Source organism: Halichoerus grypus, chromosome 4, assembly GCF_964656455.1.
Source record: "Halichoerus grypus chromosome 4, mHalGry1.hap1.1, whole genome shotgun sequence".
Taxonomy (NCBI): domain Eukaryota; kingdom Metazoa; phylum Chordata; class Mammalia; order Carnivora; family Phocidae; genus Halichoerus; species Halichoerus grypus.
This window is the reverse complement of record NC_135715.1, coordinates 185,380,835-185,523,353: the sequence shown is the minus strand read 5'-3', so window position 1 is coordinate 185,523,353 and position 142,519 is coordinate 185,380,835. Positions and strand designations below refer to the sequence as shown.

Genomic DNA, 142,519 nt, shown 5'->3' with positions numbered 1-142,519 from the left:
ACTGTATGTACATTATGAGGAAGAATTTAAATATAAAATCACACCCAAAACAATAGGAGATCAAACATTCAGTGAAACTGAAAGATGGATTAAAAAAAAAAATCAATACAAAAATGTAACAGGATTATCCAATTAAGTAGACTACTTCAAAGAGCTATTTCCTGTTTATCATTTAAAAATTCTTTTCCTCACATTTTACTACTTATGGAGCAGTAACAATTCTCATGTTTATGATTCTTCATAAAGAATTATTATTTTAGTAGGTTAGGATAGTATCTTAAATTTAAAGGCAAGTTCGAGATCATGTACTCCCTGTACTTACAGATGGGAAACTGAAGTAAAATAGGTGAAATGACTGGCTTGTTTGTGATCAAGCAACTAACTGCAAGCATGGTGAGGATCATGATTTCCTGGTTCAATTTCACTGTTATGAACAGTATGGTGCCCCCATACAATTTGTGGGAGAAAAACATTTATTTCTCATTTTATATTACGATAGTCTCACAGAAAAGACAAATTCTAAGCAATCCTGTGATCCATGCATTCATTCTGCTATACATGATTATCTAAAAATCTACCTTCTCCAAATTCATGCATTTTTAACATTCATCGTATTTTTAAACTCTATACCTTGTATTGCTGGGGGAAAAAAAACACTTTCAGAAAAAAAAATGGGGAGAAGGAAATAAAGTTCTTTGGGGTTATTTCTGTTGGTACTTATCAACTGGGTATGTTTCCTTTCAATTTTCTTCTATTTTCCTGCATATAGAAATAAAACAGCACATCAAGGATCAGTTTTGAAGTTGTCTTTCTTTTCTCTTTCTCTGACATTACATCTGCTCTTACGACTTCAACTATAGGTCTGTAACTTCTTCCATGAAATCCTTGAGGCCAGATGAATTTTGGAATTCAGAATTTACAAAGATAACATGGTGTATATACATTATGCAATATTCTCAATGGAGCATGGGGAAAATAACCTATAATCAAACAAATCCATATTTCAAAAAGCAGTAAATGACTGAATATTAACACTAAATGGGATAAAGGCTATAAATGAGTTCATATTAGTTCAAGTTTTACAGCCAAATGAGTCCTTAAAAATAAACAAACCTCTCTTCAGAGCGTTTTGGATTTTAGAACTGCAGATAAAGGGCTATGGACTTACATAATTTCTTTGTGGTTAGTTCCCAAATCTCTACCTTCAGTTCTGACTTTTCTCCTTTGCTCTCATCTTATCTCCAGCTGACTTGCTATCATCTCAAACTCAACATGCCTAAAACAAAAATTATCTTTATTCTTCTTTTAAGATATTGTCAATGTTATCATGATTTCCCCATTATCAATATACCAAATGATGTTTTTAGCTCCCTTCTCAGTTTTATGAGTATTATTTTGTTTATGGTAGTTGCTTGTAGCCCTTTCTTTATATTATCACCGACATTGTTAGAGTCCAAGTTCCTACCTTAAGGCAATAGTATGGTAATATAGATTACCATTTATAAATGTGTTATGCTATGCTTATAATACAAAATTTCATTCTTATAATTTCATCTTATAGAAGTTCAAAGATTTCTTCATAGAAATACTTCTAGGTCCCCATGATGGCTCACAAAAGCCTAATCTACTCAAATTGTGATTTTAGAAATGCAAAAGCTTATCAAGCTTGGCCAAACATGATCCTACTGCCAAAAGAGTACCTGTCAGTTGTGGTTACTTACCCACAGCAGGTAACCTTAGGCCAGATGATATTAGGCAAGGAGGAGCACCAGAGATTTTATTTTTACACTGTAATATTTTTATCCGATTCTATACATGATAATAATGTACATGTTCAAAAATGCTGAAGGTGGATTTCATTTAACAAGGAAAATAAAAGATAGATCCTTCATAAAGAGTAGAGTTTGGTTCTTGAGTGAAAATAGTTCCAAAGACCTATAAAAAGCACATTATTCTAGTTAAATGGTTTTGAATCTCTGGTCTAAGGGCTTTCTAAATTGGGTTGGTAATCACCCAGGGGTGTATACATGTTCCTGGGTCCATGTTGTTGAGAGTGAGTGAACAAAAAAATTGGCAGAAGAAGAAAGCAAAGATGCACTGGAATTACTTAAACTGAGACCACAGTGTATAGAACTAAGCATTAAGACAGCATTCTGCAAAAGGATGTGATGTATGTCATACTTACATAAAATACTTCCTTTGGAACTTTCCATTGTGAATTTCACAAACTATCTGAGAAATGTCCCTTTTGGATTTCCCTGAGGAGTGGTTATGTAAGTCTTGATGAAATTAAGACTTCATCTCCATTTTACTTCCACTTGATTTCCTGCACCAGTTTGCAACCTTGTTACTAGGACTCTGTAGTCTTGAGAACTTCTCTTTAAGCTTTTTTTTTTTTTTTTAGATTTTACTTATTTATTTGAGAGAGAGAAAGGAGTGTGTGCATGGAGGGGGGAGGGAGAGGGAGAGGGAGAGAGAATTTGAAGCCAACTCCGTGCTGAGCACGGAGCCTGACACGAGGGGCTCAATCCCATGACTGCGAGATCAGGACCTGAGCCGAAACCAAGAGTCAGACGCTTAATGGACTGAGCCACCCAGGCACCCCTCTTCAAGCTTGTTAACAGCTTTTTCTTTTCAGCAAAATGTCACATACCATTCCAAAAGAATATCAAGTTGTCTTGTCTTGTTAGCAATTATCAGATAAAAGAGAGATGATATAAACTTGACAGTCCACAGAAGTCTTTATTGCATGCTTAATAGCAGAAAACAACGAAACAGAACCCAAACTTTAAGAATTCATGAGCTGAGTTAACAATTTCCCTCTAAGGAACAGTGTTTCCTGAAAAAATACTGGAGCTTTACACTGGCATGCACAGCTTTGCTTTCAGAGTCGGTAGGGTACAGATTTAACTTTCCCCACGGAGCTTACATTAATGGCAATAGCTAGCAGCTATAATTGCATTTCGACATTCTTAATTAATACTCAAGATTCTGATACAACCTGAAGATGGAAGGGCTCCCTATGTATTCACATCAGCTAAGACTTGGTTCAACGGCATTTTACGGAATGATTAAAAAATACTGATTATTTAAATTCTATATTTTTTCACTTTTTCTAAATGTGAAAAAGTTTTATCTATTAGAATAAATAGTTGAATGCTTTTTCAAACTACACATCCTACCCTAGCCTATCCCCATTCCAAAGGACCCTGCCAGTGTTGGTGCAGAGTTTATGGTTGAAAAATCAACAAAATCCTACAGCAGAGGATGAAAAGATAGTAAACTGTTTGTCTTGTTCACAATACAAATAACATGAAAGCAACATGTGAGGTCAAAGTGAGTAAATATCTATATATTACTGTTAGGGGAAGTGCATTCCATGGCCTAAACTTCCTACTTTAACAACATTACTCAGTTGGATAACCCCCAGCTGATAAAGCTCAGAAGATCAAAAGCAGAAATAAAAGATGCAAAAGCTATTCATATTATAACTGCTATATTTAAAAACAAAAGCCAAAAAGAAATGTGGACTCTCTGAAAAGATGTTTATGTTCTAGAAGATATATGAAGTGATATACTATTAAAACAGAATGAGAAGTTGAGATTCTATTTTTGCAATAATCCAATTTTTGGAAGTCTTACAAATGATTTTGACAGAGAGAGCAGCACTGGATAAATGAAATAAAAATGATAAAAATAAAAATGAAATAAAAAAATAAAAATGATTCCCATTAGAAATGGGAATCTATTAAACAAAGTTCCATAAAATGAGAATGAATAATCAATGAGTTCTGGAAATTTTTCTCTTCTCCACCCTCCCTCCCCCCATCAATCTACTTTGCTGAAAATGAGGATGTTTTACATTTGCTTGATGAGGCAGAAGACAGTATGCCAATGGTTTTTCTAGTTGTCAATTTTTTGATTTTTTCTCAAATAGAAGCAAAATTAATACAAAACTATTAAATGCCCTAATTTCAAGAATAAAAAGTTCTGAAATTATTGCATAAGCTATACACACCTATTTAATACATCAAAAATGATAATTTTTAGTACATGTGAATAAGATCTGTGCATTTTCTCAACAAAATGAGAAATTTTGGCTGAGGTGCCAAGATACATTAGATATCATACTCTAACATGATGTCTGGGAGATTGTCATGAGGAAATTTTAAAATAGATGTCTCAAAATCTTTGCTGGGAGCCAGCCACAGGGTATCTATGAGAAGTGAACTGCAGGAGGTTCTAACTGAGAACTGAGCTGTGGGTCTTTTCCCCTCACTCCAAGCCTAAAGATGGGCTTCAGAGGGACCACGTGGAGAGCTTAATAAGATCAGTGGTTACTGTGCACTGACATCTGACACAAGAAGTTAAGAGGCCTTAGCTGTCCACTGAGGTAACTAGCAGAGAGGGTGAGGGAGATGAAGAGGAGGGAGAAGAAGACAGAGAGGAGGAAGGAGAGGGACAGGGCAGGCAAAGCTACACTGAGAACCATATATTATACTCCTAGCTACAAGGGCAAAATATGCAGGACTGGTTCTGTGAACGGACGTGGGTGAGGAAGGAAAGAAAGCCGTCCTGGAGCCATGTGAAACCCTGCCCCACTCCCAGGGGGGCACTGACATTCTAACAGAGAATCTGGATATACTCATTTCTAAACTGAGATTGTATATACCATATAAAGTGAATGTAGGACTTTTTATTGCCTCAGAAAGATGAATCAAAAAGTCATGGACTGCCTGAGTTTGCATCCTGTATCAGAGGAACAAGTTATCCTGCTAAACGCATTTTAAAAGGACAGTAGGAGGCAAAAATTAAAGTTCATTTTTATGATTTCATCTAATTTTTCAAGTATGGCTAAATAGTTGAATTAACAAAGTGACTATAAATCTGTAAAAAATGCATTTAAAGAGTATTATATAATTAAAGTTATCTCTTTTACCCACCTTTTTTACTTCCTTTGAGTTTAGTGTCCACTACATTTGAGGTAAAAATGTCCTTAAAAGAAGATAAGTTACTAAAGAAAAGCCTGAACCAGCTCTCTTCTGGAGAATTTTTTCATTTGCTCACCTTTGGACAAGTGATTTCAGTCTGCTGGATCATGATGAGAGCTGAGGCTATCAGAGCTCCTTGCCTCACATAGTTCACAGGGTCATTTGTCATCGGTTCTAACAAATTAATTGCTTCCTGAAAGCATTAGAAAAAACTTTAAATTAAGCTGGTATAGCTGGATTTTCAAATTAGTTACTGTTATTCTAAGTCAGTATTTTCCTCTGACATTGTAGTGAGTTCATTAAAGACTACTTGCAACTGAGAATGCTTTTAGTTTCAATATAATTGATGGTAAGTGAGAAGGAAGCTTGTAGATACATGCGTGTTCCTGTTTTGAAGTAAAAGAAGTAAAAAAGAAGGTAAGAGAAAATGAGATTAATGTTAAGTGCCACTTTATAACATTCCTTATAAGGTCTTTGGTAGGTATAAATCCGGAGGAACAAAGCAATGGGTTTACAAAATTATCAAATTTCTTTCTTTTTTTTTTTTAAAGATTTATTTATTTATTTGAGAGAGTGAGAATGAGAGAGAGAGAGAGAGTACATGAGAGGGGGGAGGGTTAGAGGGAGAAGCAGGCTCCTCGCCGAGTAGGGAGCCCGATGCGGGACTCGATCCAGGGACTCCAGGATCATGACCTGAGCCGAAGGCAGTCGCTTAACCAACTGAGCCACCCAGGCGCCCCTCAAATTTATTTCTTAACACAGTATGCCACTTCTTAAATATCCTGTTTCAAGGCCAAGGAAAGAAAAAATAAGTTGAATTCTTTTTCTTTTAAGAAAACAACTTCCGATTTCTTTACATGTGGATTCATTTATTTTAAAAATCAGAGCTGTTAACAGATAATATACATACCAGATAAATGTATTTTCTCTCCATTTCAGTGAAAAATGTGACACTACTCATAGTATTGTCAATACTGTTTATGAGGTAGTCATGATAAAAATATAACCAAATTTCCAACTTATAAGTTAAAAGACACTAACTTGGTCTTTGAGGTATGTGATATAACCTCAAAGATATATTTTAGAATAAAAAAGTGTTTTGAGTTTTTAAGAAATAAAAATAAAGCACCAAACCTTGGTCAGATAGGTATAGTTATATAGATCACACAAACTATCTAGAAATAAAGCAGACTTGGGCGCCTGGGTGGCTCAGATGGTTAAGCGTCTACCTTCGGCTCAGGTCATGATCCCAGGGTCCTGGGATCGAGTCCCGCATCGGGCTCTCTGCTCCTTGGGAGCCTGCTTCTCCCTCTGCATCTCTCTCTCTCTGTCTCTCATGAATAAATAAATAAAATCTTTAAAAAAAAAAAAAAAAGGAAAAAAAAGAAATAAAGCAGACTTGCTTAGTATGAGTAATAAAAATTTTTCATTGAATTAACTTGTCAGATGCTGTGTCTCAAAGAACATTTGCTCCTACATATCATATCAAGTTTACAGTAATCTGGAAAGAAAAAAAAATCTAATATACATTTAACTTACGAGGCTTAACATAAATGTCTACTGAAGACCTGAGGGGGAAAATACTTCATAAAACATCCAACTATAATTTTCCTTTGTTTACAGATGTGTTCCAGAAAAAAAATGAAGGCCAATTTCTATAAACTGGTATTTTATAAACCCAATGGTATTTCTAATAAAACTGAAGATACATTTTCATGTAAGAAATTCTCTCACAAAAGAAAACACTTAAAAACAAATCTCTGTGAGGACAGAGACTATGCTCAACTTGTTCACCATCATATCCTTAAAGGATCTTCCCCTCCATCACTGATTTGACAAATATTTACCGAACGCCTACTATGTGCCTGGTCTGACTTTAGCTTCTAGCAGTGAACATTCTGTTCTTAGGGACCTTACATTTCAGGGCAGAGGAGACATAAAATAAATAAATAGGTGTAAAAATATGTCAGGTGGTGATAAGTCCTATGAAGAAAAAATAAAGCAGGGTAAGGAGATGAATCAGAATACTGGAAGGGGATGTCTCTCTAAATTTTTATGCAATTTTTTTCACATATAGTGAAAATGCCCATTTTAATTTCTAGTTTCAGTAATGTTTTATGTGACTAGAAAAAGTTATTTGTATCCAATATTAATACTTTATTAGAGAAAAAGTGAAGCAAATTAAAATTTAATTCCTGGACTAAATCAATAAATAACTGTGTTTTATTTTATTTTATTGTGGACAAGAGAGGATAAAAAAATGACTCCTCCTCTGATATAAAGACATTGGAAGCATAACCTAGCTCTACTCTTGTTCTTTATGTTCTCACTATTCTCATTATGTTTGTGTTCTCTCTCTCTCTCACACACACACATACCCGTGCACACACGGACTCCATTAAAAGAAAAGTTCATGTTTTGGGGGGTGGTGAAGGTGTGTATGTTTGTGCTATGAAAGGCAAAAATGTGATGATTATGCCACTGCTGCGAATGAAGAATACTTGTTTAAGCAACAGCACATTTCTTTATGAATCTCACGATGAATTGTATTTTACAGTCATTTGCTTGCCTAACCCAACTCTTTATTTTGTCACTTTTGAAGATTTAACAAATATCACGTTACCTATTAGATTTGTGAGGAGAATCAGGCAAATAGCAGTTAAGTGATTTGCTTACAACAAAAACAAACAAACAAAAGAATCAAAGTTAGCTGATTTTGGTGGTCTCATACAAGAACCTTGATTCCTAATAATGCCAATTAAACATATAAATTACCATGTTAAGTGACCAGAGTAACTCTTTAAAGAATTTTTTTTTTTTTTTAAAGAAATCAATGCTTTCAAAAAGAAATTCAACAGCATTGTTTGGTCACCCACGCAATGTGGTGGTTTGTTCTTAACTCGCTTTGAGCAACCATGGTAAAGCGAGGAAGGAAGTTCTGGGAAACTGTGCGAGACAAGTTAACTCTTACAGATCACACCACACTTGCATTTTTACAGTGGTTATACCAACTTTTCTGCTAGGGAAAACAGTCTGGTGCCAGGCAAGAACTGACCCCAGTGGCTTTGGGCTTTACCTTGTTTCCTGTACCAGCACAGCAGATGCCCAGGGCCATAGCAGCTCCATAACGCACGTGAGGATTGTAACTCTCTGACAGCAATGAAACAACGCTGGGACACTGTTCAGGGGTCCTGATAAGAAATAGAGGAAGTGAAGACAGTGTTATAGGTAAAAGATTTTAAATCAAGATGGAAGAATTTCAACCAATTCTTTTTAACTTATGGGAAACAGCAGTTATATTTCACATGGCAGTTGGAGAATTAAAAGTTGCGCATGGAATTCTAATTATTGATATTAATCTTCAGTATTCAGAGACTATACACAAAGAAAACAGAACATATCAGTGATTCCTCAACCACAGCTCTGCATTAGAGCATTACAGTCATTCCTTTGTGCTTCCTCCATAGTGGGTAATAACCATAAGGGTGTGGGGGGCACACAATGCCCTACATCAATTCTTATCTTTCTTGCTTATTTTGTGTTTTGTACCAGAAGACAAAAGCTGTTATAGAGACTGTGGGATGTTTCCAAAGCTGCACAAAAGATCTGAATTGCCCAGTATAACTCTGATTGAATACCAAATTGGTAAATACGCCTTGATAATGAAAAAATTCTGTTTTTTTTTTCTTTAGCAATTATTGTTGTATTGATAAGGACAGAAATTGTTCTTAAAAAAAAAAAAGATTTTATTTATTTATTTATTTAAGAGAGAGAGAGCACGCAAGTGTGGGGAGGAGCAGAGGGAGTGGGAGAAGCAGACTCCATGCTGAGCACAGAGCCCAACATGGGGCTTGATCCCATGACCCTGAGACCATGATCCGAGCTGAAATCAAGAGATGGACGCTCAACTGACTGAGCCACCCAGGCACCCCAGAAATTGTTCTTTTCTCAATCTCTTCATATTTCAGCAAAGACAAAAAAAATAGGGGAACCCTGACTAATGGAATACCTGACCTCATCTTTATAGTGGTTACTCTTTAGGGCAGCAGGATTGGGGTAGTAGCTAGAGGAGAATGTAAGGGGAGTATCTGGGCAGCTGATAACGATCTCAAACTGGATGCTGGTTATAGTGTGTGTTCAGTTGTGAAAATTCATCAAACTGTAGGCTAATTATGTGCATGTTTTTAGATGTGTATTACACTTCAACAAAAACTTAAAGAAAAAGGTTATACATATAACTACATTTAATAAAGTTTTTTTTTATTTTTAAACACGATCTTGTTGTGAATGAAAGCAGTTACTACTTACAGACCAATTCAATTCCATAACTTTGTTGGATTGTCCTCTAGCCTCAAACTCTAGTAAGTGGTAAATTCAAATTTCAAATGGAATAGAGCCAAATTTATGAAAACCATCCAGAAAACTGAAATTATGCTACAAGAGAAGGCTGGATTTCCTCCTTACAACAAAGTCCATAACTCTTTCTTGAAAATGTTCTCAGTTTGACTAAGCTTCCTAGTAGGAATAATTTGTAAATAAGACTAATGACAACAATATGGAGAAAAAGCTTGGTATTGTGAAAGATTCAATGTACTAGGAAACAGAGGATCTGGGTTCTAGTTCTAGTTTTGCTAATTTCTTAGTATGTGACATTAGGTAAGTCACTTTTTTTTTGTAATTAGAGATAACTTTTCTTTTGCTGGAATAATATAAAAAACAAAATGAGTAAATAACAGAAAATATGGTAATAATATATATACCTTCAATTAATGCACAAAGACATAAATAACAATACATTATATAAGAGGAAGCCATGAAGTCAGAAACCCATGTTCCAGTTCCTGCTTTGTCTCTAAACAGCTGGGATAATTTAGACAAAGCTCAGTGAAACAAACACTCTGGGATCCCCTTCTATGTACGAAAAAAGAAGGAATGGGACTAGAAGTTCTATGTCTTTCCTACTTTATAATTCTATGGCTCTTTTTTTTTTTTTTTAAAGATTTTACTTATTTATTTGTCAGAGAGAGAGAGACAGAGAGCACAAGCAGGGGGAGTGGCAGGTAGAGGGAGAAGCAGGCTCCCCCCTGAGCAAGGAGCCTGATGCTGGGATCATGACCTGAGCCGAGGCAGACACTTAACTGACTGAGCCACCCAGATGTCCCCAATTCTATGGCTTTTAAAAATGAACCAACCAGGGTGCCTGGGTGGCTCAGTCAGTTAAGCATCCCATTCTTGATTTTGGCTCAGGTCATGATCTCAGGGTTGTGAGATCAAGACATGTGTCAGACTCTGTGCTCAGCAAGGAGTCTGCTCGAGATTCTCCCCCTCTCCCGCTTCCCTGGCTCATGCGCACTCTCAAATAATAAATCTAAAAAACAAAACAAAACAAAAAAACCAACCAACAAAGGTTTTAAATCAATGTTCATTGTTACAGGACATTTCTTTGATGAGAAATATTCCTATGGAATTTAAAGTGATACGACATCGAAGAGGCTGCTGGAGAGTCATTCTGCAACTTGTAGCTGACAGCACCATCATTTAACTTTTATTCTGCGCTCCTATTAGGCAAAGAACTTAAAGCTCTGTCCATAACTTGATACTCAAATCCTCTGACAAACTCAAGCATTTTGTCACCAAATTAATTACAAATAAAACCAACTCAAGAGTGCACATATCCCAAGGGCCAAGGCTGTGTTTTCTATATTTTTTATTTTCCTTTTTTTTTTATTTTTTTATTTTTTTTTTAAAGATTTTATTTATTTATTTGACAGAGAGAGACACAGTGAGAGCAGGAACACAAGCAGGGGGAGTGGGAGAGGGAGAAGCAGGCTTCCTGCTGAGCAGGGAGCCCGATGTGGGACTCGATCCCAGGACCCTGGGATCATGACCTGAGCCGAAGGCAGACGCTTAACGACTGAGCCACCCAGGCGCCCTATTTTTTATTTTCCATAAATTATTAGCACAGTGCTAGATACTAAAGATAAAATAATTTTTATTACTCGGTAAATGACAAAGGGAGTCAAACTAAATTTATATTTAGAGACTTAACCAATAAGTATTTTCTACTAGGTTCAGGGCCTAACGGTTAACCTCTGGGGGGTGGGGGGTGGGGGGAAATCAAGCCCTTCCCTGTTCCCCTGCCCACTTAAGTTTATAATTTAGCTGCACAATCAAGAAAAAAAAAGGGAAAGTTAGCAAGTACCTGTGTTGCTTCATAAGGGCTAATTGAGAGTGCCTTTTAATTTTATGTGCTTTGAAGTTCTCAGTAGGGAGATCACATAGGTAAGGCCTGAAACACCCACAAAATAGGTACCTAATTCTAATTTGTTGTTTCAGTAAAATTTCTTGGCTTGTAGCTAACAGTCAACTTGCCAACTTTACTATTTGTACAAACTTTCCACAGAGCAGGAACTGTGCCAGGATATATGCACAAGTCACTGCCATATCATCTGACCATAAACTGCATATATGAACTCCTTTCTTTCAACATACTGGCTATTAACTACTGTTTCTTTACTAAATATTTTGTGTAACCTCAACATTAAATCCTATTAATAAATCAGACGCTTTCATCTGGTGTCTTTTCATCTGGTGTTTTTTTTCTAATTTATCTTCACTAGAAAAGGAAAAGTACAGGAATATATGTATATAGGCAGAAACACTATTCTAGGCACATGGGGTCCAACACAGAGGGAATTTGGTGAGGCCATAAACCACAGGGTAGTCCCCTGGGTAGAACTGTGAATTTGTAATTCTCACTAGGTAAATGGCATAGGATTAACATATGACAAAGGAATTAAGAATATACCCTCTGCTGAGCTTCCTTGTATCCCCTACCAAAAGATTAAATAATCTGAGTAGTATCCTGAATTTCCAAGTACCTATTGAATGTCTTCAACCAAATATACCACAAACACCTCAATCAACATACAGCAGTCCACAAAGAAAGAGGAATAAGGGGCACCCTTCCCCTACACTACTTCTCCCACCATGACAGTTCATTTACATACCCAGGAAACTCACATCTTTCTTTATTCATTCTATTCCCTAAACCCCCACATCTTATCTGCCACCAAAGCAAGTGAAACCCTTAAATTTTATTTCTTTCCATTGCCTGCTTCAGGCCCCAATCACCTCTCACTGGAAATAATAGTGACTCCTTAAATAATCGCTCTGCCTTCTTCTCCTCTTGTCTTCATTTGGCTGTGGTAGTGAGAATAACATGGGCTTGGAATCAGAAAGACTTGAATTCCAATTCCAGTGCAGCCATTTATTAGTAGAGTGGCAATCACTAAATCTCTCTGAGCCTTAACTGCATTACCCATAAAATGGTGTCTGTTCCACCTTATTCATGCTGGGGAAAGTTGGTGGTATGGTAGAGTAGAATATTATACCACAATCACTGAAATCTAAATGCATTACCAGAAATTGCCTTTGAAGCAGAACCAGGAATCTGGCTACCCTAGCTGTAGTTTGGGTTCTTATTTGTAAAAAAGGGAAGGTAACTCATGCCCAAACATTCATTCAAAATAATATAAAGTGAGTTGGATATTAAACCTAGAAAGCTGGTTGTATTCAAAATCCTGACCTCCACGTCTCCTCACCAACTTTTTAAGGAGCTAATGGCACAGAGAACACTTACCCACTTGTCCCTCAGCTGCAGCAAGGGCAGGACATTCCAGGGAAAACTGACTCACACCAAAGAACTTATTCTAAATGTATCTTAAAACTTCATTTATTTTATGATGCTCAATTGTTAAAAAAGTATTATACTTAGAATAGGATATTAACAGTTTCATGAGGTTCAGAGAAAATTTTGCCAGTGAACATAAATACTGGGAGCTTAATTCAGAGCTTTACCTAGTTGATTATCATAAAGACTAAAATAGGTTGTGAGGGTTATAAACTCAAAGAACATAAAAAAAATTCTTGTTAAGTTTCTCAGTCTATAACAGTCCTAATGCTGACACATTCTTCAGTAAAGTGTTAAGACAAGAAACGATACATTCTTTAATAAATTAGCTTAGACATTCAGTCCCTTCAAGAGTACAATAAAACCAGAATATTCTATGTTTACTTTAATTTTTAGCAAGTAGCTGTAAAAGGACAAAAGAATCCTTCTAAGCAATGATTGGAATGTAAATATTTGCTGAAAGCAAAACTTGGGCACATTAATCTTTGTCTACACATATAACACACATAAAATACATGCATAAATATAAAAATTATAAAGTCACAGTTAATAAATGAATAAATAAATGATAAAACAATTATCACCATCACTTTGAGGCTTGGAATGAATTAATGGACCTCAGCATAATTATCAATGACTGCTAACATCATAAAAATAGAAACAAGTCGACCTAATGTGCACTCCCAGCCCTGCCCCTCCAAAAAAGAGAGACAAGAAAGAGAGAGACATTGAACCTCAATGTGACCAAGCCTCAATGTCCAACTATCAATTTACAGGAAATACAGAAGACCAAAAAACGCATTATATTACACATAGGGATGGGGGATGCAATTAGCAAAATCCATACTGTGCAACCTTGACAGTAATAATAACCTGGTTTCTTCAACAAATAAACTGCAAGGTGGAAACAAAAAGAGAGAGGGGAGGAAAGGCAAGAGATGGCGAGAGATTAAAAGAAAATACACCAAATCTTTAATAATAGTCCATAGGGCTTTCTTTCATTTATTTTAGATAATTCTAACACTACTTGAATCTTAGCTTTTCTATACAAACATTTATCTCTTAGATAACATCACAAAATAATTCCTGTTGTCTGATATAATTCCCTTAATCATTTGTAACAAAGTATTTAAATGACTGACCCCTGATTAGCAATAAAAACTTATCTCTGTGTCTCCATGAACATATTTATTTATTTTTAAATAGATCTGATTGATTGATTGATTGGGAGGGGCGTGTGTGAGCAAGGGGAGGGGCAGGGAGAGGGACAAGCAGACTCTCCACTGTGCATGGAGCTCACAGCGTGAGCTCAACCGCCCACGACCTCAGACAAGGAGTGGAGCCAAAACCAAGACTTCAACACTCAACCTACTGAGCCTGAGCCGCCCAGGCACCCCTCCATGAACATACTTAGAAAAATAACTGTCTAGAAATTATCAAGTCACAGGAAAATAGTGGATTTTGTTTTATTGAGTAGGGGGAGGTAGAGAGCAAGTAATTCAATAGTTTGGAAACCACTGTATTAGCATAAAATGTATTATGTATGATAGCTTTTTCACATATTTATGTTTTGCTATGTTAAATTTAAAAGTACATTTACTCGGACAATTATAAATGTGCTAGTTGCATCTGGTTTTTTTTTTTAAGATTTTATTTATTTATTTGAGAGAGAGAATGAGATAGAGAGAGAGAGCATGAGAAGGGGCAGGGTCAGAGGGAGAAGCAGACTCCCTGCTGAGCAGGGAGCCCGATGTGGGACTCGATCCCGGGACTCCAGGATCATGACCTGAGCCGAAGGCAGTCGCTTAACCAACTGAGCCCACCCAGGCGCCCCATAGTTGCATCTGTTTTTAACAATGGAGCTACATGTGGTGGGAACTGTATCAATTTTTCTTGTTCTTTATTTTTTGGCTAGTTTATAAAAATAAAAAAGTGAATATCATTTGGTTAAAAAGTGGGAAGAGGGGTGCCTGGGTAGCTCAGCTGGTTAAGCATCTGCCTTCGGCTCAGGTCGTGTTCCCAGGGTCCTGGGATCAAGCCCCCCTGTCCCCCAATCAGACTCCCTGCTCAGCAGGGAGCTTGCTTCTCCCTCTCCCTCTGTAGCTCCCTCCTGCTTGTGTGCGCGCTCTCTCGCTGCCAAATGGATAAATTAAATCTTAAAAAAAAAAAGGCGGGCAGAGATATATTTTTTGAATTTTATTTTCATTTACAAGGTAAAAGAGATGCATCAGATATTCATTATCAGGAAAATAACTGAGAAAGAAGAAAGTAGTTTTGTTTCCCCAGCATACTTTTATCCCATGAACCTCTGTATCCCAAGCTGCTATTTGTGGATTCTCACTTTATCAATTTAGATATATCTACTACATGTTAAGTATCATAAAGAAAACAAAACAAAATTACCCAGATCCTGCCCTAAATCATACAAATTTAGTCCTACCTTTAATATATATATTTTTAAAATCATTTTACTAGACTAGAAATTAATAGAATCAGTTCCTGAGTAAGCCCAGGTATTGGACTTAAAGTATCTTAAATATATTCAAAGAGAAAAAAAAGAAAGGCCAGTAACTAAAGAAAACAGGAGAACAATGCCTCATCAACTCAAGAAAATCAACAAGTAGAAATTGTATATATACACAAAATGAAACAAAATCAAACAAATGAAATGAAATGTTTAAGTGAAATGAAAAATTCACTAGAGAGGGTTCAACAGCAGAACTGGGCAGCAGAAGTGGGCAAGTTAGGTAAACTGACAATATTAAATTAGATTAACTGAGAATTATGTTGGTGGATTGAGATTATCTAATCTGAGGAGCAGAAAGAGAAAATAATTTTTAAAAATGAGCAGAGCCTTAAAAACTGGTGGGACACCATCAAGCATACTAACATATGCATAATGGGAGTCCTAGAGGGAGATGAGAAGAAGAGAGGGGTAGAGAGAACATTTGAAGAAAGAACGGCCAAAACTTCCCAAATTTTGATAAAAGACTAGAAACTCAACAAACTCTAAGCAGGATAAACTCAGAGACTGGTGAACAAAGAAGACAAAGACTACATTCTAGTAGGAGGCATACAATCAAAAATAAATGATAAACTAAGTAAAAAGGTGAAGTACTAAGGAGAACAAGAAAAGTAAATCAAGTTAAGGGGTATTGGAAGACACAGGAGAGGAAGGTTTAACAGCACTAACTAGGGTAGTCAGGGCAGGCTTCAATGATAACGTGCTATTTAAGCAAAGACAGGAAGGCCGTAAGGAAGCAAGTCAAGTGGCTAGGCAGGGCAAGAGCGTATTATATATTAGGTGGAGGAAACAGCTCGTGCAAGAGCCCTGTGATAAAACAACGCCAGGCACGTTTGAGGGGCAGCAAAGGCCAGTGGTTTGAGTGCAGTGAAGAAGGGGAAGAACAGTTGAAACTATGGCCAGCCAGATCATAAAAGCTTTATAGGAACTTTATAGGCCAGGGGATTACTGGAACTTTGGCTTTTACTATGAGTGAAATAAGGGGCCACCGGGAGGATTCTGAGCAAAGGAATGATATGATCTGCCTTGTTTAAAAAAGGTCATTTTGGCTGCTTTATTGAGAATAGAGGGCAAAGGTAGAAGAAAGAAGACTGGTTAAGAGGCTACCTAGAAATCCAGTCAAGATATGATGGTGATTAGGTAAGATAGTAGCAGGAGATGTGGGGGGGAAATTTGGTATATATGGATTTGGTATATATACTGAAGGTAAAACCAACAAGATTTCCTGATGGATAAAATGTAGAATGTCAGATAAAGAGACTGGAAAGATGCAACTGCCTTTACCTGAGATAAAGAAACCAATACATAGAGCAGATCTGGAGGGAAAGAGCATAAATTCAGTTTTAAGACAATCTGAGTTTGAGATGTTTTTTAGACATCTAAGGGAAATATTGAGTAGGTGATCAAACATGAGTCTGGAGTCTGAAGGAAAAGTCTAGGCTAGAGAGTTTCAGGATATAGATGGTATTTAAAGCCATAAATGTATGTAAGACACCAAGTACAGAGAGGGGAGAAAAGAGATCCAGAAATGAACCCCCAAGAAGGTTGAAGATTAAGAGGTTGAGGAGATGAAACAGAACAAAGAGACTAAAAAGGAATAGTCAGCGAGGCCAGAGAGCATCCATTAGAGTGTGATCTAGTGGAAGCCAAGCTATTTTATGGAAGGGGAAATGATCAGCTGGGTCAATTGTTGCTGTGAAACAGGCAGAGCAGGTTACGTCACCTTATTACAAATGCAGAAATCAAAGCTCATAGAAAGGTCTCCTAACCCTTAGGTATTCTGCCTGTCTACTCTTGCGACCACGAATCATAGCCATTAGGCTGGAAATAGAGTTTTAGTTTTAGGGGCTTTCTTCAACAAGTTAATGGAAACCATGGGTGAATGGAGGAAGACAATGAAGAGGGAGATGAAGTCAATAGAGGACAGGAACCTGGGAGGTATCTGCAAATTAAGCGGGTAGAATAAGAGTTAGAAAAGATTCTTTAAGAAACACAAAGAACCAGGATGGGATGTCTCTGAAGGCAGGAAAAGATATAAGCTTTAAAAAGAAATGTTTAGCCAACAGTGCTGAATATTGCACACAATCTGTAACTGGTGTTAAAACGGACTTTCTAAGAGTTGTTTTAGTAGAATGTTGGAGAAAAAATCTGATTATAAGGATTATAATGAGAAGAGAAACAGGCAATTCTTTAAAGAAGTTTGATAATGAAGGAAAGAGACTCAAGGGATAACAAAAATGTTTAGTTTTCATTAACTAGAAACCTGAGCATGTCTGCAAGAAAGAAGTTAGAACTGGGGCGCCTGGGTGGCTCAGTCATTAAGCGTCTGCCTTCGGCTCAGGTCATGATCCCAGGGTCCTGGGATCGAGCCCCACATCGGGCTCCCTGCTCAGCGGGAAGCCTGCTTCTCCCTCTCCCCCTGCTTGTGTTCCCTCTCTCACTGTGTCTCTCTCTGTCAAATAAATAAAATCTTAAAAAAAAAAAAAAAAGTAGTTAGAACTGAGGAACTGAATATTCAAGGCATGGATTCTATGTGTGAAAAAGATACCTTATTCAGCAAAATTGCAAAGAATATAATAAAAGTTGGGATCAAGAACTTAAATAGAAGTTGTGGAAAAGAGTAATGTCAATGTGATCCCAAAGGATAGTATGGATGAAAAGAAAGACATTTTGAGAAGATAAAAGGTGATAGCACTTTCAGATTGGTCTAAATCTTTCATTAAAATAGAGGTAAAATCAGTCATCAGGGGAGAGTGAGTAGAGTCTAAGAAGAACAGATTAAATTTGGAAGAGCTATTTTTAGAATTTTAGCTCTTTCACTGATATTGTCAAAGAAAATGAGTAAGAAAGGAATGAAAAAAAAAAAAGCGAAAAAATATTTGAGCTGAGCTGTGGGATCTGTTAAAGTGAGCTAGTTTTAGCTACCATGTCTGTATTATAATGATCAATATACTTGCTTGTATCCACCCATGAGATAAATTACACAAGGGCAGAAAATGTTTATCTTGTTCATCACTATATTGCCACAAGCAAATGAACTCAATGAATACTTCACAAATAAATGAATATGTACTGGACACAATCCCTATATTGCCAAAAATTCCTTAATGGCTAGTGTTTGATAGATAATTATGACTGAGAGGCAAAAAATGTTCTTGGCTGATATTTGTCTTCTTAGGCCTATAAATTAGACTGCCCTTTTAAGTCAAAGATAGAATCTAATAAATTAAAAAGGCATCAGGGACAAAATTCATTATTTTGGGAAAAATGCATGAATTAAGTTTTTTGATTATGGTCAGATTAGAGTCCGAGTCTGAACTTTAAGCTACTTTAGTAAGAATTTATCTGGAGTTCTTGGTAAATGAGATATTTCACACAAATGAAGTTTCCAGATATTTGAAATTTAATTCTACTATTAAGAATTATATTTTTATATATTTATCATTTTGGATGGCAATCTTTTTAAAAATGCATTTCATGCATTCCTGCCATCCAAAACAGAGCCGAATAAAAATTATTTACTCTTTTCTTAAATATGTGGAAGTCATCACTCTGGTACCAATTATTATACCACATAAAATTGTGAAGGCCTGGGTTATAGGAGAACTACAAGCCTCTATTCTGAGTAAACCTACATGTCTATACTTTTTACTTCCTGTTTCTTCTGTGCACCCTGTTTGCTATTATCAAAGTGTTTGTCCACCTGTTAATTTGTTATCTGCTCTGGAGTAAACAGGGAAATGTGTTTGTTAAAACCGTCTCAAAGTGAATTTATCACTAAACATTCTTTTGTACTATTTAGATTTACCACCATGTGCAAATGGTATTTTTATTAAAGAGGGGAGAAAGACATGTTTCTGTGAGTCAGTGTAAAGAGATTTGTAGTGGGGACTTACAGGCTGTCTTCCATCTAACGTGCATGAGGTTTTTAGAGCATAGTTTAGTTATTTGCAACTGAAAGATTTGTCTACTCTTTCATATATTTCTTATTATTTTGCTTTCTTTCTGATTCTCAGCTATGCTTTTTTAATTTTTTAAAAATTATTAACATATAATGTATTATTTGTTTCAGGGGTACATGTCTGTGATTCATCAGTCTTACACAATACACAGCACTCACCATAGCACATACCCTCCCCAATGTCCACCACCCAGCCATAGCACAAAGTTGCCAAATAAGTAGTTTTAACTAGTTGTGTTCCTTAACCATTAAACTAATTTAAAAATAGGAAAACAAAAATAATCCAACCACTAGTTTTTTTTGTTTTTTGAATTTTAAAATATATATGCTTTACTTACTAAAACGTTTCGTTTTTATAGGAAGCTAGAAAAGAAAATGAAAAAGCCAAAGAAATTTTATATATAAAGAAATTATATATAAGGAAACTATGTGAGTGGCCTCTACCCCCTATTGTTAGCCAGTTCAAAAGATCCCACGTGCTTCAGGTTATAACGTATCGGGTAAGGCCCCCCCCTCGGACCTCTGAGAGCCTCCGGCAGTGTCGTAAGATATTCAGGATCACGTGAAGGCGCTTGTCAGCCTTCAGAGCTGTGAACTCCTTTATGTCAGCTTCCACTATGAAATAATGACCTTTGGTATCCTTTGTTTCTTCATCAATAAATCTGTGATAGAGATTTCTGGCCACGGAACTCATTGACTTTTTTGGTTGATGTAGGATCTTATATTTACTAACCACTGCCTTGTTGATTTCTTTAATAACATCATTAATTTGACAGTAAGTTAAGCGAGATTTCATGTACGCTGGAATGCCATTAAATTCATCAGAAGTTATAAACAGCATTTCTTTAATACTTCTTTGTTCTTTTGGGGGCTTCTTTGTGGGTACAGGTTCCTCAGCTTTGACTGCTTCTTCAGGGTCAAGATCTGACACATCAGCAAAGTTCTGGCTTACTGTTACTTGAGGCAAATGGGGAGGAATGTTTTCTTTGAGATGCTCCACATCTTTATAATCCTCTTCAAGAGATTCACAGAGTTCCTTGAGTGAATGGTTGGTTTGTTCTTGATATTGAATCTCCAATTCCAATTTATTTAGAAGTTCATTTACTACAATGATTTCATCTCCTATTTTATCTAATGTAGTCTTCAAGGTAGGTTCCTGACCACAATTTCTCAGTGACAGAGTTCTTTTAATGTTGGCAATCTTTTCATTAATATGAGAGCCTAATTGTTCCAGATCTGAGGAGGCCATCCTTTAAGCCTCTGGCGCGGGTCCGGGAGCAAAGCCCCAACCACTAGTTTTAACTACAAAAAAAGTAAGTGAGGGGCACCTGCATGGCTCAGTCGGTTAAGTGTCTGCCTTCAGCTCAGGTCATGATCTTGGGGTCCTGGGATTGAGCCCCGCATCGGGCTCCTTGTTAGCGGGAGCCTGCTTCTCACTCTCCCTCTGCCCCTCCCCCTTCTCATGCTCGCTCTCTCTCTCTCTCTCAAATAAAATCTTAAAAAAAAAAAGTGAATGTGGCAGAGAGGGTTAGTATTGGCAAAGTTTATAATAGTAATAATGGTTGGCATTTTTATAATATATTCCATGAATATTTAAATTTTTTTAAATCTATAAACATAAATCCATATATTCATTGAATATACTGGTACTACTTTCAATCTGACATTATTTGTTTTGCAGACTCCTATCTACCTGCATAAGTACAGGTGCTAAATTGTGATTCACAACAAAGCAGTATTTCAGAATCTTTCTATATTCCTGAAGAGAATCCTGGCACATTAAAATCCATTTGATTGCTCTTGAGTATTATATGTTTTCACCCAAAATTTACAGCAAATACTTTTCTAAAATACTGAATTTTGAGTTTAAAAAAAAGCAAATACTGAATGATATCTGAAGTGCTCAATAGAACTGAAATGAACCAAGTATTTTCCAATAACTTTCACATAAGCTAAGGAATATAAATTTGAGACAGAAAAAGGGCACAAATGTTATTGCTGACCTAGAATTAAATACTTTAAAAATGAGTGATCTATGATGATCTTTTAAAAAGGAAACTTTGAGAATGTTGAAGTTCTAATGCTAAGCTAGTCTTACAGTCTAGAAAAAACTTAGCATAGCTGTTAAATTTTTTACACCAATTTTCTGAAATAAGGCAGAAATATATTTTCATTACATACTGTATACTTTCTCCAATATATCTGTGGAAAAAAAAAAACAAACTGCCAATGAACCAATCCCCCCAAAGCCATCTGTTTAAAAACGAGCAATGAAAGTTTCTGTTAAAACCTATGCATACACGTAGAATTCAGACCTTTCTGTGCTCTTCTATATAAGGTTGCAACCAGAGAGAATTAATTGTGTTCCACAGCAAACACATAAAAGCTGAGTAAGAATCTTGTTCTGAAATTAGAACTCTGGAAATCACTGTAAGGCTCACAGGGCACACTCTTCACAGAATGAAAGCTCTAGAATCTCTAGACTAGATCTTATTTTTTTTTCAAATGGTAAAAACAGCTCAGTTGTAATCCAAAACAAAACTATCTTAAGATAAAATGACAGTTTATTTCAGTCCCTCAAATATCAAAGAGAGCTCTTCAGAATACAACATGAATAGGGTCATGAACTGGTTCAACATATTCAACTGGTAGTTTTATGAATTATAATGAATGCTGCTACTTTCTAAAAATGAATGTATCAAAGAGGAAATAACCTCCTTGGCATGCTTGCAGCCATACAACACATTTGTTTCATTGCTTTCAAGCACCAGTGCCGGAGGCTCTGAGTAAGTCAATGGGAGGACTTCAGTCAGAGCAGCAAGCAGGTCTACTGAGCAGATCAGATGACATATTTGGGAGATTAACAAGAAAAGGTAAGTATTTTACAAATAAATATAGAATTGATCTAAAGATTTTTTTCCTTTCTTCAAAAAAACTGCTACCATATCTTTCATTTCTATTCAGTGGCTTAAAAACCAAAATGAAAATTTTACCATTACAAGAGAGGTATTTAATAAAGGATTTACAGATTTTATTTACTTGAGAGGGAGAGAGACAGAGCACACAAGTCGGGAGGAGAGGGAGAAGCAGGCTCCCTGCTGAGCAGGGGGCCCTGACTCAGGGCTCGATCCCAGGACCCTGGCATCATGACCTGAGCCGAAGGCAGACGCTTAACCATCTGAGCCACCCAGGCGCCCCGGGATTTACAGATTTTATGAATAAATGGTTTAACCTTCCTCTTAGCTTATCCTCCTTCCCGAGGAAACTGGGGAGGTTAAGGAAAAAAATGACTACTTAAAACAAAAAGAGAACTGTTTCAAATTTGGCATAAAGTGATAAATTTGGAAAATATTTCTGGCAGTAATAGGCTTTCTGTGAAAGATGACATTATTAAAAACAATTATTTGGATCCTACTAATACCTATTTTTTCCTTCTCTCAAACTAAAGGAGTTTTAAAATGTTGCATAAAAATGGCAATTATATCAGTATTAAGATAAACCTGATCAGATAAAACCCAATTAAAAATAAGGATTCCTAGCTGGTAAATCATTTATTTGGACCTTAGGTGGGCTTGAAGAATTTGTAGGTGGGTAACCAGTGTGTACCAAAAAGTTCTATTCAGAACTACTTAGTGCTTTGATGTTTCTATTCTTCTGTACATATTCTAAGGTAAAGGTAAAAAGACATTCAAGGGTCAGGAAACATCTAGCCTCTTTGTTTAAATAACCACTGAAAAAATTAATGTATCTCCTGTTTCGTAACCTGAGGCATATAAGGAACATGATTGTGGAAATAGGCTGCATTGTCACAAATGCATAAGAGACCTATTGAGATGGGAAGGGCTACAAAGTTTAAGAGTTTTTTCTGTTTTTTGAAAATAACAAAAGCATGCAATCTACATATTTTATATCTAGGAGGAACTCTTGGAATTCATTGGCATTCAAATTCAAACACGAGTCTAATGCTACAGCAGAGAGAGAGAAAGGAGAGAGAAACTAATGAACAGTCTTTCTTTCACAGCTATCAGTTTCTTTCACTAAGCCTTCCGAAACCTGAGCCTCTGCAGAAGACTAAACCCTTGGGCCTTACCTTCAGAAATGGACAGAAGCTTGTACACTCTCATTTTCGAGAACCCGAAAAATTTTTTTAAAGGAAGGAGTCAACTTTGGCTTTGAGTGTTTGGCCTGGGTACAATGCCTTTAAAAAGCAGATGACCAGCTTAGCTACTGACCATGCTGACCACTGTCCAGAATTGGATCACATTACACAAAAACAGCGAATGGCCTTCTCTTATAAAATATCAGAACAGAGCACAATTGCTGAGCACATTTTGCAGAGCTCCTTTCATCACTTAATCTCTGCTAACTGGTCGGGATTACAGACAGAATCGATACCAGAGGAAATGAAACAGATTGGTGAGCAACAGGGAAATAAACCGCGCTGGGCAGCTCTTCTGATACTCATGGTGATAATACCCACAATTGGTGGGAACATCCTGGTTATTCTGGCTGTTTCACTGGAGAAAAAGCTGCAGTATGCTACCAATTATTTTCTAATGTCTCTGGCAGTGGCTGATTTGCTGGTTGGGTTGTTTGTGATGCCGATTGCCCTCTTGACAATAATGTTTGGTAAGTATTTCACTTTGTTCCTGGCATCAAACCACAGAACTATGATATACTATCAGAGAAATGGATATTCAGTCTTTAAAGATGGACTTGGACCATTTAAAGATACAGTGAGTAAACAGTCCCTCATTTCCATCATTTTCTATGGTTGATAAAGTCTTAAAGAGCAAAAAATAATTTCTTAGAAACAATTCTACTCCTTCCCCAGCCATCTAATAAAAGTCATCCAAGAAACAATTCTACTCCTTCCCCAGCCATCTAATAAAAGTCATCCAAGTTAGCAATATTCATAGATTCTGCATTCATCACCTAAAAACTATAGGGAAGAACAGACCTATACTTTAACTTTCCCATTATAAACACTTTTTTCCCTCGACAAAGCAACAGCTAGGATACTTCTGTGACAGTTAGTTATGTGCTGGGTTATTTATTAATGATAAAATCTTCGAATCACTCAATTCCAATTTGAATCATTAAACACCAATTTAAAATTGGAACTGTTCTAAAAATTCTTGTTATATTTCTTTATCGTTTGTGTACTTTAGCCTTAAACATAATTCTTACACGTGTCATGTTAAGAAAATACTATGTTTAGTTAGTTGCTAAAGGAAATGGTCTGGCTCACAGTGTCCTAAGAAATGATTCATCTGTTTAATTTTTATGATTTCTAACCATCCATGTCCTTGATACATGTAAGAAAAATCTGACTTAACATAAAATTAAATATTAAAAATTTATTAAAAATAAACTATTAAAACAGGTGACCAAAACCTGAGTTATTATAATAATAATGTAGCTTGATATTAAAATATTAGTTTGTTATACTAAAAAAGATAATATTAAAATGAAATAGTTTTCATCTGTGTGTATCATCTCTAGTTATAGAATTTGGGTAAATACAAATAATTCTGCTGATAAGTTATTAGGGCTTCTAAGAATCAGCATTAAGAGGATACTTACCTTATTCAGTGCTTGGCATAAATTGATATTCCACTCATTAACTGCTTAAGAAAAATGATTATTTGCAGCAGATAGGGCTTCTTGATATTATGTTTATATGGTGAGGATAAAAATATTTTGGGTTATAGAAGTAAAGTTTATTTAACTAGAATATGTATTAGAAGGGGGATAAAAACTCCAATTTAAACTATTACATTTAGGTTTAAATGTTACATTTTTAAGTAATTATAAAAAGATATCTAATATTAAGTATTTGATCCCCCAAATATCAGATGGTGACAGGCTGAAACTTTCCATTCTAAATTAATATCTAACTGAGGCTTTAAATTCTATAGCAGGGCAAGCAGTAATAAGGTTCTACTGCTTTAATGGACTCTCTAATCATTAATAATATCTATCTATCCCCTTCTTTTATATCCCCTTCTTTGGTAACCTTTTGAATATTTTAGTACAACATGTAACCGTGGAAAGTAATTAAGGAATCTTACTCTAAAGGAGAACCTAAAGGATCTTAATTCCGAATAAAGTTTAAAAGAAATCAAGTAAATGAGGATTATGTAGAAACATTTATGTATATTTGGTAAAGACTACAGATATTTGATTCAAGGCTCTTATCTCCACACACACAGTAGTAATTTAACTGTAAAATCACTCTTTAAATTATGCTTTTGCTAGACATACAGAAAATGTTACAATGTTCATCTTACACTACCATAAAATTTAATTGATATATTATTTTGAATAAATGAGACTGAATGAGATACACAGAACTGAGTCCATATCAAACATCTACTATATGTAAATTACTGTGGTAGATACTCAAATTATCAGCTAAATAGTTATAGAATCTTTAAAAGCTAAGTTCCACAGTATTAAAGCGACCTGATAAAACACCAAAACAGATAAGAGAGATAATTCCATGTAGTTCACAGGAAACTAGTAGTATCTGCAGTTGACAACCAAGCTTATATTTAAATTTTTGGGGCCCAAGATATTCTTGGCAATAAATGTTAGCAGAAAACCCAACATATTTTAACATAAAATATATGGAATGTCTTCCTATTTATGTCCTAAATAATTATGATGTATATTTTAACTACACTTCATTCTTTCAAAAGCTTGTTAATTTTTAATTATAAAATAAAATCTTTCATAGTCCCAAACACTTTTACTATCAGTAATTAAGCTCTACAGCGGGGTTAGATTTTTAAAAAATAAACCTGGGAACTTAAAGACTATTTAAAAATTATTGCTTTAAATTCATTATTAAAAACATTATTCTAGGGGCGCCTGGGTGGCTCAGACGTTGAGCGTCTGCCTTCGGCTCAGGTCATGATACCAGGGTCCTGGGATTGAGCCCCGCATCGGGCTCCCTGCTCGGCGGGAAGCCTGCTTCTCCCTCTCCCACTCCCCCTGCTTGTGTTCCCTCTCTCGCTGTGTCTCTCTCTCTCAAATAAATAAAATCTTTAAAAAAAAAAACCAAAAAACCCCCCCAAAAAATTATTCTATTTCTATGAGAAAGTGTATGAGAAAATGCATGCTCTGCCCTCCAAAAAGCTTCAAAAAGATGCATTCATAAATTGGAAACTGCACATATTATAAATTGGGACCTGACTTAAAATCCTAAGATTTTTATAGTCTTTCACATGTTAACAAATACAAAGACTTTCTAAATTAATGCATTTATAAGAATTTCTGATAACTTTAAAGGCAGGAGTAGATTTTGTGTATTTTTCTCTCATTATAGGAATAATCTTCCAAACTTCGGAAGTCTGTACAAACAAGTGTCCCTGATTCTGTAAACATAAAAAATTAACTACCACTGAGTGGTAGGAGTATCTCAGGGAAATTTAATAAAAGTAACAAAAGAAACTATATTAGTTAATGTTCTAATAAAATTAAGTTTTGAAAAAAGGAGAGCAGTGAAACTTTAAAACTGACTTATGCTGAGGAGTATGTTATTCAACCAATGATTTATATAATATTGTTTGCTTTTTTTTTAACAGAATTTCCATTTTATCAAGATTATGATGACTGGCCTAACGTGTCTCTCAAATGAACTGTGATACCTATGTCAATTTTTCTGCCACTTCTTCCACTCTGGGAGCACTAGACTTAACCTTTGCTTTGTGGGTCTAGTTTTGACTGTCTTGTGTGTAATTCCCAAAATCCATGATCGTAAGTTAGTAGCTTATAACATGAGGCTTGAAAATGCCTACTAAGAAGGCATTTAGAAATACTTGAGTAGGATGCAAAGGAAAATAGAACATCATATGCCAATATAAAAAAGACAGGATGTTCACATTTTAAGAACTTCTCTGAACTTTTTCTCATTAAGTAAGTGATTAAAAATGTAAAGGAGAAAATACAGTATTTGGTCATTCATTGGTCATTATTGTTTTATTTATAACTTAAGTTTTAATCCATGTCTCACAATTAAAGTTGAAACAGTATCTGTGGTACAGCTGGAAGAGGGTGTATAAAATAAAATGGCTGAAAGATAGGTATCTGAAGCAAGACACCCAAGGCATTGAATCCTGGTTCTCCTGTGTTGGTTTAGGCAAGTCACTTAACACATCAGTTTAATCACTAGTCTGTAAAATGGATATGCTAAATCTTACATTGCAGGTATCTTGTGAAATGGTCAACTAAGGCCCAGCACATTACAAGCACCAATAACTGGCAAGTATTAGGAGAGTATGAGAAGAGTTTATATACTTAAATATGTGATTTAGTTTAGATGCGAGTCTGACCAGAGATGAAACAGATATACAGCAGTAAAAGAAAAAGAAAATCAGTTATTTATGCAGTGAAATGCTGCTCTACCCAATTCTTAAATGAGGGAGAAAAGCAATTAAAGGCATTTCTTTTTGGAAAGCGGAAATTTAAAAAACCCAGAAAAAAATTTTGTAAGTATTAAATCACTTGAAACATTTAAAACACTATCATATTAGACATCTAATCCCAGAATATTTTATATGTTCAAAATGTAGTGGGAAAGTGACAACAAAAACAAAACAGAAGCTTCATAATAAAAATTGAAGCACTGATCTATGTCTTTCTTTTCTGAAAGATAAAGATAGAAACATTTTCTGAGAATAAAAAATGGGTACTTTGAGAACCATGTCCTTTTTGGATATTAGGCTATTTAGATCTGTCCTACTCCAATATGCTCATGAACTATTTACCTTGGTAAACTCTACAGGCACAGTCCTCTAGGGATAGCTTTTAAAATACAGTCATTTAAAATCCTCAAAAGGCAAATATCTTATATCTCAGATTTATAGATTAATTTTAATTATTTTTCTGAATTAATCATATAACTCAGCTTTCCAAACTAAAAACTTTCCGAAAGAGTAAGCAGGTTTCAGATCAAATGAGTCCATCTCACCAAGAAATGGAGTTTCTGGTTTAAAAACTCAGGTTTTTATACCGGTTAAAAAGAAAACAAAATAAATAAATAAATAGCCAAGCATGGCAATGCATATAGGTTATTTATGTTTGCTATATATATATATATATATATACCTATAAATATAGAGAGAGAGTAAAAGGCATACTTTCATGACAAATTTTAACACATTCTCATGCCTTTTAAAAAAAAAGCTTTAAGTTCAACTGGATACATGCACTCTTGCTACAGCAGGCAAGAGGACAAACATACTGATTTTACAGTGATATGACTTAACATTTCTAAGTAGGAGTGTTTTAATGGGTAGGCTAGTTGGCTAGTTTCTGTCAAACAGTAATAGTAATAAGAACTAACATTTATTGAGTGCTTTCTCTATGCCAGACATTGTTCTAAACACTTTACGTGTATTACTGCATTTAATCTTCAAAGCAATCCTATAAAATTGGTATCATCATCATTATCCCCATTTTACAAGAGAGGACAGAGGAATAAATAAATGGCAGAGACATGATTTGAACCCCAGAGAACGGACTCCAGAATTCACAGTCTTAACTTACTCTTTTACACTGCTTTCTCAAATGAAAAGAGAAATTATGTCAACCAAAACGGTCATATTTGACAAACAGCCAACATTTACATCTTAAATAACTCTATGTAACAAGACAGCCATAGAGTTTTCTCTAGGGACAAGGCAGAACCCAGTGTTTTTTAAAAGTTATATTTCATATTAAATGATACAGAATACTTGGGTCTTAAAAAATACTTGTACAAATCTTTGAGATGATCGCCAGATCTCTTTTCTGGGGAAGACATTAGACCTAGGCAGGCCCATGCCTATGAAGTTGTTGACCCTTGTCTGGAGACAAACAGAAACTGATGTAACTGAATGGCAATTCTACCACCCCTTATGTATGGTGGTATTTGAAGCATGCAAGTCTTCATTTTAAGCAACAAAATATTTGTGCTATTAATATTTTTAGATAAATAATGAACTATCTATAATCCACAACTCACAAGATTTGTTTTGCTCCTATAATTACCGATCTGTAATTATTTCAGGCATCCACAGAAGTAATATTATTCAAACCTTATTGAAATTAAATTCCTCTTTAAGATTAATTTGGGAGCAGGTGGGGGGAAGAGGTAGGTTTTTCAAAGAAATTTTGTGCACTTTTTGTGAGATAACAAATACTATATAATTTAAAAATTTTCCTTCTTCTGTCTTAGCTTTTATGAAAAAGACAAGTTTAGAGCCCCAGAATAGCAGTAATTAATTTAGTTCAAGTACCCGATAACTTATTTCCTTTATATTGACTCATATACTTTTCTTTTTATATAAATCTATAACTGCTCCATTTGAAATAGTATAGTAAGTTCTTATGGAAATAAGCTGGACATAATACATTATAACAAATTAAATTACAAATCCTTAAAATGAATTAAAACTCCTAATAAAAATAACATATAAAGTTTTGGAATAGTTAATCTACCCCACACCAAACTAACTTAACCTTTTTTAGTTATTCTAAATAGTAAGAAATTTTCTGACCTTAAGCCTATCATATTAATACTAACTGAAAAGACAATTTTAGAAATGAAAGTATCTGGACTAGGGAAAATCCCTTTATAACCTGAGAATGTCTAGAACTGTTTTTAATTTGTATAAATTCTTAGATTACCTGAATCTATTTAGACAGACAAGACTCTTTTTCTTTTTGCTTTATATAAGAGATTTCTATTAATTTAACGCAGTCATGTTACTTTCATGTTCATTTCATAAAAAGCCTATTGACTACACCTTCATGAAACTTTCAATTATAAAGGTTAATAATAAAGATCCATCTCTCTTAATCCTAAACCTCATATCATAGTCTCCTTAAAGAAAATTCTCTATCATGTCTCAGTATTTCTAATGTTAGCAATTAAGTACTGACTGAAATAATAAAATTATAGCAATCTGCATTACTTTTAATATCCGCTTTGTGTACCAAAATTGGAGTTTATTTTAATTTTTTTAAGATTTTATTTGAGAGAGAGAGAAGTAGTGAGAGAGAGCACGAGCGGGGGTGGGGGGTGGGAAGAGGGAGAAGAAGGCTCCCTGCTGAGCAGGGAGCCCAACGCAGGGCTCAATCCCAGGATCCCAGGATCATGACCTGAGCCGAAGGCAGACACTTAATCGACTAAGCCACCCACGCACCCCCCAAAAATTGGAGTTTATAAAATAAATTCATTCTGTTGGAAAGTGAGCCTAACAAGACTTCATAGGAGCACTAAAGAGCTTTCTCTTTTAACCCACAATTAGGAATATGTGAGTCAAATTGTCTATTTTCCAAAGACTTGTACTTTTTACATGAGAGTCCTATTGTGGCTTCCTGCTCATGGCTACTAGATTTATGACTAGAATTTTCCAGATCTTAATTTAAAAACATACAACCCATAATTAGAAAAGCTAAATAGGCAAGTTTAAAACCATGATCAGTATCTCCAGTTGTAGTTCTAGATTTGAGTATTTTTCTATCTTCTACTCAGTCCTAAATGTAGAACTTCAAGACAGATCAGAATGTAGCATCATTTCAAGTAGTTTCCACTGCAAAACTCTTTCAATCACATGTGATTATTTTCACTCTGCTTGAACTGTTAGTTTACTTAGCTGAGGTCCACTGCTGCCTTTCACTGTCCAAAGTCCTTTTCTACTTATTACCAGAGAATCTGAAAACTATGACTAAGAGGGAGAAAAATCTAACTGATTAGGTTCTCTCTCAAGACAGATTTCTCTGCCATGCTTGATTTGTTTATTTTGAGAGGTCTCCCATAAATTCCTTCCTATGAGGCATTCTGAGTGCCTATCCTACACCAGCGAACAAATGTAGGTGCATCTTTTAAGACCCAAGACACAATGTTTCCCAGTCTTCTAAAACACTGCTCCTCAAACATTAATTTGTACACTTTTGAAAAAAACATATTCAAGTCTATCTCAAAACTCTTTCCCTAAATGACAGTCTTTTATTTATTTTTTTTGGTGTGGGATGCTAACCTCTCTCTACCCCCAGGCTTCTTGAATTTAAATGGTTCACAACTGAAGAGTTTCTTGGTGCTCTGAAATCCTAAAATGGTATCTTGGTCTTCCTTCAATTATCCCAATTATCTGTCAAAGTCAGATAATCATGCAAAAACTAGGAAAAGTAGTTTATATTTTGTCAGCGGACATATAACAATTAAACTGTAAAAAGGATTTAGATAATCTCATATATATGACATTTGTTCTACAAAGAAGTAATTTGCTTTTATAGCAAGGTCTAAAATCTGTGTCTGTGTGTGTGTGTGTGTTAGAAAAGTGGATTCTGGGTGCCTGGGTGGCTTGGTTGGTTAAGCGACTGCCTTCGGCTCAGGCCATGATCCTGGAGTCCCAGGATTGAGTCCCGTTCGGCTCCCTGCTCAGCGGAGAGTCTGCTTCTCGCTCTGACTCTCTCCCCTCTCATGCTCTCTCTCTCATTCTTTCTCTCAAATAAATAAAATAAAATAAAATAAAATAAAAAGAAAAGTGGATTCTAACTGAAATATTCTAGGGCAAACCCTAAAATAAATTTTAGGTGTTTTGGAACTGCAAATATATATATACTGGGTGTATGTATACTATATAATGTACCAACCCGTATGTGTATAGATACTTGTCTAAGTAAATTTATTGGAAAGCTATGTAGGATATTCAGTATCATATCCAAAAACTGAAATCTTTCAAAGTCCATATTTCTCAAGTGCTTAAGACTGTATCAGGTATAGCGTAAATGCTTTTTATAAGAGTTTGTTACATAAATTAAGTACTATGTTTAACCTTGACAGTTTCTTTTTAAAATATTAAGTCCCAGTGGCTGAACTGATGATGGAATATGGAAGGATAACAATCCATTTTTCTTCAGAATAATCTGAAATCATTCCTTCCGCAAACTTTATTTAATAAGAACTACTTCTGTCAAAAAGAAAATGCAACTCATTTCACTTAATTATTTCACCAAATGAGAGTTTGCTATAAACAAAGATCATGCTGCTAGTTATTGCTAGAAATTAACCAAAGCCTAGGCTTCACTGAGACTCCCATTCTAATACTCTTTTTGCCACATTATATTGCTTCCTCTATATGGTAAAATATATTCTCTGTATACAAAAGCAGCTTAAAAATTAATTTTATTTGACTAGCAAGGTTAAGTTCTACTTGCAACACTGTGGAAATTTTTAAAAGATCACAAAAGGAAGAGACAAAAGAGCAACTGCGATCAAATGAATGCTAAAAATGCTAAGCTGCTGATTTTCAAAAAGGGTGTTGTGATTTATACAAAATAGATAATGTATTTAAAAGGTACCATTTACAGAAATATATTTAATATTATTGACTCCATTATCTTAAGTTAGACATCTTGTGGAGGTTAACTCATAAAATTTCAGATGAATAGCAAAAAGTTAAAAAAATATGTATCACTTTAAAAAGAAACTGCAAATTGGGGTGCCTGGGTGGCTCAGTTGTTAGGCGCCTGCCTTCAGCTCAGGTCATGATCCCAGGGTCCTGGGATCAAGCCCCGCATCGGGCTCCCTGCTCAGCGGGAAGCCTGCTTCTCCCTCTCCCATTCCCCCTGCTTGTGTTCCCTCTCTCGCTGTCTCTCTCACTCTCTGTCAAATAAATAAATAAATAAAATCTTTAAAAAAAAAACAACTGCAAATTGAATATTGCCATTTTGTAAGAGAATATGTTTTTGTTTTGCTTTTCAGAGGCTATGTGGCCCCTCCCACTTGTTCTATGTCCTGCCTGGTTATTTCTTGACGTTCTTTTTTCTACTGCATCCATCATGCATCTCTGTGCCATTTCCGTGGATCGCTATATAGCCATCAAAAAGCCAATCCAGGCCAATCAATATAACTCACGAGCCACAGCATTCATCAAGATTACAGTGGTATGGTTAATTTCAATAGGTATGTGGGGAATGTCAGGGTTTGGGGTGGTATAAATAAGTAGCTTTTGGTTTCTTTTGGGTAAGAAATATACCAGGCCTGGTAGGCTGTGAAACTTAGCAAGAGAGCCCAAGGCAGACTACTGATATAGTACTGATATACCAACACAAGCTCTTTGTCATGTCATCATATAAAACCACACTATCAACAACACGTCTGAAAAAGCAAAAAGTTCATGTCCTCAGAAAGAACCATCTTCACAATGTTTACTGAGATATCTTCCTGCTTTGATTTTGATGTGCAGGAAGACTAAGTCTGAAAACAGTTTTTGTTTTTGTCAACAGATCATTAAGGTCTAGGCAGCATGCAGAATCTCGAAATTAATATTAAAGTAACAAAAAAAATAAAATGCATCTTCAGTCATACTCAAGAAGATAAACAGGAAAAGAGAAAAAAGAAAAAAACCCAAACACTCTGTATGCAGGTATTAAAGACCATAAATTCATCTTGGAAGACAGTATGTGTATAGAATAAAGGCAGTAAGTGCCTACGTAAATGTTTTGGATATATGTTTAATCAGAGGTTTTAAGAGAGACGCTAGTGATATTCAGAAATGATTTACAGAAGAAAATATTATTTCTTCTAAATTGCCTTATGCCCTTGTGCCCATCTTTAATACTCAAAGATAGCTTCTATAAGAGTATCCTAGCATGAAGTACAGCATAAATAATTCAGACCTCTTGTAAGTTAATTCAGAAAAACAGATTCACAACAATTACTATGATCATCAGTAGTCTGACTAGCAGATTCACTTCTTCCTAGCAAAAAGAAAAAATCAAAGAGGAAAAAAATCAGGAGAGATCTGGAATGCTAAAAGGAAAACAAGAAAAAGACATGGTCTCTCTCCAATCAGAATAAGAAAAACTGGGCAAAAAAGCAAGAAAGCAAGATAATGAAAGTGACCTTTATGTTCCTGAAATAATACCAGGGCCAAACCTCTTCTGAAAAGTTTGTAGGTAAAAGTAAGGAGTGTTACTACTGTGGCTTGTGAAGAAATTAGGGTCAAGGAAAAGTCTATTCAGAATGGACAGGTTTGAAAGCAGTGAGATAGGTTAGTTTTGGGGACAGATGCTGATTGACAGAGCAGAAAAGGTCCCCCAAAAGAAGCTAGAGAAAGTGCATGGGACATAATGGGTAACAGTCACCAAAATTTAAAGTGGAAAGGAGGGAAACTATGGTAGCTCATGCCAGAAGTCCCACATCTTTTTAGTAAACTCACTGCAATAAGGGAGAGGATGGGGGAGACAGTGTGAGGTATGTGTGTGTTGGGGTAAGGTGGAGGAAATGGGGCAAAGGCAGGGAGAAAACAGGAGAAATGATCCTTAAGAAGAATTAAAACATTTGAAACCATGAAATATGATCAAGCCAATAAATAGTCTACTGTTAGAAGTGACACCCCAATTAAGACTGGTTCACATGAATCCATAAACAGATCAAATCTCTGCTGAGTACCTATGATATACTAGATATCAAGAATACAAAGATAAATAAAAAAGAGCTTTTATATTCAAGGAAGGCAGATAATAAAGAAATTAGACTAATACAAAGTGTTAAGTATGCAGGTGGAAAAGAATAAAAAGAAGACTCCAGGGGCGCCTGGGTGGCTCAGTTGGTTAAGCGACTGCCTTCGGCTCAGGTCATGATCCTGGAGTCCCTGGATTGAGTCCCGCATCGGGCTCCCTGCTCGGCAGGGAGCCTGCTTCTCCCTATGACCCTCACCCCTCTCATGTGCTCTCTCTCTCATTCTCTCTGTCTCAAATAAATAAATAAAATTAAAAAAAAAAAAAAAGAAGACTCCAGATTTGTAGCTTTGGAAGGGATCTTATAAATTCACTTTTTCCTTTTATAGATGAGAAAAGAAACCTAGAGAAAAGAAACCTAGTTTTATTTAAAAAAAAAAATTTTTTTTTTTTTAAGATTTTATTTGACACACAGAGAGAGACAGCGAGAGAGGGAATACAAGCAGGGGGAGTGGGAGAAGGAGAAGCAGGCTCTCCGCCAAGCAGGGAGCCCGATGCGGGGCTCGATCCCAGGACCCTGAGATCATGACCTGAGCTGAAGGCAGACGCTTAACGACTGAGCCACCCAGGCGCCCCTTAAAAATTTTTTAAAGATTTATTTATTTGAGAGAGAGAGAGGGAGTGCATGAGCAGGAGGGTAAGAGCAGAGGGAGTGGGAGAAGGAGGCTCCCCACTGAGCAGGGAGCCTGATGTGGGGCTCAATCCCAGCACCCTGGGGTCATGACCTGAGCTGAAGGCAGATGCTCAACCGACTGAGCCACCCAAGCAACCTGAAACCTAGAGGTTTTAAATAGTTGGCTTAAAGACTGTTAACAGCTTCTCAGCACCAAAGCCAAGATCAATGCTGTGTTCATTTCATCACACTTTGTTTTGTAGGACCAGTGAAAATTTAGTAACTTTGTAGAAGAAAAAGCAGATGATAGGGTTAGTTCAGTTTTTAAATTCTGCAAAATGCTGAAACGAGCTCACTTTCTTCTGGACTTAGTTATCCTAGGTAAGACCTGGCAAATAGTAAGGTATGAAAGAATAAGGGGATAAGGGTATAAAAAGCACTAGTGAAAACTTATGTTTCTGACCACCAAGCTGGTTGAGAAGGTAATGTGAGCCTTGAAAGAGGTTAATGGAATGTGAAAATAGAGAAGGACAAATGGACTAGAGGTCAAGATAACTGTAAAAAGAAGTCCCACAGTAATGAAGAGTAGCAGGACAAGAAAGGGAAATATCACACAAAGTTCATGGTTTTAGATACGGGACAGCTTTAAGAGGGTTTATGGATGCCTTCAGGAGTGCAAATAAGAATGAGGGTTGATACACTTGAAACTAATATAGCGCTGTATGTTAACTACACTGGAATTGAAATAAAATTTTAAAAATAATAAAAGAAATTAGAGAGGAGTTCAACAGACACAAAATGAAGGTGTCAGAAGGGTCATCAATGAGATCAAGTCATGGAGGGTAAGAGCAATGGAGCAGTGGAAAGGAAGGCTTTAGCAAGGTGCTCAATCTACTGAGGAAGATGGACAGATGTCCTACAGGTTGGTAGATGACCTGCATGGAGAACAGAGTGCTGTAAGCAGATTATAAATAGACTTCAAAAGGGAAGGGTTTTGGGGAGAAAGAAGAGTGGAACAATCGCTTAGAAATAACAAGGTACAGCAGGGGTCAGCCAACTTTTCCTGTAAAGGGCAAGATAGTAAATATTTTGGGCTTGCAGGCTCTAATGGTTTCTGTCACTACTACTCAACTCTGCAGCAGGAAAGTAAAAGCAGTCATAGACAATCTGTTAACAAATGGGGATGGCTGTGTTCCAATAAAATTTTATTTACACAAACAGAATGCAGGCCAGATTCGGCCCTCAAGCTGTGGTGTGCTGACCCCTAGTGTAGAATAGTAAGTATACAGAATCCACTTTCTGGCGGTGCAGTTGAGGAAAAGTAGAAAAAGCAGTAGCCTCCCTGTTAGAAAGGATTTGAGGAAAATATTTTTGTCAAGGGCTCTTCAGTTACCATAAAAAGGCTGTGTACATGGTGTACATGATGAAGTACTTTCAGATTCATAAAAAACACAAGGATTCTAGAGGTTTCTAAAGATCAGTTAACTCAAACTTCTTTTTAAGAATCTGCTATTTCAAAGGGAAAGGATTCAGGATATAACACTTGTGTACTTGTCTTTCTAATAAGCTACTTCATAAGGCAAGATCATATTTAAATACCCACTTCATGGTATTTAAGATATTAGAAAATTAGCATGAGATACATTTCTTTCACATCTGTTAGAGGAACTCTGAACTTGAAAATAAATTTCATGAATCATATGATCTCAAATATTTAAGCAGCATTTTTTAAAAACAATGAACTCCCCTTAGCTTTCCCTAAGTCGTCAGAGGAAAAGATTAAGACATTCATAAATTTCAAAAAATGAAAATGTCTGTTAAATGAAACTGTGTAGCCTCAAAGATAATAGGTATCTATCTAGAATTAAGATACTGCATGAAAGTACTCTAAAGTCGCTTTAAATCAACTACATTGCATATAAAGTTAAAGCAAATTCTCTTCTGAACTCCTTTTCCTTAACCTGGGATAGATCAACAAACACAGATTATGAGAAATGGAGAATAAATGAAGACATTCTCTCCTATTTCGGGGATATACTACAGCTTTAGGGAAGCTTAAATTATAAACTTGAAATCACTAATCTATCTGTTTAAAAACATCAGGTTTGCTTACTTGGGTTCTATTTGTTAAACCTACCTTTAATTACATGCTTTGACAGATTCTGCACTGTGTGTACTAGGAATGACAATACACTAACCACTAACCACATAAAGTCACTAAGATAAACTCTAAAAGGACCTAACCTAAGAGTCAAAGGTCATAAAATTAACTCAACTTATTTTGTTTCCTTAGGCATTGCCATTCCAGTACCTATTAGAGGGATAGAAACTGAGGTGAGTAACCCAAGCAACATCACCTGTGTGCTGACAAAGGATCGTTTCGGCAACTTCATGCTCTTTGGCTCACTGGCTGCCTTCTTCACACCTCTGGCAATCATGATTGTCACCTACTTTCTCACTATCCATGCTTTACAGAAGAAAGCTTACTTGGTCAAAACCAAGCCACCTCAACGCCTAACGTGGCTGGCTGTGTCTACAGTTTTCCAAAGGGATGAAACACCTTGCTCATCACCTGAAAAGGTGGCAATGCTGGATGGTTCCCACAAGGACAAAACTCTGCCCAACTCAAGTGATAACATACTTAGGCGAAGAATGTCCACAGTTGGAAAAAAGTCCGTGCAGACCATTTCCAATGAGCAGAGAGCCTCCAAGGTTCTAGGGATTGTTTTTTTTCTCTTTTTGCTTATGTGGTGCCCCTTTTTTATTACAAATATAACTTTAGTTTTATGTGATTCCTGCAACCAGACTACTCTCAAAATGCTCCTAGAGGTATTTGTGTGGATAGGCTATGTTTCCTCAGGGGTGAATCCTTTGGTCTACACCCTCTTCAATAAGACATTTCGGAATGCATTTGGCCGATACATCACCTGCAATTACCAGGCCACGAAATCAGTGAAAACTATCAGAAAATGCTCCAGCAATATCTACTTCCGAAATCCAATGGCAGAGAACTCTAAGTTTTTCATGAAACATGGAATGCGAAATGGGATTAATCCTGCCATGTACCAGAGCCCAATGAGGCTCTGCAGTCCAAACATTCAGGCTTCCTCAATCGTTCTACTAGATACACTTCTCCTCACAGAAAATGAAGGTGACAAAACTGAAGAGCAAGTCAGTTATGTATAGAAGGAATGTCAGTTTTCATCTAAATAATATAACGATGAGTAAGGTAATTAAGCAGATATAAATGTACCAAGAATTATATAAAGAAGAACTTTATGTCATGTATTAATCATCTCTTTAAAATAGGAGTTATCTATTAAGATTATACAATTTTCTTTATTTGGACAAAACTACTCCATGAAAAAAATCATTTTGTACAGCTGCAAACAAAAATAATCCAGCAGTCTGTCTAAATGTTAAAGTATTCAAATGAAATAAAATTAAGTAAATCAATAAGTTTCAGTCTTAAAAATAAAGAGTCATTGTAAGAATTTGTTTAGTTCCTAACTGTATGCAAAGCTGTGCTAAGAATGAAATAAAACAAGACAAAAAAGCCTTAAGTTCTTCAAAGCCTTAAAAACATAAGGCATAACACAGAACAACAGTGACAGGAACAGAAGACTAAAAGTAAGTGCATAAAATGATCGCATCTGGAGGTAAGCTAAGACTGTCATTACAGTCTGGCTCAGTTAAATGTAGTCAAGATTTTGCTTTGATCAAGAAACTTGTCTTGATGGAAGGGGTAGGGAGGATAGTAGCTGGGTATCACACAAAGTAATAGGATCTCGGAACCAGAGCTGTTTGTTAAATGGCTGATACCAGGTATCTACTCATCAGATGTGGGTCTAACTTAGAAAAGGAGAGGAAGCAAATGAAATCACTCCTGGGTACCTGAAATTAATTTTGTTCCTTAAAGAACAAGTGCAAACTGGAGCCACAGGATCTCGATCCAGGAACCTAAACTTTAATGACCCCATAATGACCCAAAAACTTGGTTGAACTTCTGGCACAACATTTTTTTTTTTTTTTTTTTTATTTGCGAGAGAGAGAATGAGAGACAGAGAGCATGAGAGGGAGGAGGGTCAGAGGGAGAAGCAGTCTCCCTGCTGAGCAGGGAGCCCGATGTGGGACTCGATCCCGGGACTCCAGGATCATGACCTGAGCCGAAGGCAGTCGCTTAACCAACTGAGCCACCCAGGCGCCCCCCTGGCACAACATTTTTTATTCATCCTTTCCTTATTTCACTTTGCACTGCTAGATCTGGGACTAAATCCAAACTGTGTCCACCAGCTAACTGACTACATTTATGAAAGATACTTAATTTCTCTGAGCCTCAGTTTTCTCATCTACATAGGGTTCTTATGAGGATGAGTACATGCGGGCAGTCTGTATTGGTAGCCAATTCTATTTACATCTGATATTTTATTGTTATGCTACTGCCATAAATGGTGAACAAATTTAGGCTGAGGGGGTCTGCAGTGAAGACAGCCCATATCTTAGCTTTTCCTTTTCAGGCTGACCCATTCTTATGTCTTCACCTATTGCTCTAGTGCTGTCCCTCTCCAGGTGATTAAGTTTAAGAAAATTACTTCAAGAAATGTGTTGGCTATGGAGCTCAGCATAAGTGAACCAGGTATGTATTCTCCAAATGGCAGAATCCTTTCCTAGAACATAGTTAGAACATAGACCTTATAGACTCTATGTCACCTGCCAGAAAGAGTATACCCCACAAATTTAATCCCTAAATCTCAAAGCTTTAGGCACTTTCCCCCACCAGTCTAAGATTTTTCAGCAGCATGAAGGGTGGCCCAGTTCAGATAGGCAAAATAATTTACGCTCATGAAAAAAAAAATTATCCATTTTGGTTCTAGTCTCTAATATGATGGGTTTATATATTAAATTATATATTAAGATTTATATTCTTGCCAAGTCACATAAGTTTTCTGATGTCACTTTAATAGTATTCCAAACCGCATCTTATATATCTGAAGGCATATATAATTGTTTCAGAAGTCTAAATACTAGAGATGGCACGCACACTACCAAACTCTACCCCGAGACAAACTAGAGTAAATAGACTACCTTCTCACATGCTCTATACTACCTCCAAATTGGTGTATGTGTTTAAACATACACATACCTACAAAATTAACTATATGACCCTTAAACTAGTCAGCGTCAATTCCTAGGGAAAAAAATTCTTTGCTTATAGTCAGCTGAGAGATCTTTCTCTAGTTAATGAGAAATATTCTAATACTTCTAGAAAATGAAATACAATTCCAATATAAACTATTTTTGAAAAAGTACAACATAGTACAAACTTTTACCGCTTTGATATACAACTGATTCTTCTATTTCAGAATACTTTAAAGAAATCTATAATTTTAAAGCAAATCTCAGAAGTTAACCACACCAATGGCAACAAAAAGACTACAGTTTTAAGTTCAAAGAGAAAGAGTAGACTGTATCTCTTTAGAAAAATAATTAAAAAAAAAACCTTTCATTCGCTTTCATATTTATTGTTAATTAATGAAGGGGGAAAACAAAGGTATAGAAAAAGAGTGAAAAAGACAAAATTAAAGGAAGTTATAGCATCAAGAACATAAACACAAAGACAATGAGACAGAATACAGAGAGTATGTACTGAATTGATACAAAATTGTGAGTGGAGATACTGTAAACATCTTTACATGCATTTGGTGGTAACTAACTGCTGGGGTTCCTTCAAATTCTAAGGATCTATGATGGTACAACATTTTTATATTCAAGGAACCCATTTCTTTATGGTCTTAAAAAATGTCTGCGCCAGGAATCTCCCTCACATCTTGCAAGATCCATCCATATCTGAAAGCATATTAATGTTTACACTGAGAAATAGCCAGTTTTATATTGTAACACCTTAAGTTATAGCAAAGAGGACCAGGATTGTCTAATTTTAAGAAAGGTCTATATCAGGGGCACGTAGGTGGCTCAGTTGGTTAAGAGTCTGACTCTTGATTTTGGCTCAGGTCGTGATCTCAGGATCATGAGATCAAGCCCCACATTGGGCTCTACACTCAGCACGGAGTCTGCTTGAGATTCTATCTTCTTTTCCCTCTGCCCCTCCCCCTGCTTGTGCTCCCATACCCTTTCTAAAATAAACAAACAAATAAATAAATAAATAAATAAAATCTTTAAAAAAAGTCTGTATCAGATCATTATAGCAACTTAATCTCAACAAGTATGTAAAGACCAATGCTTCTTTTAACTTCTTTCTTCCCTTTCCTTTCCAATGTCAAGTTAAAATAGTTCAAATTATGTTCAGTTCCAACTGAGTTTCAGTCAATGCCAAGCACAGTACTGTACAAAGAGTTATAACAGTTATAACTATAGTTATAATAAAATCTGCTTACTGGACAGATTAACAATGGTCCTAACAATCACCTATTTATTACACAAAAAATGTACTAGAATCATTTCACCTTGGCAAAAATGTTTTTCAACTTAATCTCAATATTTATCATATATATTATGAACAAATAACACACAAATATCAGGAGAAAGAAACAATGAAAATACTGTAACTCCCTGGACTACCTGAGAGTAAAGGAGATAATACACATTGAGAATTTTCAGTTTCCCACAAGACAATTTCATCTATGTTGAAGTACAAATACATGTTTACCCACATGTTTTCAGTATTCATGTCCAGTAAGTACACTTAAAAAGAAGATTAAAAAAAAAATTAAGAAGAAATAAATTCTTAAAATATGGTTCAAGAAAGTCAAATATCTGCAGTTATTTTAAAAGTAGTATGTAAGATCTAAAAGGGAAGAAATGATAAAATGAAGCACATTCTAAGAAAGCAAATGATGGTGCATCAGAAAACATTTACTATTCTTAAGAGACAGAACAGAAACTTTCCAAATATTAAAGGTAATGAGGAAATTTGAGAATAAAAATGTCCTATGAGAGTCACTTAGGAAAATAGTACTTTGATGGAAACGCATGTTGTAGAAAGCATTGGTCTATAATGAGATCTGTTTTGAATTTCAGTTCTACCATTTAGTTCTGACAATGAGAAATTTTATTAACTATTTTGGAATTCAATTTCCTTTTTAAAAAAAAATATTTCTAAGTTTCTTTCACCTTTAAAAATTCTTACTCTAGGGAAATGGCACTAATCTAAAATTTTGAGAATCTGGTTTCAACTGCAATTCCTTAGACAAGTTGATTACATTTAATTTTCTTCATCTATAAAGGAACTTTCACACAAAATCATCTCTAAAGTCTTTTCCAGTTTCTCTACTTATAAAGAGTCATATTATGAAAACAAAACTCAGAATGGTCCCTTAGAAATAACAAGCACATAGAACCACTCATTAGCTGGATCTGACTATCCTAGGTAGTAAAAAAAAAAAAAAAACAACTTAGCAAAGCCTAAAAGCAGCTCACGGGAGACATCTGCTGCTGAAACTGGGAATTTAGCATGAGTGTGAGCTACAGGAAACGCAAAAGCAGAAATGAATGTTAACTGGAGAGCAAAGCGCTGTCAGGTTAAAAAGGGAAGAAAAACAGTCTTCCCGAAGCTCAACTTCCTATGTGCAGAATATACACACCAGGCCACTGATTTATAGGATACGAAATATAAAATCAAGAAGAATTAATAACTGACAACAAAGAAACAAAACAAAGGAAGAGACCATCATGAGTAGGATTATTTACACAAACCAACAGTTACTAAAGGCACCCCTAGAAAAATATACTTTCCAAATCAAAATTATCTAGCTCTCTGATAAGAATTAAAACAAAACAAAAAACCCTCTCTGGATGGCAATAATACACCCCCCCAACACCCCCCCCCCATCTAAACTCTAGAGCAAAACCAGTGAAAGGTTAGGGTCACAGCTTGGCTGAAATAATACACCAAAAATGGACAGGCAGAACATAGAACTATCCAACGTCTATTTTTACTTCCATTTTTCCCCCCCTCAGGAGAATGATTTTTGGACCAGAAGGATAAAAAGTAATGTTGTAAAGATTGATCAAAATGTAAAACAGGTGAGGGGCGCCCAGGTGGCGCAGCTGGTTAAGCTGCCGACTCTTGGTTTTGGCTCATGTTGTGATCTCAGGATCATGAGATCAAGCCCTGCATTGGGCTCCCCACTCTGCATGGAGTCTGCTTCAGATTCTCTCTCTCTGCCCCTCCCACTTGTGCTTTCTCTCTCAAATAAATAAACAAAATTTTTAAAAAGATGTAAAACAGGTGCAAAGACTGGCTGCCTTAAATGAGTTCAACCCTGTAAGCTAAATGAATCACCTCCCTGAAAGAGAATTTGTGGTTGTAATTATGGAACCACTGCTGACAAATTTGAGGAAAAAAACAGAAAATGGCAAAGGTACAAAAAGACTATAAGTGGCTAAATATTCTATGTTCAAAAAGAGAAAGAGGACTCAAGAAACTAAGTGTGGAGTCAATTGCAGATCTTTTTAAAAAATGTAGAATAGCTTAATGCACATAGGTTTTGTCATACCTTAGAAAAAGAATCCATGAATATCTGACACTTCTATGGATTACTAAACCCAATAATCATCACATACCCTATTTTGGAGGTATTAGACGAGTAGATCTGTGTAAATACTGTCTTCAGATTTAGTGAAGGCTCTCTAGTGTCTTTGTGAACAAGTTGAACAAATGAGGGTTAGAGGACAATACAATGAAGGAGGTTAGCATGTGGCTGAACCACCTTATTCAACAGAACTGACTGGTATAAGGAGAAACCTGATTACTATGTCATATGGGTCTGTACTTTGCTGTTTTATTCAACATTTTTATCCACAGAGGAGTAAAATATTTTACAGCCTATCTGGATAACTTCTCGATAAATGGAATAACTTCCTATCTAAGATGTTATGAGAAGTTCCTATAACCAGTTCACAATGGATGTTCAATATTTGTTGAATCATATTGTGACCTTTACAACAAAGGTTCACTCCCAGGAACCTGGAAGAAAATCTACCCCAGAGATTAAAAGGACATGAGTGAGACTCATCTAACTGACTCATCTAACACGTACCTTGGGAACTTATTTTTTTGTATAATTCCATCATAAATGAGCTACAATAATCATGTCCAAACAGAGCTAAAAGAAGTACTTTTAATTTGCCTTTGCTGGGTTTTAATATAAAGTATCTTAGCCAAAAGAAACAGTGGTACTTGAGACTGGAGATAAGCAGACAGTAAGAAGAACTCCAAGAAGTACTACTGCATCTGCTACCACTGTTAGAGTAATCACTACTATCACATGCTTAAATAACACTTAGTAGTGCCAGACGCTGTTCTAAGGGCTTTAGATCTTATCTTAATTCAGTTACTCATCCAAAAACACACTTTTTTTTTTACCCCAAGATTTATTTATTGAGAGAGAGAGAGAGATAGAAATAGCACAAGCAGGGGAAAGGGCAGAAGGAGAGGGAGAAGGAGATTCCCTGCTGAGCAGGGAGCCCCACTCAGGACTCAATCCCAGGACCCTAGGATCATGACCTGAGTTGAAGTCAAGAGTCTGCCATTTAACTAACTGAGCCACCCAGGCACCCCAAAAACACACTTTTTAAATAGGTACTATTGTTACACCCATTTTACAGTTGAGAAATTGGAGGCTCAAAAAGGCTAACAAGCCCAAAGTCACTCCGCTTGAAGGGGCAGAGCCAGGATTCAATCCCGGCAGACTGGTTTCAGAGTATGTCCTCTTAATCACAACTATCCTATGCCAAGCGCATCTCCAAATCTCAAGTCCAAAATAATTTTCTTAAATCTGCAGATTTTTCACCCTTCTGCATTGAAACAAAGCCTATTCTCTTTTATTCTCATTAGAGAGCTTCAGGAACTCTACAACCCTATGTAAGAAACAGCATCCCATTTGAATTACCAATGTGTATGGAAAGAGGAGTACTAAACATGTTACTTGGATTTAAAAATTTAAGCAAATACACAGAATGTTATGAAAAAAATAAATAATAAAGTTGTTTTACTACTTTTCAAATAGGTTCTTGGTCTCTCAAGACACACTTGCTTCTTTTTCAGATCAACAGTACTAATCTTATTGTTAAATGGTCTTCACTCTGAACCTAGATATATCCCTCAGATATTTAGTTTCTGTTTAGTTACTATTAAAAAAAAAGGGGGGGACTATAAAGAGAAACAGAAATTAGAAATTATTACCTGAAGAGAATGAACCCAAGTGATTCTACTGCTGCCCTCCGGACATCATCATTGACATCGCTTACCTAGGAAAAATTTTAAAGGATGATTACATTATACCATGAATTCTATTACTAGAATTAACTGATACAAGAGGCTCACATCATTCAAATATAAATCAGACCTCATTAATATATTACTCTTTAATTAGAATGTCATCCCTCAATTTAGGAAAAACTCATCTGAAATACTCTATTTCAGGGCTTAGAAGCCTTTTAAGCTTGGTGAAGTTTAAGAATCAGGGCTACTTCTAAAGATTATTTCAGGTGCACTATAGCTTTTGTGGGCTACACTGAAAATCTAACCATTCCTTCAATGTTGTTTTCAAAAAAGTATGTTCTAAATTCAAGCAAAATACAAACATTTACAATTTACAACATACCACATGCTGCACTGATAAAAAATAAATTAGTAATAAATACTATGGAATGTGAGTATCTCTGGGAAGAAGATAATAATGGTTCTAAATCTTTCCTGCATGGGAAGATGATCTGAGGTTTACCTTCTCCTGGAAACAAGATGGTAGAAACCTACTAAGTTAAGACATATGTGCAATGTCCATTGTGTTACCAGGCAACATTATTGTTCATAAACTCTATCTGGATTGGGAAGACTAGGAATGGGAAAAGCCTGTTGGAAAACATGGGCACTGGCTTTCCTGTGCAAGGTATCTCTTGTAATAGAGCATGTTCCCTAGGGGTACCTGGAAGCTAAGTTCACAGGCTGTAAAAAGAAGTGGTTTTTATTGTTCACTACATTTCTCTATCCTAGGGTAGCCGCACATACTCACATGGTCTTGTCCCTTACAAATGAGGGTGCCCCTTGGAGTTGGTTTTCAGAAGTTGCCCCTGAATGATTTTAAGGACCTCTATTTGTACTGACATACTGTCATCCTGTTTTATTCCTGGTGCTTAGGTTATAGCTGATTGTGTCCAGCTAGTGAGAATCTGAACCTGAGGTCACCCGTGGTGGTCATGCAGTGTGGGTGCTGCAGCAGCCTAGACATTTAATGTCCATCTGCAAACTTTTCTTTCCACCTCTACCCAAGAAAGAGTACTTACAGCAACGTGTAGCAGGCGTCGAATAGCTTTGTTGTTACCCGAGCCACAATAAGCCATGGCTACAGTGTACATTCCAGATCGTCGAAGAATTGGGTCCTAAGAAGAATAATCTACATCAATCGACAAGTTATCATTTCAAACAGTGACTTCTACAGTCTAACTGGCACAGCTACATCCACCAGGAGAGTTGGTTTTAGGTAAGAAATGAGAAACTTAAGGAGAACGATTTTGTGGTTGGTAATTTTCTAAACGAATGTGGAAATACAGACTCTAATAAAGGAGGAATTAACTCCTTTTAATTCCCAATGCTCTATGCAATGTGCCTGCATTGCTGTACACTGACTAGGAAGTATCAACCTAAGTCCTAACTACTCTGATACTCAGCTTCCATCTATTAAACAAACAACAAAGACGCTCGCTTCTAATTCTACATTGTAACTTGCTTACTTAATTCTTGAGCACTGAGTGGAACAGATATGGCGTCTGAGAGCTGAGCAAAATAATGAGCAGTTTTATCACTTAACTATTAACAGTGGTTCTTTTTATCAGACTACACAGGACAGCATTAGCTACCACTGACTACCCACCACACAAAATACCACGGTCAAAATAAAATAGAACAAAACAAAAGGCAATGAAAAAAATTCATCCAGATAAATAAGCATAGAGACAGGCACTGGTTTTTGATGAAAAAACAATGAGATAAACTTTTTATCTTATTAAATCATTATGAAATGATTCCAAAAATATTATTTCCAAAAGAAATCAACTTGTAGGGGGTGCCTGGGTGGCTCGGTCGGTTAGGCAGCTGCCTTGGGCTCAGGTCGTGTTCCCTGGGTCCTGGGATCGAGCCCCACGTCCGGCTCCCTGCTCAGTGGAGAGCCTGCTTCTCCCTCTCTCTTTGCCTGCCTCTCTGCCTGCCTGTGCTTTCTCTCTCTGTGTCAAATAAATAAATAAAATCTTTAAAAATAAAAAAAAAGAAATCAACTTGTAAATTTTTTTTTTATTATTTATTTGAGAGAGAGCGAGTATGGGAGGGGGGAGGGTCAGAGGGAGAAGCAGACTCCCCGCTGAGCAGGGAGCTCGATGTGGGACTCGATCCTGGGACTCCAGGATCATGACCTGAGCTGAAGGCAGTTGCTTAACCAACTGAGCCACCCAGGCGCCCTCAACTTGTAAATTTCTAAAGAACTTTTCTGGATCTGCTTATCTGAAAATTACTGATCTGAAGTCTTAATTTAAAATTCTCAAATTAGTCCTGTTTACCTGTTCTAATCAGTGCTCTCCTTTCCTACATTCCACTAAGCTTTATAGATCTTGCAAGGAGTTTCCTCAAGTGTAGCTAGGTGTTCTGATGGGAACTGAGATAATTTCTAATGAAAGTGTTTCTCTAAATGCTGGCGATAAACGGGGTGTGATGAAGTGCAGGGAGAAAAGGATAAATAATGTATCATCTCACCTTATCACGGCACAGAGATTCAATGAGAGCATCAGCCTCCTCCATCCTCCCATACATTACTAATGCTATGCCAACTGCAAGACCACGCAGAATCTTCTCATGTTGAGTTTCCTGTGCATAGCCGACCATGTCCTCAATAGCCTGGGCATTTTTAGAGCCCAACATAACCAAACCTAGGGCCAGGCCAGCTGCTTCACCTAGTGAGTAAAAAGTAAAACATTAAAAAATAATAATTATGTATGAAAATCAATAAAACATATCTTATCAGAAGTGGCACTTATTATCATCAACTATCAAAACAACAATTAGCTTCTGGTGGCATTTTTTTCAAACCATCTAATAAAAAGCACATCCATATATTTATAGCTATTTTCCTTTTAAATCTTGACAGAATGCATCATCAAATCCTACAATGATTTCAAAGGAGACATAATGACATTATTCTACACTATCACCAAGCAGTACAGATAGCTCTGAGACTCAAATAGGTCACTTTAATAAATTTCTATTTGCAAAAGTCAGTTATATAGACAGATATACAGGATATATCATTTTAAAAACCTATATATAACAAAACCTATTTCTACGAATTTGACAAATAGGGCAAAATCCACTCCCCTCTATAAGTAATCTATTAGATTTTTAAGGGGCTACAAAATATAAATAGAAAATAAATATTAGTTACATTAGTTAATCCTAAAGTTTGTTGTCTCTGGAAAGAATCTCTCACCTGTCACAGCATCATCCTGATAAAGGTTTGTTTTTAGCAAATCATACACATCCTGGCGTGCAGTCCCCATGGCAGCCAAACCAAGGCCCAGACTGCCACCATGTCGAACAATCTAGGGAAAAAGCATGGGATCTGCTGATTTGGAACACTGTACTTAAAAGTCCAAGTTTTTATTCTGATTTAAAAATACATTGTGATATTAAATATGTAGAGCAATTGACCTAGTGAGAATGATCAAAGTATTTGAGAACCAGACAGCCAGTGGTAACCTCAGCAATTTCAGTTTCAAAAGAATGGTGCTTGCTGATGCAAAATAATAGCAAGTTGAGAAGTGAATGAAAGACAAGAAAATGGAGGGAGAGGGTACAGCTCTCTTTCAATAAGTTTACATGAGAAGCGGAGAAATATAGTAACTAAGAGGAAGAAGCAAGGGTCAAAGAAAGATTTTTTTTTAGGATAGGTGAGACCTGAATATGCTTATGGGATGAGGGGAAAGGAGCCTGAAGAGAGGAGAAAAGGGTATCTAATAGAACATGGTTGTAAAGAAGTGGGGAAAAAATGGGGTCAAGGGCCAAAGTTGGTCTTTATTTCAAGAGGGACACTTTAGTAGTCATGTGTCATTTCTGAGTGCAGTCTCCTTTTATAGGTGACAGCATCCCAATCTTGCTTGGAAAATACTCCTCTCCCATTGGCTAGTCTTGGTGAGATTGCCATTTAATAAGCACCCAACTTCCCCTACCCAAAGTGGACTGTGACCCAAAACAGACCACTTGGATGCTCTTTCTCTGAAATTATAATCTTTTTACAGTGAAATGACCCAAAACCATTTCAAGTTCATTCATCCTGACAGTAGGGCCTAGAGAGACAATTCCATTAGTTCCTGTTATCTAGATCCCTAGAACTGCCCTGGTTCTTAACTTTTGCGAGAATTGGTTTATCCGCTTTTCCTTTAATTATATAAGCTACTTCCAATAAACTCTTTAAGTCGATCAGTGGAAGTTTCTATTGCTGGCAACCAAAGACCTTTGTTTGATAAGAAAATTTTTACCCAAGACCAGAGGAAATGAGGCAAAAATATAAATAAATGTACATAATATTTGTGGATGAGGAGCTCATTAGCTAAGACAGATGATCCCACTGGCCTCAATCTTTTCACTGAAATAGAAGGACAAAGTTGTCTGGCTTACTTAGCTACTCTCCTAATAGCCTTCTAAAAAAGAGTCTAACATAAAAGCTAAAGTCTAAAATCCTATTTCAAGGTTCCATAAAGTAAGAGCAATCTGCTTAATAAGTTTTTCCAAAAGAATTACATTTAAAAATTATAAAATAGCAAATAACCAAGAATTCTGGTTCCTTTGAGTTATGCATTTCTTTGGGACTTAGTTTCCTATAAAATAACAAAATTAGACTAAATGATCATTAAGGTCACTTATAGTTATAACATTTCAAGACTCTTAAGTGTGGAAATACAACAATACATATTTTACAAATATATGGTACTTTATTTTGCTTGTCACATACAAGGTTTAAAGGACTGAGAAGCACAATTTTAGTTTATAGAGAAGGAAAAAAATTATCTTAAAAAATAATTCTTTAAGAATAGTTCTATTTTTGGAATTTCAAAATCCTACAAAATTTCTATTCATTAAAATAATTTGGCAAATATAGTGTTTTCCTGGACTCTTAAGTAACAGAAATTAGTTTTTCATTCAAATACTTACATCATTGCTGGCATTCTTAAGCTGGTTAAGCAGATAGTCAATTATATCTCCACCATGATTGGCATGAATGAGACCTAAGGCATAGAGACCTCCACCTTCCTGATAGGCTGATCCAGGAGAGGTGTCCTTGGGAAGATATGTTGCCATTAACTGTAAAGCTTCCTTCTCATGACCCTGTAAATTTGAACCACAACAGAGGTGTAAGAGAAAGTGAGAGAAAAAATATATATTTCCTAAGACTACTGTCTTCTCTCCAGAAAATTCACTTTCTAAAAGAGGAGGAAGTGGAACTCTTCTCTCCCCTAGACAACTTTGTAACTCAAATGAGAGGAGAATTTTAAAAGATCCAATCACATCCTTGTTAGAAACAAATGCTTCAATTTTTCCCATTTTATAACATTTCTCCAAATTCATCTTAGACCATGCAAATAACTTATTTCAATTCATCCTTTGAGAAATGTCTTAGTCTTCATAGGAAAAGGATTTCCACCTTTTATTAAAACCAAACACATAGGTATTTTATTTTTTTATTTACTTTATTCTTTCCTATAAGAGGACTGATCCGATTTAACAAAATGTACTTGTGAAAGAATTACAGTAAACTCTTTATCTTTTTAACTCCAAAAAATTGCTTCTGTTCATACTGATCAGTATATATTACCTTATGAATTACACCCAGACTGGCTGTAGCTGTAAATTTTGCCCAGTTAGTGGCCCTGGCCAACCATTCCAAGTTATCTCTGTAAGAAAAGAAAATTCAGCAATACTACTGAAATGAATTCCATAAAGCTTTTTATAACACTAAAGTCAAAGCATTAAAATTTTACCTTCAACTATTACAAATCATTTTACTTTATGGAGCTCAAGTTACTGCTGATTCTAGTTTACCTCCTAAGTTCTTAGTCTTCTGAAGACTTTAAAAAAATGCATGATATGTAATTTCATTATGAACAAAAGTAGAATTATATTAATATATTTCATGCAAAAGCATATATTCAAGCCAACTAATAAAGGGAATTAATTTTACCTTAAAACAAGCAGACATATGCAATAAAAAATGTATAGGGGCACTGGGTGGCTCAGTCAGTTGAGTGACTCTTGATTTCGGCTCAGGTCATGACCTCAGGGTTGTGGGATTGAGCCCCAAGTTGGGCTCTGTGCTCAGCAGGGAGTCTGTTTGGGATTCCCTCTCTCCCCCCTCTTGTGCACGCATGCGCGTGCGCTCTCTCTAAAATAATAAGTAAATGCATCTTTGGAAAAAAGATGTATAAAATAACAAAAACAGAATTTAAAATTCAGGACAAGCAGGCAAAGGAAGCTCTCAACATCCATGTAACCATGTCAACAGAGTCCCTATTAAAGATGATTTTAAACCAAAGTGGAAACCTTGTTCAAGTATATTTACCTAAGAAACTGGTCACTGGTAGTCCCACAGTGCATAAAAGAGTTTGCTATAACGGTTGCTGTATGACATACAGAATTCCGTACTGCATCCTACAAAAACAAATAATTTTTATCATGACAAAGTATTTACACATATGCAAGGTTGCATATAGACATACAATCAGAGGCCCTGTTTTGTAAAGAAAATATTAATAAACTGAACTGACGATATTTAAACCATGAATCTTGGGTATTTCTTTATAAAGATTAAATAGGTAGTTTATAAAAACAATCAAATCAGAGTCTTATCTGTGGTCTTGAGATCAGTAGATTTTAGGCAGAAGTTCAGGTAGTAGATTTTCTATTTTTGAATAGTTTAATTTGCCATTTCTCTTCAGTGTTTTGTCTACGGTCTCTAAGGTATTAGAGTAACCTGAAGAGCAGAGTCCCACCTCTTCTCGCTCTGCACCTCTGGCAGTCACCAAAGTGATTTTAATTTTAATGAAACTATATTATAAAGATTAGCTTCAAATAATTGTTATAAATACACATTGTGTAATTCTGTGTCCATTTGCCATTTGTAATTATTAGAAGTTTGAGAAGTACGATTACATGTTTCAGTCAATGAATGATGTAGTAATGAAATAATACATAGCTATAAAAGAATAAATGACTGTCAAAGAGTACTGGGTAGTTAAGGCAGGAAAATGAAGATTTTTTATACTATGAATCTTTTCATATTAAAACATTTTTTGAACCAGATAAATATATTATTTGGTCAGAGATTAAAATTAATACTAGTAATTGTTAGGATCAATATCTCAGCAAAGGTTATACAATATCAACGTAAGAACCTCTGCACTCAAGGAATTTGCAGTTCAATGGGAAAAAAGACATATAAACTATATTAATGTTCTGATCATGCCATTTGTCCAAGCGCTACATATATATATATATATTAAAATAAAAAGCTAACTAAAAAATGAAAATAAAACAAAACACCACTAAACTTCCCAATGAAGGTGAACACAAAAACAGGACCTCAATCAGTATTAATTCCTTTTCTTCTCAACAAGTTCTTCCTTTGTTATTTTTTTTTAAAGTTATTTTCTTGATCAAAATAAAATGCAACAAAGTATTCAATAAGAAATAAGTATTTGTATTAATATTCCACAAAGAAATAAATACAAAAAGAAAGCCTCCCTTATAGATGACTTTCCTACCTTTGTGTTTTTTAGAATCATGAGATCTGTGTTATTGTTTCGTATTAAAAACTGTAGATGTAACTCAATAGCCATTTCACCACTTAAAATTTTAATCATTTTCAAAGTCTGGTCCTTGGGCTCTGGACTCTGCCAAAATAAATAAACAAACAAGAATGAAAATTCATATTTTACTGAAATCCACTAAGCCAACTGTATTTTAACAGCCCTAGACCAGTGAAATTCAGTCCATACACAAAGCAAAACTTGTATTTTAATAGTAGGATCTAGAAAACTCATGTATCATTTATTTGAGAGAAAAAATGATTTATTTCTTTAATAGCTACCATTGAGATATGATACCAGTTTAATGGAAGAATGCAATTCATTCTGAATAAGCTTCCAATGTAAAATATTTTAATATTAAAAAAAACCCCAAAATATAAAATAACTGATTACTGATGATATGCAAGGAAAACTCTTTTATACAGAACCAACTCATAGTTAAGGTGAGAAACTCCCTACTCGAAACTAGAAAATCAAAAGCACATTTAATCAACACATATATATGATCTCATGAACTAACAAGCCATCCAAGTAAAGAACAGTTGAAGTTTATAGGCCTGAGTATCAAAAATCAAAAGTCTTGCAGGAGGAAACACTTATATCCCACAGACTACTGTTCTAATACTTACCCCAGTCTTCCATTCACCATGAATATTAAAAACAACAAACTAAAGTGCCCCCCCCATAAGTTGCCGTTTTATTTGTTAGAGGCCATACTTTTTTCTCACCCTGTGACAAGTAATTCAGTTATTCTAGATAGAGTTCAATCTTTTGTAAGCATCTGAAGATTTGATTTCTTCTAAGTTAAATGCTTTCTAGGGTCAATCCTTAAAATTTTACTTTTTTACAGAAGATCTATTTTTATAAAATGACTCTGGTATTAAACCTCTATAAAGGCAAATATATAACACTATAAATTAACTTACAATATACTGTGGGAATATATGTTAAATGATAACCTCAACTTCAAAAAACACACTTACCACTTCCGGCGTCTTTCCTACAAGTACACTACCTGTCTTTTCTTCTGTTTCCATTGACTCACTGAAATGAAGAGAACCAACAGTTACTAATCTGATAAATCTTTTCTGAATAGTACGTATGGGTGACTTGTTATCAAAATGAAGGTCTGAATCATGTTCAAATTAAATATTTTGCAAGGAAAAAATATTTAATTACTTAAGTATCTCCCTTAAGAAACACACAAGATTCTATTAAGATGGAGGCAGCCCACTGATTTAATTTCTTCTAAATAAATTCATAAAACCACACAAAGCAACTAACCAGGTTAGCATGGACAACAAATACAACAAAACCAGTTGAGAAAGCAGCCCCCAAACTCCCAAAACACAGTCAGGTAGAGATACACTGTCACCAGCTACACCAGTTTGAAGTGAAGCAGTTGGGGCCCTAACAGCTCTTAAAACCAACACTCCCTTCTAGTCAAAGCACTTTACTGAGGAGAAGATGCTGGCACAGAATCCAAATTAATATGGCAGAAACAAAGGAAAAAGAAAGCCCAAATAAAAGTGAGAAAGTAAACCAAGTTAGGAGGTCTCAGATCATAAGTCACCATTTTGTTTCAAACTCGATAACACAAGAGGAAGATCTAGAGAGCAGTGAAATTAGAAAAACTATCCTAAATAAGCTTCCTTGCAAAAATTTAGGAAAACTAATTTCAGTAAACATAAGCACAGACAAGGATCAAAGTAAAATTCCATACGATAATAGAAGAGAAAAATTATGGGGCGCCTGAGCGGCTTAGTCAGTTAAGCGTCCGACTCGATTTTCGGCTCAGGTCATGATCTCAGGGTCGTGAGATCGAGCCCCATGTCAGGCTCTGTGCTGAGTGTGGAGCTTGCTTAGGATTCTCTCTTTCCCTCTCCCTCTGCCCCTCCCCAGCCCCACCACCCTGCTCATGTTCTCTCTCTCTAAAAAAAAAAGAAAGATTATTTCAAAAGAGGTAAAAAACATTAAGAAAATGACATAAGATAGAAAAGAATAAAACATATCAGAATTAGGAAACTCAGAAATGAAATAATCAAACTAAGGAAAAATTAGAAATGAAGAAAAATAATAATTTCAGAAGATTAACTCAGAGGGGCAAATAAACACAACACGAACAAAGGACAAGGAAAGAAAGAAAAATTTTAAATTAAGAAATAAACTAAATGTTATCCCCCAAGATCAGGAATGAAGGGTGTTCACTCTAAGGTCTACTGAATAACATTGGAAATCCTAGCCAATGCAGAAAAACAAAGGGGGGAAAAGGCATGAAAGTTATAAAGGAAGAAGTAAAATTGTTTCTATTCAGATGATGTGATTCCTATGTAGAAAATTCTACAGAAGGATCTATAAAAAAAACTTACTAGACCTAATAAGTGATTTAAAGCAAGGTTGTGGGATTCAACATTAATATAAAAAAAATCAATCGTATTTCTACATATTGGCAACAATTAGAAATTGAAATTTAACATACCACTTACATCAAAAAATATACCTAGGAATGAATTTAAGAAAAAAATGTACAAAATCTCTGAACTAAAATCTATAGAATACTGCTGAGAAAAATTAAAGAAAATCTAAATAAATGAAGAACAATACTATGCTTATGGATTATAAAACCAATATTGTTAAGGGTTTCAATTTGTTCCAAATTGAAGAGATTCAACACAATCCCAATCAGAATCCTCCCAGATTTACAGAAATGCAAGAGACCCAAAACAATCTTGGCAGTGAGAGGGAGAGGAGGAGAGGAGGGAGGTCAAAACTTTAGGTCTTCCATTGACTTAATTTCAAGACTATAAACTTTAGTAATAAAGATACTGTGGTTCTGGTATAAGGAAAGACAAATAGATAAATAGAAAAGAACAGAGAAATCTATCAACATATCACATGTCAAAGGCCCCAAGGCAATTCAATAGGGAAAGGACAGTCTTTTCAACAAATGGTAATGGAACTACTAAACATCCATGTATTTAAACAAACTCTACTCCTACTTCACACCACATACAAAGGGTTAAGCTGAGCTACACCACATACCTAAACATAAAACCTAAAACTATATAGCTTCTAGAAAAAAGTGTGGCAGAATATCTTTACAACCATGAGGTTGGCAAAGAATTTCTTAGATTGGGATACATAATGGAAAACTGGATTATCAAAAATAAAAACTTTCATTCATCAAAAAATACCACCAATAAAATGAAAAGATAAGCCAAAGACTGGGAGAAAATATTAACAATATATCTGACAAATTCCTTTATTAAAATTATAACAAAACATGGGCACCTGGGTGGCTCAGTCGGTTAAATGTCTGCCTTAAAACATTTCCAGTTTTTTGTACTTTTATTAAAACTAAATATACATTTATTTTAGGCTAATACAGTATTAGGTTTTTTTTTTTTTTTTTTTTTTTTTTTTAAAGATTTTATTTATTTATTTATTTGACAGAGAGAGAGACAGCGAGAGCAGGAACACAAGCAGGGGGAGAGGGAGAGGGAGAAGCAGGCTTCCTGCGGAGCAGGGAGCCCGATGTGGGGCTCGATCCCAGGACCCTGGGATCATGACCTGAGCCGAAGGCAGACGCTTAACGGCTGAGCCACCCAGGCGCCCCTACAGTATTAGGTTTTATTTTCCTGTTTTTTCTTACATACTTAGACCACTTATTAAAAATATTTAAATGTGTCTTTGTTATGGGGCGCCTGGGTGGCTCAGTTAAGTGTCCAACTCTTCACTTCAGTTCAGGTCATGACCTCAGGGTCCTTGGATTGAGCCCTACATTGGGCTCCCTGCTCAGCAGGGAAGTCTGCTTCTTCCTCTGGCTTGGGCTCTTTCTCGCAGGGAGCCCGCTTCTCCCTCTGGCTTGTGCTCTCTCTCTCTCTTGCTCACTCTCTCTCTCAATAAATCTTTAAAGAAAATTGTAACAAAACATCAGTTTTACCACTAGAATGAGTAATATTAAAGAAACTGATAACATCTAATGGTGGCAGACAAACAAATGGAATGCTAACACATTTCTGCTGGGAGGGTAAACCATTGGAAAATAGTCTGGCAGATTCCTACCAAATTAAACATATATACCCTGTGACCTAGCTATTCTAATCCTATGTATTTACCCAAGAGAAATGAAAACATCTGTCCCCAAAAAGACTTGTACAGGAATGTTCCTAATAGTCCTGTTCTGAAACAACCCAAATGTCCATCAATGTAAGAATGAATAAACAAACTAGTATATTCATACAATGAAATGCTGCTCAATAATGAAAAAGAGTAAGTTATTGATTCACCCAAAAAACAGATACACATCACAAACATGTTGAGCGAAAGAAGCAGAAACAAAAGAATACACACTATATGATACATTTTTATGAAGTTCAAGAACTGGCAAAACTAATCTATGTTGATAGAAATCAAACCAGTGGTTGCCTCAGGGGCAAGGGGTTGACCTCAAAGGGCAGAGAGGAAGTTTCTGGGATGATAATAGAGGTGATGGTTATATGGGTGTTTATTTGGTCAGAACTCATTGAACTGTATCATCAGGATATGTGCATTTTATAGTATTTACATTATTATTCCATTAAAAGAAAGAACTGAAGAGCTGAAAAGGACTAAAAGAAAGTGAGAAATACAGAAGAACAGAAGACAGGCAAAGAAAATCTAACTTACATATAACAATAGGCCCCCAAAAAGAAAAATAAAAGGAAGAAAACAAAAACTAAAAACTAAAATTCAAGAAAACCTTACTGAGGCACGACTATTTCTGGTGTTTTTGAGGGCAAGTTAGAAGGCCAGTGAAATCTGAAAGTAGTAAGTAAGGAAGAAAGCAGCAAGAGATGAGTTGAGGGGTATGGAGAGGACAGATCATGTATAACCTTGCAGGCCATGCTCGAGACTTAGAATTTTATATGACATGTGTTTGTAAAGTATTGGAGGCTGAGAGGGTAGTGACATTTAGGTTTCAGAAAAATAACTCTCACTGCTGTGTAAACAACTTTAAAAGGAAAAAGGTGGCATAACAGACACTTTTTTTTTTGAGAGAGAGACAGAATCTTAAGCAGGCTCCATGCCCAGCGTGGAACCCAACACGGGGCTCAATCTCACGACTCTGAGATCATGACCTGAACCGAAGTGAAGAGTTGGACACTTGAGTCACCCAGGCACCCCATAACAAAGACACATTTAAATATTTTTAATAAGTGGTCTAAATATGTAAGAAAAACCAGGAAAATAAAAACTAATACTGTATTAGCCTAAAATAAATGTATATTTAGTTTTAATAAAAGTACAAAAAGCTGGAAATGTTTTTTACTTTCCAAATATCTAAAATCCAGCCCACCTAACCCATCTAAGATTTTTTTTTAAAAGTAGGCTCCACGCTGGGTGTGGAGCCCAATGCAGGGCTTGAACTCATGACCCTGAGATCAAGACCTAAGCTGAGATCAGGAATCAGATGCTTAACCAACTAGACACCAAGGCACCCCACCCATCTGAAATTTTTAATTTACTTGGTTAGACAGCATATATGCAATTGGCCCTCCCTATCAATCACTTCCATTTCTTTCTAGAAAGGTCCCTTTCTTTGGTTTTCTTTAATGTGCCCAGCAAAGTGCAAAACAGCAGAGCAATAGCCTTAGTAAGACTTTACAACTAAGAAAGCTAATTCTGAAATTAATTCTTAGACTATGTGATCTATGAGAATATTCCACCTATTTGCAAAATGAAATAAAGATTGTTCAATTAGTTCTGATGCAGAAAAAGATACTTATACCTGTCTTTCTCTGATCCTGGAACAGTACCCGTATTGGTGGATCCAGGCACAGAAGCAATAGGGGTGCCAACAGTTCGAAGATTCTGGATTACAGATGACAAAAACTGCTGGCTAGCACTTTCATACAAATCAAAACAAATCTGATAAGCCATCAGGAGGTTGTCTTCCTTTACCAGTTTTTCTAAGATATCACTCACAGCCTGAGGATCATCTAAGAAAATTAAGCACTGAAATGCAGATAAAGAACAATTACATAATAATTGAAAACTGTGTCTACAAAGTACTTAGCGACAAACAGTTAATAATATAGGAAACCTTAAAATATAAGCACAGGCAAACTGGGGCAGATGAACTGTTCTAGCACTCCATTTCTTTCTTTTAAAAAAAAAATAATTTAAAATTTTAATTCCAGTTCTAGCACTCCATTTCTGATCCTGGCACTAGACAAAGTCTTCCTGAAAATGGCATCTGATTGTGCCTGGCAATTACTAGTACTCAATAACGGTAGGTGAGTGAATCTTGGCTTCTTCAAATCTTATCTGTATTTTATTATCCAGTGCTCCTTAATTTGAATTTTCTGCTTAACCATAAATTATAGGAGTCATTCATTCATTTAACACACATTGTATCATGCTGGGCCAGGATAAAAGGCACTAAAATGACCATTTTGACGTATTTCTCTTATCACTCTTACGATCTGTCATATGTTTTAACAAAACTATCCAATAAATTCAGGATTTTTATTTTTTAGGAATTCAATTTAAATTTTGTTTCCTTGAAGTAGCAAATAGCTAATTTCAGAATGAACACATTAATCAAAGTTATTACACATTAAGAATAGGAAATAATGAAAACAAATGACCAATAATAGGGGAATTGTTAAGTAAGGCAAAGTACATCCACTAAATGACTACCGCACAGTCAAGAAAGAGTTGGAACAAGAGTTTGTGAAGACTTAGAACATGGAAAAATGCTAAAATTGGAAGGACGTATATAACTGATACTGTTTGCCTCCAGAGAAAGGAACTTAGGAGTCAAAGGAAAGGAGTGGAAAGACTTTTTTCATTGTATACCTTTTGGTTCTTTTTAAATTTTGAATCACGAGAATGTACTATTACCTATTCAATAAAATATATATTTTAAAATGTAAAAGTTAAGTTTTGAAGGGACAAAAAATAAAACAGCTAAAAAGAAATAAAATTGCCTCTGAGGAATAAAACTGAAATACACAGGTGAGCAGAGGACTACTGTTTTTCATATAAGTTTTAAAACACAACAATTAAAAAAAAAACTATTAAAAACTATTTAGAATATTTAGAAGCAAACAAAACTCCAAAAAGCTATATAGAGAAAAGTGAAAAGAAATAAACTAAAATGTTGACTTTGGGGGATATAAATGACTTTTCTTCCAGCCTTTTCTATGTTTCAAACTTGCTTCAAAAATCATTTAAAAAAGGATGCATTACTCTAAATTTTAATTTTAAAAATGTGTAGAGGATGAAAATACATGAGAACACATTACAGTGAAAAAGTAAAACCTATGATACAATGCTATGCTCTAAGCAGAATACAAAAATTTATACAGTACGATAATTGTTAAAAAGCAAACTTACACACTTCCAGTCAATAAAATACAATGTAGCCATTAAAAAGACCTGCTAATAAATGAAAGAAAAACACCTATGCATTATCTTTGAGAAAAGACCTGGGGAAAGGGAAAGATACACTTTGCATTTTCTGGACCATCTTAATTTTTTAAAAATGTGCAAGCAAATTCACACATGAAAAGAGATAAAATATACCCAAATGTTTTGCTTCTGTTTGGGTAATAAAACCAAAGATCATTTTTACACCTGAAATTCTTTTTAGAATGACACAACATATGTACTGTTGTTATCTCTTCTTCTACCTTTTATTTTTTTTTTTAACCTAGTTTCCAAAATTTCTTTAAATGTTTGGAATACTTTCAAAATGTAGAAAGAATACACAGGATGCATTATAACAAAAGTTTTTTAGGTTTATAAGATTGTTTCTTACCAGTAAAAAAGAACGTAAGTGTACACCTTAATCGTCACAGGCTGTTGTGAAGATCAACTGAGATACATGTATGAAACCATCAGAGTAACAATAATGTAATGTAATATAATGCATGGCCCAGCAGTGCAGCATGAAGTAGTGTGATGTAAGGTAAGATAACAATGTAATAGAAGTACCTGACAAACATTGATGAAATCGGGTTTCTCCAAATTCATGTAGATTTTAACTAGAACCCTTAGTACCTTATTCCGAAACTGTTTATTCTGCATTAAAGACATGCAGAGCTTGAGGCTATAAGCTAGCATTCCTGGGACATCATTCTGAAAGAGATAATTTCAAGATACATCATTATCTATCTGGTTACTGAAGCACTGCGTTTATTTAGAAATCAAATTATTTTAATCCATGTTCTTTAGTTATTTTAAGCAGCCAAAGATTTACCTGCAACTTCAACAACAGAACTTAAAAATCAACATTTTAGATAAAAATCTTAAAGAAAATTACCTATTTCCGTTTTCACGAAAAAATGGGTTGAAAACAATATTTAATGATCATCCTGAATCCTCACTATGTGAACACAGAATACCATAAGAGTGGTGCTGTTAATTATTAAAAAAAGATATATGCAAATGTCCATATACCAAATGGCTATGTTCTTCATAAAACTGAAAACTGACTACTGAAGTCCTTCATCCTTCTGTCTCCAATCTTGCTAGTCCTCATGTCTTACTGCCTTGCCTATACTTGATAGCCAGGAACACAGTATGATAGAACTATTTCTCCAGCTCTGAGTGACTCAAGCTTTGAGCGCTGTCACATCTAGCTGGTGTTCTTCCTGAGGAAATTTTGACTCCAGACTATGTGTATCTTGCAGTTCTCCAAAGTGTATTCAATATCTAAAATACCAACCTATAAAAGTCCTTCAACATAAATAAGCATACTGAAGAGCTACGGGAGTATTTCTCAAAAAACAAGTTGTGACCTACTAGTGAAATCAACTTTATGGGACCAGCATTTCTGATGAAATACAATTTTAAAATATCAGTTACATCAGAAGTAGCGAAAGTAGGTACTGTTTCATAAAACTTAAGTTATATCCACATGCTCTGGGATGAAAACGAATGCATTTCTTACTCTGCATTTTTCTTTTTTTGAACATTTGTCACCCATTTACTTTATATTTTTATTTGCTCAACTGCCTATTCCTCCAGCGATTATTCTACCTGGGAAGAAACTTTGTTGGTGTCATTTGCCACAACATCTCCAATGCCTAGAACAATGTCTGACAGAGTAGACACTCAAAAAATATTTGTTGAGTCAATGAAAACAAGTATTTTATTTATTTATTTTTTTAAAAGATTTTATTTATTTGACAAAAAGACACAGCAAGAGAGAGAACACAAGCAGGGGGAGTGGGAGAGGGAGAAGCAGGCTTCCCACCAAGCAGGGAGCCCGATGCGGGGCTCGATCCCAGGACACTGGGGTCATGACCTGAGCCGAAGGCAGACGCTTAACGACTGAGCCACCCAGGCGCCCAGAAAGCAAGTATTTTAATTCTATTCTCATGAAGACAAGGAGAGGCTACAATTGCCCACAAATGAAACTAAGTAAAACTAGGTTCAATTCTATCACATTAGGTCTCTCATTCATTTACTCATTTAAATCTTATCACTGCTGCTAAACACAGATGTTAACTACCAAATAACACAATTAATTAATTACTATAGTGGTAAACGTTATGAAAAAACATAAAGCTCGGAGAGATTAACAGAAGATTTGGACCTAGTCTTTGCAGTAGGGGTAGAGGAGGGTATGGGGCTGGGAATCGATGTATGTGTAAACAAGTGATGAGGTGAACTCTCAATCTTGAACAGGAATAAAGCAGGTAAAGAAAGGAAAGAGTATTTTTTTTTTTAAAGATTTTATTTATTTATTTGACATAGAGATAGCAAGAGCAGGAACACAAGCAGGGGGAGTGGGACAGGGAGAAGCAGGCTTCCCATGGAGCAGGAAGCCCATCTAGGGGCTCGATCCCAGGACGCCGGGATCATGACCTGAGCCGAAGGCAGACGCTTAACGACTGAGCCACCCAGGTGCCCCAGGAAAGAGTATTTTTGGCAGAGGCAATACTTCTGGTAAGGGGAATGGAGCACAGTACATCTAGGAACTGAGGAGAGGCTGCAGTACAGACAGCCAGCTCATGGAGACAGACAGGTGGTGAGGCAGGCAAAGTGGGCGTAAAGATCAAATGTCCATTTAACTCAGTCATGCACCTTCCTGACCACTTTCTTACACCGACTTACTACAACTGTCATAATTATTGCAAAACACCCCCAAACCAAGAATTTAGTCTGTAGTTTTAGCCATAATAAATGCATTAACATAGTTTATCAGTATAGGCTTCTTAAAAAGGGCAGGATAATTAAAACAACTTCCCCACGCAAGACTTCAAAGGAATGAATGTGGTAAGATAAAAGCAGGTATTTGATGACCACAAAACACAGCCAAGGTTCATATATAAACATGAAAATAAAACATCTGGCAAAAGAGCACCTTATCATTTCTAAATCAGGTTTTCTCTTCAGTACCCAGAGTTTTTAGTTTTAATGACTTGCCTTGCCAATTCCCCATCAATAACAATCTCTAAAATCACATCATCTACCTACCGACTCCAGTATAGTCTTCTCAAAGACATCCAGTCTTCGGGTCTCCAGAGCAATACCAATAGCCTGCTTATACTTGTGATCGTCTAGACATCGCTGGAACATTTTATTTACAATGCCTTCCAATCTCTGGTCAATTGGTTTTTTTTCTCCTTCCGGCAAATCTGCATTTTCCACACATTGTTTGGTGTAGTGATCAATGCATTTTGCTGTGAGAAAAATAAAATAACGAATCACCTTATAAATAGGGCTAAATACTAGAAAAGACAAATGCCTTCATTTTTTAATCAAAAAAATTTATGGAATAACTATAGAGTAATAAGCAAATTTCAAAACTTTTAAATTCCAGAAGTTACACATTCAAATCAATACTATTCCCTTCATAACAGTTATACTGGAGGGCTTACATACTAATTCCAATGAGGCTGACGGTATTCAAAACATTTCTATCTTTGTATTATATTTTGACCAAAATTATATTACTCAACTATATTGCTTATTAGACAGAGTTGGCTACAAATAGCTACTGTTTCACTTTCAAAAACAAATACTTGCCATTACTGAGGATATTAAAAAAGACCTATTGTAAAAATTATCACATAGCAATAAATTACTAGACTTCTTCAAATTAGTGAAACTATTAGCTCATCGACAGTAGAGGCCATGTCTAAATCATCCTCGTAAAATACTGATGAATAACCTGAAATGTGCCACAGGTTCTAAAGGCAATTCCAAAGATTTCCAAAAACCTTTCCAGCAACTGTAGCAAATCTGCTGAAATACTGTCGCAAAGTAAGGTGGGTGAAATCTATGCAATCTCCAGTCCCAGCCCCCTACTCCCACTGTCACTGCCGCCTTAAAATTCACGCAGTGGTATATACATGCAGGATTTGGCTTTCACATTACACAATGATTTGGTTGAATGGGGCGGACAGGGCAACATACTGAAGGGGGCCAGTAGTATACTTGTTGAGAAATATTTAAGTTTGTTTATAACTCACACTACTTTACAATCACACTTTAAACTTATTAGAAATAACCAATAAAGGGAATTTCCCTAAGCCTTCTTCCACCTTCATAAGGAAGATAAATAGCTACCCAAGTGAATGACAGAAAATAGTTATACTCTCTGTAACTCATTGACTTGTCACTCTCCCTTTCAAAGAGAAGAAAGGGTACATGAACAAGATTAATTAGTTACAAACTACAGCCCTGGGAAACAAATGATTTGAATTAGCATAAAGAATTACTGGCCCACTGGATGGCTCAAGTTAAATGGATCTGTATTTTGGGGGAAACAGAGTCCTTTTATAAATTGGAATATATCAAATTCAGAGTTCATCCAGACAGAATTACGCAGGTTTACATATAGTTAATAAGGATAAAGTGGCAGTCACAAAGCAGACCTTAAACAATTTTGGTTGCAGAAAATCTTTACCAGGCCCTAATATGAGCTTTTTAAACCAAATGTAGTTAAGTGAGGAAACATTACACCTACCTATCAGAAAGGAACCTCAGAATTATAACAATTGGGGAATTTTCTTAAATTTAGTAACCAAAGGGGAAAAAATATGCCTCCCAGGTTTCAAATGAGGTTCATGCTTTCACTTACCAGGTTTATATCATAACTATATCCCAGAATCTAGTCTCATTCCCAGCTGAGGTCTTTTTAGAACAGAGAAAAAATTTACCAGTCTTGAATTTTCTGGATGTATAATATTCATTAAGATCCTAGGATGCCTTTCTCAAATTCTATTTTGTGTATCCCCTCACAAATTTCACTGACGTTCAAAAACAATCCATTCTTTTTTAAAGATTTTATTTATTTATTTGGGAGAGAGAGAGCGCACGCACACGAGTGCGTGCACAGGCGAAGGGGGAGGAGGGGGAGAGGGAGAAAGATTCTCAAGCAGGCTCTGCGCTTGAACTTGATCCTGCAACCCTGAGATCAAGACCTGAGCCAAAACCAAGAGTCGGACACTCAACCAACTGCACCAGCCAGGTGCCGCCAAAATAATCCATTCTAAAAGTCCCTACAAAACTAGAGGGGTGAACCCCACTGCCACACAAAGAAAAGCAAACAGAATTGGTCTATTTATCAACAATTGCCTTCTACAAGCTAAGATGGTACATAGCACTGAGAGAGAGGGAAAGCATCTACCACCTCATAGCCCCTTATAGACCAACAGTCCTGTTTAAAACATGATTTGGAAAATAGTAGCAATGCAAGCACTTGCACATCACTGTTGAAAAAATTATCAGTATTCATCAAAAAAAAAATTCCTGAAATAAGAGAAAAGAGGTTAAGTGTATTTAGCTCCCCATTTCTAACTCAATATAGAGAAAGTGTTCCATGTTTCAAATGTTATGGTCTATTCTTTAAAACCACTTGTTCTTTCTATAGGATTTATAGATGAAAACTCCAATTCAATGAGCCCCCAACAGCAGTAAGTTAATTGCAACATTTTCACAACACCATGGCAAAAACTTTAAAACCATGAATGCAGAATTCTAGTTGGAATATCAGAGACATTTGAAAGTATCCCTTTGGGGGCGCCTCGGTGGCTCAGTCGTTAAGCGTCTGCCTTTGGCTCAGGTCATGATCCCAGGGTCCTGGGATCGAGCCCCGCATCGGGCTCCCTGCTCCGCGGGAAGCCTGCTTCTCCCTCTCCCACTCCCCCTGCTTGTGTTCCCTCTCTCGCTGTGTCTCTGTCAAATAAATAAATAAAATCTTAAAAAAAAAAAAAAAAGTATCCCTTTGGACCACCTTGTGCAGCACTTCCCAATTTCTGAAAAAGAATACCCAAATTCTCCTCTTAAGGGTTCAGGTGAATAATGCAGACCTCTTCTAAATTAGCAATTAAAAAAAATATCTATACTGCACACCACTAAGAACAGAATGCTCATCGGAGTAATAATAACCATAACCTAAGATAACTACTTTTGTGTTGATTAGGTTGTTTCTGAATAATTTCTTAGATTCATTCTTAAAAGCTTTACCAGATGGAAAATAATTACCTATAATAGAACACACCCTTGTGCTCTCTGTAACTATATTCCTACAGACTTGTCTGAAGGATATGTAGTCCATTCTTTCATCTACTAGATCAGGAATTTTCAAACATTTTTTAAAGCTACAAATCTTTGAACAAAACCTTACATCGTTATAGTTTAATTTACAAGATAGAGAGCCCAAAGTCTCGCCAGTATGCTATCCCCCACTTCAAAAATAAATGAAAAAATTATGGTTGCCAGTGGAAACAATATGGATTTTGAAGTAAGCCTGAGTTTTAAATTCTGACCCTCCTATTTAATAGTCATGTGTCTCTACCATCTCAAAACCCGAGTTTTTTTCATTCATAAAACAGGGATAGCACCTTCCTCATGGAGCAGCTGTGGAATAAACCATGCCATGTAGAATGAGTAACACAGTGCCTAGCAAAATGGAGATAGTCAATAATGGTTTCTGGTATTAGAAACAAATCTATAAATTACTGTCATTTAGTTCGTTACTCATAATAATTAATTTTTTCATAGAACAGAATGCTCATTGGAGTAACAATAACCATAACCTAAGATAACTACCTTTGTGTTGATCAGGCTGTTTCTGAATAATTTCTTAGATTCATTCTTAAAATGTTTTGTGAGGTGTGTCTTCACTGTTACTGTTACTAATGTTACTGTTCATTATGTCAAAAAATAATAATCCCCAAACTGGAAGGCAGATCTAAAAACTCAGCCTACATACGATTATAGGATTGTGAACTTCCAATTAAAATTAAATTCGGCAACAGCAAGAAGTAATTCAGAAAAAAAAATGTTATATGCACTACAGCAAGAAAGAAGCCAAGATAAAGCTTTACCAGATGGAAAATAATTACCTATAATAGTCTCCACGTATTCAGAGTTGTCATTGACATTGAAGAGGTCACCAGCTCCAAGTGCATAATTCAGAGATTCCTCAAAAGCCCCAAGGTGATAAAATACTTTAGATGCCACTAAGGCTGCAAACTGCCGACTCCGGAAACCTTCATCTTCATACAAAACTTCTCTGAAAGAAATTAGGAAGTATAAGCCTAGCTCAAACTGGTTTTCCTTAAAAATCCCAAATCTAAATATGTTTAGTAGCAGCAAATTCCTAATTGAATTAAAAGCCACATGACCCACATCCACAGAGAATTAGTTGATCTACTTTAATACAATTTATACAAATAAAATAATTTCTTACATTTTATCTACAGACTCAGAAATTTCTGCCCAGAAGTCATTGACAACTGCATTCAACTTATGTAGTGCAAATTCCTGTAGAAGATAAAAATAAAATTTGATTTTGACTTACCATTACAAATTTTACAAAAAAAAAAGTTTCTGACAAATCAATGGCCAAATTCTCAATCATATTTACTAAAATTTTTAATCTATGACAAATACAAAAATTTACTGACTTATGTTTTCTCTTGGGTTTACAGATTTCCTTTCTGTTTTTAATCATAAAACATCAAACTAGCCATAGTTCATTCCTTATCATAATGAGCATCTTCTCTGTATATACACAATTAATTACTGGATATAAATGAATTCAGGTGTGTAGAGCCACTTTAGGTATGTTCCAAACTTTAGTCAAATACAAGTAATTTAAAAATATGTGACACAGAAGAAACAATTTTATTGTGCTTTCCTTTGATAAAGAAATAAGGGTGGGCGGGGAGTGTTCTGGTGCCATACTGAGAATTATTTACCTTAGCTTTGTTAAGCTCTAGGGAAAACCAACTGCTATTGCCAAAATAGTTTCCTGGTGGAGGGGGGGAGGGGGCTATATTTGAATGGGTACAGACTTGGTAAGATGGCTATTTTAAATGATGGAAAATACACAAATATGACTAAATTCAGAGTTTCACAGCATGCATATTAACCCCAGTTAATTTTTCTTCAACTCATACCTTAAGCTGTGGTTCTTCCTCATCCAGAAGAGAAATAATTCCAGCTATAAGACAAAAGGCATATCATGATTATGAACCATAATCTTCTGCTAAGAGAGAAGATACTGCTTAGTCAAAATATATCACAATTGGAAAAAATAAGTATTTTTTTGAGGAGTGACTTCACTAGAATGATTATTCTTTAAAATTGTAAATGTTTACATTTCAAAGTTTAAGAGTGGTGTTATCAAACCTTCATGCCACCACAAAATCACATTATTTGCCAAATTCAGTGTTTTCAAAGTGCAGTCCTTGAACCCATAGAATTAGCATTACCTGGGAACTTGTTAAAAATGCAAATTCTTGGCCCCATCCTAGAGCTACTGCATTAGAAATTGTGGGGATGGGGTCCAGTTATGGGGCCACAAGTTTTCCTTGTGATACTGATACTATAGTTTGAGAATCTTTGGCCTAGTTTACTGATCAAAATGGGAAATTTTCCCAATTTTAGAAAAAATTTATTCACACAAAATAAGCCAAGAGTTATAAAATTACTTACAAAAAAAGGTGTAGTCATCAACTCAACAGAGTAAAATATATCAATTATTTCAAGATGCCTATATTAAGGGGCGCCTGGGTGGCTCAGTCGTTGAGCGTCTGCCTTTTCGGCTCAGGTCATAATCCCGGTGTCCTGGGATCGAGCCCCGCATCGGGCTCCCTGCTTCGCGGAAGCCTGCTTCTCCCTCTCCCACTCCCCCTGCTTGTGTTCCCTCTCTCGCTGTGTCTCTCTGTCAAATAAATAAAATCTTAAAAAAAAAAAAGCCTATATTAAGGGACCTCCTTTATATCACAAGTAACCTAGAAGGTATGTTAAATGAGAGCAATCTTAACTTGTTCTGACTTCCACCTACCCAAGCACAGTGTTTCCCACATGACCGTGAGGTGTTAACACACACTGGAAAGTGAAGGAAACTATCCTCTCCAAAAGAATACACCTTGAAATATAGTCATATACCAAAGGGATTTTTAGAAAAAATACATGGGAAATCACTGTCCTTACACCACAAAGAAACAAAACAAACAAAAAAAGAAAACTAAACTGTGTCTCATATATATGTTTTCCATATAGATCTTAAAAGTCATTCTGGAACACTGAATTCAAACTGTGAGCTGAGGGGTGCCTGCGTGGCTCAGTCTGTAAGCGTCAGCCTTCAGCTCAGGTGATGATCCCACGGTCCTGGGATCAAGTCCCGCACTGGGCTCCTTGCTTGGCGGGAGCCTGCTTCTCCCTCTCCCTCTGCCCACCGCTTCCCCTGCTTGAGCTCTCTCTCTGTGTCAAATAAATAAATAAAATCTTTTAAAAAAAAGAAAAAAGAAACAAGAAACTGTGAGTTGATTAAAAAGTGTCAAGACAACTTTACTTGGGAGATGTAGCCATTTTTAATTGGTAAGTGTAGGTTTGCCAAGTAGCTCCAGCAGTCTTTAGAAAGAGCCATACAGGAAAGGATACAACATTTAGCCAACTAAACTACACCATGGTGTTGGCTAGGAGATACTACTATTCTAAAAGCATAAAAGCAGACAGAAAGAACTTCTTGGTACTCTAGTTTGGTATGACAAGTCCAGAACAGAGAGGCTAAACTGACAGAATGCAGACAAGACAGATTAAAAAATGTAATGGGGGGGCGGGCGGCGCCTGGGTGGCTCAGCCAGTTAAGCGACTGCCTTTGGCTCAGGTCATGATCCCAGGGTCCTGGGATCGAGCTCTACATCGGGCTCCTTGCTCAGCGGGGAGCCTGCTTCTCCCTCTCCCTGCCTCTCTGCCTACTTGGTCTCTCTCTCCCTCTGTCAAATAAATAAATAAAATCTAAAAAAAAAAAATGTAATGGGGGTTGGTGAACTAGTGATAGGGAATAGCTGATAGACAAGAATGCTTTAAATGTGGAACAGATCATAAACAGCAGAACACTTCATCAACATTAACTAAAAATGCTACCCATTGCCTATCATCAATCAATGGTGTATCTGAACTGCTTTTACCAAAAGAGGTGATGAATTTTTTGCACTCCCCTGTTTGGTATTACTTATGACTAATTTGTTACCTGGTTGTCCTGGCTTGGAAATGCAGCCTTTGTTCATGGAACACAACTAAATCAAATACTCTACACTCCATACACAATTATTTCCCAACTTAAAAACAAAATAGAACTTTCCTTTGGATGGGGGTAGAGGGAAGTATATAAGGAATGTGAAAAGTTTAGGATGCTAGAAAAATCTCTTCTGCCATAATAAAAAGTAAGTGGACATTACCTAAACTTGTTCAATCAGTTTATAGTAATATTTGGATGTTATTTATAAATACAAAGTATGTGCCAGAAGAAACAGCTTAAAAGTTGAAAATGGCCGTCTCCAGGGATGAGGAAGAGGAAAGAGGAGTGGGGGGTTACTATTTTAAAGCTTTTTAGCATAATTTCACTTTATTTGCCTATATTACGTTAAAAAAAACCAACACAAAACACAAAACCCCACTCAATCTCACATCTCTCTCCTGCAACAACCTATCTCTATCTCTCCACTCCCTTTTGCTGACAAGTCTTTTGAAAAACTTAACAGTATGTGTTCATACGTGTTCACCTCTTATTCACCACTGTGTTCTTAGTGCCTAGCAAGTGACTAAAGAATAAATGAATGAATTAACTGATGAATCCACACCAGAACTGTGAAGCTAGCCTGTTTAGCACCTGGGACAGATCCTAAGCCATTGTGAGCCACAGGACAGGAAACAAGGTGACAAAAGGTTCTGAGCAAAGGCTGGTAAGTAATCCAGTAAATGTAACAAATATACTAAATCACCACAGAGTCTCAGAATAGGACCTCAAAGATCATTACTCTTGCCACTCTCAATAGGTTTAAATTCTATTATATTCCCACTAAGTGCTTTTTCAGCCTCTCCTTAAAATACTCTAGGGATTAAATTATTGATTTCATTAGTTGATTCCCTTGTTCTTTTTTTTTTTTTTTAAGATTTTATTTATTTATTTGACAGGGAGAGAGAGAGAGAGACAGCGTGAGAGGGAACACAAGCAGGGGGAGTGGGAGAGGAAGAAGCAGGCTTTCAGCCGAGCAGGGAGCCCGATGGGGGCTCGATCCCAGGACCCTGGGATCATGACCTGAGCTGAAGGCAGTCGCTCAACCAACTGAGCCACCCAGGCGCCCCTGATTCCCTTGTTCTAAATATACTTCTGAACTTCTGCTATCTGCTTGACAGTGCTCTAAGAATTACGAAACCAACAAGTCTGCCACCCAAAATTGTACCAGAAAGACAGTAATCGGGTAAGTAAACAAAGTAATCACAGGACTGTGATGAAGGGAGGGGGCAGCTAAGGGGAAGAGAGGCAGGCAGCATTATTTTAAAAGAATGATCAGGAAAGACTAACATTGGAACTGGGACTAAAGATTGAGAAGCTAAGGGAAAACTTGAGGAAAAAGAGTCTAGAAAGAGGGAACAAAATGTGCAAGGGTCCTGAGGTTAGGAGAGAAACTGACATATTCAAGGAACAGAAAGAAGGCCAGTATGAATAGGATGTAGTGAGTGAGGAAGAAAGGAGTATAAGACAAAGCAGGAATCCAATTATGTAAGTCTTTGGTTAAAAGTCTGGATTTTATTCTAAACACAGTGGAAATCCCTAGAGATTTTAAGCACAAAAAATGACATTAAAGTTTGAAAAAAATTACTCTGACTACAAGAAAAATGGACTGTATGAAGATAACACTGGAAAAAACAAAATCTTAAGGCTGTTACAGAAACCCAGGCAAAAGATAAAGGTGGTCTGGGCTAATAAGAAGCTGTGGCGATGGAAGGATGAGAAACAGAAGGAGGCCTACATTTACAAGTGGCAAGAAACTTCATGCTTATTTTACCTTTAAAGAGCTGTGACTGGAAACACTCTTTCCTATTTGAACTAAAATTCATCTCATTTGTATCCCGTGGGGACAAAAGTCTAATTCCAGGTACAGGTGACAGCTCTTGAAGCCTCTGAAAATAGCTTTTGTGTCTCTAGGGTCTCCATCAATTCCTTGCAGCAATCCTCACAAACGTATGGGTGTGAGCTCCTTACAAGTTAGTGTGAGCACCAGTCTGTTTACAGCAAAATACTTGTGGGACAAACGTAGATAAAACAGGACGAGAAAAGGGTGTGTGAGCCGGCAAGCAAAAAACACCAAGGCTGTGGACAGCTATATGCAAATCAGTCTGTAGCGGGGGATGGGGGGGGGGCTTAAAAAGTCTCCACTGGATCTTTACAGCTTATCCCATTTCAAATGTCATTACCCGAATCTACATACGCAATGGTCAGGTGTATGCAACCTGCTCCGCACCCCCATGAATTCCTTCTTCGATGCAGAGTATGTACGGAGCACCTAGCCTCCAAACCACAGATCGGTCATCAGTATAATGCAGTCTCCGGGTGCTGTCTTCACCGAACACCAACGTTCTCTGGGCGCTTGCACTGAATACTCTCGGAACAGCCCCGGAAACAACCCGCCTCAAATGTAATTTCAGGTCGGACTCCAAGGAGAGCGGAGCTGGAGCCAGATCCCGAGCACTTCTGTAGCAGTTAGGCTGCCTCACCGGCCGACCGCACAGGGGGGCCGTCCCATCCTAACCACCTGCGAGGAAGCGCTGGGATCACACGGCCCCACAGGGCCAACTTCGGGAGGGACACAACTGAGGACGCCCCCTCCCCGGGGTCGGAGAAGGGCCCAAGAAGCCCCTCGGGTCCGGGCAAGGGGTGTGACTGGGGAGGGATGCCCAGGCGGACGACCCGGCGCGATTCCCCCGAGCCCGAGGTCTTCGTCGGGCCCTCACAGAGGCCGGACCAGACTGCCAGCCCCCGGGCCGGGGGTGGGCCGTGGGCAGCGAGGGGCCGCGCAGGCCGGCGCTCCGCCGGGAGGTGCCCAGTCACCGGCCCTGACTCAGCTAAAAGCCGGCGTGGCGGCTCCTCCCTTTCGGCGCCGGCAGCGATCGCACTCACCAGCTGAAGTGATCATGGCTGCGTCCCGCACGCGCCCGCCCGCTCGCTCGCCGTCCCGGCCGCGCCGTGTATCTGTCACCTCCGGGCCCGTCCGCTCCGCCGCGCCTCCTCTCTCCCCCGGTGCGGTGCTCAGTCAGTAGCCTCCTCAGGCCGCCGGCTCGCTCCTCTTCCAGGACCCCGCCCGCCCCGGGGCTGCCCGCCGCTCCGCCTGCCGCTCGGCGCGAATTCGCCCCACGGCCTACGGTTTTCTGCGCCGCCACCGGCACGCTGGCCCCCGCGAAAGGGTGCACGGTCCATGTTTTCTCTGACCCTCTTCGAGGTTCAGCGCTCCCGCTGGGGCGCGGACACTACTGGGCACCTGCGATCAGGCTTCATAATAGCCACCCCCAGAGGGAGGCCCCCATTATCACCCGCCATTGCTCAGAGAAAGGGTGTTGCGGGCAGGTGCTCGTGGTGCTCGCAGCGCCACCTGCTGCTCCGGCGGTCTCTCTGCACCATTCCCCGCGCGCTCGCCAGCCAAACCTCCGGGGGTAGGAGTGAGGCAAAGAGCGTTTTCTTAGAAAAGTCAGTTTCAAAGTTTTTAAAAAACAGAACCCATCTCAAAAGAAATCCTCACAGAAATGTTTTATTGTCATAATGAATCCCTAAGTAATCATTGGTTTATAATAAAATTGAACAATGAGAATTTTTGTTCTACATTTGGAATAGTTAATACTGTATGTTGTTTAAAAGAAGTATAAAAAGATATACAGTGAGGGGCGCCTGGGTGGCTCAATCGGTTAAGCATCTGCGGCTCAGGTCGTGATCCCAGAGTCCTGGGGTCAGCCCCACCACTCCCTGCTCAGCGGGGAGTCGGCTTCTCCCTCTCTCTCTGCTTCTCTCCCGGGCTTGTGCTCTCTCTTTCTCTCTCTCTTTCTCTCTCATAAATGAATGAATGAATGAATGAATGAATGAATAAAAATAAAATCTTTTAAAAAATGATACACAGTGAAAGTGTTCCATAGGAAAAAAGAGCTTCCAATTCTTGCCTTCCACTGATCTAGTTCTTCTTCCCCCCCACAGCAACAGGTTCTTGGTTTTCCTTTTTTTTTCTCCTAAAGATTTTATTTATTTATTTGAGAGAGACAGCACTAGAGAGAGTGAGCACGAGTGGGAGGGAAGGACAGAGGGAGAGGGAGAAGCAGGCTCCCCACTCAGTGGGGAGCCCTATATAGGGCTTGATCCCAGGACCCCAGAATTGTGACCTGAGCTGAAGGCAGATGCCCAAGCGACTGAGCCACCCAGGCACCCCTCTTGGTTTTTGATACGTCTAATTTGAAATGGCAGTTGTGATGGCCATTTGCAGTAGTATACCAGCTTCAATAGCCTGTTTACTTCAGTAGACAATACTGAGAAAGACTTGAAGATTAGAGACAGATGGTGGTGTTTTTAAGCCACTAGCCTTTGCACCATCAAGCTATTCATCGATTGGATAGCAATTACTAAAGATTATTTCTGAAAAATAAAGATTATTTCTGAGGCCTTATCGAAACAGTGCAACCTACTGGCGCAAGCAATATTTTGTGGTTGAATTAAAATTTGGTTGATAACACATTGGAGTGAATGTGTGAATTTTTTAAATTGTATTCTAAAGCTAAGGTTGTTAAAATATATCAAATATAATTATTAAACACTTCTGAAGAACCTATAGCTCAGACTGAAAGGCACTGCTCTGGGAGGTGTGCAAAAAAAAAATAAACAGATATGTGGGAGTATCATTTCATAGAGACACTTTGGCCAATCCCTCATATGAAGACGCCTGTATGCCCGAAACTTCTAGAGAATTCGCACATGATAAGAGGTGATGGAAATGAGTGGAGCAGGCAGAGTGTAAGGAAATACTAGATCAGCAGGATGGTGAGTGGCGACTAAGTGTCAGGGAGGCAGGAGGGGATGGTGGTGACTGTCAAAATGAAGAATGAGGGCCCCACTGAAAGAGAGCAGTGGCTACTTCTTCTCTTGCCGTGTTGCTGGGCAAAACTGTAGGACTACTGGGGCGCCTGGGGGGCTCAGTCAGTTAAGCATCTGACTCTTGATTTTGGCTCAGGTCATGATGTCAGGATTGTGAGATAGAGCCCCGCATCAGGTTGCTTGAGATTCTCCCTCTCCCTTCGCCCCTCTCCCACCAGCTGGCTCTAAAAAAAAAAAAAAAAAAAAAAAAATAGTAGAACTACTGTTGTGAAAGCTTATGATTTTTTCCAAGAAAAGTCAGAAGTCAGAATTTCATGTGGAATCTTCCGAATTTTAAATGGTGGTAACTTGGGTGAAATGGGTAAAGGTGGTCAAAAGGTATAAACTTCCAGTTAGAAGATAAATAGGTCTGTTCATCTGAAGCTAATGTATAATTGTGTGTTAACTATACTCCAATTAAAAAAAAAAGTCCTGGGGATGTAATGTACAGCATGGTGACTACAGTTAATATCGTATTTATATATAAAAGTTGCCAAGAGAGAAAGTCTTAAAAGTTCTTTTTTTTTTTTAAAGATTTTATTTATTTATCTGACAGAGAGATAAGGAGAGCAGGAACACAAGCAGGGGGAGTGGGAGAGGGAGAAGCAGGCTTCCTGCGGACCAGCGAGCTCGATGCGGGGCTCAATCCCAGGACCCTGGGATCATGACCTGAGACAAAGGCAGACGCTTAATGACTGAGCCACCCAGGCACCCCTTAAAATTTCTTTTTTTAAAAGATTTTAAAATTTATTTTAGAGAGAGAGCACATGAGCACATGAAAGGGTGGGGGGAGGGGCAGAGGGCGAGGGAGAGAGAATCTCAAGCAGACTCCCCACTGAGTGCAGAGCTGACCCTCCTTGGGGCTCAATCCCATGATCCCAAGATCATGAACTGAGCTGAAATCAAGAGTCTGCTGCTTAGGGGTGCCTGGGCGGCTCAGTTGTTAAGCATCTGCCTTCGGCTCAGGTCATGATCCCAGGATCCTGGGATCGAGCCCTACATCGGGCTCCCTGCTCGGCGGGAAGCCTGCTTCTCCCTCTCCCGCTCCCCCTGCTTGTGTTCCCTCTCTCGCTGTGTCTCTCTCTGTCAAATAAATAAAATCTTAAAAAAAAAAGTCTGCTGCTTAACCAACTGAGCCACCCAGGTGCCCCAAGTCTTAAAAGTTCTAATCACAAGAAAAAAAATTGTAGTGATTCAGTCAGTGATGGATGTTAACTAAACTTATTGTGGTAATCATTTTCCAATATATACATATACCAAGTCACTGTGTTGTACACCTAAAACCAGCACAATGTATGTATCAATTATATCTCAATAAAAAAATGAATATTGGGGGATCGAGCCCTGTGTCAGGCTCTGCACTGGGCGTGGAGCCTGCTTAAGATTCTCTCTCTTTGGGGCGCCTGGGTGACTCAGTTGGTTAAGTGACTGCCTTCGGCTCAGGTCATGATCCTGGAGTCCCAGAATCGAGTCCCGCATTAGGCTCCCTGCTCAGTGGAGTCTGCTTCTCCCTCTGACCCTCCCCCTCCATGCTCCTTCTCTCTCTCAAATAAATAAATAACATCTTAAAAAAAAAAAAGATTCTCTCTCTTCCTCTCCCCCTGCCCCTCCCCCTGCTTCACGCACTCTCAATCTCTCTCTAAAATAAATAAATAAATAAATAAATAAATAAATAAATAAATAAATAAGTGTTGGCAATTAATTCAAAATGTTTTAAAACAAGAGAAGGCCAGTTGCCACGTCTGTTCTTCAAAGAGAAGACATTCTCTATGGGAGGACGATCATGTCTCTGGTTTGGATACTGTGCTTTTAACTTCCACAAAGCCCCATGGGAACGCTATGGGGGGCCTGTCTCTTCTTGTGGATTCTGCTCTTCCACCTGGATGGCTGTTCCAGGCCTGAGGCTTCTTCCTCTTCATTTAATCGTGTACTCTTTAGTCACAGCGATCTTTTCAGAACTCAACTCTGACCACTGCCTCCCTCATCCTGAGCTCTATTCTTATGCTTCGTTCTTCTGAGTTTCTGTCCAAAGCCTTTGTCTCGCTCCCCATTCTCCCTGTGAGAGATCAATGCCTCCATTGCTATGGACAAAATGGTGGCTCCTAAAATGTATCCCGTAGCCCCACCCTCTCTCTGGAGCACCAGACTCACACAGTTACCATACATCTCTGATACTCCTTAACTCAACAACCTCAAAGCTCCAGGCATGTCTTCTGCCTTGATCTGGGTGTGGTGAAGGGCACCCACTGCTAGTGAAGCAGGACCCCGGGTCGGGGGGGGACACACTTGACTGTTCCCTCCCGCTCACCTGGTCTGGACAGCTCTGGTCTACCTAATGTCTCCCCCAGCAGCCCAGCTCCCATTCCCCGGCAGTCTCAGCTCCCCCTCTTCCTTCCTGGCTGCAAGAGCTTCCAACAGCTTTGACTTCCTGCTCACCATCTCAGGATTCTCCAGTCCGTCCTTCACAGCCAGCCAGGAGCACAATCAAAAACAAGGAAGACAAGGACTGTCTCCTCCAAGACTTTCGCCCAACCCTGCTTACCCTCAATCTTTATGTCCCAGCCCTCTGCCCTGGCAGGCCACGTTCCAGCCATCTGGAACCGCTGCGGCTCCCAGAGTGGCCATGCAGTATGAACCTTGTCTCGGACCTTGGTACTTGCTCTTCCCTCTCCCCCCAGCTACCAAGCAGCTCCTCCTCCAGGTAGGCCTTTCTTGACCACCGCACTGTGCGTCCCCTTACAGCCCTCAGCCCACACAGCTATTGTCCTGTCTCCTCGCCCAGGTCCCAACTGGACTAGGAACTTCTCAAGGGCGCGAGCCACATCGTATTCATCTCAGCATCCCCTATAGTAACTAGCACAGTGTTAGGCACACAGTAGGTGCTCAGTAAATGTTTGTTGAATGAATGGATGAATGCAGGGCCAGCCAGTTCTTGGCACAATGCTGGAACTCACACCTATGTCTCTGAAGCCCTAGCCCTCTCCAAGATTTTATAATGAGATGTATTTATCTTCAAAGAAGCTTGAGGACATACCAAAATCACAGAAAGACTTCCTACCCAGGGCTCTGTTCATAAACAACTATCTGTCTCCAAATTTAGGAGTGACGCAAAAAATCTCAAAGCCCAAACAAGGTCATCTGCGGGCTCAAACAGGTATTGGCCGGGCCGGGGCGTCTGTAGGGGTGAAGGGAGGAAACCAGAGCCGGCGCTTTCCTTGCCTGGGTGCCCACCTTCAACAGGGCTCAGGGCTAAGCTCTGCCCGGAGCATCTCCCTGGCCCGCGCGGCGCCCTCTAGTGGCCACAGCGCTCCCCGGAAGGCGGAGAACTGCGCAGGGGGCGAGCGCCCTGCGACCACCCACATCCCGCCCTCCACCCCACCCCCGCCCCCATGCCCAGCCTCCCGGCGTTTGAATCCTGGGTCTTAGGAGGGCTCGCTCCTGCCAAGAACCGGGCTTGACTGCTTTTTGAGCTGCTGCGGTCTGAGTTGATAAGGGCAGGCGTCGCCGGAGCCAGGAAACACGGGAGCAAATCCCTGCTTTGCCACTTGGCGGCGCTGTGGCCGTGTGGTCACCCAACCCCAGGCGCAGAGGGGAGCGGCCCACCTGCCTGGCAGGGCCCTCAGTGAGGGGAGGTGCTCTAGTCAGGGTTTGGCATACAGCAGCGCTCAATAAACCTCAGATCTTATGGCACAGGGCCTGGCCCCGAGGCTAGTGGATGCCTCACGTACACCACGCACGCCACATGCTATTAAAGTATTCGTGCATGGGAGCAGAACCGCAAGCGCAGCGGGTGACACGGGCCTCCGGTGGGTGGGTGCTTGGTGGGAGGGAAACGCCTGGATGGGGCCAGAATCGCCCTGGGTGGACTGAGGCACAAAAAGACCCGCAAAGCCATCTGAGATGCTGGACTCTCTTCCCCCTAGGGACAGTGTCCAGGAGGCCAGCTCCCATCCTGGGCAACCGACAAGCCGATGCTGGAAGCCACTGCGGGTCCCTGGCTGGGGATCGGGGGTTGGGGGGGGGGGTGCGGGAAGAGCCACACCAAACCCCCAAGACAGGTCTCCTGCACGTTTCCAGTGTTCTAGACTCTTGCTTTCACATCGGGTAGCCCCTGGCAACAGGTGCTACTGAGCACTGGAAATGCGGCTATTGCAAATCCTGGAACTGATTTTTAAATTCAATTTTATTTTATTTCATTAAAATTTAAAGACTGACGGCCAATTTAGTTATTGGGAAACTTTTAAGTACATCTGGAGCAATTTGAGATGTGAATCTCCTTTTTCAACTATGAATTTCATGAAATCTAAATACAGATCAAGTATTTTGGATAAAAATTTAGTGTCTAAATCAAGCTGTTAGCGTAAAAGTCTCATAGTATTTCAAAGATGCAAACTGTCTCATTACAAATGTTTTATATTTAAGTGGAAATAATACTATTTTGGACACACTGGGCTAAATAAAATATATTATTAAAATTAGTTTCATCTGTTTTATTTTTTCCCTAATGTGGCTACTAGAAAATCTAAACCTACAGATGTGCCTGGTGTTAGATTTCTCTTAGGTGGGGCTGGTCTAGACCTACCCAGAGGTCTTGTTCCCTCTGACCTCCCATCCGGGCCTGGCCCTGTTCTCTGGTGCTGGCACAGGCCTGACCAACCCAGACTGAGGGGCAGAGGCTAACGCTGAGACCCCCTCCTGCCAGGGAGCAAAGGGCTCAGAGTGGCTGCCCTGGCAGCTAGGGGTTCTGGAATGGGCAATATCCCTGGGATGGCAGGTGGTTAGGGTAGTCAAGAGTTGGAGCAATGATCTGAGAAGCCCTCATTAACCAGCGAGGAAAAGAAGAAATGCAGGGCAGGAAGACAAGAGACCCAGTGTTCATAACCAGGACTCAAAATGCGGGCTTGGTCACAAGGACTAAGTGCCTAACTGCTCCTAATGAGTGCAGAACAGGACAGCAACAAGCCTGAATTAAGACTTAATATTGAACTCCTACCTGAGGGTCTCTGAATTTCACCAGTCAAGTGAAAGGCAAAAATTCCTGCCCTTGCAGCAGGAGTCCCGGTCAGGGAGCTCAGGGAGGAAGGCAGACAGGGCTCTCGCCCTTGCCAAAGCCCTGGACCCACAGTGGCCCCAGTGCCCGGGCCAACTTTGGACCTGAGCAATTCCACACCCTTTGGAATCTCTGTGAACCACGGCATGACCCAGTGAGTAGCCTCTGATTCTGCTCCCAGTTAGGCAGCCCTAAGTATAATGCAACCTGAGGACTCTGGCTCAGGGGGCCAAAAGCATCTGGAGAATTCATGCAGGATCCTGGTCATCCACCCTGCCTTGTACCTTGTTTCCTTTGAACTCTAAGATTACACAAGCAACGGTCTGTCTCAATCCTCGATCCACTAACACACAAGACCAGGTCAGAAGGGGGTTGTGCAGTCCATGGGTACAAAACAAAAGGCTCTCTCCACTGCACTGGTTACGTTTGCCATCCAAACAGGACAAAGTGCAGGTCTCGCGACCACGGGGAACCAGCCCCGCAGCGTGGTGCTGCTACCCTTTGAAGTTTAGACTGCTATCAGGTTAACACGGCTGTCATCGACTTTTCCCGTGAGCTTGGGTCCTGGGTTCTCTGCTGGGGATAAGAGGGGCTTGTTGAGAGCACATTGGTTTGGGGGCCTTGACCCTTGGCCCCTTTGCAAGTTTGCCCTGTTCCTGGTTTGACGACTGAAGGACTCCTCTTGCGTGGTAAGTCTTGGAGACAAATACTTTGAGAGGAGAGAAACCAAGATACAAATATTATAAAGGACTCTCTGAGACTTAGAGAAAGGCCATTTTGTCTCGTTAAACATGCTCATGTGTGCACACGAACGCACACATCCTGTTGAACACTGAGCCAAATGCTATCTTTGAAAAAATCTCTTTTCAAACATTTACTTTCCGGCTACATCTTTTCCAATCCCAGCCGATTGGGTTGTGGAGATGTCAGCAGGGCTGGAAGGCTTTCAGGCCAAACTATTCCTGAGGTTCCCACCTTTTGCCCAGGCGCCCTGCCCCCAAGGGCCCCTGTGAGGAACGCTTTATGAGAATAAAGGGAAAGATCTGTTCTGGTTTTGATAGACAGCAATGAGGTACTGTTTGGTTTTATTAGATATAAGGAATTATTGAGTCAAGTCAGAAACAGCACAACTACTGCCATATTAGAAGGATTAATACCCACCAGCCCAGACTGTGACTTGACCGGAGGCCCTCACCAGTGGTATCACTGACCTAACCCAGGGCCTCTATTCCCAGACAGGCCCACCGCAATCTTCATGCCTTATAGGAGTCCTTGGGGAAGAGACCTACCACCAAGGTCATCCCTTCCGGCACCTAACTCTTGTGTCTGCTAGAAAATACCAACTAGATTATTCCGAAAAAGATCGCATATAGCCATGTGTCAAGAAAGCCAACTGGGGCCCCAAAGGATCTCAGTCCTGTGTTTCCCGGTTGGAAGCAGAACACAAATCTCAGGAAAGACCTTCTCTCTTCAGCTAGTCACCAGAGACACTGAAAATAATGAAAAAGTTATATGTAATCCACTCTTTACCCCACAGGCTTGCAAACTCAAATGTCCACTGGGACCAGGCGGGTGGCACGTATGAGTGAACTGAAGTGGAGAGGTGGATTAGATAGGTGGGAAGGGGGCTCCACTCAGGGGAGGGGGGTTGCAGCGAACTGGACATGATGGCATGCCCCATCCTCCACCCAGAAAGCTAGCTTTTTTATGTGCAATCTCTCAAGTTTCAAATATTGGCAACAAATACAAAAGGTTTTTAAACACAGTAGAGGCTGTGCCTTGTAACTTCTGCCTTAGAGAATTTCCTACCTTAATAAAAGCTCCCCCCCCACCAAATAATACAACTCTGACCCAATTATTACAAAGAAATTAACAGAGAAATAGAAAAATATAGCAGCTTCGAAAACACCAGTCTCCCCATTTTAAAACAAAATCAACGGTAATTCATTGAATTCACTCTCGTGTAGGAGGTCAGCTGGGTCTACCTATTGGTGAGACAGCTTTGCATTATTAAAATGACACCTGCTGCTAACCAACCCCAAATATGATGTCACCCTGCCTGCCCTCATGCTATCCCCATGAGGCAAAGAAGGGACAGAATTAGGCTGCTTATTATGAAGAATAAATTGAAGCATAGAGCCAGGGGGGACCCTCCTTGATATCACACAGCCCCTCAGCCACAGGTTTCCAATTCCACATTTTGGTACCAGAGATGAGAGCCCAAGTAACTATTGGAAGGTATGCAGCACCTTGTAGAACCCTGGGCAGAGAGTAGCCCAGCTGCGTGTCTGCCGAGCAAATCGTGCACGAATGAATGAATTTAGCTACTTCCCTTAGATAGTGCTTCCTACCAGGGAAAATCAGGAGCTGCTCTTGCCATTCCAAAGACTTCATTTCTCCAGGGGCAGGCGAGGAAGGCAAGGGAGTTAATACAGAGTTCCTTCTACGAGTGAACAGATGGCTCTCCTGGCTTTTAAGGGAACATCATCAACCCTGTCCGACTCATAAACAGAGGAAAAAGGATTCAGGAACTTGGCACCTCTGGGCTGGGTCTGCTTTGACCTTGGACAAGGGCCTGAGATCGAGAGAAAGTCCCATGTTCTTGTAATCCATACTCCTACCTTTCTTGTTTGGTGCCATGGGCACTTCCCAGCATCCTTATTTTCAAAGGATTTGGCATAGAAAGTCAATGTCAACATGAAGAAAGGGGGCATGCAAAGCAGGTGGCTGTCTTGGCTCTGACCCAATAGGCCCCCAGGGCAGCAAGCAGTGTAGTCTTTATGCTGGCTTGCTCTGGGAGCCAAGGTCTCAGGAAGCCCAACCCTCTCTGCTGGGGGCGGGGGGGCACACACTTCCTAGAATTTCACAGGGAAAAGGGATTGGCTCATCCAGTTTCTTGAAGGAGCCATGATGGGCAATTTGGGTGGAACAAGTCTTTGCTGTTGGAGATTGTCCCGTATGTTGTGAGAAACCCACTAAGTGCCAGGGGCACCTCATAGTCACAGTAACCCCCCTCAAAACACACTCTCTCACACTCACCCACACAAGTTTCTATTGCTGCCTGGAACGGCAGCTAGCTCTTGGTTGAGAGCCCCTGGGCTTGTTTGAGAAACACAAACACTTGTCTGTTTCACAAACACAAGCCCCTAAAAGTTCAATGACATGTCCAAGGCCACCCCCCCTCCCCGATCTGATGACTTCTGGTCCACAGTCCTTTCCAGATGCACTTGAAATGACGGATGCTAATGCAAACACACCATGGGCTGCCACAGAACCATAGACCCTCAAAGAAGACAGCCATCTGTCCCAATGCGTAGGAAAACTGAAGTACAGAAAGACCAAATAACCTCACTGTGATCAGAGAGTGAGCAAATGTGAGGTGGGGGGCAGGCTCCAGGAAAATAAGTTTTCCTAGCTGGTTCAACGCAGCAGTCCCCTTACAAGTGGGGCCTTTGAAGCTACCACCATTCCAAGGTCAACGTGGAGGCAAGGGGGCTCAGTGAGAAGGAGCCAGTCCCCAGCGTGCAGGTTAGAGCGCGGGTAGCCCAGCCGTCCAGCCTTCATCTCGATTCTCCAACGGGATCTGCAGGAGTATGGACCAGTCCATCACAGGCTCTCGGCCCCTTCCCGGGGTCCTCACAGTCTCCGTTGGGACATATGGCTGTCAGTACCAGCTTCTCCTCAGGGTCCTGGAGGTGATCTGGAACACAAGAGAAGGAATCACCCAACCAGAAGGTCAAGTTTAAGAGTGAGTAAGCCAGGAATGAAAGGGGAGGAAGTTGGCCCCAGTAAATATCTACTTAAAAACCACAGTAAAATACATATCGAGAACCTTAAAAATGTACATACCCTTTGACCCAGCAATTCCACTTCTAGGATTTTATCCCAAGGAAATAATTAGGAATAATTAGTGGAACTGCCATCTTGCTACCAGCCCAAGGATGAAATGACACGGAGGGTGGCCCAGCGGAGAGAAGGAATGAACCTGGGTCCTCAATGGGGTCACTGGGCCCCAGAATCAATCAGCTCTGAAGCTGACTCTACCTGTAGACTATCTTTTAGGTGAGATACTGAATGTTCTTGCTGTTATCTATGTCAGCTTGAGTCATGGTTTCTCTACCTGCGGCTGAAAGCATCCTAAGCTATTTGATGTCCAAAGAAGAGACTGGTTGAGTTAACCATGGCTCACCCACATGATGTGATACAGGCATTAAAAATGATGCATAATCCCTGCTGAGCAGGGAGTCTGCTTCTTCCTCTCCCTCTGCTCCTAGCTCCTGCTCATGCAGTCTCTTGCTCAAATAAATAAAATCTTAAAAAAAAGGCATAAAATTCCATAGAATTAAATACACACACACACAGACACACACACAAATACAAGTGAAACTGGGGGAATCTTAGTAAGATCTGTGGATTGTTTCAATGCCAATATTCCAGTTGTGATATTATCCTATAGTTTTGCAAGATGCTACCAGTGGGAGAAACTGGGCCAAGCGTACACAGGATCTCTCTGTACGATTTCTTACAACTGCATGTGAATCTACAATTACTTACCATTCCCCTGGAAGAGAAAAGAGGTTACTGATATGTAATTACTGCCATGGAATATTGCACACTCACAATCTGTTATTGTGAAGGAAGCAGATTCCAAAAGAGTACGTATAAATGTCTGTCTGTGTAATCTCATATTTATTATGTATAAATGCATATGCATAGTCTATGAATGCAATTTTAATTAATACATTCACTTCTACGTGAGATTAAATAATTTGTTATATGATACAGGGATGCCTGGCTGGCTTAGTCCGAAGAGCATTCAATTCCTTTTTTTTTTTTTTTTAAGATTTTATTTATTTATTTGTCAGAGAGAGAGATGGGGCAGAAGCAGGGGGAGAGGTGGGCAGAGGGAGAGGCAGGCTCCCTGCTGAGCAAGAACCTCGATGCTGGACTTGATCGATGCTGGACTTGATCACAGGACCGTGAGATTGTGACCTGAGGCGAAGGCAGATGCTTAACCGACTGAGCCACCCAGGCATCCCGAGCATGCAACTCTTGATCTCGCGGTCGTGAGTTTGAGCCCCACGTGGGGTGTAGAGATTACTTAAATAAAACTTTAAAAAAATTGTTATATGCTACAGAGAGGGGAGTTATCCAAGATTTATGTAAAATTATTTATGATTCCTTTGCTTTATTATTTTTTCCCTTTGGTTTCCAGAAATATCCAAAATGATGATGGAGAGACTGAAGTTAACATTTTTGCAATGGAATGCTTTAAATATCTGATGCATTTGGCAGATGATTCACGTATTATATAGAAGCGTATTTATTACAATTTAAATAGCACAAGGAGATATACAGCTAGGTAGACAGACAGATGGGCAGAATGGTCTATGCCAAAATACAGATGATAATTACTTTTGAGGGATGGGAGTAAGCAAATGATTTTCATACTTGTTTTCCTTTCTCAAATTTTTTGAGCTTTCACCCGTGATAGGCAGAATTCTAAGACAACCCTTAAGATTTCCACCCCTCGGTGCACTCATCCTGTATCATCACCTCCTTTCAGTGCGGGTGGAATCTGTGACTAGGATGGGAGGGTCACTCCCTTGATCAGGGCACCATAGAGGACAACAGTGTGAGTTCCTCCTGTGGTTGAGTGACATAATCGGAGACCAGAAAAGTCTCCTGCTACTTGAAGCAGCAGCTGCTGCGTTGGAGAGACGTGTAGAGGGATGGCTGTCAGAGCTGAGAAGAGCCCCAGCTGACGGCCACCAAGAAGGCAGCAGAGAAGTGAACTCTGCCCACAACCACGTGAGTGCAAAGGACTTAGGCTCCAGAAAGGAATGCAGCCTGGCCGACCCTCTGATGCGGCTTAGTGAGGCCCTGCCCAGACTCCTGACCCATGGAAATCGTGAAGAATTAATGCGTGTTGTTTTAAGCCACCGAGTTTGTGGTAACTTCTTACATGCCGAAGGAAGGCTGACACCTCGCCTAATGATTTTTTCAAACGTAAGGGACACAAGAAAAGTGTGTTTTAAAACACTGCCCATTGTTTCTGTAACAGAGCGGTGCTGTCGGGTACACGTTGGGGCTGTGGGACACATACATTTAGCTGCTTACAACTTACTCCCCCAGTACTTTCTAGCTCTCTCACAACAGCCTTAGCAGGTGCTCCCGTGGACTTCGAAGAACTGTGTTTCCCCCCCTTCTCCCTTTAGCGGCCTGAGGATCCTACCCTAGAAAAGGCTTCTGGCTAAGTTCCTTCCCCTTCATTCCCAAACTGCCAGTGTTGGGTCCAAGCTGCCCATTGTCCCTCCTAGGACTAGACAGTCCCCTCCTAACTGGCTCTGCCTCTAGTCTCTCCCTGCTCCACAGTCTTGTCACCTCTCCAAAACGCCCCTAATCTGGACACCCCTGCTCAGAAATGGTCAGCAGCTCACTATTTCTGAGAGCCTTGGGTCTAGGGTCCCGATTTGGTCCCAGCTCTCCTCCTCAGCCCTCCCAGTCCCCTGTACCTCACCGCCCCCCACCCGCACTCCTAACAGGGGCTCCTTTTCTGAGCATGACATCATGCCCTCAAGCCTTCGTTCATACTGCTTCCTCTCCAAGGCTTCCCATTTCTGCCTAGGACAATCTCTAACCCTTAGCTCTGATGTCACGTGTTCCTGATGCTCCCTGGATCCTCAGGGGAAGATGGAATGCATCTGGCTCCAAGCACCCCACCGTGCATATGGCAGACACCTGCCTTCCAGCCCTGCCCACACCAACTGCATTCATTAGTGAGAGATCCATGGGGCTAGGGCCCTACTGGGGGGCCCGTGTGCCTGTTGCCCGGTGGCAGGAGCACCTCACATCACTCACCTCCATGCTCTGCACATGGCAAATGCTCCACGGATGTTGGTCAACTCTATCCCTCAGGTCCCTGTGTGCACAGGACCAACCCCATAATCCCAAGCACCTGGCCCTCAGAAGGCCAGGAAGGCAGCACACTCACCCTGAGCTGGGTCACCGGGGGAGGTGGCATCTGGATCCTTCCCCCGGCTCCAGGGACCCCAGGAAAAGCACGCCAGCAGTGCCGGGAGGCCCGGTCTCTCCCAGGGTCCTGCTGCTAGAAAGAACACAAAGTCCCATATGCCGCAGGTGAGCATGTTTGACAGGACTGAGAGATTTTCTGTTCAGCAAACCAAGAGCCTCAATTTATCAACCGCCCTGGTTTCAACCGTTTGATTAAAGAAACAAAGATTCTGGGGGCGCCTGGGTGGCTCAGCTGGTTAAGTGTCTGCCTTCGGCTCAGGTCACGGTCTCAGGGTCCTGGGATCGAGCCCCAACTCTTTATTTTTTATTTTATTTTATTTTTTTTAAAGATTTTATTTATTTATTTCACAGAGAGACACAGTGAGAGAAGGAACACAAGTAGGGGGAGTGGGAGAGGGAGAAGCAGGCTTCCCGCAGAGCAGGGAGCCCGATGTGGGGCTTGATCCCAGGACTCCAGGATCATGACCTGAGCCGAAGGCAGACGCTTAACGACTGAGCCACCCAGGCGCCCCGAGCCCCAACTCTTTAGCAAGAAGGGAAGGCTGGAGGGCTTGGAGGGCAGCAGGTGCTGGGAAGGTGGGGGCAGGAAGGGATCTGGGAGTGCAAAGAACAATCCTGCATCCCTCAGCTTTGCCAGATCCAGCTATACTTAGTGTATTTTAATCCTGAGACCCTGAAAAGCTCTTGTAAAACCTTCCGTACCAGGTGCTGATGGCAGTAGTCACTCAGGCTGGGAAAAGACCCTCACTCCCCTCCCTACGCTTCAGGAGAACGTGGAGAGAAACGCAGCAGTGGGCGCACAACCAGAGTGGGTAGCCAAGAAGGATTAGAAAATTCTGGGCCCTCAGTCCCCACACCCTTTCCCCACACTCAGAGTCCTGGCATCTATTCCTATGACCCCATGGCGCATCCCTAGCTGCACAGGGTCCTAGAAGCTCCTGGTACCGCCAAACGCCGGTCCCAGTTCTGTTCCCCTTTCCACCTTGAAACTTGGGCCTCCTGAGGCTTTCTCACCTCCTCTCCCTCCCCCCCAGCTCCCAGCCGAGTCCAACCCTCTCTCCACCAACTTTCCTGCCTTGGGCTGGTCTGCTCGGCTTTCCCAAGCCCCTGCGTCTCTTATGCCCTCTGGATCCTTCGGAACAGACTGGACCCCGTGCCCGGGGCCCGCTCCACGCCAGCTGGAAGGCCTAGCGCTAGGCACCTCCCCTCTCTGGGCCTCAGTTTACTGTGGTGCACAAGGAGTGAAGCTGACCTAAAGAGTTCCAACTTGGGGGCCCCCCCCCCGACCCCAGCCGCCCACCGCCCGCGCCCTCCCGGGCCTCGTAGTCTCACCTGGTCGCGCGGGCCCGGCGGCTTGTAGCGCCCTGCAGGCGGCCGCCTGGACGGCCAGGCTGGAGGCCGGGTGGCCTGGGCAGTAGGCGGCCGCCTGCACCGGGCCCCCCGCCTGGCGGCCGAACACCGCGCGCAGCAGCGCCTCCAGGAGCCGCAACCCCGGCGCCACCGCGTCCTCGGGCCCGGCGTCGGCCACCAGCACCCCGACCAGCGCCGCCCCGGCCCGCCGGCGGCCGCGCACGTCCCGCAGCATCTCCCGCAAGCGGCGCCGCGGCTCGCGGGCGGTCAGCGAGGACGCGCGGCACAGCACGAAGACGAGCGGCGAGCGGATGGCGCGCGCCCCCGCCGTCCCGGGCGCCCTCTGCGCCCCCGGCGCCCCGGTCCCCGCGCCGCCCGCCTTGCCGGCGGCTTGCTCGGGAGGGAACACGGCCCGGGCGAAGTCCCGCAGCAGCGCGCGGCTCTGCTCGCGCTCCCACAGCTCGCCCACCAGCAGCACCTGCCCGCGGCCGCCCGCCGCCTCCACCAGCGCCTGGAAGGGCAGCTGTGCCGGGCGCGCGGGCCGCGCCGCCAGTTCCTCCAGCTCGCGCTCCATGCTCGTCGCCGCGCGTCCTCTGCGGCCGCCCGGGCCCTGCGGCGCCGGCTGCGCGCCTCTCGGGGCGCCGGCGCTGGGGCCCGGGAGGACACGCCCCCGAGGGCCAAGCCCCGCCCGACTCCCGGCCCGCGGGCCGGGCGCGGCTGGGCGGGGCCTGGGGCTTTCCCCGCAAGCGCCCTGAGGGTGGCTCCTCCCGCAGACCTTGCGGCGGACGCGGGGACACCGGCCGTCCATCCGTTCGTCCATCCATCTATCCATCCATCCATGCGCCGGTTCCGTCATTCATTCAACAAACACTTGTTGAGCACCTACTAGGTGCAGGGCAGCCAAAGGTGAAGGAAGACAGAAACCTACCATGTGAACAAGTTAGGTCGGTTTGAGACCCGGAGCAGATACTTCCGGGGAGTCCGTGTAGTTTGGGGACCGGAACTTCTTGGGGGGGGGCTGCCTCTAACTGTGCTGCTTTGGAGTGTTGGTGGGAAGCACCGGAAAAGGGAATGCAGAGAAGGGGGTCGGGAGGTGAGAAAAGAGGGGAAGCAGGGGTTCCTTCTCTTACTTCTGACACTTAATTCACCTTTTGGGCTTTCAGCATTTAACAAAGGCTAATCGAAGGCTCATTATTTCCACAAATACTTATTACCCTGGGCACTGGGGGGGGGGTGAAAACCAAGAAGACAGCATTACTCCCTGTAGAGCAGAAAACTTAGGAAGGCAGATGTGGGCACTGATGGTGCTCGGATCCGGGGTGGGGGTGGTGTAGGGGGTGACAAGAGGATGTCAGTAGGCCAGGTTAGAAGCAGAGATGCGTTTCCTTTAAGTCTAAGGGTCTAGGTCAGCTTCGTCCAATGGAACATTCTTTGATGATGACAATGTTTTATATTATCTATACTGTCCAATGCAGTAGCCACAAGCCACATGTGACTATTATTACTTGAAATCTGGCTAGTGCAACTGAGGAGCTGAATTTTACATGTGATTTAATGTTAATTAAACGTAAATAACTGCATGCGGTTCATGCCTGCAGCATTGGACTGAGCTGGTCAAAGCTCTTTACTTCCACTTTGTTATACACTGTATAGACCAAAGACCCCTTTGGGTCCAGAGCATGTTCATGCTCAGCGTCTCCTTCTCCGTATAACCCCTAATCCGCTCTTCAGTTACCCTATTCCCTGTCCCGTATAATTATGCTGAAATGTCTCCTCCTAGAGAATTTGTATGTCCATTCAATAAAACACACCTTTTTTGAGCACCTACTGGGTGCAAGCAATGGGGATTAGAAGATGTAGAAGCAGCTCTGCTTTAAGTCTAATTATCCAGCAGTTGTTTTAGCCAATGTTTGGAGTAAGGACCCCGTATCTTTGTTGCGAGTCTAGTTAATATAAACCTCTTCCCTCTGTGTACCGTCTTTGCTCAGGGCAGAGATCCAGGGGCTTGGGTAGGAAAAGCCCCAGATTTGGAGCAAGAAGCCCTGAGCCAGAATCAGGGTTGGGTTCTAACACCAGCTCTCATCTTGTATTTATTGAACATCTCTGCCATGTACCATGCCCAGTGCTGAGGAGACAGCTGGGAACAGGCCAAATTCCTGCCTTCATGGAGGGGCTGTTCTAGGGAGCGCTGGGAGAGAGAGAAAAACAAAACAAAACAAATAAACACATAAATAACTGCTTCAGTTGGTGATCGGTACTATGAGAAAAGTGATGCATGGCTGACAAAATGGTCACATATTGGAGATGCTGACCCCTTCCTGTGCGTACAATCCTGAAGATGCCACAGAAGCAAGAGGGACCTTGATGAGGATTAAGAAAGGAATGTAAAAACCATAAGAACCTGCCCCCTCCCCCCATCCTACTTCGTCGGAGGCAGCAGGGGGTTGGGTCATGGAGTGTGGGAAGGAAAGGGTAGCCCCTGCACATGAGGGCTGGGTGCTGTAGAAGGGCATAGGTTGAGTGAATGTCTTGTAAGGAATGTGTACTTTTCTCTGCCTACATTGACTTGGATAGATCATTGCCCAGCCCCAGCCCCCACCCCCCAGCCCCAGCCTTATGGCCGTCACTGCCATGATGCTCTGAGGCAGAAAATAGTTGTGCTAGTCAGGAATGGTAATATCAGGCTGGGGTTAGAAGCATAGAACAACGACCAGACCTGGCAGCCCCTAGCAGTCCTGGCCCTTCTTCCCCCTCCTTGGGTCAGGGCATTCCAACCACATGACCTAGCTCATGAAAAGAGTAGTGGCCAGGGGAGAGTGCCCAGAAGTTCCCTGAGAAAGGTGCCTGGTAAGTTTTGGGGGGTCAGAGGCACCTGGGGGGTAACCAAATTTACATTGTAATGCCAGAGGCAATTACCCCGTCCCCACCCCCCCCACCCCCACCCCGTTCTTTGAGCGCCCCAGGAGGAAACAAGGTAGAATTTAGGCTTGAGCCTCTTTTAAGGTAGCCAAGGTAGCTGATATCCAGGAGACCATCAATCACTCAGAAAAGTAATCAGAAATCTGGAAAGTTTAAGACAGCAGATTTACAATACCTGAATTAAGATTCATTTCAGATACTAGTAACACAGACTCCAAATAACAGCTAGTAATAACACAGACTCCAAACACAATGAAAGTTTATTTTTCCCTTTTGTAGAAGCGTGGAGGTGGACCATTCATGGCTGATAGAGTAACTTTGTATTACCAGTTCTTTGAGGGCTCAGGTTTCAATCCAGATCACTATTCCCCCATCTCATCGTCATAATCCAAACTGGCAGTGAAAGCGCCAGCCATCACATCTGTATTCCAGGTACCTGGATAGCAGAGGGCTGAGGAAGGAACAAAAATCAGATTGCCTTCAGATTTCTTAACAGCAACACTGGATTTAAGATGATAGTTGCATACTATTTTTAAAGTATTGCAGAGAAAGAATTTGAACCAAGATTTTGATTTCTGGCTAAATTATCAGGTATTTATTTATTTTTATTTTATTTTTTCAAAATTATCAGGTATTTAAAGGATCAGAAGGTGTCTCATATAGAGCCCCTCTTTGAAAACACTGTTGGAGGAAGCACTCCAGCAAGAAAAGAACGAAATACAGGCGTGCAAGAGTAAGAGGGATTCAGTCGCTTGTTTGAATCACTGTTGTCTACGAAAGGGTGCAGTGTGGAGTCGGCAGAGCACAGCCTGGGTACGTACAAGCTGCAGAGGTGACAGAGCCGGGGTGTGGGGGGGGAATGGAAAGTTCCCGAGTGAATGGAAAGGGAACTGACCCCATCTAGGTCACCTCTTTGAGGTAGAGGGGAAGACACAGCAGCCGGCCAGAGAACTGCTCTGAGTTTTGGACTATCTCGCAAGCCTTGTCTAAAACCAACACGCGGGACGCCCGGGTGGCTCAGTCGGTCTGCCTTTGGCTCAGGTCATGATCCTAAGGTCCCGGGATCGAGTTCCGAGTCGGGCTCCTTGCTCCGCAGGGAGCCTGCTTCTCCCTCTGCCTGCAGCTCCCCCTGCTTGTGCGCACTCTCTCTCTCTCTGTGATTAAAATAAAATAATAATAAAAATAAATAAAATAAAACCAACACGCTCTGCCCCAAACTATTTATTCTCTGGCTTTAAATTTCCAGGTAACAATTCCAAACCTTCCAGTGACGGGATGGAGGATGAATCAGAGAGGAGGTGGGTGTTAAACAAAGGTCGGAGTCCAGGGCCAGTGTGGTTTATCTTTACCTGTGTTATTTACATGGCAAAGGTTCAGGTATTAAATTAACAGGAAACTACAAAGACCTTAAAAAAAAAAAAAAAAAAAAGAGGCAGGAGGCCAAGATGATTTTTTCCTCCTCTGTGTCCACACCCTTGAAAATATCATCATAAAACAAATAGGCTTTTTCTGATTTCTCTGGTTTTCGATGAAGATGTAAAGTGAAACTGGGATTTCTGAAACAATTTGCCTCTCTGTGGTCCCTCAAGCAGAACTTGGTGGGAAGAGTGACAGAAACGTACTGATTTGGAAAAGAAGGAGTGATCTTGGTCTGGTTTGGGGAACATCCTTTGTTCTCTTTTCTCCCTGTCTTTCATGCTATCCTTCCTTCCTCCCTCTTTCCCCTCCTCCCCTCCCCTCCTCTTTTCCTTTCACCTGTCCCTTCACCTTTTTCCCTTTCCCATCGCTCTTCCTTCATTTCTTTCCTTCCTTGCTCTTCTCCCCTAAACAATTGTTTTTGAGCTTTGAGGAAGGTGGGGCCTGGGGAGAGTGTGTGGGCTCTGGGGCAATCCCTATATGGAGAGAAAGATCTTAAATGTGAGGAAACCATGAAGGGGAAGGAAGCTGGGGGGAGTCCCCAGGACGCAGAGAGGACCGAGGCTGGGGCGGGAGGTTTCCAGACCGAGTCTGACAGGGCCCTGTGGGCAGGCCAGCGGAGCAGCTCCTGTCCCCTGTGCTGTGTCCTGGCTGCAGGATGACCCCAAGGGCACCACTGTACTCGGACTTCATTTCTTTGTTGTCAGGGTGGAACATTTTCTTTTCTTTTCTTTTCTTTTTTTTTAAGATTTTATTTATTTATTTGACAGAGAGAGAGAGACCGCATAAGCAGGGGAAGTGGCAGGACAGGCAGAGGGAGAGGGCGAAGCAGGCTCCCCGCTGAGCAAGGAGCCCCGATGCGGGGCTCGATCCCAGGACCCTGGGACCATGACCTGAGCTGAAGGCAGATGCTTAACAGACTGAGCCACCCAGGTGCTCCAAGGGTGAAACATTACCTTTCTTCCCTTCTAGATTCTTTGGCTGGTCTAATAATTAAATTAACATAAGACAGATTAACAGGAGCAAAATAAATTTAATTACATCCATATCCCCCCCCCCCCCACCTCCAAGGACATGAGACTCAAAGGCAGTGGGGCAATCGAAGCTCACACGCCGTCCTGAGCCAAAGAACGGGACAGGGACCTGGGGCTCCAAAGGGAGGAGGACAATTCACAGGAAGATGAGAAGAGCAGATGTTTGGTAATCGGGTGTTGGCCCTGCCATACAGGTAAGTCTCTCTGATTAAAAAAAAAAAAAATTAATCTTTGGTAATAGCTCTCTTTCTGGGCCAGGCCCCCTATCTAAATTCTTCTAGGCAGTTAAAGGAGACATAAAAAGCTTTTCCTGAGTCTTTTGGGTCTTGATTGCCTTCAGCTCAAATACTCCACATGCCAAAGTGGCACATTTTGGGGTGATGTATTCTGCTCCCCTTCATCGCCTACCCGGCCGATGGTTCCTGTCCAGGTACTGGGAATGCAGATGTCTGTGACAGCTGGTGTTCATAGGAGGGTCAAGCAGCTCAGTTTTACCTGAACTTTAGGTAAATGAAGGCCTAATGAAGGTCTGTTAAGATGGCCGGGAGAAAGGCCCTAGCTCTAATCCTTACTGCACTCTTGCTGGGCCCAGGATGGGTCAGTGGTGTCAGGAGCAGAGGTGGACAGCCCCCCCCCCCACCCCGGGTACACCTGCACAGACTGAGGGAGTTGGGAGGCAGGAAGGCAATCCTCCATCTGCAGAAACGCGCCCTCAGCCTGTGCTTGAGCATCTGACCCCACCCCCACCCCCCAACGAGGGGCGCACGTGGGAGACCTGGGAGTAGGGGCTGAAAGAGCATCCATGCAAAAGCAGGGACACCAGCCAGCTCTGCCTGGCATCCGGGAGCAGGTGACAAGCTCGCCTGAGCATTGCCAACACATCTGCAGCTCCCGCTGGGCGCAACGTTGGCCAAATGCAGCTTCAGCATGCACCTGCTGCCCTGGCCTTGGCCTCAAGGTGACTTCACGAGGACCCGCTGGTGTCGGAGCCTCTGAAACAGCAGGGAGGGGAGCAGCAGCTGACCTGGGCTGCAATGACACAGGGTGACCTCGAAGCCACTCAACTTGGTCCTCCCTTACACCCCGCCCCAGCCAGGTCGAGTTAGAGTTTGAGCATGAGTCTCCCAAGATCCAGCCTTGCAGGAGGATGGCACTGGCGCGGAATGGCCAGGAAGTGGCTGGGGTCTCTAAGAGCTGAATGGGGCCTTTACCTTCCCCAGGATGTGAATGTACCAGCCTCGCTCAAGCTGGCCCCTTAATTGTCAGGCCTCCAGAGGTTCAAGTGGATGAGAGGCGGGTTATCATAGGAGGCATCCCCCTTCTCAGCCAGGGCTCAGCACACACACCCCTTTATAGACAGTCCAGTAGAACGTCAGCTGCGTCCATGGGGTGGGCCTGAGGGTCAGCGCTCACCATAGACTCCCTGCCTGGGTACCTGTATGTCTCATTCTGCACAACAGCTGCCTCCCCTTCGTCCCCAGCTGATGAGATCTAGAAAGAATGTATGTTTTGGGGATGTTTACAGTGGATGACTTCATAATCACTCTTTACAGGGGGCCTGGCATAGGACAAGGCAACTATTAAATATTACGCTTCTGATAACATTATTTGTTCAGATCAGCTCCTGGCCAGCACCTCTCTGGCCCAGAGAGATGAATGGAGGATTCAATCAGGATCCCGGGGAGTGCCCCCAAACTCGGGTTTCATCGCCCGATCTGTAGGTTAGATGTGGCTCCGAGGGTCAGGAAGCTTCTGTGATTACTGGCTTTGAGACTGCTCAGCTCCCCATTCTCAGGCTGTGCTGGGCAAAGACAAGGGGGTATTGCCAATGACTTGAGAGGGGCATGACACTTGGCAGGGGGGCAGCGAAACCCTCACCTCAGAGCTCTAGAAGACGCCTCTTATCCCTTATCACTGGCAGCAAAAGCAGTGCTTGCCAATAGAACTTTTTAAGATGATGAAAATATTTTATGTCTGTGCTGTCCGGTGTGGTAGGCACGAGCCATAGATCACCGGTGATTGAGCACTTGAAATGTGGCTAGTGGGACCGAGGCACTGTTCTTAAATTTTTATTTAATTTTTATTAATTTTAAGTTAAATTTAAATGGCCACGGGTAGTTAGTGGCTATCATATAGGGCAGCACAGATCGAGACGTTATGCCATCATTCTCTTACAGGGATGATTTCTGCGGCTTCATGGACAAGTTGGTTTAGATTGGTTTTCAGCTAGACAGTGACAGGACGAGGGTATGGCTGTGACAGGCCTGGCTGGTTCCCTACTCACTGCCACTCCATGCTCACTGAGCCCTGATTTTGTTACGAAGGGCCAGGGGTTGAATCACTAATAGATGAAGCCATGTATGACATTCCCGCTCCTCTTTGTCGGTGATTGGTCTTGGGGTGAGTATGTGACTCCATTCTAGCCAATCCAACACAAGGGGAAGTCCCCTGGAGAGACCTCTGGGAAAGATTTTCTTTCCTGAATAGGGAAAGTGAATAGTCCTCTTTAGCCCATCATCTTCCTTCTTGTTTGGGACACTCTTGTGTGAATTTGATATTTGGACCTGTGGCAGCCATCTTGTCATTGTGAGGGAAAAGCCAGGACAATCAGTATCTTTCAAAGAATTGTTGATAATATTTGGGGGAAACGCAGTGAATCCATGTTCTATGAGAGCATCTAAGGCACCTCACTAAGTCTAAGAACAATATCATCAATGCAGTGAGCCAGCATGATGTCCCATAGGGCAGTGAGATGGACAAGGCCCATCCAGCCTAAAGTCTAGAAGCAAAATGGAGGAGACTTGCTGTGTCCACTCTCTCCCTATGCTTCTTCTGCACTAGTCGGATGGGAGAATTATGTAGGATTGTAAGAGGAATCATCCCCCCAACACACACACACACACACACACACACACACACACACACCCTTTCAACTCATTCGCAGAGATACTAATAGTGATGCTCCCTTCTGGGCTTTGATTTTCCCTCAGATTTGCTGTTTGTTGGGGAGGGGGATTCCAAGGTCTTCTCCTTTGCCCTTCCCATCATAATAGCCCTTACTTTTGGGTAATAGAATCAATGTGTGGATTCTGCCTGAGGTTTAGGGTATCTATTCCAACCCTACACCGAGGCACTGGGGAAGTAATGGGTTCAGGATTCCAACAGTCCTACTGTGACCAGGACTCCAGCCACAGCTCCATTTATCACTCAACCTGGTGGTGTTCTGGTCCCCGTAGGATTACTGTTGGTTTGAGCAGTGTCCCAAATACCCTGAAAGTTCTGATTCATTCCTTTCTCCAGGGCACAATTTCTCTGACATGTGGTCAAATCCCCTGTAGGGAAAGCATGAGTAAGACAGGCAGAATACATTTTTGATGTTATCACACGGATTTTTTTTTCCCCCCAAGGGGACCCAGTCTCCATTCAATTCAAGGGGCTGTGAACTGATACATCCCAGATGCCACTCTCCCACTCTGGGGCCTTCTGCTGAAACCAGAGAGACCATTTTGATGGCAGTATCCTCCCAATTAACAGACTGCCTGGGAAGCTGGCCCTGGCATTATTGCTGCTGGCCCCTCAGGATTATGCTGTTAAACTCTTAACTCTGCTGTAGCCTCTGTGAATATTATCTGATTGACCACAGGGCCTTTGCATCACTCCTTCACAATTCAAAGTCCTTGGCAGGAGCACCTGATTGGCTAAGTTTAGTTTACATGATGATGTACTAGTTATAAAGAAGCTGAATGAGAGACTATTTGATTCACCTTTGGCTTCCATAGAGAAATAGAGGCTGCGCAGCCAAAATATGGGTGATTTTTATCTTCACTTATTGCTTATCTATATAGTTAGGTCTTTCTTTCTTTCTTTCTTTCTTTCTTTCTTTCTTTCTTTCTTTCTTTCTTTTTCTTTCTTTCTTTCTTTCTTTCTTTCTTTCTTTCTTTCTTTCTTTCTTTCTTTCTTTCTTTCTTTCTTTTCTTCTTTATTGACCACAGGGCCTTTGCATCACTCCTTCACAATTCAAAGTCCTTGGTTGACATGTAACATACTAGTTTCAGGTATACAACATAATGATTCAATATTTGTATATATTTCAAAATAATCCCAATAATTCAAGTTAACATACATAGTTACCATACATAGTTACAATTTTTTTCTACAATTTATTACATGCATAATTTTTAAGAAGGAGTCTGTTATTTTATATATTCTTCAATCAGTCAGTTCCAAAGTTATAATTATTATACATGTTCCGGGGGGAGGGTGGATTAAAAATGGTTCTTAGAGGGGCGCCTGGGTGGCTTAGTCGTTAAGCGTCTGCCTTCGGCTCAGGTCATGATCCCAGGGTCCTGGGTTCAAGCCCCACATCGGGCTCCCTGCTCCGCGGGAAGCCTGCTTCTCCCTCTCCCACTCCCCCTGCTTGTGTTCCCTCTCTTGGTGTGTCTCTCTCTGTCAAATAAATAAATACATAAAATCTTAAAAAAAAATGGTTCTTGGACCTGAAAAGGTCAGGAATACTAGCCTAAGAATTCGAGGTGTCAGTCGTTTGTGTGTGACGGTGAAACCGAAGTGGCCCTGCCTGGTCCTGCCTGGCCCCCCTCTGTGGGGGGACATCTGGAGACTTCTGTCCAGGCTCCTTGACTTTCAAAGGGGACTGTTACCCTGCCCCCAGCTCAGCTGCCTGTTTAAACACTGAGTCTGCACTTAACCGGCAACATAGAATATTGAGTCCTTGTCGGATCAGAGCCACGACCTCAAACTCACTCTTGTTTGATACTTAGCAAACATTTGGTTGAATTAAACAACATTTAGGAAGCCTTGTCTGAATGGCAGTTACACATTCAGTCACGCATGAGGACTCTAGCCCTTGTTAGCATTTACTTTGGGATTAAATACTACATCTCAGATGATCACATGCTCTCTGCCCTTGGGTGCCTAGGATTGTTTTGTTTGAACCCACAGGGAGTCATGCCATTGACTTAAAAAACGGCGACTGTTGACACCAGCCCCATGGCCTTCACTGTTTTATTTACAATAAGGATGTTTTTAGGGCCTTTCTCACTATATTACATAGGCCCTCTGTATGAAAGCGTATGGAAGACATTCCTTTCTGGTCTTAGAATTAAGCACCTGATTTGTTTATATCTAATGAATGTTGTGAGTAATGTGGCTGGCCTTGTTTCTTTCTTTGTTGGGCTGGTAGGAAGCTCAGAGTCAAATTGTGGCCCATATCTAGTAAGTGTAGAGGATTTTCATGGTAAGCATTTTGTGTATTAATCTTATCTCTGGCTTCACATTATTTCTAATAACCTAATTTTCCCATCTTCCTAATGTTTCCTGTGACTTAAAAAAAAAAAGATTTATTTATTTATTTGAGAGAGAGAGAGCGCATGTGCACGCATGGGTGCGCGTGCATGCCTACGTGTGCATGAATGGGGGTGGGGGGTGGAGGGAGAGAGAGGAGCATACTCCCCGCTGAGCAGGAAGCCCTTTGCAGGTGAGGCTCAATCCCAGGACCCCCAGATCATGACCTGAGCTGAAGGCAGATGCTTAACCTACTGAGCCACCCAGGCACCCATTTCCTGTGACTTTTTAAAAAAGTATTTTATTGGTCTATTTTGTAAGCAAGCTTAAATGCTTTTTCTTTATTTTTTAGTCGGGGAAAGATAAAAACAAAGATACATATGAAATATTTAAAATGTTTTATTTTCACTTGGACCCTTGTACTGAACTCTGTGCTATTCTCTAATCTGGGGAGCTCAGGGATTTTATTGGGTTTGCAGTTTTCATTTCGGTCTTTGAGAATAATCATTTGTCACCAGTCCTGGGATCACGCTGGTAGAAAGAATTTTCATCCATTTGCATTCTTTTGAAACTCCTTTTCTTCCACTTGATGTTTACTTAGTACCTGACACAATTGTTATGAACTTATCTTTATTCTCTGGATAGTGGAATGGGATTTGGAAACTCATGTCCTCCTTCAGTTTTATAATTCTCTAACAAGAATTCCAAGCATTTTGAGTTTTTACACTTTTTTTTTTTCCCTCTCTTTGCTATGGATCTTGGACAAATCAACATCCAAAAGTCACTGGTTTGTGTTAGAGGCAAACTGGAGAAGACCAATCTGTAGTCAAGGAAGGGCGATCTTCCTCAGCATATACATATACAACATATATGTAACATATACAACATATACAACAGAAACCTAAAAACAGTGTTTTTGAGGGGCACTTGGGTGGCTCAGTCCGTTAAGTGTCTGACTCTTGGTTTCAGCTCAGGTCATGATCTCCGGGTCGTGAGACTGAGTCCCATGTTAGGCTCAGGGTGGATCCTCCTTGAGATTCTTTCTCTCCCTCTGCCCCTTCCCCCTCTAAAAAAGTAAAAAAAATAAAAGAAAAAATAGTGCGTATAGAAGAATTTATGGATTCATTCTGGGATAATTCTGAGGTAGCGGTTATAATCCTCTACTCAGCATGTTTCTTGTAGAAAAAAAAGCAGAAAATAAGGACAATAAAAAAGAAAAAAATATTGTCCAGTTTCTTATTATTAGCAAGTAGGGGATTAGCTCTCCAAATTTTAAACAAAGTGCTTGTTATATTCAACAAGCATTTATTGAGAGCCTACTACGTATAAATCATTGTGTTATGCTCTGGAACATAGCATTTTCAAAACTATACGCAGCCCCTACTCTGTGCTTCCTACTGTTCATCTCACAGCCTATAACACATTTATGCAAATGGTATCACACAGTTCACAGTGTCCTGATACCTGTTTTTCTCCCTGGACCAGATATTTTCGATATCTCTCCATGCCAACATCTATAGACTAACATCATCATCTCAAAAGGCCAAATAGTATTATGTATATGATTAACCATACTTTATTTTAATTAGTGCCCTCATGTTGCAAACTTTTTTCTTTTAAAGATTTTATTTATTTATTTATTTGAGAGAGAGAGACAGAGATAGTGACAGAGATAGCGAGAGAGAACACGAGTGGGGAGGAGAAGGAGAAGCAAGCTCCTCGCTGAGCAGGGAGCCCGACATGTGGCTCAAACGCTGGGATCATGACCTGAGCCGAAGGCAGATGCTTAACTGACTGAGCCCACTCAGGCGCCCCATGTTGCAAACTTCTATGCAATTATAAAAAGTACTTCTGTCCACAACCTTACACTGAACCTGTGCACTGATGCTTTCAAGATGCTCTTAAGTCACCCTCAGATGCACCAATGTGGAAAATTGTCCCCACATCACTGGTAATCTTTCTGGCTTTTCTCGCTTAATGACTTGGGCTGTACCTTTTGTACATGAAGCTCAACTTGCTCAGATCTAGCTGACCAGAACTGCTTGGGAGATGACTGAAGAAAGTATCTGGCTTCATCCTTATAAGGACCCCCCCCTTTCTACGGTGACAGCATCATCTCATGTTGGCTTTAATGATTGCATTGCCTTGTGATTTCTAGGGTGGTGGAAGGAGCCAACTCCCTTTCTATGCATGCCTTGTTTGAGACCTGGCACCCTCTTCCTGCCCTAGCCTGGTGCTCATTAAGTGTGTACCTGATAGATGAATGCATGAATAAACAGATTCCAGGACCACAGAAATGGTGTGGGTGAAAAACAAGCAGTCCACAGCGAGGAAGTGACATGTGGGGGTGGCAGGCAGGCTTAAATTCAACACCATAGATAAGCTAAAGATGCATGTTTCAGTTTCTAGAAAAGAAAAACCCAGCTAGAAACAACACCAAGAAGCTTGGCTAAAAAGCTAATAGATGAGCTAAATGGCATAGTAAATGATATTCAGTTCACCCAAAGAGTGGCAGAGAGGGATAAAGAGAGGGAAAAAAAATGAACTTTGGGGACAAATAAAAAACTAAGCCAAGATGGTAGACTTAAATCCAACCATGATAATAGTTATTTAATATCAACGAACTAAATACTTTTATGTAAAAAGCAGAGATTATCAGATTGCATAAAAAAGCATACAGAACATTCACCAAGATAGACCATATGCTGGGCCATAAAACAAGTCTCGATAAATTTCAAAGGACTGAAAACATGCAGAGTACATTATCTGAGGTATTAAATTAGTCATCAATCACAGAGGTATTTAAATTAATAATCAATAACAATACGATATCCAGAAAGTTCTCAAATATACGGGAATTAAACAACACAATCCTACATAACATCTTAAAACATCACATGTGAAATTAGGAAATAATTTTACTTGAATTAAAGCGAAAATAAAACACCAAAATTTGTGAAATGCAACTAAATGTATATGTGGAAAGATTTTTTGTTATAGCTATAGGCTCGTCATTACTATGTGTCTCCCTTTCCCCTCAACTTTTGAATGAGAGAGTATCTATTATATTTTCCTGTCTGTGTCTCATTAATAGTTGTCAGGTGTGTGTTGGGGAGATAACTGGTCTTTGTAGTTCACAGGCCTCTGCACCTAAGAAACCAAATGTGAGGAGCTACATACACTCGAGGAACCACACCACCAAAGTATCATCCCCACCTGGATCTCATTTTCATGGCGAGATCCTGGACCTCAGGCCTGAGTGTGGTGCTGGTATAGAAAATTACTTTGGACGTTTTTGTTTTGTTTTGTTTTGTTTTGAGGGGTGACTCTATTTCGCAAGTGGATACGAATTATTAGGAGTTGGAGGGCGGACTGGGGTCGATTGTGACACTGGTGGCCCCCAGTCAACCAAACCTTCTGGCATCCCCATCCTCATATAGTTCCATATTGACTCAGGCTTGGCTAATGCGACATTAGCAAGAATGATGCAAGTAGAGACTTGTTCAGGGCCTGCACAGTGGGGCTTGTCCTCTTGGAACACTCCTTGGAATTCTGCCGCCATGTGTAAAGAAGCCCATGGTAGGCTACTTAACGGGGAGAGGACCCTGCAGGATGACAGATGAACGTGGGTGTTCCGGCTTCCCCCAAGCTGCCAGCTCGAGGCAGCTGTATGAGTGACCTTGGCTATACCACCAACCACCTCATTGAGCCCCAGCAACCCCGAAAAACATGGGAAATAACAAATCATTGTTTTATGCCACTAAATTTTGGGGCTGTTTGTTGCGTGGCGGTAGATAACTGGGACAAGTAGGGCGCTCTGGAGCTGGGATGGTCTTTCAGAGTTGTCTCAAAATGAGACATGAGTCCAGGCCTTTTTACCCCCACATGGACCTGAAGGTGAGCAGAATATGCCACCCCAAACACGCCCCTTTGGGTTGTGGATTATTTTGAGCCGAAGGCAATCAAGTCCCAGCAGATTTAGCAAAGGCTTTTTTTTTTTTTTTACCTCTCCCTTAACAGCCTAAAATAATTGACACAGGGGGCCCAGCCCAGAGAGAGAGCTATTATCAGCGATAACTTCTTTTTATGTGAAAGACATCTGCATGGCAGGACATTTGATTACTAAACATCTACTCTTCTCATCTTCCTGTGAATTTCCTTTCTCTCCTTTGAAGCCCCAGGCTCCCATCCCTTGCCTTCGCTCACGAAGCCTCAATTGCGTGATTGCCTTTGAGTTTCACATTTTTATGGGGCTCCCATACGTATGTAATTAAATTTGTTTTCTCCTGTTAATCTACCTTATGCCAATTTAATTATTAGACCAGCCAAAGAACCTAGAAGGGAAGAGGGGAACATTTTTCTGCCTCTGCAGACTTGTCATTAGGTTCATCTTGCCTCCTGGGAGGCGGCATGATCTTGGGTGAAGCAATATCTTTTTTTTAGCCAAGGGCAATGCCCAGAGACAGGCACAGCTGTGAGCACTCAGGGGCCAACACTTCTGGCATCTAAGGGAATGAGTGCCTTGATCTGGTAGCACAGTACTGCATTCATTACAGTCAGATTTCTATCACTTCCACTATTTTCCCATTGGTGGGAGAGAAGAAAGGGGCTACAGATACTTTATTTGATGCCAGGTCAACCTGTGGCAGGATGTGCCTGGCTTAAAGGGAGAGTAATGAATTAGTCTAAAAAGACATGGTAGGTGGGCCCATGAGGGTATCTTTCTTGGATTCCTGGCCCGAGGGGAGTGCTTTCCCGCCTTAACTGGCTGCTGTGGAGTGAGAATTGGACATCACATGTCCCAACCCTAGAAGGCCATCCTGACTCATTTCTGTATTCATTACTCAGGCTATGGAAGTCATAATAATGAAGTTTGATTTTGGGGCCACAGACTCACAGAGAGAGGGATAGGGCAAGTCTGAAAAGGTATGCGGGGGAGGGGTCTGGTAATCAGATGAGAATGGCGTTGAGAAGGAATCTTATGCAAAAAGTGGGTTATCTTTAGGGCTGTTCGTTGTAATACTGTTTATAAAAGTGAATATCCTTCAGCAGGTGAACTGTTAAAAAAAGGAAAAACCAACTGAGAACTAACATGCATCCATCGCCTTCCCAGCATTCCAGGCTTCCTTAATGAAAATAACCTAATTTTCATTCCGATATTCTGCTTTTTTGCGGGAAGCCTACTCAGGGGAAGTTAACCTTGGTCCACCTCGTGGCCGGTACCTGGGTGGCCTAAGCCAATCAGTGCACTCCTTTGGGCCGCATCACCAGGGGTCATGTGACCCAAGGAGGTCCAATTAGAGTGAATCATAGGACTCGCTTGGGATGCTGGGAATGGGACGGGCTAGTGGGCGCTCCGTTAGGATGGGGCCCATTACCCGTTGCTACTGTAGGCGAGGCAACATTTCTTCTCTACCTTCTTAAGGTTTTTTTTTGTCTGAGACTGAGAATTAGACACATAGGGCAGGTTAGCAGGTGAAAGGCATACAAATTTATATAAATTTTATGTGACATGGGAACTCTTAAAAGGAAGTGCAGACCCAGAGAAATGGGACTTACTTTTCCATCAGGTTGAACAAAGAGAGACAACTGTTGGAAAATTATTAAACTTCGTGGGGAGGCTAAAGGAAGATAAGAAGTATCTAGACGGGGGCTGTGTGTATAGAATTCTCCGGGTCTCGACTTCTTGTCCTTGATGATAAGAAAGTTACTTTCCCTCCGGTGGAGAGGGAGGGAATCTTTCACATGTGAGTTTTTAATCTGCTTTCAGAGAGAAAAGGGGAGATCAGAATGCCCTTCCTGGAGCTGCTCTTCTTTAAGTGCTTTTAGCTCAAAGTAATCCTTAGGCCAAAGTGGCATGTTTTGGGGTGGCATAACCTACCACACTTCAGAGCCTCATTTGATCAGTTATGAAACAGTCATGTGTTGGGACATCATGCAGCTGCTGAAAATGAGCTATTGGAAAGATTTCCATGAGAAATGAAAAGAACGGTTCACACATATATGCTATGAAATCCTATGTAATCAGGGAACAAAATGTCCATTTTAACCAAGAGATATCTTGGTAGGGGGGTAGGAGAGGTAGTGGGGGGAGAGAGGGAATCCTGTGTTCCTCAGTTACCTCCGCTTGAATCCTGTCTGATGCCTGAGGAAGGAGAGGGCACCCCCTCCTCCAGGGACAGCCTCTGTGGGAGGGAGGGGCACCCCACGAGACCTGGCAGGAGATTGAGCCCGAAGCGCTGGAGAAGGGGCCTCATCTACAAATACAAGACTTAAAATACCCAATCTTATTGACACAACAGTCATCCCACCAGGGATCTGCTCCTCTGGGGAGGGGCTGAGACCAGAACCTCTGGGTTCTGGGAGTGAAAGGAGCAGGCAGGCTCAGGGCCCCAGGAGAGGGGAAAGTTTGCTCCTTTAGAGGCTTGTCTAGCTCACTGGATTTCAGCTTCTGGTGGGCAACAAGTCTGTCTTGTTGTTGGGCCCCAGTCACCCAGGACTAACGTGGACACTGGCGCAAGGCAGTGCTGAATGGAGGAGGCAAGGCCTGCCTTGGGGTGGGGGAGGGGTACAGACGGCAAAAGTAGGGGGCCTCACACCTGTGCACCCCCAATGAGGGGAGGCCCAGAGAAACCGCCTTTTGTTGTCTAGCCTGACTTCACAGCTGGAAGTTCTGCTTTCTGGCTGTTTCAGACATTCCTCCTTTAACCATAAATATTATTTTTAAGGAGCCTCCAGCCCAGGGAAGCCTTGGTCTGCCTAACTGCTCTCAGTGGGAATATGCAACTTTAAAAGAGTTTGAAAAGAATCCACTTGGGAGGAATTTGCATTTTCAGAAAGCTTTCAATAGAGGGCCAAGCGATGGGGCCTGTGAATAAGGTCTTTCTGTGTTTGCTGCTCCATGCGAACAGTACAGGAGGAATAAGAGAAAGGAGGCACATTGCATTCCCCCAGCAGCTGCGGCGGAGGGGGTGGGGGAAGGCGCCTTGGCCAAGAGCCAGTGAGGATTCTGGGATGCGTGTGTTGAGTCATCTCTTCCGTGCGGGTTTCCAGGGAGCTGGTTTGCAGGAGGTAAACTCGCGACCTGATTCCCAATTCCAAGGGCCACTGTTTCTTGCTCTGCAGCTTCCCCTTGCTGCAAGGCTATGGCCTGGTGGGGAGGGGGAGGGTAGCCCAGGGGGTGGGGGAGGGGGTGTTGGGGCAGAGCCTGGCTGCTCGGTTGCTTATGTAGAATTCAGCCCCACACTCAGATGGGCTCCTTTTCCATTCCTTCTCCCTTCATTTGGGGGACAAGTGGCTGCTGTGGCCGTCAGAGGACCTCACTGTGTGGTTCGCTAGTGATCCCTTCCGCCCCACCCCTTGTTCATCCTCATTCTGTGACGAAGCTGAGAGAGAAAGGGGTTTGTCTTCACTCTCTTGAAGAAGCTGAGAAAGCAAGCCTAGGGAAGGAAGGTAACTTTAAAGCCCCACCCACCAACAGTTAGCCGAAGGCTTCCTGCCCCAGTATAGGAGCCCATCCTGGGTCCTTGGCTGACTCCGGGAAGCTCCCCCTAGAGGTCACAGTGACAAAGAAGGGGTGTTTGCCAACCCTCCTCCCCGCAGGGGTCCTTCCCCTGTGGCCTGTGGTCAGCCTGTTGGGTGTGTCCTCTTGGAAGGACACAGACCAGCAGCGCACCAGAGGGACCCCCGGACACTGTGAGGTTGCTGGCCCAATTCTTACGGCAGGGCCTTAGAGTGCTTGGGGTCAAAGAGCTGGGAGGGTCCAGATGTGTAACTTTGAAGCCCTTTGAAGTGACTGACGTGCATGAGGCATCATTTCAGGTGAGCTTATCCTAAGACCAGCCTATACACTAGACCAAGAAATTGCTCTTGCTTTTATTTCTGATATTAACCCAACAAGGTCTTAAAACGGACAATAAACTAGTCGAACAAAAGTGCCTCCAGATGCAGCCCCCCTCCCCTAGAAAAATGTTACACTATACCCCACTCTTTCCTCTTCCTCCCCATCCCTTCCCTCTCTCCCTCTCTGTTTCTGTCTCTCCCTGTCTTCCAATTCAAACAAAATATTATTGACTCTTTCTATATACCAGCCATTATTATAGGAGCTGGCAATATATTTGTGAACAACAAAATAAAGAGATTCCTGGCTGGTAGCTCTTACAGGCTGGAGGAAGGAGACAGGCAATAAATAATCACCATAAGCAATAAGTAAATTTTACAGCATTTTAGAGAGTCCTGAGGGCTGTGGGAGTAGAAGTAAGTGGGGGTTTGTAGTTCTAAGCAGGTGGTCAGGGCAGACCTCATTGGGAAAATGACGTTTAAGGAAAGACTTGAAGGCAAATGTAGAGGAGAAAAAATATCTTTCCTTCTAACCTTCTAAGTTCTTGACTGGGGCCTCTGTAACAAAAAACAGATTAATGACAGAAAAGCATGAGACTTATTTAATATAAGTTTTATGTGACATGGGAGCCTTTATCAGGAAATATAGACTTGAAGAAGCAGTTAACTGAAGAAGCAGTTAAACTGAGCCTTTCAATGCTAGGTTTGAGGAAGAATGAACAGTTGTAGGAAAATGTGATTGGACATCTGTGTCTTGGAGATAAGGATGCTCATGTCCCGTAGGTATAGAGAGACCACCTCTCACCTGAGGATCTATGACCTGCTTCAGGGGAAGGTCACGGAGTCCTTCCCGCACCTGCTGTTTTTCAAATTCCTTCAGCTCAAGACAGCCATGGGCTATGGGGAAGAGTGTGCCAGGCACAGGGACCAGCCAGCACAAAGGCCTAGTGCGGAGAGTGCCTGGCACTGGCGAGAAATAGCAGGGAGGTCTCCACAGCTGGAGCACAGTAGGTGGGGCCCAGCAGGAGATGCAATCAAAGAGGAGGGGTCTTGTAAGGCCCCTGGCCACTGGAGGATTTTTAAAACACTTAAAATTTAAAGAATAAATTAAAAAATTAAAATGTCAAAAATAGGGGTGCCTGGGTGGCTCAGTTGGTGAAATGTCTGCCTTTAGCTCAGGTCATGATCTCGGGGTCCTGGGATGGAGACCCGAGTCGGGCTCCCTGCTCAGTGGGAAGTCTGCTTCTTCCTCTCCCTCTGCCCCTCCCCGCCCCCCCCCCCGCTCATGTTCTGTCTCTCTATTTCTCTGCTCTCTCTCTCTCAAATAAATAAATAAAATCTTACAAAAAATAAAATGTCGAGAATACACTGGCAAAGACTCTTGTCTTGACCTAATTAGAGCCAGGCTTCTCTGGCCCAGACCTTGGCCTGCTCAGTCTGGTTTTAGTGGGAATCCTGCAGGGTCAGTTTACAGAATCCTCTACCTTTGGTATCTGACCACCCTTGATATCTGATCAAATTCCTCACCCATCCCTCTCAACATCTTTCACCCTGGCCTGCCTTTAGCAAGATCTTATCCAGTCGGTTCAGCCAGAATTTCCCCTTTCCCCCATGTGCCCTCTTACCTCTTAGTAACTTCCCGTCCACCGACCCCACCCTGCTCTTTGACTATAAATCTCCACTTGTCCTTGTATTCAGAATGGAGCTCAGTTCTATACTGAGGTCCCTCTTCCCCCCATTGCAATATTTGCAGAATAAAATATGCCTTCCCTGCTTTAACTTCCGCCTGGCTCTGGTCTTCTTTCAACAAAAAGTAGAGAGAAGAGTGTGATGCCCTCAGCGTGCCCCAATCCCACAGGTTCCACAATGAACCACTCGTGGCCACCTTGTGTCACCTGTTCCCCGTTGCCCATCGCCTTGACATCACATCATTTCATCCATAAGTATCTCTGTGTGTATCTCTGATGAGGACTTCTTTTAAGCTGAACATAAAGTCATTTTCACCCCTAAAAATTTATAATAATTCCTAATTATAATTAAATATCCTGTCATTAGGTCATTCGAGAGTGTTTTGCAGAGGAGTAACATGCTTTGATTTGCTTCTTTAAATGGTCAGATTGTATGGTGTGCCCAGAATCCTCACATTCTCCTACAGGAGGGTCAGATGGTGGAGGCAGTTTGGAAGTGTGGCAGTTTCTCGTCAGGTTAAACACATGCCGACCTTTGGACCCAGAAATTCATTCCTAGGTACTTCCCAAAGAGAAATGAAAACTTTAGTCCACCCAAAGAATCGTACAAACATATTCATAGCAACTTTATTATAAAATTCCAAATGGGAAACAACCTGAATGTCCATTAATAGGCAAGGAGATAAACACATGGTGGTATGGTCACACATGGAAATACTCGGAAAGAAAAAGGAATAAATTATTGATATATATGAGAGAATAAATCAGGTTCAAAACATTGTTGAGGGGCGCCTGGGTGGCTAGGTCGGTTAAGCGTCTGCCTTCGGCTCAGGTCATGATCTTGGGGTCCCGGGATCGAGCCCCTTGTCCGGGCTCCCTGCTCAGCGGGAGGTCTGCTTTCCCTCTACCCCTCGCCCTCTGCCCTTCCCCGCACTCGTGCTCTCTCTCTCTCTCTCAAATAAATAAAATCTTAAAAAAAAATTGTTGAGCAAAAGAAGCCAGATACAAGAGTGCATGCTGGTTGATTCCACTTACATGAGTTTCCAGAGCAGGCAAAACTACACGTCTGTCTATGGTGACGGAAGTCAAACCAGTGGTTGTCTTGGGTGAAAGGGGCATGGATATTGACTAGAGAGGGGCTGGTAGGCGGGGAGACTTGGTGGTGTGGTTAGATGACAGAAGAGTATCAGGGAAATATGAGGTGATTCAATCCCCACCAGCACTACGTCATGAATTTAGAGTAATCCCAGCAGCATAGTTGTGTTTACCCAAGTTCCATTGGACGTGCACAGGAGACAGAGAACTGGATTGAACCAGGTACCTGGTTTTGCTAAGTGAGTAAGATGAAGGGAGATGGGCCAATCAATTCCTAATCCCACCAGAACGAAAGGACTTTCCTTTTGCTTGTTCCTACAGAGAAAGCAACATCCCCAAATGTGTATGAAACACAAATCACCAAAAGTGCAAAGTAGACCCCAAATGATCCTCTGTCCCAGTTCTTCTAGTCAGCTCTATCCAACTCCAGGGGCTCACCCAGGGACCTGCTGGGCTTTTTGAGCAACTCTGTTATCTGTGGGATTCTTCCACACACAGGGCCTCCTTGAAGATGCCTTATCAGCTCATGAAAAGCACCTCCTATCCCACCTGCAGAATAGAGCACCAGCAGATGAAACTCAATCCCAGTGCCATTCCTTGGCAGACTGCAGTCCAAACAGCAGTGTCTCAGGTATAATCAGATTTCCCAGAACATGGTACAAGCAGTTCACCCCTGACCACTGGAGGTGGGCAGCCAAGAGAAAGGCAGAAAAAGTGGAAGGGGGAGGAGGAGAAAAGTGTAAAGGAGAATACAATCCTAGGGGTTCAGCATCTTCATGGAGTTGGCCCACCCAGACCCTTCATCCTGAGACTAATGGAAGACAAGCGGACTTTCCCATTCATCTATTTTATGAACTTCTTAACCGGGATCAGTCACCCCAGACTTGAATAGAACTTGTTAGCTCTCAACCTCCTAGAAGAGTCTGAGCCTGGATCCCTTGCTTCAGCCCTGCAGCTGAGACCAACCCGCCCTCTTCTTTGGATACTTCCCTCCTTGGCAGCCAATGAGTCTACACTCCTAGCAAGGAGGTGCCTCAAGACTTCCGAGCCCTAATCCTTTTGCCAGCTCACGGCTCGGTTCCTGGCTTTGGCCACGAATGTATCATGAATTGTTCCCAAGGGCACTTTGCCAGTTCAAATTCCTGCTCTGAGTCTCCATGACTGGCTATGTGAGGTGTGATATATGTATAGTATCCGCCTATTATTAAGGTATATGCTGTCCCTGCATACACTGGGGAGGAGGTGCCTGGGGAGAGAAGGTCTTCCAGAGTCTCCCAGTGAAGGCAAAACTCGCAGTAGCTACAGGCCTGATTTACTGCCCTGCCAAACATGGCACTGAGCCTGGGACCTCAGAGGAGACGGAAGAGGCTGCCCTTAGGTGTTCCACCTTAGTTTTATGATTAGATTTGCCAGTTTAGGTCCTTGGATCCTGGTTACTCATTCTACCTATAACCTACCAGGCTTCATGGCCAGTGGGAGAGTGGTGGTTCTCTGGAGGGAGTAGGGTGGGAAGGATGAAGACCAGAGTAGTATCTGAAAAAGCTCAGGACCTTTCAACTGGTCGTAGCACCAGGCACCAATGAGCTGGGTGGGCCAGATGGACAACTGCAGGAGGACGGGGCATCCCAGACTTGGCTCTGCCTTTGCCTCTTGTGCCCTCTTCCTTTGTACCTCTTTGCACCCTTGGAAGGATGGCTCCAGTGGGACAGATCTGACTTTCTCATGAACAGCTAGTCTGTGGTCTAGAGACATTCAGAGCCCAGGTCTGAATCCAGCCTGTGGAAGATGCTAGACCCATAGGCTTAGTCTCAGCCAGGCTGACCCCAAACTCACAGCCACGATAGCCTTAGTTATTACCCTGTGTTCAGAAATATACTTGGTCACACTACTTTTTATCTCTAAGCTTCCCTCTCCAAAGCACCTTTTGGGGCTATTGCTTGACACTGGTAGTAATGAAAATATTTCAATCCAATGATCACATTTATAGACCACTCTGAATACAGTGGTCTAACCTAAATCTCAGCTTATCAAAAAATGGTCCGGGTCAGGGCAGCCTTATTCATTCATTCTACTCTGATGTGCCAGGAGGGATTCAAGTGAAGAAAAACACCTAGTATCTGCCTCCAGGACCTAACCACAGAGGAAAGAGATGCACATGCCAATAGAACTGTAGGATGAAGAGTAACAGGAGATGCTTGGCATATGACCATTTATCACACATGGTTTCCACTCTTCAAGAGTGTTGCCTACGGTCCATGACAAGTACTATGAGGCCCAATGCAAGGGCAGTGTAGGAGAGCATCTACAGATGAGCCCCAATGGCAGTGACGGCCAATGGGAATGCTATTGGCATTTTGGGTGGGATAACTCTTTGTCGTGTGGGACTGTCCTGTGCTTTGCATTCTCAGACTTCATCACTGACAGCCCATAGTATCCCCCAGTCACTGTGACTACCAGTCACATGTCCCAGGGGTGGGAGGGTCAGACTGCCCAGGTCACCACTGCCCTCGGGAATCCAAACACCCAGGGCAGCCAAGATCCTGTGGATCTTGGCTCCTAGCTACTCAATCATTCATTCTGGTGAAATGGGGGGGGCGGGGTGGAGGGGAAAGGGGCAGGAGTAGAGGGCAGCACCAGGGCTCTTGTTGCAGGCCCAAACCCACCTTGAGTGCATATCTGTGGTTTTTAGCTGCTTAACATCTGTTCCTATTTCTTTCGGTAACAGGGTTACCAAAATCACTGTTTGGCCTCTTCCCTGCTCCCAGTCCTCAGACTCTCCATGGAGTTGACCCTCAATTCCAAAGGTGGTTCTAGCCTAGCCAGCGTTCCCCTGGGTAGAACATGGGTTCCAGGAGGGACACAGGACCCAGTGAGAGGTTGATCAGAGCCCTTTGCTGCTGGGAAGCAGACCACCTTCTCTGCCAGATTTGACCTTCAGAGACTGGGGCGAGGGTTGTTGTTGCTGCTGTGGCCATTTGGCCCCCTTGTGGGAAGAGCCTGCCTGAGGATGGAGGGGCCTCAAGACCTCTGAGCCCCTGCAAAAGCAGATAGAAACAGGTTTGGGGGCCTGACCTGAGCCCCCTGGAGCAAGCCACATCTGAGCTGGAATTCTCTCTCAACTTTTATAGGAGTTAATACATCCCCATTTTGTTCAGGCCAGTTTGGGTTAGGTTGTCTGACATTTACGAAAAGGGACCAATGACGAGACCAGGGAAAGGAGCTCAGTATCTTCAGTCAGAGTAGTCAGGCTGAGCAGAGGCAGAAGCCATGGGCCCCAGGCCTCTCCACCCTGTCTCTGGCCCCTCTCGTCCTGACCCACAGGACAGGACCGCAACATGACCCTCCCCCATCCCAGAAGTCTGCATTCTTCTTGGGGAGGCTGCTTCCCAGGAGAGGTGTGTTTTTCAGCCTGGGGTACCCTCTCCCCACCTACCAGTGCCTGCTTAGGAAAGGAAATCCTGGGATTGGGAGGTGGTGAGTGGGCTGCGGGTTTCCTGGGAACTGGCCTAGCCCACCTTCTCCATTGTAGGCAGGCCAGCTCCCTGCCTCCGGCTGTCCTGATGGCTCCCAGCCTGACCAGCTCTTAGAAGGGCAGCAGATCCTTTGGGCATGACTATGCACTCACTTGGGTTCAGAGCTGTCCTCCTCCCTATTAACCACCCCCATTAACCATATCCCCTGGCCATGACTGAGGGCTTCAGTGCATTCTGGACTCCCAACCGTAACCACCTCCATTTCTTTGCCCGGGAGCGTCATCTCTGGAGTGGACAGAAGTCCCGGTGGGGGTGGGTGGGGGGGGGGTGGAATTAACCACCTCCCTTCAGGCAGCCCTTAACTGAGGACCAACAGGATGGGTATATAAACATCCAGCTTTCCCACCTTTGCCGGGATCACTCTGAGTTATATGGTCTGTTTCCCCCGGGGGCTGCCCCAGCAGATCTAAGCTTCAGTTGTCCCCAGTGGCCACTGCCCTCGAATTGACTGTTGTCTCTTCCCTGTTTCACACCCCTCTCCCCTCCTGGTGTTTCCTGGGATCCCTTTGAACTAAGACCTCTGCCTCAGCTGCTCAAGACCCACCAGGCTCTGGCTGGGTGCAGCAAAGTCACGAGACAGACCACAAGGCTGCAAGTCGCGTCTTGCCCTGCCCCTGTGCCTCTCCCATCACAGGTGAGGATGAATGAAGCCATTTCCCAGAGACAGAGTGATCCTGAGCACGGAGCCTCTGTTCCCCAAGGTGCAGGTCTGGAAAGGGGTCAGCGCATTCCTCCTGTTCCCACTAACCGGGATTACCACTGGACAGAAGTGCAGTTGACTGGTTATGTTAGGTATTGAATCGAGTTGTATAATTCTTGCTTTTAGAGTGGGAAAATCAGAAGCAGTTTGTTCTGTGAGTATGTGCAGAAAAAGTTGCCCCCCCTTGGGTCTGTGGTCCCCAACAAGAACAGGAGGACCCTACCCTCATTTGCCTGGGGCTCTACAAACTCATCCCACACTTCTCTCCCAACCCATTTGCCAAGTCCAGCTTTGTGTCTCTGGGTAAAACACACTCATGAAACAGAATTCTTTTTTTTTTGGTTCTATTTTGGTGACAAGAGAGATCCTTGATGGAAACTGGATCTGTAAGAAAAATAAGGACAGAGCCATTAGCTTTGACAACATTCCATGACCTTGGAATTTTGGTGGCTTTCCAGTTTTACAACCCCGTGGGTGAGAAGGGTTCAGCAGTTAAGATCCTCTTGTGGAAAAATAAATTATTTAGGATTCAAATTTCTTCCATTCTCTTGTCCACTCTCCTTTTCATCCAAACACAGCCACTTGGAGCCTGGTGTTTCCCTTCAGGCTGTAATGCGCTTATGTAAAGTGCCTGGCTCATACTTGGCTCAGTCAGCATTGGCGCCTTCTTTTCTCTCCCCTTCCCCCAGGGCCCCCAGCAGCTGCAGGGAGACTTGCTCCCCCAAAACTGGGCTGTGGCAGTGAATTTTACTATGCTCACTGCCCAAAAGGAGAGGGGAAGCAGCCCTTTGCTTTGAGTCCCTTCTCATTCCCGGTGGGATGCTAAGAGAGGGGCTTACCAAGCTTTAAGAGAGAAGATTCTAGAAACACCTTTTGCCAGAGAGGAGGCTTGGCCACTGCCATTAGATATTCTTTAGTCTCTGGACTGAGAAGGACACCAAACTATTTCCCTTGCACAGGGTCGAATGGCTGAGCCTTTGGAACTCAGGATGACCCAGCGCACCTCCCCCTCGCACGCACACACACACTGACTTTCACATACCCTCAGGGGGGCTTTCTGTGGTTCGAGCACTTGTCCAAGCCAACAGGCCTGGACTCGGCTACGGTAGCACCTTCTACAAACACTCCTGCCTCTTGTAGGGGGTGATGCTGGCCGGGGTCCCACCTGGTTTGGAGGTTCTATTCCTTTGCCCAGCAAAGGGAAGCAACCCCAGCCCCAGACCTGGGGTAGAATATAGGGGGAGCTCTGGATTGGTCTAATCCAGTCATGATAATTTAACTCCCTATGCTATTAATTCGTCGAAGAAGAGGCGTGAGACCCAATTCAGGGGCATGTCACCCCAATTAGAGGGCAAGTATGCCGGGGCAGGGGCTTCTGGGAAAACCTTCTTAACTCAAGAAGAGACATAAGGAGGAGGTGGCCTTTTCCCTGCTTCTGACGGTCAGGTATGAGGATGGCATTCTGGGAGCTCTTCCAGCTATCCGCCCATGAGGGGAACTCGCCCCTCCTCTGCTGAGGGGTGTCAGGGCTGAAAGCTGGATAAGTCCCCAGGTCCCTGCTGACCCTGTTAGTTAGCCATCCCGGCCGCTTCCCAAGTGTTCCCTGAGATGATCTCCCTATTACAATTTTGAATTAGGTTTTCTGAAATTTGTAGCACCAAAAAATCTAACCCACATTCCACTTATCAAACCAAGTCTTAAAATGCCTCATGGCATTTGGAAACCTACCAATTCACACTTTCAATTGTACAGCTGAATTAAGAGGTGAGAAGTCAGAGGGGAACACTTTCCTGTTTACCAAGCACCTTAACTATTTAGAGGTAGGTACATTTCATTCAGCGGCCGAGCTAAGGCATTCTTCTCATGAAGCAGTGAAAGCTTTCTGCACCAAAAGGATCGGCATTGAGGGCGATGGTTGAAAATACAGTTTGCGTAGGAAGGGCTAGAGTCCAGAAGCACCTGGGTCAGCCCATCAGGCCAAGAGAGGAAGAGGCCGTGAACCTGGGTGCTGGGGCAGGCCCCTGCCTGCCCCCCACTGTTCACTTTACACATGGGGGTGGGTCCTGGTACCAGGATAGGGAAGCACATGTCTGTCCACACTCCGTGAGGAACAGAACAAACAGAAATGTAGCAGCAGGATCCTTATGATCCCAGGTCTCAGCCCTGCTCACCAGCCCCTTCCGCCAAGATTCTTGTCTCTTTGTTGCCTTTCCCTACGTGTGGACACCACTTGTTGACCTGAACCTACCTGCTCTCCCTATCTCTGAGAACTTACTGGGACCCTGCATGCTTGCCTAGACCCAGAGCAGACCCACAGCAGGTGTCTTCTCCATTGGCACCTTCCTTAACTACCAGCCTTCTAAATGACATCTTCCTGGCCTTGGTTCCTGGCTCTCGGCTCTATTTATGTCTTCTTCCCGAGTCATCTTGGCCACTGCCTGTGGCTGTAAATCTCAGCTCTTACCAATCACTCCCACCGGCTTTTCTGGTGACTTCCATATAGCCATCTGCCTCTGTGACACATCCATTTGGTAGTCCAACATCTCAATGGTAACAACAGAACAGAACTCTTGATTTCCATCCCCCCCGTGCCTTATACTCCTGGCGATGGCACCTCAAGGAGTCATCCTTGAGGCTCCCCTTTCTCTCATCGCTTCATCCCATCTATCAGCTAGACTTGCTGGTTCTGGCCCCATAATGTCCTTGGTCACTCTCCCCTCCACAGACATCCCCCTGGTCCAAGCACCATCTTTGCCTGCGCAGATGATCCCCACCTGGTCCTCCTCCCCCTTCCCCATCCTCTAGCCCACAGGCACTGGGATTGTTTTGAAATCTTTGAAATCAAAACCAGCAACTTGAGAGACATCTAGAACATGAAGTCCTCAAGGCCCTGCCTGACCTTGGTCTCCCCTGCAATGGCATCCTGACCGTCAGAGCTCCAGCCATATTGGCCTCTTCTCTGGTCCCCAAACATGTTAGGTTCCTTCCTGCCTAACGACTGGATCTGCTCTTCTGTCTGTAAGAACGCTCCTCCCCCAGCTTTGCATCGTCTGGCTCCTTCTGCCCTATGCATCTCAGTTCAGAGAGGCCTTCACAGACCAGCCTATCGCCAGCAGCATCCCCTCCTGCTCACCTGCCCTTCTCTGCTCTTTATCAGATCAACCTTATTCCTTGATTTCCTTGATAACACTTGCCACCAAATCAAGGCATCTTGTTTATTCATTAACTTGTCCATTGTCTGTCTGTGTCCACTGGAATGCAGGCTCCCTGGAGGGGGGGATGGATCTTTCGTCTGTCTTGGTTTACTCCTATAGCACAGCGTAGGTACCCAAGACATACTTAATGAATGAATGCATTATTTAATTAATGAACACTCTTTTTCCTCATCTGGACTCTGCCCTCTAGCTTGGATGTCGGGTAAGCATTTGTGTCTCCATGGGAATTATTATCCCCTGCCCCCTTTGCCTGGGATCCTTGGCCAGCCTAAATCCACAGACTTTACCAGACTTCCGAGTCCCAAGCCTTGCCTTGGCCTGTTGGTGGACTTGGCCATCCGTGTCCCACTGTGTCATCATGTCTCACAGTCCCCAGTGTGGTTCTGGGCACATGGTCAGTACTGACATGGGACAGCTGTGCTGACCCACTTGCTTGTTTACAGGGGTTAGTGCGGTGGGGAGCGACCGTGGGGAGTCGGGGTGGGAGACACTGTGATTGACTAGTGTCCAGGAACTGTCACTGCAACTTCTAGGCTTCTAGAAAGTCCTCTCCTGACCCCTGGTGGTGGTACCATAATCAGACCTCAGACTCCTCGTGTCCACTAGAACGATGGGGTAGGATACTGGAGCGCAGACTCCGGTAGAAGCAAGTCTGGAAGAAGCCAGGCCTTGCTCAGGTCAGTTAAAGCACATGTCAAGTGCCCCAGTGCCAATGAGCATTCCATCCCAGTGCTGGAACAGTAGTTTGACAAAAGCAGTGGGTCACCGGGGGGAAAGGCCACCTCATCAGAATTGCCAGGCATGGGCTCTGGGGCCTGGGAAGGAGCCTGTCTCAGGCCACTCAGGGTGGGTGGCACAGTCTCCCTCTCCCTCAAGGGAGACCGGAGTGGTCACGGACAGCTCTGGGTGGAGAGAGGAAGTCCGTCCCTGGGAGGAGCAGCCCGTCAGGTGGGAGTTCCGTCCCTGGGCTGGTTGTATCTGGCCCTGAGAAAGTGGCACCCCAGCTCTGCATCCAGGCAAGGGGCCCACCCTAAGAAGACATAAGGAGTCACTCCTCAGAGCAGAAGAAAGAGGTGAGTTGTGTGAAATTCATGCACGGTTTCACTCTCAGTGCCAGGGGAGTGACCTACTCCAGGCCCTGGTCGGGGTTCCATTCTACTCCCCTCCTCCCGTTTTCCCCCTCTGCACCCCCTTCACTCCCCCTCCTTGCTGTCAACCATCTCCCTCCTCCCCTCCCTGGGCCCCTCCATGCAGGGCTCAGCACTGTGTGAACTAATGAGGTCCTTCAGGTAGCACCCGACAGCGCATTAAATAACCGGGATCCCCGCCATTCATCTTTCAACCCTGGTTAAAGTAGAAGACAACATCACAGCGTGGAGCCGCCTGTCTTAACGTCCAACGGGTGGCCTTGGGACACACAGGGCACCGCCTTCAGAGCTGAGCCTTTCTCAGGCATCCTCGTCAGCTAGGATTCCGTGACATTTTGGATTTCTATCTACTGTGAGTCTTTTTATGGCCAGTGATAGGATTTTCCATTTATGCCCAGACTCAAATTTCTGGCCATATAAATGCATTTAAGTTAAAAAGAAAGCTAATTTTAAAAGGAGTAAGGATAGTGCGGGTGTCAAATTCGGCCGAGTTTGGGGAACACTGAGTTAAGAAGCGATGTTGATGATGCTGATGGGGGAGCGGCTGTGTTGAATTCTGTGCTGGGCTCTGTGCAAAGTGTTTGACATGCGCACTTTTCACCCACTCCCCCCAACTACCCAGTGAGACACGTACTGTTATTACCCCATTTAACAAGAAGATGGCAGGAGTTAAAGAATTTGCTTCAGGCCCTAGAGCTACTGGATGTGGGAGGGGATCTGACCTCAAGCTTGCCTGCCGCCAGGGGCAGAACCCAAGGGAACACCATGGGCCCCGTTGTAAGGAGCCTCAAGACAAAACGCTTTAGCTCAGGGACATTCTTCAGACTGCCGGTCACCACCATCTACCCAACCCCTGTGACCCGGCGTGGCGTATCTGAACATCCTCTCATTTAATCCTCAAAACCATCGCCCCCAGAGATAGTTACTATTCTTCCTTCTTTAGCAACGACATGCCTCTCAACAGAAGTTAAGTGATGCATCCCCTAAGACCCAGCTACCAGGTAGCAGAGCCACGACCGGAACCTACAGCCCCGACCCCAAAGCCTGCATCTTTCCGACCACTCCCAGGATGGTCATAGTAACAAGACCGGCCAACTGGCCAGCCCTGTCCTCGGAGCACCTTATCTCATACTCCAACAATCTCAAGACAGAGGTCCCATGATCTTCCCTATTTACAGACGGGGAAACTGAGGCTCTCAGCTGCTGTGGTATTTCAAGAAGCTTAAGGTGCTTTCATTCTTCCCCGGAAGTCCCTTGATCAGGCAGCAGAGCCCCTGAGCGGCTGGTGAGTTTACTTTTTGGGTCGGGCTTCTGAGATGCTTTGAGCACGTGCCCTACTGTGGCCATTCCTTGTCCGTTCCTGGGGCTGGTGCAGGTCTGGGCGTGGGTTGAAAAGCTGCATACCAGCTGACCACCCCCCATTATTAGGCATTCACTGCCAGTGGACTTGACAACGGGGACAACTGGAGGTGCTCTTGGTGCCCGCCCAGATCCTCTTTCTGGGCTGGTGCATCCATTCCCCTGCTCCGGGAATTGTGAATGTTGGCTGCTAACAGTTCAAAACTGCCTCCTGCCCCAGGAACCTGTTCTCAGGGGAGGGCAAATGGGATCCGCTTTTCCACAAAGATGCACACTCCCCACCCCCAGCCCTCTTGCCAATGACTCAGTGATGGAGGAGCACAGAAGGCCAAGCTTCTTGCCCCAAGGTGAGACCAGCTCTGTGGTGTAATTCACACAGCAGAGCTCCCCTGGGATCAGGCTGAGGCTGGACTCCAGCTGAGACCTCCTCCTTGCTCTACTCCTTCCTCTGTCCTCTCTTATCTCCCTCACTCCCATTTTCCCTCATAAATCCTGTGCACGCAAATCCCTGTCTCAGGCTCTGCCCCCCGGAGCCTGGCTTGAGACAGGGGAGGACTGGAGATGCTGTGGAAGGCGTGCTCCCTGCCCTCAAGGATCATGCTCTCTGCACCTCAAAGATAGTTGCAGAGACAGGCCACCCAGGTACCAAAAAACCATCCACAATTCAGGATGGAATAGGCTGGAGAAAACAGTGGTAAAAAGAGGGGAGAAATCACCGGAACTGTAGTGGGGGAAGAGCTTATGGAAGAAATGGGTGGGACCAGTCCATGAAAGATAAGCAGCACTTCAGAAGGGAAAGTTCACTTGACAGGGAGAAAGTTCCAAGGGAAGTCCCAAAGAGGGACGGGAACCTCTGTTCCCCCTCTCCGGCTTCTTCCTGCCTGGGATCTGTGACTAGGGAACACCCCCCCCCCCGCAGTGGGGGTTGGGGGTACTGTGATTTGACAATCCCAATAGTGGGTCTAGCATCGTCCAAGAGTGTCAGGGCTGCTTGAGAGGGCCATGCCAGTGGACCCTGAGGCCAGGAAGTCACTCGGTTCTTAAGCTTTCCCTGAGAGGCTGGGGGCTTGGTCCACCCATAAATTCCTCCTTTATTCTGAGAAGGGACAGACACTCCCTCAGCCCTGCACTGCGGGCATGGTGACCCAGTGGGCTTGAGGGTTACCTCTGCCAGGGGGCGAAGGCACAAAGGGGGTCCACGTACCTGCCGGACCGCGGGCCTGGGAGTTTGCTCACAAGGATTCAATGGTGTAATAGGCAGCTCCTAGGGCTCCCAGAGCCACAGCAGCAGTCCCGAGAGCTTGGAGCACGCGAATTACGGTGAGTGGAGTGTTTCCTTGTAGGTTTTCTGTAGAGCAAAGCAGAAAGCCCACAGGTTGGGGGCAGCTGGACTCTAGTGCCTGTCTACAGACAGGGGAAGCAGAAATGGTAGGGTCCCCTCAGGATGTCAGGAATGCCCATCTCCCCGCTACTGATGTTCCTCTCAAGGGAATCCAACTCTGCCACCCCACCCAGTGAATCCCTGCCACGGGACCCCTGCCTCCGAGGACGGGCAAGCTCGGGATGCCAGCTCCCTGGGACACTCAGAGAGCAGGGTATGAAGGCGGTTAAGGCCGCGGTGTGCCAGGCCCCATGTTAGACCTCTCACACCCAGGGTCTTCCTCCAGCCTTACAACAACCCTGTGAAGTAGGTTCTATCATGTGGCTCCGTCTTGGAGAAGAAGAATCTGAGGAAGCCACACGTGACGCCCGCCACACGGGCAAGGGAGAAGTACCATTGTGCTAATGACTACCAGGAAGGCTTTCACAAAACGCAATATCCATTTGGACAACAATCCTGCTAAAGTAGGGAATCTTGTTTAACGTGAATACGTATTTAAAGCCAAGATCCAACATTCCGCTCCACTGAGAAATGTCAAGATTATGGAAGCTGGTGTTATAATTTGAGCAGAATTGAGACCATAGGTCTCACCCTGGCCAGACTGCATCTCTGTCCCATCCCCCGCTTCCCTGATGCTGAGCCGCCTTGCTTTTACGTTTGTCTCCACCTAGAACACTCTCTCTTTTCATGGTAAGCCACGGGAAGATCCCAAGACCCTTCTAGACTCAGTGCAGATAGATACCATTGACACTACAAGGTCTCCATGGACCCTGACTTTGGAGTGAGCACCTGCTTTTTCTGAAGCTCTTTGAACTTCTATGGGGAAGATATCACTTCCTGGCTCCCATCTGAGTTTCTAAATGTACACGGCTCAGCTTGCCGTGTAGACTGTATGATTTTAAAGGGTCAAGTTCCCTGTTCTGGTTTTCCTCATAGTGTCTAGTATTCTACGCCGAGGAGGCGTTCCCACTTGTTGGTTTTAAAGCGATACGAAATCCATGGCACGGCTAGACATCAGATGGACAGAAATACTAAGTGTGTGGGAAGAGAGTAGAGGTGAGTGGCGGGCAGGTCGTTCCTTACCAGATAGGACTTACCAGACTGTAGAGTATTTTTAGCTCTACACATGTTCTCCCAACACACCTGGGTATCCGTTTGCTTCTCTTATGTCTGAGAGATGGTGCTTTGGGGAGAGAGGGGACTTGGTGGGGGAGAGACCAGGAAGAGGAGCAGGAAGAGGGTGAGGGGTGGGTGCGCTCTGCGCCTGGTTTAGGGGTATGAGATCCCCAAGTGGGAAGTCTCTTCGCGGACATCCGTGAGACCCTGAGTACAGGTGCAGCTACTCTGGGGCCCAGAGCTGGGGGCAGAGGGAAGCACATAGCCCCGCACCACTGGGAAAGCGGACTGTCGTCTTTAGTTCCGTTTTCTGCACAGGGGTCTTCCCTCGAGCGGAAGCAGAAGCCACCAGGTGGCTTTCTCCTGAGGGCTTCGTGGGAGAGGAAAGGAAGGGCAGGTACCGCGCATGATGCTGTGGGAGCCTGGGGGCATGTCCCCTGTGGAGACGGCCAGAAATTGCGTGAAACCCTCTGAAGCGGGTGGAGGTCTTGCTCTTACCAACAGGCCATATGAGTTGCAATCAGTATTTATCACTAAATTCTGGGGAAAACTCATATGCAGGTCAAGAACCTGAAGCTCTCAGCTATGGTATGGGCCACGGAAGGAGGCCCGTGGCCCAACAGAGCATTTAATCACAATGCTCTGAGTGACAGGGGCTTTTCTGAGGGCTGTGAGGGAGTATCCTCTAGGGAAGGAGTGCACCTCTGGAGAAAAGAAACACAAGCCTCCTAAAGAAGCAATTCCTGGTAAGGAAGGAAACTGGCCCCTCTCTGTGCAGGTGGGGGACCCCGGCGTGTGGGTCTGGTCGGAAAGGGCAGGGCGCCAAACCCCGGGAAGTGACCACCCTGGAGAGGCTTCCTTTCCACCTGGGATTCTCAAGAAGAAGTTACAACATGGCGGCTAACGTGGTCCAGGGCAGAGCCCGGCCCTGGGAACCGAGGGCCCCGAGGGTCCAGCCCCCCATGCGCTCCAGAACCTGTAGAAAGTGAGGAGGCTTGGGGATCCTCTCCCTGGCATGGTGGGCCACACCCGAGGAAGGAGGACATCAAAGATGCGGCTGTGACACAGGCCCAGGCGACGCCAGCAAGCAGAGCTGCCGGGGCAAGTGGAACAGGAACAGTAGGCCCGCGGGCCCGCACGAGCCACAGCCCCTGGATGGACAGAGAAGGAGAGAGATGAGGGACCCCCTGCCTCCAGGAGGCTGGGGACAGCTAGGGAGACACGGGAGAGAAGACTCGCTGCAGGGGGAAACTGGTTGCTTTATAGACTGGAGCTCCCTGGGCCATTTCGAAATAATGGCGCCATTATTTTTTATTCTCAGTTTACAAACAGGGAAACTGAGGCTCAAAGGATAGATGGGATGTGGCCTTACAGCAAGTAGACTGGAAGAAGTGGCCTTCAGCTCAGGGCTTCTAACTCGGTCGGTGCTCCTTCCCTGGAATTCACAGAAAATGACCGTGGCGGGACCGCGGCCCTGAGATTCCACTGGAACACGGTCCATTCTTCTGGGGTTCGTTGATTGATCCAGAAGACAGCAGCTGCTCCAGTTTACAGTCTTTGAAGCACTTTCCCAAACCTCTCTCCCGTTTGTCCTCTGCTAAGGATACCAGCGGGACTCAGAGATGGCGCCGTCTGCTGTGACCCAGGAGGGCTTCTGGCGGATAGTTCCCACCTCGGGTAGTGACTTCGGTCCCGGCTTCTTGACCCAGCTACACGTTCTTCCAACGTGAGCTCCATACAGCCAGTACTCAACCTGGCAGACGCCGCACACTTCCTCCTGAGACCTGCCCACGACAGATACTTTTCCTCCAATGGAGAAGGAAGGGATTCTAAAAGGCAAGCCTTATCTTTTTTCTTTGTTAATTTTTTTTTAAATAGACATTTAATTCCCGTGTCATAAAATTTACCCTTTAAAGGGTTCAGTGGTTTTTGGTCTATTAACAAAGGTGTAAAACCATCCATTACTGTCTAATTCCAGAACATTCTCATCTCCTCCCTCCCCAAGGAAACCCCATGACCATTAGCGGTCACTGCCTTTCCCCACCTCCCCCCCAGTTCCGGGCAATGGATTTGCCTATTCTGCACATTTCATGAATGGAATCATATGCAACATGTGGGCTTTGGCGGGCTAGCTTCTTTCACTTAGCCTGATGTGTCTGAGACTCATCCATGGTGTAGACTGTGTCAGTGGTGCCAAATAGGATTTCGTTGTACGGACATACCACATGCCGTTTATCCATTCATCAGGTGGTCGATATTGAGTTTGTCCCACTTCCTGGCTATCATTACTAATGCCGCTGTGAACATTCACGTGCACGTTTTTGTATGGATGCTCTATTTTTAGTTCTCTTGGGTATGTGCCCAGGAGTGGAATTGCTGGGTCATATAATAACTTCACGTTTGACCCTCTGAGGAACTGCCAGATGGTTTTCCACAGCGGCTGCACCATTCTACGTTCCCTCCAGCCGTGGACGAGGGTTCCAGTTTCTCCACAGCTTCCCCTAACACTTGTTACTGTCCATCTTTTGATTACAGCCATTTTAGTGGAAGGCTAATACTTTCTGAAACTACAGTGTTTTCTGCATCCAAAAAGATTTGGATTTTAGGGGTGCCTGGGTGGCTCAGTTGGTCGAGCGTCTGACTCTTGATTTTGGCTCAGGTCATGATCTCACAGTCATGGAACTGGGCGCCATGTTGGGCTCTGCGCTTGGCTCGGAATCTGCTTGAGATTCTCCCTCTTCCTCCCCCTCCCCACCTCAAATAAATAAATAAAATCCTTTAAAAAAAACCTGGATTTTAGAAAATGGCGCCCTTATGTACAGGTCTTCATCCCTTATCACCAACATTTTTTCCCACTCTGGCTCAAAGGGAGAAAATTCCTCTGGCAGAAAAGTGCAGGGTGTCCACTATAACCATGGGCAGGCTACCCCTGTCTCCTGCTTGGCCTTCTCAATAAGCAGAATTCCTCCCCAGGGGTGAGCCACACGCATTCCTCAAAAGATGTGGGAATGGAACTTTTTGCTTTCTACAGGTATCAGTTCTGAAGGCCGTAATCCAGAAATGTTTCCATCAGTGGTTGATGATCGCAATATATGCAATATGTAACACTCAAAACCATTTCTACATGTTAAGAATGAATTGATGCTCGGGGCACCTGGGTGGCTCAGTCGTTAAGCGTCCGCCTTCGGCTCAGGTCATGATCCCAGCGTCCTGGGATCGAGCCCCGCATCGGGCTCTCTGCTCCACGGGAAGCCTGTTTGTCCCTCTCCCTCTGCCTGCCGCTCCCCCTGCTTGTGTTCCTGCTCTTGCTATCTCTCTCTCTGTCAAATAAATAAATAAAATCTTAAAAAAAAAAAAAAAAGAATGAATTGATGCTTAGCCACGGAAATACTGCTGTCCCAGCAATTGCTTGGAGTTAGCTCTCTCACTCACACCTCACGTCTAGTTTATTTCCACACCATCCCCGAGGAATAAGCTGTGGCCCAGAGAGTGTGGCCTGCTCAGGACCATAGAGCCACGGGCACTGGCTCATGGTGAAGCCAAGAGAAGCTCAGAGAAGTGTGTTCTTCCTCCTGGGGAAGCTTGGGACTCTTGGGACCAGAAGGTCAATGCTGCAGTTAGGAGTGAGGATTATAGAGTCAGAATAGATGGAGGTCCCCCTCTCAGTGCTACCAGTGCAGCTTGAGAGTGTGGTGTTTGATTTCTTTGAGCCTCAGTTCCCCCACCTATAAAAGGGAGAGCATGATGATAACACCTCCTTTATAGGACTGTTAAATGGGAAGATTCACACTGACAGCTGAGCTGAATGCTAGGTACATGGTAAATGCTCGGGGATAACTGTTAGTTACTACCATTATTATTATTAGTAGTAGTAGTATTAACCAGCCTGTCTCCCAAACTCCACTTGAATTCCCTCTACACAATCCAATGCTCATTCAGACTCTGGCTACCCAAGAAGATGGAGGACGACTTTTCCTAGACAGCCATTCCATTTTCAGGCAGAGCTAATTTTTGGAAATATCTTCGTGTTGAGCAGAAATCTGCCTGTCTCTAGTGTCTTCCATGGGTAAGGCTGCTAGATTTAGCGGATAAAAATACAGAATGCCCATGCAATATCTGGGACACACTTACACTAAAATGTTATTTGTTGTTTATCTGAAATTCAAATTTAACCGGGTACCCTATATTTTATCTGGCAACCATTTAGTCAGACATCTGAGGGCAACATGGAACAAGTCTACTCACATCTTTTACTTGACAGACAGATTTCCTCCAATTCCTTCAACCAAATCTCATACATCAAATGGTTCTTGCTTTCCTACCCCTTCATCCCCCATTATCTTCTTTGGACTAGATTGCTAGGCATCTTTTACAGCACACAAGGGTAGCCTGATGAGGACACAGTATGACCACCTCCCTTGTCCTAAACCGTATACTTCTATTAACACATCCTTGGTTTTTATTTTTGAGCAGCCACATGGCACTTCCAACTTCTAATAAGATAGTATCACCACCCAGCCAAGTGCAATGTCAATATGTATGTGTGGCTGCCTTCATTGAGACTCAGGTTGGTGAGGAATGGCAAAATCCAGGAATCCTAGTGTCCTGGGTAACAACAAAACCCTAAACCCTCACACTTCACCAGCACAGTTCCAGAATACACATCAACCATGCACCACTACCCGAAATGAATCTGCCTCTGGGGGACCCTAGGACTCCATCAGCAGGAAGGCTAGAAGTTCTTGAGTTAGAAGCCTGCCCACCTGTTTTCCTGGATCGAGAGGATGCTTTTGTGTTAGTGTCCTGAGGCAACAGGCCCTGGGTGGAGGAGTTGGTTTCGGGAGCTGGGAGAGCCTGGGGCACAGACTGGCAGGGAGTGGATTCAGAGCTGGGCTTCGGGGTAGATCCGGGGCTGGGCTGTGGGGTGGATCCGGGGCTGGGCTGCTGCGGGGTGGATCCGGGGCTGGGCTGCTGTGGGGTGGACTCAGAGCTGGCATGCTGCGGGGTGGATTCGGAGCTGGCGTTCTGTGGCGTGGATTCGGAGCTGGCCCGCTGTGAGGTGGAGCCACGGCGTCTGGACTCCGGCTTCTTCCTTTTGCCCTTCCTCATGGTGGGTTCTCTTCACCTAAACGTGGACCTACATGGAGCTGCCTAATCTTCCGGCTCCCTCCTAGAGGGGCCGTTTGCCCCTGCCCTGGGGGAAGGCTCTGGCCTCGGGATGGACCTAAGCCCCACAGAGAACAGTCACCTCCACCCCCCGCTGTGAGGTCACAAAAGCCAGGGTGGTTCCTATGGCAGGGCTCTGGGGACAGTCTTCTCTGCCCACCCCAGCCTGCTGTCCTCCCGCCTCCCCAGCGACTGGGATGGGCAGAAGGCCGCTGCTGGGCCCTCAGGGACCTGGGTCAGCCTGGCCACAGGGATGGTGACATCCTGGACCCCCACGATGCTGCGACCAGAGCGCCTCCTTCAGGTACCTCTCTGGGGGTGTGTTCCTGGGTCCCTATGCGCTCTCTGTTTCACTCTTAGACACCCTGGCTGTGACATTCAGCTCTGTCACCGGCTTCCACATACCCAAAACCAACAAACGACTTCACCATGCATTCTGTGAGTTTTAGGCACTTTACTGAAGATTTGGGGGTCCATGGGAGGTCCCCGGCTTCTCCTATTTCAGCTGTTCCCTCCTCATTCAGAAGATCTTAAAGTAGCTCCAAAACCTGCCCTCCCCACTGTGGGAAGGGGCTGGGGACCCCCAACTTTGATAGGAACCCTTGCTTTTGGCAAAAGAATTTCCCCTATAAGCATAACAGTTGTTTGGAAAACTACACTTTCTTTGAACTCAGTCACGGCGACAACAGACTACCCCTCAAACCCCAAACTCGTCGGGTCAATTAGGGGACTATGAATGTTTCTTGAAGGTAAAAATACGATTTTCCTTTCAGGATGGAAGTGGATAAGACATTTTTAAAAGACAACCCTAAACTTCACACTGTGACTGCAACACAGGATGTGTTCACATTAGAAGACTACCTCCACCATGAATGCATCGCTAGATGGGTGAGTATTCAGCTGTGAAGTCCGTGCTCTTGGGGAGGGCAGAGTAATGCCCTTGGCCCAGGATAGGGTTTAGGGCAGACATTACTAGAAGGCACCTCCACGCCAGACCAGGCCCGATGTGAAATGTAAAATGACAGAAAATATTTTCCGGGGCGCCTGGGTGGCTCAGTCGTTAAGCGTCTGCCTTCGGCTCAGGTCATGCTCCCAGAGTCCTGGGATCGAGTCCCGCATCGGGCTCCCTGCTCAGCGGGAAGCCTGCTTCTCCCTCTCCCACTCCCCCTGCTTGTGTTCCTGCTCTCGCTGTGTCTTTCTGTCAAATAAATAAATAAAATCTTTAAAAAAAAAAAAAAAAAAAAAAAAAAAAGAAAATATTTTCGGGATTCTAGAGCCTGAAAAGACCTTAATGATTCTCTTTTTGCAGAAGAGAAACTGAGGTTTAGGGAAGTTAAATCACCTTCCAAGATCACAGGACTGGTTGGAAGCATCGACAGGGCTAAGTTCCCATTCAAGGCTCTTTCATTTCATGATTCTAGGAGGCAATAGGGAATCAGATAATTATACAGGTCTTAAAAATCAATGGGCTAAAAAAAAATCCCTTGAGTGAGAAGATTGAATTCCTTAAAAAAAGGCACCAAGGATTAGAAGTGGAAGATAGCTCAGATCAATAAAGTCGGATTGAATTTGGTTGACCATCAGCACAAGGAGGTTCAAGGAGCAGGTGAGTCTACAAGAAGGTTGTAATTCTCTCAAGAGCAATGGATCCCTCTGGGGGAGTCAACTTAGAATCAGAGAGACTGGAAACCCAGGTCAGGGACCCTGTCCAGATTTAGCAGACAGGTCAGGAACTCCGAAGGCATTTATCTCTGCAAAATTAGATTTTCAGGGGCGCCTGGGTGGCTCAGTCGTAAGCGTCTGCCTTCGGCTCAGGTCATGATCCCAGGGTCCTGGGATCGAGCCCCGCATCGGGCTCCCTGCTCTGCGGGAAGCCTGCTTCTCCCTCTCCCACTCCCCCTGCTTGTGCTCCCTCTCTCACTGTGTCTCTGTCAAATAAATAAATAAAATCTTCAAAAAAAAAATTAGATTTTCAGACACCAGTGGGCTTTTGCCTGGGGCTTCAACCTGATTTATATCAGAGGTTCTCAACCTCAGCTCTATTGACATTTGAGGCCAGATAAATCTTTGCTGTCTGAGCTGGATAATTTTCCTGTGTATTGTAGGAAGTTTAGCAGCATCCCTGGCCTCTGTCCTGAGATGCCAGCAGCAGCTACCTCCCCCCCCCCACCCGCTGTGGCAATCAAAAATGTCTACAGACAATGCTAAATGTCTCCAGGGGTGTGTGTGTGTGTGTGTGTGTGTGTGTGTGTGTGTGTGTGAAAATTGCGCTTGGTTGAGAATCACTGGTTTAAATGAATTAGATAAGGGGCAAACACTCATGGGTAGTATTTCCTGGTAGAGATGAAAGGAATGTGTCATTTCACACCAAGGAGCCAAATGGCACAGAAAACAGGTCCCTGTTCCTGGGGAGAGCTATGGAAGAAACACAGAGGCTCAGGCTTCGGGAGCAGTGGGGAGTTTTTCTATGGCAGTGCAGAAAAATATGGGAGAGTTCTTTTGTAAGGGTGGCCCCAAGAAGCAGGGAGAGGGCCCTCGTGGAGTGAGAGGTTGGCCCAGAGGGATGAGGAAGAACGGCACTGCGATACTTTGCTAGAAGGTCTTCCTTGGCCCCCTCTGCCTTCCGGCTGGAGCCCAAGTTCCCAGATGGAAGTCTGACTCCTCTATAACACGGTCACAGACCAGTGTCCCAGGCGCACCGACCACCTCACCGCCACCTTGTCCAGTTCTTGCCAGCTGTGAGCATGGAGGCTTGCTTTCCTCCATTTGTGAAAGCCCTTCCCCTCTACCAGGCCCCTCTCTCTCTGTCAAAACACCTCCCATCATCGAGGTCCATCTCAAGTGGACCCATCTCCTCATACAGCCCTTCTCCCGATCCCCAACTGGAAGTGACCCCTCCTCCCCTGAGCCCCAGATCATACATTGCGTGGTGTTAGAGTGATGTTTCTCCTGTCTTCTCTCGAGTTCCCTACTCCCAGACTGTAAATACCCTGGAGGGCCCAAGTCCAGAGAAGAGGCTCAACACAAGCTTCTTGAAGGTGAGGGTAGGAGGACAAAGCAGGAAACCACCGAAGGCAGGGTGAGCATGGAAGATGGGGGCCAAGGTACCTCACAGACTGCATCACTTCAGGGGTTATTTTCAAAGACGGACTGGGGTTTTCTGGCCTTGGCTGAGGATCATGGAACAGTCCACAGGCAAGGAGCTCTCCTACTCGGCCCGGCAGCCACGGAACAATCTCGTGCACTATTTGTGAGAAGGTGGAGCCTAAGGGGAGGCGAAGTCAGGATAAGGTTCGGAGGGTGTGAAAATCCACACCCAGTGGTTCTGGCCCTCTGGCTGCGTCCGGGGCACCAACAGCGTGTCAACATTTGTCCTGAAGCTCGCATCTGACAGCTGGATGACACCTCAGACACCAGCTGGCCCTTGGCCCCCACTTGTCAGGAAAGGTAACTGGTCCTCAGAGGGGACAACCTTCTCTGGTCACCAACAGGAGGGTGGCAGAGCTTTGAGCAACTGGGTGTTGGAACTCCCTTCCCAGAGCGCTTCCTTCCCTGCTGCTGCCTCTGGAGGGGACTTGCAGAGGCAGAAGGCTCCTGGTGCTCATTCCAGAGCCCATGGTCCAGGGCTCTAGACCCACAGATTAACCTCTGGGGCCACAGGCCTGGATTCCTTGACAGGCAAGCTCTCAAGTGCTGAGTAGGACTTCTAACAGCACCTCCTCCAGAGCACAGTCGTGAGGAGCAGACGTGAAAAGCCCTTAGAACAGTGCCCGCCTCACAGCAGGCAGGTTTTTGTTGTAAATTATGATTCCCTTGGAGGAGAAGCCTACAGAACCAAGCAAAGAATAAGTGGATGTGGAGAAGAGGGGGTGGGCCTGGGTCCTACAAGCTCCCATATCTGTACCTTGCAAAAGTGTGATCCAGAGTGCAGGGCAGGGGTGAGGGGGAAGGGCCTGGGGCGGGGGTGGGGTGGGGGGGGTGGGAAGTGTGACTCTACACTAAACTTTAAATACATTTGAACACTTTTGACCAGAGATCGCCCCAGTGAGCACACGTGGGGTGAGACATCTAATTAATCTTCACCCAAACCGGTGTTAAGTGGAGGCGCTAGGAGAGGGACCGTGACATGGGGGATTTGTCCACTGCCCCGGACCAGGACGGCACTCCCTCCGTCCTTGCAGCCCTCCCCACCCCCCCGCCCCCCGTCCCCGCCGGCTCTCGGGCCCCTCACCGTCCGTCTGCGTCTCCTGATCCACCAGGGGGACGCAGCCCCGCTGCCCGGCACTGCGCACTCGGCTGGCGGCGGGCTGGACGTCCAGGGTGCAGTCGGCGCGGCTGGGGCTGAACACGGCCGTGTGCACCTCCGCCGGGGGGCCGTGCGGAGCGAAGGCGCCGCAGAGCAGGCTCTCCATGCGGCGGCGCGCGTCGGCCTCCTCCTCGGGCCGCGGCCGCACGATGACGCCGACGAGGGCGGCGGGCGGCCGGCCGTCCCGCGCGTGCACCCGCTGCAGGAGCAGCTGCAGCCGCGGCAGGTTGGAGCGCAGCGCCGACGCGCGGCACAGCACCAGGAGCAGCCGGCCGCTGCGCTCGGGCGGCGCGGGCGGCGGGCGGCGATCCCGGCCTCCGGCCGCCGGCTCCTCGGCCGCCTCGCCGCGGGAGCGCTCAGACGGAGCCGGGGCCGCCCCGCACTCGCACGCGGCCTGGCCCCAGTCGCGCGGCCTCTCCTCGGTGCAGCGCCCGGACTTGGCGGCCGGGCAGTGGGCGCCCAGCCCCGAGCTGTCGCCGGGACGCTTGCGCCGCCGCGTGGAGCAGTTGCCGGAGCTGCTGTGGCCGCTCGTGCCTGGGGTGGACGGGGGCCCCGCGGAGTGATCGTCCGGGGCCTGCAGGGTCGGGCTGCACTCGTCCCGCTTCCAGAGCTCGCCGAACAGCAGTATCTGGCCGTGGCCCTCGACGGGCTGCGGGGCCCTGGAGGGCCCGGCCCCAGGCTCCATGTCCGGTCCGGCTCTCTTGCCCCTCTGCGCCCCGGGGCCGCCGCTGGCCACGGGACAGGGGGCCCTTCCCTGGAGCGTGTCACAATACCCCTGCGCCCTACCTCCTCCTGTCCTGACCCAGGGCCTCCGCCCTCTATTTTTTGGAAATCTTCCAACATAGGGAAGTCGCGGCTGCAAAGCCCGTGGCGCTTAGTTTCTCTTGTCATTTTGTATGTCTTTGGGGTCAAAAGGGCAGATCCTTTTATCTCGGGGATGGATCATTATGCCCAAGCCTCCAAGTAAAACAGATTTTCGTGCACCTCGCAGATATTTAAAAAGCAGTGGAAACACTATGCACAAAAATAAACTCAACATGCATTAAAAACTTAAAAAAAAAAAAAAAAAGCAGTGGAAAAAAGAATCATAAAAAGCAGTGGACCCGGAAGCTCACTGCACCTGGGACATTGGGAAAAGCGGTGAGCAACAGAGAGAGCGGTTGGTTCTGGGTGGCCAAGCCTGGGAGGCAGGCTCTGCTCGGGCTCAGCCCGGCTGCTCTCTGGATGACCTGGGAGCCAGGGTCCTGGTTCTAGCCTGAACGGCTGGGGCTCCAGGAGATGGTTTGGGGGTCCCCTCGGGTCTTCTATGGGTATGTATTTTAAAAATCCAGTCTTTTCCTCCTGTGTTTCTCTGCTCCTCACACAGAACTGCACTCTGATGCTTCTGGTCACCAAATATGTGTTTTTTCCCCACACGGGGCAATTCTGTGACACCAGCTGGGAGTCCTACAATTTAACTCAATTCTGACACAATCTTCTAGAGATAGCATCAGATCCCACAGATCAAGGGTGGTGTCCCACAAGACTGCCACCCACCTTCAGGTGCCAATTACAAGTCCAGGATGTTACCTGTGCTTCTGACCCATTGGCTGTAAATCTGAGATTCCCATAGCCCCCTCCTCAGGTTCAGTTGATTTGCTATGAATGGCTCACAGAACTCAGTTTATTGACCAGTTTATTATAAAAGGATATAGAAGGGGCACCTGGGTGGCTCAGTCGTTAAGCGTCTGCCTTCGGCTCAGGTCATGATCCTAGGGTCCTGGGATCCTTGGGCTCCCTGCTCAGTGGGGAGTCTGCTTCTCCCTCTCCCTCTGAGCCTCTGCCTGCTTGTGTGCTCTCTTTCTCACTCTCAAATAAAAATCTTTGAAAAAAAAAAATAAAAGCTTATAGAAGACACAGATGAGCATCCAGATGGAGGAGATGCACAGGGCAAGGTGTGTGGGAAGGGGTGGGGAGCTTTCATCCCACTTCTGGGCACACCATTCTCCCTGAATGGAATTCCACGTGTTCACCAACCTGGGAGCTTTTCGAACCCCAACACTATTGGGATTTTATGGAGGCTTTCTCAGGTACGCATGATCAAGTATTAACTCCATCTCCAGCCCCCCGCCCCTCTCTAGAGGATGGGGGATGGGGCTGAAAAATCCCAAATTTTTAATCATGGTGTGGTCTTTCTTGTGACCAGCCCCCATCCAAGAGCCCGCTTCATTAGAACAGAAATCACCTGCAGAATCACCTCATTAGAACAAAAGCCATTCCCGTCACCCAGGAAATCCCACAGGATTTGGGAGCTCCTTGTCAGGGACAGAGTCAATGACCAGATATTAGAATGAAAAATGCTCCTAGTGCTCTTTTCACTTAAGAAATTACAAGGGTTTCAGGAACTGGAGGCAGAGACCAATAGGTACCCCACAGGGCACCAAAGTGCCAGAAAGATCTTTAGCAAAACCAAAACAAAAAAGCATTAAAAACTCCTTCTCTGCCCTGGGGAGGCGAGACAGAGGTATTTAAGAGAGCCACAGTGACTGGAATTCAATGGTGGGGAAAAATTTTCCCTTTGTTAATTTTTTTTTAAAGGAGCTTTATTAGGTTGTTTAAAATTCTTATTAAAAATGTAAAAATTAAAGACTCTGGAAAGCAAGCTGTCCATCAGAAGCCCCCCCCCCCCCCCCCCCCGAGCTGGGATCCTGCTGAAAGATGCAGGATCCCACAGGCCAGGGAATTTGGGAAGACGGGGTAAAGGTAGAAGACCCCCCACAGCTCGGCAGAAGCAGGGTGGACAGAGTTGAGAGATTCTTTCCTTGTCCTGGTTTTTCCACCTTGGACCAGAGACTCAGCTCACCTTCCATCTGGATGGTTGGTAAGAACATTTCTAGCCCCTTCCCCCTTCCTCAGCACATCGGAAAAGTCAGAGTCAGGGACTCATGGGTGACCTTTCCCTAGGGTGCCAGGTCACTGTGTTATAAATTGATGCTAGTTTCATCCAGGATGAATCAGACCTGCCCACCCGGCCACACAGGTGTCCGTTCACCTTTCCACAGGCAGACATGAGTGTGGGAGTCTTTTTTTTTTTTTTAAGATTTTATTTATTTATTTGAGAGAGAGTGAGCACAAATGTGGGGGTGGGGAGGGAAGGTAGAGGGAAAAGGAGAAGCAGACTCCCCACTGAGCAGGGAGCCCACGGGGCTCGATCCCAGGACCCCAGTATCATGACCCGAGCCAAAGGCAGATGCTTAATCGACTGAGCCACCCAAGGGTCCCTGAGTGTGGGAGTCTTAAGATTTGGATTTCCGTGGTTGGAAGGAGGTCCTGCCTGGGCTTGGCCTGAACTTTTTTTTTTTTAAGATTTTATTTATTTATTTGAAAGAGCGTGAGCGAGGGAGAGAGCATGAGCAGGGGGGAGGGGGAGAAGCAGACTCCCCGCTGAGCAGGGAGCCTGACATGGGGCTCGATCCCAGGGTCCTGGGATCATGACCAGAGCCAAAGGCAGTCGCCTAACCAACTGAGCCATCCAGGCGCCCTTTGACCTGCCCTTTCTAAACCAGCTTTATCAAGTTCTGAACTGGGGAGGACCAGTTAGGAAGGACTAGATGTCCCAGGCTCCCAAAAAGTGGATTTGAACTGAACTCTAAGGAGAGAAGGGTGCTTCCCTCTCCTGCCCTGTCTCCCTTGACTGGGGGTGAAAGCAGCCCAAGGCTGCCAGGGGCAGGGCGATGCTGTGTTCCTCACCCTCAGTTCACCGAGCCAGACAGTTATCAGAGGACCCTCATATTTAACTGTCTGACATGGTGGGCTGTCCTTCATCAGAAGGCTAAGACTGAGGTGCCACTGACAAAGGTCCCACCCAGGTCCCACCTGAGCCACACCCCTGGGCACAGTGAAAACGCAGCTTGGGGAGGGGAGCAGGGAGGTGGCCGGGCTACCAGCTTCAGCCTGACTTTACAGAGAAAGAGGATGAGGCTGGAGTCCAGGCCTCCCTAGCAGCCCTTCTGGGGGATTTTTTTTTTTTCCTGGAGGGAGAGAGACTTACGGCAGAAGTGGCCCTAAAGGTGGGGGCTGGATGTACAAGTGTTCAAAGTGAATTCTAAGAGGGGAGCAGAATATACCATCCCGAAGTGTATCACTTTGGCATGTGGAGTATTTTGAGCTGAAGGCAGTCAAGACCCAAAAGACTCAGGAAAAGCTTTTAACTCTCTCTTAACTGCCTAAAAGCATCTACATAGGGGGCCTGGCCCAGAAAGAGAGCTATTACCAGAGATAATTTTTTTTTTTTTTTAAATCAGAGAGACTTACCTGCATGGCAGGGCCAACATCTGATGACCAAACATCTGCTCTTCTCATCTTCCTGTGACTTGTCCTCCTCCCTCTGGAGCCCCAGGTCCCTGTCTCGTTCCTCAGCTCAAGATGGTATGTGAGCCTCAATTGCCCGACTGTCTTTGAGTCTCCTATCTCTATGGGGCTCCCATATGTACAAAAATTTGTTTTTCTCCTGTTAATCTGTTTTATGTCAATTTAATTATTAGACCAACTAAAGAACCCAGAAGGGAAAATTTTTCCTCTTCAACAACTTTGAACTCCTTCATGATTCATCTAAGTTGATGTAACAGAGAGATCCAAGGATATAGTGGCTTAGAAATGACATTTTCTTCTTCTGGGGTCAGCAATCCAGGGGTGGTGGAGAGGCTCTGCCCCCTCCATAGGTGGCTTCCTTTCCTGTCTCCAGGGCAGCCGGCCCAGGACTCTTCAGCTCCCAGACAGAGGATACAAAGGCAGGAGGGAGGGGAAGGTAGCATCATTTCTAGGGCATGATTTGGAAGGTGGGTGCATCAATTCCACTCACATTCCATTGGTCAGAACTAGCCACGTGACCTCCTTGGCTGTAGGAGAGCCTGGGACTTGTGGCCTCCACTTGGGTGGCCAGGCACCCAGTTAATGCTCCTATTACAAAGAAGAAGAAGGGGTAAGCAGATATTGAGGGACATTTAACAGGTTCCTCTTTGTGTCTAGTAATTGCCCCCATTAACTGAGGTCCTTCCGTGTGCTGGGTGTACACATGTCATCTTTACTACAACCCACCAATAGATGGGGCACCGTCTCCGAGTTCTAGATGTAGAAACCAAGCTTCAGAGGGATTAAGTAAGTTGGCCAAATTCAATCAGCTGGAGAGTGGTAGGTCTGGGATCTAAACCCAGGCTTGACTGGCCGCAAATTGCCAGGATGCAGTAAGGAACACAGCATCCTGAGGCTGAGGTGGGGCAAACCCTCCATCATTCTGGCTTCTGGAGGCTAACCCTGACATATGGCATGGGGAGAGAGGGAGGGAAGGGTAGGGTGGGTGAGGAAGGGGGAGAGAGGGTCACTTGGAACAAGGGTCTCCTCCCCCCACTTGTTTTAGGCTCCCAGGTGGTAAAGCCTTCTGGACACACAGTTTTAAGGGCACATTGAGAAAAGGTTCGGAATTTCTGTTCTAACCAAACGACTAGCCCTTCCTTCCTTTGAAGGGTAACTTTCTGACTAAAATATTTAGAACATAAAATGTTTTCATGATAAGGGATATTGATAAGAAAGGATTTGCTATTTCAAATCTCATAAAAGCTCTTATTGCCAACTTTGAAAAGTCAGAAAGGTCCTGCTCAGATACCAGGTTGAATCCAGAGGTCTGTAAACAGGTATGAGAGGTGTGTGCCAGGCCTTGCATCCATTTGGGTCATTTGCCCTTGCATCTGGATGCCATCGAGAAGCCCTAGATAAGGATATAGCCTCAGGTGTTTTAAAATACAGTGTAGTCATAGAAAATGTGAGGTTCAGTAAGGCTAACAGATCAGAAGACAGGTGTCTTTGAAAAGATAGCTTGTAATGTTCACAATAGCTGAACTATGGAAAGAGCCCAGATGTCCATCGACAGATGAATGGATAAAGAAGATGTGGTGTATATATACAATGTATTACTATTCAGCTATCCAAAAAAATGAAATCTTGCCATTTGCAACGACGTGGATGGAACTAGAGGGTATTATGCTAAGCGAAATAAGTCAATCAGAGAAAGACAATTATGATGTCACTCATATGTGGAATTTAAGAAACAAAACAGAGGAGCATAGGGGAAGGGAGGGAAAAATAAGATGATACGGAGAGGGAGACAAATCATAAGAGACTCTTAACTATAGGAAACAAACAGGGTTGCTGGAGGGGAGGTGGTGGGGGGATGGGGTAACTGGGTGATGGGCATTAAGGAGGGCATGTGATGTAATGAGCACTGGGTGTTCTATGCGTCTGATGAATCACTGACCTCTACCTCTGAAACTAATAATACACTAAATGTCAATTAACTGAATTTTTAAAAAAAGGAAAGAAACGGAGTCTTGGAAGTTATATAATTACTCTAGGTCATGGTGGGCAGCATAATGGTCCCCCAAAGGTGCTGCCCACGTCCTAATCCCTATAACCTGTGACTTTGTTAGGTTACCTGGCAAAAGTGAATTAAAGTTTCAGATGGAATCAGGGCTGCTAGTCCCTCACTTTAAAATAGGGAGATTATTTTGGATGATCCAGGTAGGCCCAATATAATTAAAAGGTCCTAAAAGGGAGGCAGAAGGGATGAGTCAGAGGGAGATGTGACTCTAGAAGGCCAAGAGTATTGGCTATAAGGATGGAGGAGAGAGGCCACGTGCCATGGAATGTGGGCAGCATGTGGATGCTGGAAAAGGCAAGGGAGCTGTCCTAGTCATCTTGGGCTGCTGTAACAAAATATCACACACCAGGGGTGCTTATAAACCAGGAAAATGTATCTCATAGTTCTGGAGGCTGGCAAGTCTAAGATCAAGGCTCCAGCAGATTTGGTGTCTGGCGAGAACCCATTTCCTGGGTCAGAGACAGTCATCTTCTCGCCGTGTCCTCACATGGTGGAAGGGGTGGGTGAGCTCCCCGCGGTCTCTCTCGTAAGAGCACTCATCCCATCCGCGAGCAAGACCTAACCACCTCCTCAAAGGCCCTGCCTCCAAACACCATCACCTTTGGGTTTGGGATTTCAACACGTGAATTTTCGAGGACCACAAGCATTCAGTCCATAGGAGAAAGGGATTTCCCCCTGAGCTTTCAGGAAGGAAACCAGCACTGCCCACAGCTGCATTTTAGTCCAGTGAGAGCTGTGTCCGACTTCCAACCCGCAGAACGGTGAGATAGCAAATTTGCGTTGTTTTACGATGCTAAGGGTGCGGTCATTTGCAGCAATAAGAAACTACTAGGAAGTCACATACCCAGAAAGGGGCAGAGCAAGGATCCACGTCTGGACTGTCTCACCGGAAGCCCACCCAGACATTGGACAGACTTCCTTTTTCTGCTGCAGAAGGAGCTCACAAAGCTACTGAGTTACCTGAGCCAGAAGTGTGGGAGCTGTGTTACTGTGGGGAGAGGCCAGGTAGGCTAATCTGGCTGCTCAGGAATCTGTGGTTAGAACGCAGTTTAGATCTGTTCAGTTAATTCAACAAGGAAGCCATGAAGCTGATGTGTCTTTAATGCTGTGTCAGCCTATGTCAGCAAACCAAAATCTAAGCCTGTTAGTGCCTCAGGGTTAAGAAATCAAAATGCTAAGGACAAACAATCACGAACAGCCAACGAGGCTTTCAACTACTTTCAATCAAATAATTTCCTTTCTCTGCTTCTGTACTTTCTCTGTCTCTCCTCCCCGTGGCTCTGACCAGGTAAGTGCCCCTAAGCACTTCCGGTTTAGCGCTGCCCAACGTGAGTTGATTTTTTGCTCAAATAAATGCTTAACACTTTTAAGACACCTCAGTTCATCTTATAACAGATCCTAACAGCCTTGCACGATCTCCCCCGGAGTGGACAGTCACACTCTTTGCTCCCGTGGGAAAGCATCTGAAATTTGATCATTTGGTCAACACATTTTTTGAGTGCCTGTGATGGGCAAGCATGAAGTGTATTCTATCAGGATATGGTGGTGACCGTGACAGACGTGGAAACTTCTTGTCCACCTGGAGGTTGCCATCTCATGAGGAAGAGAAAGGCTAATCCTCCCAATAACACTACCATGATCACCAGCCCCACTTCGCAATCAAGGAGGCTGCCGCCGAGCAGCTCTAGGCCATGTCCAAGGCCCTGGTGCTGTAGCAGGGAGGGCTTTGACCCCAGAGTCTAATTCCTGAGCTAGGAGTCACGGTGTTTCTCTGAGGAAGGGCGCACTTGTTGCTTACCTGTGTTGCAGAATTCAGACTGATTCCTACAGCAAGGGCAGAGGAGAGCAAGCCCGGTGGTGAATTCCTGGGAACCAGGGAAGGACCAAGGCAGTCGGGTCCTTGAAAAAAAAGAAGGGGATCAGGACATTATAATTATGTCCAGATGTCTAAGAGTCTTATAGTATGTCGGCATGGAAAACTAGGCTATAAGAGAACGTTTGATGCTATTAAAAGACGTTCATGGGATGTGATTAAATAGAAAAATTAGGTTGTAGAACAGTATCTTATGAGCCTCTCTCCGCTTTTGGGGTAAAAAAATGTACATACAGTTTTTTTTTTAAAAGCTGCATAAATACACTTCAATGTGTTAACTTGAGTGTAACTAGGTTATGGATATAGAGGTGCTAGGATTAGCAAATAAAAAAAATAGGACATCCAGTTAAATTTGAATTTCAGATAAACTGCGAATAATTTTTTAGAGCAAGCAAGTCCCACGCAATTATTCATTGTTTATCCCAAATCCACATTTAACAGGATGTCCTTTTTTTTTTTTTTTAATCCAGCAACCGTTTATGTGGGATTTTGTTTACCAGTGTTTTTTATAATGAATACACACTACTCTTGAAATGCAAAGGGGGAATCAAGCGGAGGCCTGCCGTGGTAAGGAGGATTCGTTATAGAGGTGTGCACGGGGGATTCCTGGATTCGCAGGGGACCGGTCACCTGCAGCATGAACTCCGCCCTCGCGCACCGGGGTCCTGGCCTGCGCGGCGATGCCCGGCGCGGGCTGAGCGGCGCCGACCAACAGGTGGCGCTGCCGGGCTGCCGTCCCGGAGGACCGGGATCGGAGCATCAGGGCAGAGGGAAAGATCAACAGTGCCTCCTCTCGGATCCGGGTGGCTTTTGGCTCCAGGTGGCCCTGAGGAGTCCCCAGGGGCAGGGCTAGGGGTTCAGGAAGAGCTGGGTGCAGAGTTGGAGCTCTATCTCCAAAGCACACCGCTCGCCCCTTTCCCCCAGAACTGCGGGCTTGACTGTGGACGTGTCCGTGGGCTGAACCGAGATGCAGCCACCTGGGCCCTCCTGTGTGTTCTGTTCCCTTTCCTCCATCTCCACAAAGATATCTCCTCATTGACTCAACTCAAATGCCTCCGGGGACTCAGTCATTGCCCTGGGATGGAGGGCAAGGACTGATCTTGTTTCCTGCTGGTCCAGCCTGGCAGTGATGTGGTGGGGAGGGAGGAACAGGAGGAGGGGGCGGGGAGAGGCACCCAGCACCGCCACCAACCCTTGATTCTCTCTAGAGGGACTTTTGGGGCGAATGTAACTCTGGGAGCTGCCGAAGTATTGGGAACTGCCTGGCTGGAAAGAGAAAGATCCAGGAAAGAGGAGTTTGGACACCTGGATCTCTTTGGGTAGAACAGGGCAGGGGAGAGCCTCAGGGGTCAGCCCAGCCTGGAAGGGAAAGGCAGAGAGAATGAAAGGGAGAACCAGAATCCTCAGCCATCCCCAGAAGGCCTTGGCGGGGCAGTTGTTGGGGTGTGGTGGTTAATTTTATGTGTCGACTTGGCACCCATATATTTGGTCAAATGTTATTCTAGATGTTTTTAGGAATGTATTTTTTAGATAGGCTTAACATTTAAATCAGTAGACTTAGGGAAAGCAGACTGTTTGCCATAATGTGGGTGGGCCTCATCCAATCAGCTGAAGGCCTTAAGACTGACCTCCCTCAAGAGAGGAGGAATTTGTCAGCAGAATGCCTTTGGACTCAAACTGCAGCATTAGCTCCTCCCTGGGTCTCCAGCTTACCCTGCAGATGTTGGATTTGCCAGCTTCCAGAATCATGTGAGCTAATCCCTTAAAACAAATCTCTCTCTCTCTTTCTCTCTCCCCATCGTATTTGGTTGTTTTTCTGGAGAATGCTGACGGATGCAGGGAGCCCCAGAGCCCTGACTGAGATTGGCAGACCTGAGAATTCTCTGGGGCGTTCCACCTTTGATGAGCATCTACTATGTGTCACACTTTGCGCCAGGCACCCGGCACAGCGACTCTCTGGAGAGGTACTGGACCTGGGCAATGAGGCGAGGAGAAAACCCTCTCTT

General features: G+C 42.9%; 4 protein-coding genes and 1 pseudogene across 10 annotated transcripts in view; 1 reads left to right on the top strand and 4 right to left on the bottom strand.

Annotated features, from left to right (window-relative positions):
* Nucleotides 1–73,767, bottom strand: part of PSMD1 (proteasome 26S subunit, non-ATPase 1) — an 88,185-nt gene extending 14,418 nt beyond the window's left edge. The window contains exons 1-18 of the mRNA XM_078070036.1: nt 73,589–73,767; nt 68,577–68,620; nt 67,865–67,938; nt 67,518–67,687; nt 63,640–63,845; nt 61,150–61,293; nt 58,937–59,163; nt 54,150–54,210; nt 53,122–53,250; nt 51,921–52,009; nt 51,177–51,255; nt 50,516–50,689; nt 48,795–48,906; nt 48,065–48,261; nt 46,606–46,701; nt 45,506–45,570; nt 8,068–8,182; nt 5,062–5,184 (exon numbers count right to left, since the gene is read on the bottom strand). Coding sequence (XP_077926162.1) covers nt 5,062–5,184; nt 8,068–8,182; nt 45,506–45,570; nt 46,606–46,701; nt 48,065–48,261; nt 48,795–48,906; nt 50,516–50,689; nt 51,177–51,255; nt 51,921–52,009; nt 53,122–53,250; nt 54,150–54,210; nt 58,937–59,163; nt 61,150–61,293; nt 63,640–63,845; nt 67,518–67,687; nt 67,865–67,938; nt 68,577–68,620; nt 73,589–73,604 — 2,121 coding nt within the window. The 5' untranslated portion in view covers nt 73,605–73,767. The remainder of the gene's footprint in view (nt 1–5,061; nt 5,185–8,067; nt 8,183–45,505; nt 45,571–46,605; nt 46,702–48,064; nt 48,262–48,794; nt 48,907–50,515; nt 50,690–51,176; nt 51,256–51,920; nt 52,010–53,121; nt 53,251–54,149; nt 54,211–58,936; nt 59,164–61,149; nt 61,294–63,639; nt 63,846–67,517; nt 67,688–67,864; nt 67,939–68,576; nt 68,621–73,588) is intronic.
* On the bottom strand, nt 19,496–20,431 carry LOC118546993 (SKA complex subunit 1 pseudogene; annotated as a pseudogene).
* Nucleotides 21,992–38,699, top strand: HTR2B (5-hydroxytryptamine receptor 2B). The gene is made up of 4 exons (XM_036110124.2): nt 21,992–22,042; nt 23,085–23,798; nt 32,929–33,129; nt 37,595–38,699. Exons 2-4 carry the CDS (start codon nt 23,381–23,383, stop codon nt 38,485–38,487), a joined length of 1,512 nt encoding a protein of 503 aa, XP_035966017.1. The 5' UTR covers nt 21,992–22,042; nt 23,085–23,380; the 3' UTR covers nt 38,488–38,699.
* Nucleotides 73,768–81,673: 7,906 nt separating the features above from the next.
* Nucleotides 81,674–89,651, bottom strand: LOC118546994 (uncharacterized protein C2orf72). Of its 3 annotated transcripts, none has more exons than XM_078071449.1 (3): nt 88,995–89,651; nt 87,622–87,732; nt 81,674–84,327 (listed from the first exon to the last, which is right to left on the bottom strand). In XM_078071449.1, exons 1-3 carry the CDS (start codon nt 89,584–89,586, stop codon nt 84,188–84,190), a joined length of 843 nt encoding a protein of 280 aa, XP_077927575.1. In that variant the 5' UTR covers nt 89,587–89,651; the 3' UTR covers nt 81,674–84,187. The 3 variants fall into 3 exon arrangements, with proteins under 3 accessions (XP_077927575.1, XP_035966021.1, XP_077927576.1); XM_036110128.2 differs by having other exon boundaries at nt 87,622–87,735; nt 88,995–89,649; XM_078071450.1 differs by lacking the exon at nt 81,674–84,327 and adding an exon at nt 84,334–85,619 and having other exon boundaries at nt 87,622–87,735.
* Nucleotides 89,652–92,195: 2,544 nt separating this feature from the next.
* SPATA3 (spermatogenesis associated 3) lies at nt 92,196–133,382 on the bottom strand. Of its 5 annotated transcripts, XR_013446804.1 has the most exons (5): nt 132,154–133,382; nt 123,733–123,907; nt 121,464–121,607; nt 101,935–102,087; nt 92,196–92,382 (listed from the first exon to the last, which is right to left on the bottom strand). XR_013446804.1 is itself a non-coding variant. In XM_078070004.1 (4 exons), exons 1-3 carry the CDS (start codon nt 132,911–132,913, stop codon nt 121,502–121,504), a joined length of 1,041 nt encoding a protein of 346 aa, XP_077926130.1. In that variant the 5' UTR covers nt 132,914–133,382; the 3' UTR covers nt 92,196–92,382; nt 121,464–121,501. The 5 variants fall into 5 exon arrangements, 4 of the variants coding, with proteins under 4 accessions (XP_077926130.1, XP_077926131.1, XP_077926129.1 ...); XM_078070004.1 differs by lacking the exon at nt 101,935–102,087; XM_078070005.1 differs by lacking the exons at nt 92,196–92,382; nt 101,935–102,087 and adding an exon at nt 107,733–108,079.
* Between the last annotated feature and the right edge of the window lie 9,137 nt (nt 133,383–142,519).

Excerpts from the sequence above, each read along its gene's own strand:
- LOC118546994 (XM_036110128.2), bottom strand. The coding sequence starts at position 89,586 with ATGGAGCGCGAGCTGGAGGAACTGGCGGCGCGGCCCGCGCGCCCGGCA. Across the intron at positions 87,736-88,994 it reads CGCCGGGCCCGCGCGACCAG|CAGCAGGACCCTGGGAGAGA; the intron begins GTGAGACTACGA and ends TGTTCTTTCTAG. Across the intron at positions 84,328-87,621 it reads CCCCGGTGACCCAGCTCAGG|ATCACCTCCAGGACCCTGAG; the intron begins GTGAGTGTGCTG and ends CTTGTGTTCCAG.
- SPATA3 (XM_078070004.1), bottom strand. The coding sequence starts at position 132,913 with ATGGAGCCTGGGGCCGGGCCCTCCAGGGCCCCGCAGCCCGTCGAGGGC. Across the intron at positions 123,908-132,153 it reads TCAGGAGACGCAGACGGACG|GGGCTGTGGCTCGTGCGGGC; the intron begins GTGAGGGGCCCG and ends CTGTCCATCCAG. Across the intron at positions 121,608-123,732 it reads AGCCTCCTCACTTTCTACAG|AAAACCTACAAGGAAACACT; the intron begins GTTCTGGAGCGC and ends TTTGCTCTACAG.
- HTR2B (XM_036110124.2), top strand. The coding sequence starts at position 23,381 with ATGACCAGCTTAGCTACTGACCATGCTGACCACTGTCCAGAATTGGAT. Across the intron at positions 23,799-32,928 it reads CCTCTTGACAATAATGTTTG|AGGCTATGTGGCCCCTCCCA; the intron begins GTAAGTATTTCA and ends TTTGCTTTTCAG. Across the intron at positions 33,130-37,594 it reads GGTATGGTTAATTTCAATAG|GCATTGCCATTCCAGTACCT; the intron begins GTATGTGGGGAA and ends TTGTTTCCTTAG.